We start from the raw sequence: 127,038 nt of genomic DNA, 5'->3' as shown, positions 1-127,038 counted from the left end.
AAGATGCAAGCCCTCTTTTATTTGATCCTAAGCCCTATCGTCGACTTGTAGGTCGCTTGATCTATCTCACTCATACGCATCCTGAGCTTAGTTATTCCGTTCATATCTTGTCTCAGTTTATGAAGACTCCTCGTGAAGCTCATGGACGGCAGCTCTTCGTGTGGTTTGTTTTTCAAAGGAACTCCTGGTCAAGGAATATTTCTTTCTTTGGATCCGGATCTAACTTTGAGTGTCTACTGTGATTCGGACTATGCAAGTTGTCCTTTGACACGACGTTCCCTTACCGCGTTTGTTGTTCTTCTTGGTGGTTCTCCGGTTTCTTGGCGAACTAAGAAACAAAATACGGTCTCTCACTCGTCCGCTGAGGCCGAGTATAGATCTATGTCTGCTGCTTTACGAGAGATTCAATGGTTGCAGCGTTTGTTAAGAGAATTGGGTATTGATCAGTCGGAGCCTACTCGTTTATTCTGTGACAGCAAAGCTGCTATTCATATTGCTGATAATCCATTGTTCCATGAATGTACTAAACACATTGAAAAAGATTGTCATGCGGTTCAGGATGCGGTCCGTGATGGAATCATTTCTTCAAATTGCAGATATTTTAACAAAGGCACTTGGTCGAGAACAGTTTGATTACTTATGGTCTTAGTTAAGTGTGCAAAATCTCCACACTCCAACTTGAGGGAGAATAGTGGGGTTATAGGTTGGGCTTTGTGTTATGGGCTTGTGTCGTAATTTTTACGTCAATCACGGTGTATGTTAACATAGAAACCATAACGATGATTGTGCATATATATCGTTGTAATATTTGTGAATAAAGCAAGTCAGTTCAATACCTAATTCTACATGTTGTTGCTTGAGAAAATTGTCGTATTTAGAGTTAGACAACATTTGTTGTCAGAAAAAGTTTTAAGCAGAAGGCAAAAGAAGATTAAAGAGATGCAGGAAGACATGTTTCCACTTGCTTCAACTCTATATGTGTTTCAAACTATGAAACAGAGGATGTTTTGGTGCGACGTAACATATTAATTATCAAACTATCAACTTTGATTATGGATCAAATTTCATTAACTATTATTAGGTCAATGATTCAAATATCATCTGTTGGGAGCCATTCAAAACTTTTTGTACATAGCATTTCCCCTTTTTCATTTGCAACTAAACGTAGAAATCAAGAAATACAAGCATTTAAATTCCCTAAGTTTAATATTCTCCCGTGTTTTATTTTTAGATGTGTTTGACTACTGACATCTTCACGTTTGATTTTTCCTTCTTCTTGCTGAACTATTTTTTATATATTTTATTTGTTAAGGAACCATATTCTGTATTTTTATATTAAAATATTTTTAAGTTGACAATTTATTTTTAAAAATATAAAAATATCACAATTTAAGTTTTTTATCAAAACTACCACACACTTCAACTTCTTTTCCAAAAATACTTAAAAAAAAAATGTTTTCCAAAAATACCACAAACACAAAAAAAAATAATTTTTTTTTCTTGTATAGAACTTTTTTTATGTTTGGATTAACAAATTTAGATTTAAGATATAGTTATTTTGAAGGTAGAATTTGAAAAACTCTCTCTTCTCTAGTTCGCCCTAGCCGTCATTGCCGAGTCGACAAAAGATCCACCACTCTCCGACGCCGGTGTAGCCTTGGCTCGCCGGCGTCAGACCATGCCGTCGTTTTACTGCTCCAGTTCTCTCCCGTCAAATCCAAGTTTATTTAGTTTCAGGTTTTTGTTCAAACCGCACTTCTGATTTCCTCTCCGGCGTTACTTCCGCCGTGTTTGGTCTTCCCCATCCACCTTAGCTGATCTCCGGTCTCCGGCGGCTGCCTTTGGTGATGTTGTTGTTGAAGCCTCCGCCTTGTCTCCGCTGGATCTGGTTGAGGTAGTTCTCTCGATTCTCCTCCCAACGGGTCTCGTCTCCTCCCTCCGCCTCTCTGCTCTGCGGCTTGCCTCAGGGTGTCCCATCACCTCCGCTCACCTCTTTGTTTTGTGGGTTTCCTGAATACTTCTTCAGTGTTGCCTTTTTGTTCTCGGTCCTCAGCCTGTGTCTGGGGCAGAGTCTTTCTTGGCTTGTGTTTTGAGAGTCACTCTCTCCCGGTCCTCCCGTTTCCTCTTCCCGGCAATACCTTCTCTCGCCCCTCTCCTCCGGGGTCAATTCTTTGACTTCTCGGACCCCCTTCATCTCAGCGTTTCCACTGGTTCTACCTCCTCCTCTATTGCTCGCCTGAAGAACCAGATCTCTTCTTCTGGTGCGATCCCCGCCGCTTTCTCTGCCAGCCGCTGCCATGTTGCAGAACCACTGGCGCTAGGTCAAAGGATGAGATCTTGGAGTGTGGTTTATTGGTGGGCCTGGTCCAATACTTCTTGGGCCTGCACTGCCAATCTCTTACTCTTAACGGGCCTAATGGTTTTAGGGCCCATCCAAAGATTCGTTCTGGTCTGCTCCAATCCTCTCGGCTGCAGCTGCTTCTTCATACTCCCGAGCGTTGGATACTTCTCCAGCTCCTCCCTGCCTGCATCGGATACTCCTCCGGTGGGTCCAGTCTGCGTTCAATCTAGAACCACCGTTATTGGTTCAGATTCAGTCCATGGAGGGCGTAGCTTGTTCACCGACTTTGTTTCCAGTGTCTCCCGAGTTTGTCTACAACCTGTAGCTACTTGTGCTGGCTCAAAATTTTTCTTAAAGGCACAATGTATGTTGACTACCCCTCTTCCAGTTGAGTATTTTGTGTTGAGTGCAAGTTCTCTCATGGGTTTGCTCATGTTAGATTGTTTCTACATTTCTCTTGGTCTCCTATCAAGCTTTGTTATGCTTGTGTCTCTATGTTTGATTCTTTGCTTGCTCCTTTGTTTCCAAGCTTGCTATTCGGGTATGTCCGAATATGCCCAATCCGTCTGTATCTTTCTAGTTTGAATGATGAATTTGGTGCACAAAAAAAAAAAAAAATATATATATATATATATATATATATATTTAAGATATAGTTTTTAGGGGTGAGGATTTAATGTTTAGTATTTAAGGATTTGTTTTTACTATAAAACTTTAATTCAAATTTGTGTTATTTTTGGAATAAAAATATATTTTTGGAATAAAAGTATATTTTTGTAGTTCTTTTGGAAAAGTACATTTTAGTGGTATTTTTGGAAAAAAACTAAAAATAGTATTTTTCGAAAAATAAATCATTTTAGTGTTATTTATGAGAATTCAAATATATAGCCACAAAACTTATAAGTGCTATACTTTGGTAGGATAAAAAAAAATCATCAATAGAGTTTTTTTTGCATAAACTATGAGTACATTTCACAATTCACATTGATCAAATTTTCTAGACCCATAAATACAAATAGGAAGATGTCATTTACAGAAGAGCTGATATTAGTGTTGTAACACATTACCGTTTGATGAAGTTTATATCTCAACTCATACACTTTACCGTTCCAATGGAACTAACGTCGAACTCTTTCCAATGTTGTTTCACTAGAGCAACATTGGCTAGACTCGAGGCCCTCTCGTAATTGGTTGCGTCTATTTGAAAAGAAGAATCCAGGTGGTTGAGGATCGGGTAAATCGATGGTATCGCTTGTGAGCATCAACAGGATTTCTGACAAGGTGGGACGATCTTTTGGATCTTTCTGAACACATAGGAGCGCGATGTGGATGCATCTTGTCACTTCTTCGTTCTGAAAATTGTCAGAAATGCTTGAATCTACGAGTTTCAATGGCGACTCACTTTTCCACAACCTCCAAGCCTGTCATGCAATTTAATCATCAATTCAGCACATACAAGTAAAACCACAGCTAGATAAAATCTTATTTTTAACTATTTGATCATTTTTCAGAGCACTTAGTTCTTCTCTCGTACTCACGTATGTGACGAAATTCTCAGTTGTAGTGTCTGACTGCTGGAAGAATCTGTTATTTTGACCACATATAATCTCAAGAACTAAGACTCCGAAACTATAGACATCAGATTTCATTGAGAATAGGCCTTGCATTACATATTCCGGGGGCATGTAACCGCTGCAAGAGTCAAACACAAACAACATTAAGTAGACCGTAAAAAACTAGATTATTCAAGCTTCACTACGTAGGCCATATAAAGGGTAGTAATAGTATGTTCGTACCGTGTCCCAACTATTTTGTTTGTATTAGCCCCACTTTGGTCCATCCCAAAAATTCTGGCCATTCCAAAATCAGCAATTTTCGGGTTCATATCGGCATCTAGGAGAATGTTGCTGGCCTTGAGATCACGGTGTATAATTGTGAGCCGTGAATCTTGATGAAGATATAGAATCCCTCGAGCGATTCCCTCGATAATGTTGTACCGTTTTCTCCAGTCTAATTTCTCATGGTTTGTAGGGTCTCATACTTACAAAAATAGCTATCAGCTAGCAAAATATCATGAATAGCATATGTTTATGCAAATTTCACATACCAAAGAGGAAGTAATCGAGGCTCTTGTTTGGGACAAACTCGTAAACAAGTATCTTTTGTTCTCCTTCAAGACAAAACCCAAAAAGCCGAACAAGATTCCTATGCTGGAGTTTTGCAACAACAAGAACCTCGTTCTTGAACTCTTCTTCACCCTGTGCTGATGCTTTGGATAGCCTCTTCACTGCAACTTCTATTCCATTAGGTAACGTACCCTACAAGTAAAGAGTTACTTTGATTCCGTAAAATCCAAGTTTTGTCAAAAACAAGTAATGGTTGGACCAAGTAGCTACAGAAATGACACCTTGAAAACTTCGCCGAATCCTCCTTGACCAAGCTTGTCACTAAATTTTTTGGTTGCAACTTTAATTGTTTTTAAATCGAACTGCAGGGAGTCTACAGTTGTAATACCAGCTGCATAAATAACAAAAAAAATCAAAGACACACCCTCTGATATCAGATCACCAAGCAAACAATCTATCATCAGCTGAGAGTGTTGTAATAAATGTTCCATAGAGTCTCTACACATGCTAAAAGCTAAGAGGCCAAATAAAAGCAAATGAACAATCACTCACATTGATCAAAATCGAAATCTTGATATGTTTTCTTTCTCCTCCAGCAAAGTCCAACATATCGTCGAGCAAGCAGTACGAAGATGACGATGATGAAGACTACTACAACAATCGGAACAAGAAACACCACAATAGCACCTTTGGATCTTTTGTCAGATTGCAGTGGAGGAGGAGGAGGAGAAGCCAACGTAATATTTTCAAATGCCTTAGAGAATTTTTTTAAATCCCAACGGAAAAAGCAACTAGCTCGTATAACAATGCAAACTTGCTCCTGACCACAGTCACCTACGTTTTGTCGCAGGCAACTCTCACAATCACGAGAGTGAGATGTAAGATCTGGTGTGCATTGCATTAATGCGTAGATATTTTGGGAAGGTGTCAAGGCTGCAACATCAGCTGTGTAATAGCTACTACTAGACGATGGTGTGCTTTTTGCATTGGAGGTTGTAATAATCATACGACCCATTAAACCTTCCCATATCGCCGTGAACTCTTTTTGATTATTTGAGTTGATATCTCCAGTGTTGTTAATAACCTTGCGCGGGTATAGCTCTGTAGATATGTCGTCGAAAAAAGTACCGGAGTAACGCACATGGCAAAGTATGGGCTCACCTAGCCATGTAAACGCGCCTTCCTGGTTACGACAACTCCGTAGCAAACCATCAGAAGCGGTCTTGATACAAACAGAACAGTCATCTGAAGTTGATCCTGGGATGCACATCCCTCTTGCGAAGACACGGTTTGGTTCTTTCCCGATGGAACCTGAGTAGAAGAAGCCGTCTCCAGTCGTGACGTTGGAAGGAAGATAAGAGAGTATTTGTCGGAGATTTGAGTCGTAAGTACTGTTGGGTGTAAAATTCCCATTGTTCATGCACTGTTGTTGTGCTGAAACTGAAGCAACACAGAGAACAAAACAGAGGATTGAAAACAAACTGCTCTGTTTCATCTTTTTCCTTTAGGGATTTTGTAGCGTTGTCTTTGTAATAATATATTAGATTCTCTTGGAACTCCCAAATGTTGAATATGCGGTCGTCAGTCAAATACATTTTGTGGTTCATATCGTGAAAGTGATGCTCCCATTAATTAAAGAAGATGGAGGGTTTGAGACGTTATTGTCTAATAATCGAAAGCATTCAAATCAAAGACAAAAATACGAAGACTCATTAGCTGATTCACAATAAAAGACAAAATTGATATATTAAAGACGAGAAGACTCGAAGTAAAAGACAAAATACGATGACTCATTTGCTGCTTCACAATTATTATCTCTTTGACATTTTTTTTTCTCTATAACCAAAGTTTCCTCTGTTTTGAATAATCAAAAAAATGATTATCACTTCATTTTTTTCTTTTCTTTTTGCAACCAAAGTCTTCTCTCTTTTGGGAATAGTCAAACAATGGACTCTATACTCTACATAAAGAAACTAAAATCTAATTTTTAGAATTAATAATGATACCATAGGAAAAAAGAAATTAAAACTAAGCATATCCTAGGCAGTAGTAGATCCAAGTAGTTTTACAAAAAATGAAAGACTAGTTAGTTTGTATATTTTTTACTACACATACAAAGGTAAATATTTACTAGGTAGATCCATAACTGAGTTGAGTTGAGCGAAAACAAAGATTCTGCATAGCATGCATCATGCATGGCTTGGATGTTAATTTGTATTTTTTTTTTCTACACGTAAACGGTAAGTATTTACTAGGTAGTAATAGATCAAAGTAGTCTTAGAAAAAAAGAAGTAAATTGCATCTACTTTTAGTAGAAGAAAGTTCTCTTTAACATTGATTAAAATATTTATGAGATCCATTAAAGTCACCAAAATTCCAGTCTGTAAAAAACCTTTCAAAATTCATGTTGAAATAACTTGGCTTATTAGAGGATTTACTTAATTAAAATACAAGATTTTAATTTCATGATTTTAATTTCATGATTTTAATTTCATGATTTTAAATTATTAAAATCTATAAGGTTTTCTAATAATTTATTTTTAAACATCTCTTCCTCTATCCTAGAGACGGCGATGGCAATTCCTCTAGAGTTGTGAACCCGACAATGAGCTGGTGGATTACGGTTCTTTTTTCGGTTTCCATCTTTGTGTGGGTTGTTGATCTGAGTTTGATTCGGAGTGATATTTGGGATGAAGAAAGGAAATCTTCTCCACAAGGCAAACTTTGGTGGAGGAGGGATCGGTTCTTCGATTTTCAATCAAAGGAATTTTTGACGAGCGATGCTGTTCTTGGCTTGTCACAGTTCCTGGGTGATTGGGGTGGGATCCAATTATCCCTTTTCGGTTCCCTTTTGATCTGTGAAAGATTTGGTTCCATCATGATTGACATTAGGTATCTCTGTAGATCCCTAATTGGGGATTTTTTACGATCTGATGGTGAGAAACAGATTGAATTTTTGGGTACACACGGATTTGTGCGATGGGTTTTACGGGATTCACAAGATCTTCGATTAATGAGGCAGTCAACAAAAGTATCTGCATCGGATCGGTTTGGAGATGTGTATATATTTAGGGTCGGAACAGCGGCTCTCTATCATTCTCACAGTTGCTTTCAACCTTCTTCCTAGATTTTTTCTTTATCCTCTAGGTTATTAGTTTGGAAGGAGATTCTGCGGATCTCTGCGAGTGTAAGTTCTTCGGTAGTGATATGGACTTTGTCTGGTTGTTCTGGGTTTAGATTTTCTTTCCTTGAGATAGTTTGCTCACGAATTGTTAGTATCTTATTTGGGATTTGTTTGAGTAATTGGGAGAAGATCAAGCGATTTGGGATCCCACGGCAGTGGCGAGAATCAGCTGAGCTGATTCAACATCTTCATCTATGGGGTTTATGGGGATTATCTCATCTTGTCTTCACGAATGGAAAGCGGAAGGGTTGGTCTATACTTTTGATTCGCTTTGTAATGTGTGATGGGGTTAAAAGGTGTGCTTTTGGTCAGATTTGGTGCGTTTCGGTTTCATCTGCCTCAGATGCGGGTTTGATCTCAAAGCCCACTGTTTCTGATGCTGTGCGATATGCACCATTGGATGAGACTGTTGGTGAATCTGCGGAGTTTACAACTTTGACAGAGCCGGCTATACAGAGGGATCCAATAGTCGTGGCGAAACCCTATGAGGAGACCATTGATCAGTTGATGGAGGATGTAGAGATAGCGGATGTGGACATAGAGGTTGTTGACCCGCAACAACAGCATAATGATGGTAGGGATGATTTGGTGGAGGTGGAGAAGGCTAACAAGGAGAAGTCTCCTTTGGCTCTCAAAGGTGCAGCTTCTAAGAATTTGAATGTGTACCTGCGTACAACCCCAAGGAAACGTCCAGTCCCTAAAGCTAAAGATCTGGTGGGGGAGGGACCAAACCCGAAGAACCAGGAACATGAGAAGGGTTCCACTGGTGGAGCAAAGCCACCTAAATCAATAATGGATAAATGAAAATTTTAAGCTGGAATTGTCAAGGTCTTGGGAATAAAGCAACTATTGGGTATCTCAGGGATTTGTGGGGAAAACATAGACCTGATTTTTTATTTTTATCTGAAACTAGAAAGCCTTTTTCTGTTTTGGAACCTTTTGTTGGTCATTTTGGTTATTCAACCTTAAAAACGGTTGATCCTATTGGTTGTAGTGGCGGATTAGCCTTATTTTATAATAATAATAATGATGTTTCTGTTTTATTTGAATCTAATCTGTTAATTGATGTGGAACTTACTTATAAAGGACAAATTATTTACTTTACCTTTGTTTATGGTGATCCGGTCCCATCGAATCGTGATTTGGTATGGGAAAGATTGACACGCATTGGTCTTTCTAGGGACTCCCCTTGGTTTCTAGTTGGGGACTTTAATGAGTTAAAAGGAAACCATGAAAAACGTGGAGGGAAGCTTCGCCATGCATCTTCCTTTATGGGTTTCAATACAATGATTCGACATTGTGGATTATTAGAATTTCCTGCGGTTGGGGATAGTTTGTCTTGGCGGGGTTGGCGGGATAAGAAGCCAATTCGTTGTCGCCTCGACCGAGCTTTAGCCAATGAAAAATTCCACGACCTCTTCAAGGACTCCTTTATGGAATATTTACCGATGATAGCTTCAGATCATAAACCGGTCTTAGCTTCTCTGGATGATAAAGTTCGACGTGGGAGGAGCGTTTTTCGCTTTGACCGACGATGGATTGAAAAAGAGGGTTTCTTTCGAGCCGTTTCAGAGGGTTGGGGTTCTGGAGAGGCACGGGTAACTGGAAATTTAATGGACAAAATAATTAAGTGTCGCCAAGCCATCTCTCGCTGGCGGAAAGCGCAGGCCCCGTTTGGTCGGGAAACAATTGAAGAATTAAAGTCTCACCTAGCAACCGCTCAGGCTGATGACTCGGTATCTGTTGAGGTTATTTCGGAGATGACCTGGAAGCTGAGAGAAGCTTATCGGGATGAGGAGATCTACCGGTATCAGAAAAGTCGGAGTCGATGGATGCACTTTGGGGATCAAAATACTAGTTATTTTCATGCCCAAACGAAATTAAGACGAGCTAAAAATCGCATTGTCGGAATGTATGATGAAGCTGGACATTGGAACACGGAAGAGAAAAAGGTTCAGGATATAGCAGTCTCTTATTTTCAAGAGATTTTTACATCCACAGATCCTACAGAAATTGAGGACTCATTGGGTGAAATAAGCAAGTCTATCACTGGAGAAATTAATGAGACACTGTCGCAATCAGTTACAGAACAGGAAATTAAAGAGGCTTTGTTTATGATGCATCCTGATAAAGCTCCTGGACCGGATGGTATGACGGCCCTTTTTTATCAGCGTGCATGGGATACAGTTAAAGCTGATTTAAAGCTTTCGGTAGAATCTTTCTTTCATGGTGACAATTTTGATAAACTCCTAAATAGGACAAATATTTGTCTTATCCCAAAAGTGGACAAACCAACCCGGATGACTGAGTGGAGGCCAATTAGTTTATGCAATGTTGGTTACAAGATTATCTCGAAGATTCTGTGTCAGCGATTGCGTAAGTTTTTGCCGGCATTGATTTCTGAGACACAATCGGCGTTTGTGGAAGGAAGGCTAATTACGGATAATATTTTGATTGCTCAGGAGATGTTTCATGGCCTCCGCACTAACCCCTCTTGTAAAGAAAAGTTCATGGCCATTAAAACAGATATGAGCAAGGCCTATGATCGGGTAGAATGGTCTTTCGTTGAGCTTTTATTAAGGAAATTCGGTTTTTGTGACAAATGGATTTCGTGGATCATGTGGTGTGTGACCTCAGTTAAATATAGTGTTTTAATTAATGGCCAATCCCATGGATCCATAATTCCTACTAGAGGGCTTCGTCAGGGAGACCCTTTGTCGCCTTATCTTTTTATCCTTTGCACGGAGGTTCTTATTGCCAATCTTCAGAAGGCAGAAAGGTCTAAACTTATTACGGGTATTAGGGTCTCAACTGCTTCTCCGGCAATTTTGCACTTATTGTTTGCAGACGATAGTCTGTTTTTCTGTCGGGCCACGAAGGAGCAGTGTGAGGTTATTTTAGGGATCCTGAGACAGTATGAACGGATTTCTAGACAGCGAATTAACTTTCAGAAATCCTCTGTTCAATTTGGACACAAAGTAGATGCGGGTGTGCGTGAGGAATTGAAAGATATTTTGGGTATTACTACTTTGGGTGGTATGAGTTCATATTTGGGCATCCCGGAAAGTCTTGGGGGGTCGAAAACGAAAATATTCTCTTTTGTTCAGGATCGTTTGCAAAAACGGGCTGGTGTGGGTGGCCTGCTAGGCTGCTATCTCGAGGGGGGAAAGAGGTGATGATCAAATCGGTGGCAACCGCTGTTCCTACTTTTGTTATGTCTTGTTTTTGACTTCCGAAAACAGTTACTCGGAAACTTACTAGTGCGATTTCAAACTTCTGGTGGAGCTCTTCAGGGGAAACACGAGGTTTACATTGGATCGCTTGGGATAGACTGTGTGTTGATAAGATGGAGGGAGGGTTGGGTTTTCGGTGTCTGGATGATTTCAATACCGCATTGCTGGCAAAGCAACTTTGGCGGTTGATTTCTGTTCCAGACTCTTTATTTGCAAAGGTCTACAAAGGACGATATTATAGGCATTCCGATCCATTGGATCCAATTAAATCTTATTCCCCATTCTATGGCTGGCGGAGTATGATTTCTGCTCGCTCTCTGGTGAACAAAGGACTCATTAAATGGGTAGGATCTGGGGACTCCATTTTAGTATGGTCTGATCCATGGATTCCTGCTCAATCCCCGAGACCAGCGTTGCGTTCAGGATCGCCAGTCGATCCAACGCTTAGAGTTGAAACTTTCATTGACAGGAGCTCGCACTCCTGGAATTTGGCTTTGCTTTCGGCTTATTTTAAGTCGGAGGATGTTGCCCTTATTTCTGCTTTACCCCTTGGCAATCTGACCACACCGGATAGTTTGGGTTGGAACTTGACAAAAACCGGTGTATATACCGTTAAATCTGGATATCAAGCCTTGCAGAAAAAACTGGCAAATGACTCCTATGTCTCGGGTCCCAATATTATTCCTTTACAGGCATTTGTCTGGCAGATTCGGTGTCCACCAAAACTTAAACATTTTTTGTGGCAAGCAATTACAGGTTGCATGGCGACAACAGCTAATCTGCGGCGACGCGGACTGAGTTGTGATTTGGAATGTGCGATTTGTGGAGGGGCGGAGGAGACAGTCAATCATTGTAACGCCCCCGAACCGTCCTAGGACCACGAAGGCCATCGGACAACCACGGAACGCCACATGCAGAATTGCGCCGAGGTGGTCCGGCCGAGGGACGGAAGCTGCAGACTTCCCGACCGATCCTCCCTAGCACAATCCCACCCGCAACCGAGGTTACTTAGGCTTTTCAACCCTCGCGGCCTGGTGCGTTGTGTTAGCCCGGACAAGGCCGAGTATCATTTGCAACTTGCCATGTTTTCCTGAAAACCGTATATATATTACTTTAGTAAAATAATTCATCACAAACAAATTATTAAAGCAATATATATTTAGATAGTCGGAAAAATATATACATAACCATTTGTAAAATTATAGGGTTTTACAAGGAACACATGAAAACCCTATCCGGTACCCTAAAGTTTGCTCCGGCTCTAGACTCACTTAGGCTTCCCTGCAAAACCACAACAACGGAGACATGAGTAATCTAAGATTACTCAGTGAGTCTGGGTACCCCTTTATCCTAAACAGGATTCTATTTCCCCAACCCGACTACCCCGGCAAGCAAAGAAAACAAGCAAGTAATCAAAGCAACACAGCCGAAAGCGATAGCGGAAGCAAATAAAATTACCATCAAACAAGAGAGGTTAGATCAACGTGACTAGACTCAACGCTCTAACTCTCTATACGCAACATAGAACGACCAAAGCTCACTTTAGACTCTTCATCTATACACAACTCGCAAGGACAACTAGGATAAACAAGGAATACTTGAACTATCCTAAACTCCTTAAGGGAACAACCAAACAAGACATCTAGAATACGACAAGGAACGCTTGACATATCCTAGACTCTTTTCACCTCGCCACACGCAACATGCAAAGACGCCTAGCCATAAACAAGAGACACTTGATTACTCTAGACTCTCTACACCTAGGGCCCTTCGATAATTTGTTCCGTTCCATCTCCTTCTCCATGCCGAGACCACAAAGTTCTCCGGCATGATCCCACCTTTAGCTACATCGTCATGTAGCGGTCACGCTAGTAGCTAGCCAGCCGTGACAATGTCCTCGCGCGAGTGGTCGTCGGGAACTTACGCGCGACATACACTTTTGGAAACAGAAATATCGTCACACTTCTCTAGCTTAAGACTCAAGAAACGAATTCAAGAGACTAAGCTAAAATAAAACACATAACCCCAAATTCAAGCAATGATAAATCAAGCACGTTAGCATGAAATCAAGCAAGAATACAACATGCAATAATCAACAAGAAGCAAGAATATAAATCAAGCAACTTAAGATTATTTTACCGGCATGCAAACAATATAAGCCACTTGAGCGAAATTATGCTACAAGTCCTATTACACATGCAACCATTTAAGATTTACCCATTTAAATCTTAAGTCCAAATTAACATGCAGCCTAACCGATTTACTCATTTAAATCCTTAGGTTTATTTGTGCATGTTCTAACCTTGATTAAAATTATGCAAAACAATGCAAATTATTTAATCGTTTATCACGCATGCAACCGGATTTTAACAAGAAAATATTCAAGTTAAACCAACTCTTTTTAGCATGCCACTCTAACCAAGTTTTAAGTCCCAAATTTACTTAAAACGCAACCGTATTTAACATGCATGGGGATTCAAGTTAGATGTGTTCCTACACCTTTCACTGAAATGAATCCTACTCGGCATGCAATCAATTTCAACCAAAGCTACATGCATCCATCCAACATGCACTACCTCAGACTCACCTTTCGCGTATCGACGATGACTGCACAGACTCACGGCACCACACGATCAGACGGTCCTCGCTTGACAATCCTCCACTCCTTCAACCGTTCCCGTTCTCGACTTACTCAGTCCAACCGCGTCTCTCTCTCAACGGCCTCTTCGACAGAGACTCCCTTCTCTTCGACAGCTTGATATCAACACTAACACCGTGTTTTCTCGATGCTCACCAGCTAACAGCTCCGCTCCTTCGTCTATAAATACTTCGACGGCAACTCTTTCTTTTACTCGATGATCTCTCTCTCTCGATGATCTCTCTTGTTCCTCTCTTGTCTTTGAGAGAAAGCAAAGCTTTATGCGTTTGAGTGTTGAGAGAAATGTGAGAAACCTTTGGTAATGAGTCTCCATTCCTCTATTTATAATGCTCGAATCCTCTTCCTTTCCTTAGTGCAAATCGACATGTGTCTTCTCCTTTTCTTGTTTATGCGACAAGTGCTTCTCCTTCCAATCAAAGCTCGCCAATTAGCCTCCTAATCCTTCTTTATTAGTGCATACAACTCCTCCTTATTAGTGCATGTCTCCTCTTTTATTAGTGCATGTCTTCTAATCTCCACAAAATTTTATAAGGCAAATGTGTGACTTGGCTCCATGTTACCCACATTTTCTCCCTTGAATTACTTGGCCAAAATTGATGAAACTTGGCTCAATGTGGTTCTCTTCTTCTCTCTAAGTCTTCTTGGTAGAAATTAGTGAGACTTGGCCACCTTAACACCATTTCTTCCTTAATCACCTTGATTAAGCTTAATCTTCCACTAACTTCCTTAATCTTCTTGAATTTTTAATTCTCCCACTAACTCCTTTCTTAATGTCGCATGACTTGGCCTAATTTGCTCCACTTCTTTTCCTTGGTGTAAAATTGCATGACTTGGCCTCCTTAAACACCACTTCTTCCTTGGGAATTAATTTCCCATTAATCCCACTAAGCTTTTTTGAAAAAATTAATCTCCCACTTATCTTGATTCTTATTGGCCGAAATTTTGAGAAAATAATAATTTTTCCCAAAACACTCCATCCTTTGCCTAACACCTTCGATGTTTCCTTCCGGCATTCTTTGATGCATTCAGACCAGTTCTTTGATAGTTCGGTCAATGGCTATCGGTCCTCCCGTCCATTGGTTAGTCGTTAACGTTCCTCTTGATAAGTTTTCTCGGCAACCTTTTTCGACTCCTCGACTAATTTTTCTCGACTCCTCGATCATCCTTAGGGTCCTGGCCATACTCCCGGTCACTCCGTCTTGGTTTGGTCATTTTTCAACTCCTGACTTTTTCCTCAGACTTCTTCTGGTCGTTCTTCTTTGTTTTACATCTTCTTTCTTTTCAAGCCTTTTCTGGTCCATTCCCTTGATCTTTTATTTTGGGATTTTTACTCTTGGTGAGGGTCATTACATTCTCATCCCCTTATAAGAATTCGTCCCCGAATTCTCACTTCTCCTTCTCCTTCTGGTGCCGGTTATACTCCTGGCACAGATGTCGTTGCCTTATAATCACTATCTTGCTTATATCTCTGCCGAAATCGTCCTTCCTTTGGCCGTTTTGTCTCCAACATTGAACTCCACATTCATACCACCGTTTTAACTTAAAACACCCGGACCTTGCTTGCAGTTGCTTCTTGGAAAACTTCTGCATCTCCAGCATATACGTAGCTCCTCCTCATATTTATGGTCCTCCACACATTGAGACTCTTGCTTTGTTGTACCATTGCTTGGTCACCATAAACTTCCTTGAGTCAATGCTTCTCTTTCTTCAGCTTGTTCCGGACTCTTCTCCCTTCCTTCCGTTCATAGCTTAACTCATTTCTCCTTGATACACTTCAATGTAGAACTTGAATTGGCCTCATTACGATGCTCCTTCGATTCGCCTACCTCTTCATCCTTACACGCCTTAGGATTTTCTCTCCTATCATTTTTTTTTTTTTTTGGCTGGTTTTTGCCTCTTAAGCATATTAGGGCTTTGCCGTTGTTGTTCATTATTTTCTTGCACCCTCTTTGTCCTCCTCCTCTTGCACATTCTTGGTCATGTTTACTTTGACACTCTCTGCACGTTTGCCGCTGTCGATTGATTTGCACTATTCTTCTGGTTTCTTTGAGTTTGCCTCAACCTTCTTTATCATCCCTCTCTCTTTTTTTTTTTTTTTTTTTTTTTCACTCTTCCTTCTTTTAGTTAACAATCTGAACTGACTGTTCTATCTTAGTCGAACTCTCTTGTTCTTTCTTGAGCTTCTTGTCTGATCGCGCTTTGTGGTGACTTATGTGAATCTTCGTCGATCGCGTTAAATAATGCAAGGTAATTATGTAATATAATTATCTATGCAAACCTATAAAACTCAAGCACAATCACAGCAAGTAATAAAACATGCAAGGATTAGCAAGCAGTTAGATAGTACTTCGAGAAATACGGCTAGAGAACATAAGGTACTTTTACAAACCGATGGAAAAGCTACACGAGTTCTATACCAACCTAGCCGATATTTCTAAGGGTTCGGATCCTAGACAACACAACAAGGTTAGTTCTAGGTACACAACAAGAAAATTATCCAACCCTCACACTTACGCCCAAAAAGAAAACAACCTTCCCTTACCCCCCCAAGAGTTCTACGGGTTCCTGAGCCTAGTACATGCTCCGCAAAAGCATACGCACTCGCTAACTGGCTCATCAGGTGGCGGTTCAGCGGGAGACTCGGTTGAGGTAGAGGCAGCAGACGTCGAGGTTCTAGCTTGGTTCATCGGGTTCTCTTCCACTCGTTCAGCTTGCCTTAACGGATTCTCTCTCGTCTCTTCCCATCGACCGACTGGGCTTATTCTCTCTCGTACCATCCGATACGGACATTCATGGACATAGTGTCCTCTTCCACCACATACGGTACATACCATATCTTCCAGGTCCGGAAAGTGTTGCGGTCTTGTCCTCCAGCAATGGTTGTTCGGGTGCCCTGGTTCTCCGCACGCCTCACATCTCCTCCAATATCTCATTCGGTCTGGGTTTGGGCAACGATAAGCAAAGTGCCCTCGCAGTCCGCACCACTCACAATCTTGGTCCGTTGGGTCGCATATGCGTCTTAACGCCGGTCTCCAACAGTTCTTCGTCCAATGCCCGATGCCTTCGCACAGTTTGCAATAAGGCGTATTTCTCATGTGAACTTGATTCGGATAGACTACTCTCTTACGAGCAGTGGCTCTCACCCTCAGCCTGCCTCTCGGTTGAAAGGTCACTGGCCGCATCTCTTGTTGCTCCATTGCCTGAAATTCTTGGTACGTCATTCTCGGCTTCTTCAAATTCGAACTACTCTCACCAACTTCGAACCTTATCTGCTCTCGATTCTGCCTTCTTAACTCATACATCTTAGCGAGCTTCTCCAAATCCCGGTCCATTGGTTCCTCCTCTTCCTCCGGTAATACCATTTGTAATGGCACAGCTCGAATAGGGCTATCACGCCTCAGCGCTATCTGGTTCGACACTATAGGGTCTGGTACTACTTGGTCTTGATCTCCTTGATAGTTCGCAACTTGACTTGGTTCTCCTTGTCCTCTTACTACCCGTCTTGCACTACGTCTCAATCTCGCGTCCTCCATAAACTCCGTACTCGTATCAGCTTCTTGCTCTCGATCACTTGGTATCGGGTCCTGCTCGTCTCTTGTCTCCACCACAAAAGTTGGGATTCCTTCATCATCACTTGATACTAAGTCAATCACTTCCACAACTTTATCCCTTCTCGCCGTTGGTTCTCCAAACTCATAATCCTCCTTGATTCCCGGTACCTCAACTTCACCATCGTCTTCGTTCCCCCTCTCCGGTGAGCGCATCTCGTCCAACACCAATACAATTCTGCTACCCGTCTCTGCTTTCTCTTCCGCTGGTTGTTCACCACTCGGACCTCCGGCCTCGGGTACCACTCCTGTACCGCTTGCAGCTCCTTCTTCCTCCGGCACATACACGTCCGTCAAGAAATTTAGAATCTTATCAATCGCCTCCGGGTACTCCCTTATAAAGTTTTCGGGACTGACATCCTCGCCTTGGTCCTCCACAAGATCCAATAATAACTTTTGCAATCTGTCGGCTAGTTCCACCTCCGCCTCTCCATGATCTCCCACAAAGATAGTTTCAAACTTCCCTTGCGCGTCCATTCGTACTTGAAGTCGGCTTGGCTCGCCAATCTCCAATACTATTGTCTGGTCATCCTGATTAACTTCCAACTCCTCCGTTTCCTCCAAACACTCGGACGGATCGGTCTCGACAGACCAATTGGTGTCGTCGGCATCAAATACACCGTCCTCACTCTCATTACTTGAATCATATAGCCATTGGCCGCTTTCTGATTCCGTTGACAAGAACCCGTTATGATGTCCACAACCCTCATGTCTCGGCCCCTCATCTCCTGAACCATCCCCGCAACCTGAATCACCTGAATACATCTAAAAACCCACAAGAAACAAGGTCAGACGCTTAGTTCATTTTAAGGTTCAACCTAGACAAGCAAACCACCGGATAAAATTTCTATGTTCTTGCGACACATTACTCGATAAAACTTTGAAATGCACAAGTGCTTGCAGGTTCGAAAACACCGCTCTGATACCACCGTTGTAACGCCTCCGAACCGTCCTAGGACCACGAAGGCCATCGGACAGCCACGGAACGCCACATGCAGAATTGCGCCGAGGTGGTCCGGCCGAGGGACGGAAGCTGCAGACTTCCCGACCGATCCTCCCTAGCACAATCCCACCGGCAACCGAGGTTACTTAGGCTTTTCAACCCTCGCGGCCTGGTGCGTTGTGTTAGCCCGGACAAGGCCGAGTATCATTTGCAACTTGCCATGTTTTCCTGAAAACCGTATATATATTACTTTAGTAAAATAATTCATCACAAACAAATTATTAAAGCAATATATATTTAGATAGTCGGAAAAATATATACATAACCATTTGTAAAATTATAGGGTTTTACAAGGAACACATGAAAACCCTATCCGGTACCCTAAAGTTTGCTCCGGCTCTAGACTCACTTAGGCTTCCCTGCAAAACCACAACAACGGAGACATGAGTAATCTAAGATTACTCAGTGAGTCTTGGTACCCCTTTATCCTAAACAGGATTCTATTTCCCCAACCCGACTACCCCGGCAAGCAAAGAAAACAAGCAAGTAATCAAAGCAACACAGCCGAAAGCGATAGCGGAAGCAAATAAAATTACCATCAAACAAGAGAGGTTAGATCAACGTGACTCGACTCAACGCTCTAACTCTCTATACGCAACATAGAACGACTAAAGCTCACTTTAGACTCTTCATCTATACACAACTCGCAAGGAAAAATAGGATAAACAAGGAATACTTGAACTACCCTAAACTCCTTAAGCGAACAACCAAACAAGACATCTAGAATACGACAAGGAACGCTTGACATATCCCAGACTCTTTTCACCTCGCCACACGCAACATGCAAAGACGCCTAGCCATAAACAAGAGACACTTGATTACTCTAGACTCTCTACACCTAGGGCCCTTCGATAATCTGTTCCGTTCCATCTCCTTCTCCATGCCGAGACCACAAAGTTCTCCGGCATGATCCCACCTTTAGCTACATCGTCATGTAGCGGTCACGCTAGTAGCTAGCCAGCCGTGACAATGTCCTCGCGCGAGTGGTCGTCGGGAACTCACGCGCGACATACACTTTTGGAAACAGAAATATCGTCACACTTCTCTAGCTTAAGACTCAAGAAACGAATTCAAGAGACTAAGCTAAAATAAAACACATAACCCCAAATTCAAGCAATGATAAATCAAGCACGTTAGCATGAAATCAAGCAAGAATACAACATGCAATAATCAACAAGAAGCAAGAATATAAATCAAGCAACTTAAGATTATTTTACCGGCATGCAAACAATATAAGCCACTTGAGCGAAATTATGCTACAAGTCCTATTACACATGCAACCATTTAAGATTTACCCATTTAAATCTTAAGTCCAAATTAACATGCAGCCTAACCGATTTACTCATTTAAATCCTTAGGTTTATTTGTGCATGTTCTAACCTTGATTAAAATTATGCAAAACAATGCAAATTATTTAATCGTTTATCACGCATGCAACCGGATTTTAACAAGAAAATATTCAAGTTAAACCAACTCTTTTTAGCATGCCACTCTAACCAAGTTTTAAGTCCCAAATTTACTTAAAACGCAACCGTATTTAACATGCATGGGGATTCAAGTTAGATGTGTTCCTACACGTTTCACTGAAATGAATCCTACTCGGCATGCAATCAATTTCAACCAAAGCTACATGCATCCATCCAACATGCACTACCTCAGACTCACCTTTCGCGTATCGACGATGACTGCACAGACTCACGGCACCACACGATCAGACGGTCCTCGCTTGACAATCCTCCACTCCTTCAACCGTTCCCGTTCTCGACTTACTCAGTCCAACCGCGTCTCTCTCTCAACGGCCTCTTCGACAGAGACTCCCTTCTCTTCGACAGCTTGATATCAACACTAACACCGTGTTTTCTCGATGCTCACCAGCTAACAGCTCCGCTCCTTCGTCTATAAATACTTCGACGGCAACTCTTTCTTTTACTCGATGATCTCTCTCTCTCTTGATGATCTCTCTTGTTCCTCTCTTGTCTTTGAGAGAAAGCAAAGCTTTATGCGTTTGAGTGTTGAGAGAAATGTGAGAAACCTTTGGTAATGAGTCTCCATTCCTCTATTTATAATGCTCGAATCCTCTTCCTTTCCTTAGTGCAAATCGACATGTGTCTTCTCCTTTTCTTGTTTATGCGACAAGTGCTTCTCCTTCCAATCAAAGCTCGCAATTAGCCTCCTAATCCTTCTTTATTAGTGCATACAACTCCTCCTTATTAGTGCATGTCTCCTCTTTTATTAGTGCATGTCTTCTAATCTCCACAAAATTTTATAAGGCAAATGTGTGACTTGGCTCCATGTTACCCACATTTTCTCCCTTGAATTACTTGGCCAAAATTGATGAAACATGGCTCAATGTGGTTCTCTTCTTCTCTCTAAGTCTTCTTGGTAGAAATTAGTGAGACTTGGCCACCTTAACACCACTTCTTCCTTAATCACCTTGATTAAGCTTAATCTTCCACTAACTTCCTTAATCTTCTTGAATTTTTAATTCTCCCACTAACTCCTTTCTTAATGTCGCATGACTTGGCCTAATTTGCTCCACTTCTTTTCCTTGGTGTAAAATTGCATGACTTGGCCTCCTTAAACACCACTTCTTCCTTGGGAATTAATTTCCCATTAATCCCACTAAGCTTTCTTGAAAAAATTAATCTCCCACTTATCTTGATTCTTATTGGCCGAAATTTTGAGAAAATAATAATTTTTCCCAAAACACTCCATCCTTTGCCTAACACCTTCGATGTTTCCTTCCGGCATTCTTTGATGCATTCAGACCAGTTCTTTGATAGTTCGGTCAATGGCTATCGGTCCTCCCGTCCATTGGTTAGTCGTTAACGTTCCTCTTGATAAGTTTTCTCGGCAACCTTTTTCGACTCCTCGACTAATTTTTCTCAACTCCTCGATCATCCTTAGGGTCCTGGCCATACTCCCGGTCACTCCGTCTTGGTTTGGTCATTTTTCAACTCCTGACTTTTTCCTCGGACTTCTTCTGGTCGTTCTTCTTTGTTTTACATCTTCTTTCTTTTCAAGCCTTTTCTGGTCCATTCCCTTGATCTTTTATTTTGGGATTTTTACTCTTGGTAAGGGTCATTACAATCATGCCCTTTTCTTATGCCCTCCGGCTAGACAGGTTTGGGGATTATCCCAATTCCCAACATCTTCGGGTGTTTTTCCTTCTGATTCGGTTTTTTGCTAATATGGATTCACTATTTTGGAGATTTAAGGATATTCTTTCGATGGAGGTATTTCCGTGGATTCTATGGTATATATGGAAGACCAGAAATGATAAATTATTTAGCAATTTGGACTCAAATCCGCTAGCGATTTTACGGATAGCGGAAGAGGAAGCAAAGCTTTGGTCTTTAGCCCAAGAGGAACCTTTCGGATCCTTACCTCAGGGTGTGCCTCGACCTTCCTCTATGTCTACGGTTCATACTAGAGATGCAATTATCGGATATGGAACTAGCTACCGATGTTTTGTGGATGGATCCTGGAAGGCGACTGACCAGTTTACAGGTAGAGGATGGCAATGCATTTCTCCCGAGGGAGAATCTCCCACTATGGGTGCATCTAATTCTCGCCGTAGCTTGTCACCCCTCCATGCAGAAGTGGAAGCCCTCATATGGGCAATGCGATGTATGATTGGTGCGGACAATGAGAAAGTTGTTTTTCTCACAGATTGTTCTGATTTGGTGAAGATGGTGGCTTCGCCTTCCGAGTGGCCTGCTTTCAAGACATATCTGGACGCTATTGAAGACGACAAGAATGAATTCTTATCTTTCTCTGTAGTTCAAATTCCCAGATCACAGAATGGTAGTGCGGACAAACTGGCGCGTCGTGCTAGAGTGGAGTTGCATCCAATTAATTTTGTGAACAATTTTCCTGCTAATTGGCTCGTTTGAGTCAATCTTATATTCTGCTGGCAAAAAAAAAAAGTAGAATTGTTGTCAAAAAAAAAAATATTTTAAGTAGAATTTGAGAAGATTTTTACGTTATATCATAATAACTTTCTTAAATTCATCCAAAATATATAGTTGAATACACATGCAGTATATCCAAACCAAGCCGATAAGATATAATATTTTTTGTGTATATTTTGATTATAAGTAAGTTTTTTTTCCTATATATTTAGTCATGCAAGCTATATAAGTTATTTGTAAATAATCAACTAGAGAAATCCAAACTAAAAATACTAACAAATTAATATGTTAAAATAATAAAGATGGCGACTAAGGACGATTCTAGGGTTTCGAGTGGTGAGCAAGATGCGACTATGGAGGATATCGGCGAGAAAGACCGCCCACCAGGAGATCCGCCGGATACCCCGGGGACCTGGGTCCAGAAAGTGGTGGGGACGAATGCTGGTGGGAGATTGGTACCAGAGGTGGTGGTAGATGCGGCGTTTGTGGCGGAGAGGGTGTCGTTAGCCTTCCCTGATGGTGAGGATGGTGAACCAGTGGTTACTATAGGGAAGGAGGTGTTGGATGCTATGAATGGTTTGTGGCGGAATTGTATGATTGTCAAGGTTCTTGGTCGGACTGTCCCGATCTCGGTCCTCGGCCGACGATTGCGAGAATTATGGAAGCCGTCTGGTTCGATGAATATTGTGGATCTGCCTCGACATTTCTATATGGTGCGGTTTGGTAATGAGGAAGAATATTTGGCAGCTTTGACTGGCGGACCTTGGAGAGTCTTTGGGAGCTACCTTCTAGTGCAAGCTTGGTCGCCGGAGTTTGATCCATTGAAGGATGAGATTGCTACGACACCGGTGTGGGTGAGGTTGGCAAACCTACCATTCAACTTTTACCATAATGAGATCCTTATGCGGATTGCTGAGGGTCTGGGAAATTCCATTAGGGTTGATCGGACTACCTTAAACGTGGAGAGAGCAAGATTCGCTAGAGTTTGTGTGGAAGTGGACTTGAAACGACCACTAAAAGGCTCGATCATGGTGAATGGGGAACGGTATTTCGTGGCTTATGAGGGGTTATCGGAGATATGTGCAGGATGTGGTTTGTACGGACATCTAATTCATTCGTGTCCAAGTCGAGTCCAGGAACGGGAAGTGACTCCATTGCCGATAGTTACGGCAGGTCGAGAAACAGAAAAGGTACCGACTCAGACGGGCGATGGATTTACTGAGGTTAGGAACCGGGGAAAGCAGTCAGAACCGTCGCGGCGAAGCGCCCTGGCGGCAGTGGTGGGGGCAACCATGAATCAAGGAAACGTTCCCCGTGAATCTCGGAGAGAGCATAATCCCGCAAATATCGCACTCTCGAACAGTTTTGGTAGGTTGGCTGTGGATTTGGCAATCCCGACAGATAAGGAAAGAAGAATTATCTATGGAGCGAATAAGGAAAACGTGGATCTTTCGAATAAGAATCAGGAGGGAAAGATTGGTTTTCAAACGAAGAAGGTGGTTTTTGGGGCGAGTCTAGAGAATGGGGCTACTGGGCCTCGAGAAGGGCCTTTAGGACAATTGGAAACCCAACGGAAAGGGCAGTTGAAGAATATAACGCGGCCCAAATTCGGAAAGGGCACTCGGCCCGTTAAGGGATTAGTGTTTGGTCCGGCAAAAGGGGATACAGAGTATTCGGTGAATGGGAAGCGACCCCGAGTTGAAAAGGAGAGTTTAGTGGGTTCCGGTGGTGGTCTCGATCGTCTTCTGGCCAGTAGTTCAGAGTCGAACCGGGAGAATGAGTTGGGGGATAGTTCTACGAATTCGGGGAGAAATGGGGATCGCACGATGGTGGATCCTGGCTGTACGGCAATGGTGTTGCGGACCGACCCGCCGGCAACGGTGGTGCATGGTGAGGTGCAATAACGAGTTGCCCCGGTGGTTCTTTTCTTATTGGAAGTAATAATCATGAATTGTATTTTCTGGAACTGCCGGGGGGCGAATAAACCCAATTTTAGAAGGTCGATCCGTTATCTGTTGAAGAAATTCAGCACGGATATTCTTGCTTTATTCGAAACTCACGCGGGGGGTGAGAGAGCGAGTCGTATTTGCAGAGGATTAGGATTTGATCACTCCTATCGGGTCGATGCTGAAGGTCAAAGAGGCGGGTTGTGGCTTTTGTGGCGGTCGACGGTGGGTAATGTTGTGATTGTGGAGGCGTCGGATCAGTTTATTTATGCGAAAGTGGAGAATGGAGTGGATGTGTTGAATCTCATCATCATTTATGCGGCACCTACAGTTACTAGGAGGAGTGGTTTATGGGAGAAGCTTCATCAAGTTATACAAGGTGTTGAGGGTCCTTTGGTAGTGGGTGGGGACTTTAACACTATTATCCGGATTGACGAAAGGACTGGTGGGAATGGGAGGCTTTCCGCTGATTCTTTGGCGTTTGGAGACTGGATCAATGAGGAATCCTTGATTGATATGGGTTTTACTGGCAACAACTTTACTTGGAGGAGAGGTCGGGAGCAGAGGTTCTTTGTTGCCAAGCGCTTAGATCGTGTATTGTGTTGTGCGCAGGCTCGGTTAAAGTGGCCGGAGGCAGTGGTGACCCACTTATCGTTTCTAGCATCTGATCATACGCCTCTGCGTCTTCAGTTAAGCCCTGAAGTAAGTCGGGATCCTCGTCGACGTCCTTTCAGGTTTGAGGCTGCCTGGTTAGCGCATGCGGGGTTTAAGGAGTTGTTAGTGTCATCTTGGAGGAGAGACATGACAACTCCGGAGGCTTTAAATGCTTTGCGGGTTGCTTTGAGGAAATGGAATAAAGAAATCTTTGGGGATGTGAACAGGAGGAAAGAGGAATTGTTGGTTGAGATTCAGCGTGTGCAAGATGAGTTAGATCACCATCAATCTGATGGGTTGCTTCAGCGAGAGGATGCCCTGCTGAAGGATCTAGACCACGTACTAGAAAATGAGGAGACTATCTGGTTTCAAAAGTCTCGGGAGAAGTGGATCACTAAGGGAGATAGGAACACTCAATATTTCCACATGTCTACGGTGATCAGGAGGCGGAGGAATCGCATTGATAGTTTGAAGGGTGATGATGGTAGATGGATATCGGATCAGCAGGAATTAGAGGGTCTGGCTATGAGCTATTATCAGAGACTCTACTCTATGCAAGACCTTGAGGTGGTGGTTGAAAGACTACCGCGAGAAGGGTTCCAAAGATTAACAGCAGGGGAACAACGTGAACTTTGTAAACCGGTAGTCTTGCAGGAAGTTGTAGCTGCTTTAAAGAGTATGGGACAATTCAAAGCACCGGGTCCAGACGGCTTTCAGCCAGGATTCTATCAGCAGTGTTGGGAGGTGGTTAGCGACTCAGTGACACAGTTTGTGCTAAGTTTCTTTGAATCAGGGGAGCTCCCACCATGAATGAATGATGCGCAACTGGTATTGATTCCGAAGGTGGAGAAGCCAGAGAGAATTACACAATTTAGACCAATCAGTTTGTGTAATGTTTTGTTTAAGATTATTACCAAAGTGATGGTGTTGCGATTGAAAGGGTTAATGACTAAGCTGATCGGTCCTGCCCAAGCAAGTTTTATACCTGGGAGATTGAGTATTGACAATATAGTAGTGGTGCAGGAGGCAGTACACTCTATGAAGCGGAAGAAAGGGCGAAATGGGTGGATGTTGCTTAAGTTGGATTTGGAGAAAGCTTATGACCGCATCCGTTGGGACTTTCTCGAAGACACTCTTAGAGCTGCCGGTTTGTCGGATGAGTGGGTTCGATGGATTCTACAGTGTGTGACGGGTCCTACAATGCATGTTCTTTGGAATGGGGAAAAAACAGAGGGTTTTAAAGCGTCGAGAGGGTTGAGGCAGGGGGATCCCTTATCCCCGTATCTATTTGTGTTATGTCTTGAGCGGTTGTGTCACCAAATAGATAGAGCGACGGCTACAAAGGAGTGGAAACCCATTCGGCTCTCGCAAGGTGGCCCTCTCTTGTCGCATGTGTGCTTCGCGGATGATCTGATCTTGTTTGCGGAAGCTTCAATCGCACAAATCAGTGTGATACGTCGTGTTTTGGAGAAGTTCTGTCTTGCTTCAGGGCAGAAGGTCAGTCTTGAGAAGTCTAAAATCTTCTTCTCTGCGAATGTATCCCGCGAGATGAGTAGAAACATCAGTGCTGCGAGTGGGATCAGCTCAACCACAGACTTAGGCAAGTATTTGGGAATGCCTATTTTGCAGAAGAGGATGAACAAGGATACGTTTAATGAGGTTTTGGCTCGGGTCTCCGCTAAGCTGGCTGGGTGGAAAAGCCAGTGTCTAAGTTTTGCTGGCAGAATGACACTTACGAAAGCAGTACTAATGTCTATTCCAATTCACACAATGAGTGTTATTGCCTTGCCTAAGTCGTTATTAAATGAGTTGGAGAAAGTTTCTCGATCGTTTCTTTGGGGAAGCACACGGGAGAAGAAGAAACAACATCTGCTTGCCTGGGATCGTGTCTGTGCACCAAAGTCTGAGGGTGGTCTTGCTATACGACGGTCACGGGAGATGAATCTCGCGCTGTTGGCAAAGGTGGGTTGGCGTTTGATGCATGACACGGAGAGTCTATGGGCCCGAGTGTTGAGGAGCAAGTACAAAGTTGGAGGGTTTAGCCATTTGAACTGGTTGATCCCGAAGAGTACATGGTCTTCAACTTGGAGGAGTGTGGGACTAAGCCTGCGGGAGGTTGTCCTGTTGGGACAGAGTTGGGTGGTTGGTGATGGGCGAGAAGTTCGATTTTGGAGGGATAGGTGGCTCCTTCAAAAGCCGCTAATGGAATATTTAGTGTCCGCGCTTCCGGCAGAACGAAGTGATGAGTGTGTTCAGGATTTGTGGATTTATGGTGGCGGTTGGCGCCTAGATCGAATTGCTCCCTTTGTTTCGGAAGACGTGTGCCTAAAACTGTGCTCTGTGGTTCTTGATGGTGTTACCGGGGCTCGGGATAGAATCTCGTGGGGAGAGACGACTGATGGGGAGTTTACTGTTACATCAGCCTATAACATGCTCGTCCGTTCTGAGTATGAGGGGGTTAACATGGGTTCATTCTGGTCGCGGGTGTGGAGTGTTGTGGTTCCGCAGAGGATCAGAACTTTTTTGTGGTTAGTGGGTAATCAGGCTGTTATGACTAACGCAGAACGCTTTAGGCGCCATCTTTGTGATTCAGCAATTTGTGTGGTGTGCAAAGGAGGAATGGAGGATATTATACATATCTTGAGGGATTGCCCGGCAATGGAGGGGGTCTGGCGTAGGTTGGTGCCTGCGAGGAATCATGCAAGGTTCTTTACGCAGTCACTGCTTGAGTGGTTATATGCGAACTTATATGGGGAGTCTCGGGTTTTTGGTCTGCCATGGTCGACATTATTTGGAGTAGCAGTCTGGTGGGGGTGGAAATGGAGATGTGGTAATGTGTTTGGTACAAATGGTAGGTGTCGAGATAGGGTTCAATTTCTTAAGAACTTAGCTAAGGAGGTTGATGAGGCTAATTCGTCTTTAAGGAACCAGAGAGTTGGTACTGATCGAGTGGAACGTATGGTTGCCTGGGTTGCTCCACGGGGTGGTTGGTTGAAATTTAACACAGACGGTGCATCACGGGGAAACCCGGGACTGGCCACGGCTGGAGGAGTTTTGCGGGATGAGAATGGTAGGTGGATTTGTGGTTTTGCTTTGAACATTGGGATATGTTCAGCCACCTTAGCGGAGTTGTGGGGCGTGTATTATGGTTTGTGGATTGCCTGGTCAAGGCGGATCAGACGGCTGGAGTTGGAAGTGGATTCTAAAGTGGTGGTGGATTTTCTTGAAACAGGGATTAGCGAGGCTCATCCCCTGTCGTTCCTGGTACGTTTGTGCCATGGCTTGCTCTCACGGGACTGGTCTGTCCGCGTTGTTCACACGTATAGGGAGGCTAATCGTCTTGCTGACGGATTAGCAAACTATGCCTTTTCTTTGCAGTTGGGTTTTCATTCGTTTGATTCTGTACCGAGTGGTGTTGATTCAATTCTTTCGGACGATGTCCGGGGGGTTGCAACTCCTCGTCGAATTTGTATTTGAAGTTTAAAGTTGAATAAATAAAGGGGCATTGCCCCTCTCCCTTACCAAAAAAAAAAACTAAAAATACTGAACCGAACTTCAAAATTGCATCAGACAACACCATCCAAATTGAATTACATATGGTTTTCTTTAATTTCAGTTTCTATATATAAAACCAGATTGCCAAACCAAAACTAAACAAAATAAACTTGCTTCACCACCTCTAGAAATATGTAAATAATTGCTTTGGTTTAATTCTACGGCGGCAAAAGCTGCTAACCGAATATTCAACGAGGATATAACACAGTGATCGATGTATCATCAACAGATCGATATGAATCAAGCGGATCTTTTTGAGGTCTACTATGCACGACAAAACCCGGTTGCCGAGGCACTGGTAAAGTCACAGTATTACTAGTGGGCATCACAAAAATTGTTGAAAATGTCGGACGTTCTGCAGGATCTTCTTGAACACATACAAGACCGATATAAATGCACTGAACCACTTCACTCTTTTGACAATTATCTAGGATAATTGGATCCACAAGGTCTAAAGCATTTCCATTGCTCCAAAGCTTCCAAGCCTAAAAATCAATCAATCAATATTTTTTTTTGTAACCACTGCTTATTGTAAGAGAGCAAATAAAAAAAACTTTATTGCCTTAAAACTTACATAAGTAACCAAGTCAAGTTCTGCGTCTGTCTCGTAGAAGCTGTTGTTCTTCCTACCGCTAATAATCTCAAGAAGTAACACTCCAAAGCTATAGACATCAGATTTCATTGAGTACTGGCCATCAATCGCATATTCAGGAGACATGTAACCGCTGGAATCCACAACAAAAGACATGTATTGGCAAATATTTGACACACTTCAACTTATGAGAAGTTAAGTAGAAGACTTACAAAGTACCAACTATTCTGCTTGTGTTCTCTTGGGTTTGATCCATTCCAAAGATTCTTGCCATTCCAAAATCAGCTATTTTGGGATTCATATCCGCATCTAGGAGAACATTACTTGCTTTGAGGTCACGATGTATGATTGTGAGCCGTGAATCTTGGTGAAGATATAGAATCCCTCGAGTAATCCCTCCAATAATCTTGTATCGTTGAGTCCAGTCTAGCTGACCTTTCTTTTTCTCGTCTGTGTGCGCAACAATAACAACCAGGTTCTTATAATTAGAGTTAAATCAGAAGATTTGCAACCACACGTTTCAGCAATATGGCTAAAAAATCACTGACACAAAGCAATAAATGCAACTGACCAAAGAGGAAGTAATCAAGGCTTTTGTTGGGCACATACTCATAGACCAGTATCCTTTCTTCTCGTTCAATGGAAAATCCAAGAAGCCTAACAAGATTTCTGTGCTGAAGCTTTGCAACAACAACAACCTCGTTCTTGAACTCTGTTTCACCTTGTCCTGATGATTTTGACAGCCTCTTCACCGCAACTTCAGTCCCATTTGAAAATGTACCCTATTTGTTTTCATCAGCATCATCTCGTTAAACAAATGTGTTGACCCAAATTGTCAATAAAAAGTACACAACATTAGGCGCAGTTAAAGAATTAATACCAATAGTACCTTATAAACCTCACCAAATCCACCTTGACCAATCTTATTCTTTTCTGAATAATTATTTGTTGCAGCTTGTATTGTTCCATAATCAAGTTGCAGCAACTTTATGGTTTTTATATCATCTCCTGATGCACAGTAAAAGTCGTAGTAATCAGAAGAGAAAAAAAAAAGACTGGTCAATGAAACTAATCAAACACAATTCATTAAGACTACTTAATCCTTCGAATCTTTACCATAAAAGGCTGGAGCAATATTAGAAGTCTTCTTTGTCCTCTTTGCAAAGAAACAATAACCAGCTAGGAATAGTAGAACAACCACTATAATAGGCACAACAATGGCTGCCACTAGCACACTTGAATTCCTACCTTTCCCTGCGTTTCAACAATTATTTTCTTGAGATCGGATTAGGGAGAGGGCCAGAAAAAAAAAAAAAAAAAAAAAAAAGAATAGAGGAAATTGAAGAAAGAGAGTTCACCAGGAGGTGGTGCTTGTTGTTGTGGTGGTGTTCTTACGAGCGTTTCATTGAAGAACGCGTAAAGCTCGTACCTTGAATTACAACTAGGCAAATGAAGTCTCGCTCCAATTCTGTTAAGACGCATCCCATTTGTTAGGGGTGGATCCAACCCCAACAAAAGGGCCCGGCCCAGGAAAAAGCCCAAAATATCCCTTTCAAGAGAAGAGGGTATTATGGTATTTTTCCTAGACGAACCGACACGATTCCCTATAAATACGGACGTACGGCCTGAAGAAAAGGAGATCGTGAAAAAGGCAACTGAATTCGTACAGCAAAAACCAGAGCTCAGCTCGTTCAAGAAAAAGTCAACGTTTGCAAGCCTATAGCTCGGAGAGTCGACGAGCTATCAGCCCGTCACTTACTTTGTCTGTAACTCGTTTACATTGTGTTGTAACCCGTCCTTTAGTGCCTCGGCACCGATATAATAAAGAGAACTTCGACCCTCCCTTGACCGAACTAAATATTCTAATTGTGACCAAAAGGGACATCAACAATTTGGCGCGCCAGGTAGGGGGACGACAAGTCAAAGTTTTCTGAAAAATTGAAGAACGGACCTACACCAACTAAACGAGATGACGATAGTTGACAAGGAAAGAAGCAAAGACGCAAGCTCGTCGGGGGGAACAGTCACCCCGGCGACGGATCAAGCGGAGCAGATAGTCCTTCCCACGCCAGACGCTCCAAGGAAAGTTGTGACGGTAGAAAGCCCAGAAACGTTCGTCATAGCTACAAATTTGACGACCCCAGCGACCGCAGAGGCACCACAGGCGCCGACACAACTCTCTCTGCTCAATAACCAGCCCGTCTCTAGCATAGACGAGCTTTTTCGAGGAATCTTAACGCGCCTCGACCAGCAAGAAGAGCGAACAAACAACCGTTTGGATGCGCTCACTGCGGCGCAGCTCAATTCGCAAGACGAAATCAATCATCTCCACAACGTTCGGCTCACCCCAAGGAACTTCACCTCAGCAAGGACAACGCCAGGGCCGTATGTACAGACCGGAGGATTAGAGCGCAATCCCGTCCAGCGCCTTGCCGAGCAGGGTACCGAAGTGGCAGATCGAACGAAGGATGCCGAGCTAACAGCAATGAAACAACAAATGAAAGAAATGGCCGCGATGATCCAGAAAGCGACGGATAAGGCACCCGAAGTCGGACTCATGCTCGAGGCAACACAGCGAACTCCATTCTCCCAACGACTCGCTACAACAGCGGTCAAACGAGCGGTCAAACCAAGGTTGGGGCATTACGATGGAACGGTCGACCCACGAGACTTCTTGCTCACCTTTGGCGTGGCCCTCGGCCCATTGCAGTTCAGCCCGGCAGAATACGACGCAGGAGCTTGTCAAGTTTTCGCCGAACATTTGACGGGGACCGCCTTGAGTTGGTTCTCGAGGCTACCACCAGGATCAATCGACAGCATCAGGGAGCTGATAACTGAGTTTCTGAAGCAGTTCTCTGTTTTAATTGAGGACAAGAATTCCCACGCCGACTTATATGCCTTAACCCAGCACAAGGGGGAATCGCTTCGGTCCTTTATTGGACGATTCAAGGAGATTTATGTCAACATCTCAATCCCCGATGCGGCCGCAATCGTTGCGCTCCGAAACGCGCTATGGTATGAATCTCGATTCAAGGAGGAATTATCTTTGACACATGTCGAGACCGTGGCCGAGGCATTACTCCGAGCTGCAAAGCACATTGGGCTCGAAGAAGAGAAAGCTATCAACGCCAAGAAGTATTCCTCGGAGGCAAGTGCAATAACCAGACAGCCTATAGCCGTAGCTCCAAAAGTCGAGCCACGGCAGCACTTCACCAAGAACCAAGATCGAACTCGCCGAACCTTTGCAATCGGCGAAAATAAGTATATCCGGAAAGAAGGAGCTGAAAATAGCGCGACCTCGTATTGTGTCTACCATCAGAGTAATACCCACTCGACAGACGAATGTCATTACCTCCAGAGGATTCTGATGGAACGATACAAGAAAGGCGCAATAGTCGTCGAGCCGGACAGAAGCAAGACAGTCCGACCTGGACGACATGATGCCAAGCGCGCTGAAAATATCGCTCGAAAGTTCGTCAAAGATTCAAAGATATTAGCCGACCAGAGTGAAGACGAGATGGAAATACCAAACCTACTAGCTGAGCGACGAGAGGACAGCGGTCGCGACAAACGACCGCATACAGACCGTAAGCCTGATCAACGTCTCCCGACTATAAGACGAATCAATATGATAATGGGTGGACTAGCCGGATGTAACGATTCGGTTAGAGCGATCAGAGATTATACTAAGAAAGCCGAAATGACGAAGTCTTGGCCGTCGCGATTCGAGGCTGAAAGTATGCCAATCACCTTTGACGGAAAAGACCTGGAAGGTTTGGACCTACCGCACAACGACCCGTTGGTCGTCGAGCTCTTGATCGGTGAAAGCGAGGTGACGAGAATATTGATCGACACTGGAAGCTCGGTCAACGTCATCTTCAGAGACGTCTTGGCAAAAATGGAAATCGGCGAGCGGGACATTATGCCAGAATGTCACTCTTTGACGGGTTTCGACGGGGATCACCTTATGTCCGTCGGCACAATTACTTTGCCGATCTTCGTTGCAGGGATAGCCAGGTATTTCCGTTTCGCAGTCATCGACAAGCCGACAATCTACAACGTCATCCTCGGCACCCCGTGGATCCACAAGATGAAAGCCGTCCCATCAACGTATCATCAGTGCGTTAAATTCCCAACTTCAAAAGGGGTGTACACGTTGCGCGGCAACCAGCAAACCGCACGAGCCTGTTTTCTGATCGAGCATAAGCTTCGCACCGGAAAGAAATTATAGCAATCAAAGCAGCGAGTCGGCGACAACAGTACATCGCCGACAGACGGAAAGCCGACTGCTGTCCAACAAGGCGTTGCCGCGGTCGAGGAGGTGAGCTTAGACGAGAACGACAGGAAGCGATGCGTGAATATCGGCACAGAAATAACATCCGCCATGCGAGACGAGTTAATACTTTTCCTCAAAACCAACATCTCAACGTTCGCATGGAGCGTGACTGATATGAAAGGAATCGACCCAAACGTCACGACCCACGAGCTTAATGCCGACCCAACGCATAAGCCGATCAAACAGAAACGGCGCAAGTTAGGCCCTGAACGGTCGCAAGCAGTAAACGATGAAGTCGACAAACTCCTTGGTGCCGGGTCAATCGTGGAGGTAAAATATCCAGAGTGGCTAGCCAATCCGGTAGTCGTCAAAAAGAAGAATGGAAAGTGGCGAGTTTGCGTCGATTTTACCGATCTTAACAAGGCCTGCCCAAAGGATAGTTTCCCACTGCCAAGAATCGATCAGCTCGTCGAAGCAACTGCGGGCAACGAGCTGTTAACCTTCATGGATGCATTCTCCGGTTACAACCAGATTCTGATGCACAAGGACGACCAGGAGAAAACATCATTCATCACGGACAGAGGGACGTACTGCTACAAGGTCATGCCCTTTGGTCTAAAAAACGCAGGAGCGACGTATCAACGGCTAGTCAACAAGATGTTTGCCGAGCAGCTCGGCCGGACTATGGAGGTCTATATTGACGATATGCTCGTCAAATCACAGCATGCCAAGGATCATATTACTCACCTGCGACAATGCTTCGACACCCTTAACAAGTACGGGATGAAGCTAAACCCGGCCAAATGCACATTTGCAGTAAAATCCGGCGAATTCCTTGGGTACCTGGTAACCAGACGAGGCATCGAGGCGAACCCGAAGCAAATTAAGGCGATCATCGATCTACCACAACCAAAGAACGCCAGAGAAGTACAGCGGTTAACTGGACGAATCGCTGCTCTAAACCGCTTTATATCCAGATCGACCGACAAGTGTCTACCATTTTACCAGCTTCTCAAAACAAAGGGCAAGTTCGAGTGGACTGACGCCTGTCATAGCGCGTTCAACGAGCTAAAAAATTATTTATCGACCCCACCAATCTTAGCAAAGCCGGAGCTAGGCGAAATCTTATTTCTCTATATCGCTGTCTCGGAGTCGGCCGTCAGTGGTGTACTCGTTAAAGACGACCGAGGCGAGCAACGGCCCATCTTTTATATAAGTAAATCACTTGACGACGCGGAAACTCGCTACCCAACAGTTGAAAAGGTCGCCTTGGCAGTAGTCACGTCGGCAAGAAAGCTCCGACCGTATTTCCAGTCACATACTGTCGCTGTCCTGTCCAACCAACCTTTACGATCTATATTGCACAGCCCGAACCAATCGGGTCGACTAACGAAGTGGGCGATTGAACTTAGTGAATACGATATCGAGTATCGTACTCGGCCGGCTGCAAAGTCCCAGGTACTCGCCGATTTCTTGATCGAGCTGCCGTTTGGGGAGGCCGAACCAACACCTGTCGACCCGTCAGATGACCGATGGACCTTGCACGTGGACGGAGCGTCCTCTCATCTTGGATCGGGCATAGGGATTCGATTGACTTCGCCGACCGGAGAAATTTTGGAGCAATCCTTCCGCCTTCGATTCCAAGCAACCAACAACGTCGCCGAATACGAAGCACTTATCGCCGGTCTTAAGCTCGCTAACGGAATGCAGATTAAGCGGATACGGGCTTTTTGCGATTCCCAGCTTGTCGCCAACCAGTTCAGCGGCGAGTACGACACCAAGAGCGAACCTATGGCCGCCTACCTTAGTGTCGTAAAGATTTTGTCAAAGCGCTTTGACGAATTCGAACTCGTCAAAATTCCCAGAGGAGACAATGCTCCGGCCGACGCTTTGGCAGCACTCGCCTCAACATCGGATCCCGATCTTCGGCGAATCATCCCGGTAGAAAGCATAGATACGCCGAGCATAAGTGAAAATTACGCCGAGACATGCCTCGCACTCCACCAACCAAATGAAATAAGGACGACTTATCGGTCGATGAGGTCAGGCCGAAGGTGCGAACCCGCATCTGGCAGCGACACGACGGATTGGCGGGTCGAAATCCGAGCATACCTAGCCGACGGTGACGTACCAACAGACAAATGGGCTAGACGAAGATTAAAAGCCAAGGCCGCCCACTACACTTTGATGAAAGACCATTTGCTCCGGTGGACGGCGGCAGGAGCCTTGTTGCTTTGCATACACGGCGACGACACCGAGCGTGTCATGATGGAAATGCACGAGGGAGCTGGAGGAAATCACTCAGGTGGCCGAGCCCTAGCACTACGAATCAGGAAGCATGGCCATTACTGGCCTACGATGATATCTGACTGTGAAAAGTTCGTCGCCAAGTGTGAAAAATGCCAGCGACACGCCCCCATTATTCATCAGCCGACCGAACTGCTACGAGCTGGAGTAGCCCCTTACCCTTTCATGCGCTGGGCAATGGACATCATCGGCCCATTACCAACTTCCAGACAAAAGCGATATATACTCGTCCTAACCGATTATTTCACTAAATGGGTCGAGGCTGAATCTTACGCAAATATCAAAGCAAGGGACGTCCAACTCTTCGTCTGGAAGTACGTAATCTGTCGTCACGGCCTCCCATACGAGATAATCACCGACAACGGCTCACAGTTCATCTCCCTGCAGTTCGAAAATTTTTGTGCAAGATGGCGAATCAAACTAAGCAAGTCGACGCCGAGGTATCCACAAGGGAACGGCCAGGCAGAAGCTACCAACAAAACCATACTCGATGGTCTTAAGAAAAGGCTAGATGCCAAGAAGGGCGCCTGGGCCGACGAGCTTGATGGAGTACTTTGGTCCTACCGGACGACCCCAAGGACGTCCACTAACCAAACCCCATTCTCTCTGGCTTACGGGATGGAAGCAATGGCACCGGCAGAGGTCGGCAGTTCGAGCCTCCGGCGGACAATGCTCGTTCAGAACACCGCGCTCAACAGTCAGATGCTCTTGGATAGGCTAGACGAGTTGGAGGAAGAACGAGACAAAGCACTCCTACGAATCCAGAACTATCAACTCGCCGCAGCTAAGTACTATAACAAAAAGGTCCATAATCGGCATTTTGACGAAGGTGATCTCGTCCTTCGCAAGGTCTTTGAGAATACCGCCGAACCGGATGCCGGGAAAATGGGAGCTAATTGGGAAGGTCCATATATAGTGTCTAAGGTCGTCCATCCCGGCGTGTACGAACTCTTAACCATGGGCGGCAAACCGGTGCCGAGGTCTTGGAATTCAATGCATCTCAAGCATTACTACTACTGAAAATCACCAAGCGAGCTCGGCTATGTGTAGCTCGTCCTTTCTATAAGTATGAATAAGCATGTAAATGTGAACTACGATCGGCTTGATCCCTCCTGATCGGGGGGTACGTAGGCAGTCCCATTCTACGGGACCCAACCGCCAGTAATATAAAATTTCTTTTTCAAAAAATATATCTCGTCATTTGCGAATCATTTTAGTTATTACCCTGGCCCGGTAATGACCCGACGTTCCGACGTATTATTCTAAGCCGAGTCGCACTCGCACTAAATGGGTAAGCCGACTATTAACGGTCGCCCCCGGTTACTTTAAGCCGAGTCCTAGCTCGCACTAAAAGGGTAAGCCGACCATCACGAGTCGCACTGTTTTCAAAAAAAAAAGTGAAAGAAGAATTCTCGAAAGTAACATGAAATTTTAACTTGTTTAAAAAAAAGAGAGAGAGGCGAAACAGTCTGATGCGGGTGCCGACCCCATTACGACACAAACCAAAAAAAAAAAAAAAGAACAAAAAAAAAAAAACAAAAGCAACAACAAACCAAAGACAAGTCATTCAATTCCTAGATCGGCGTTGGAAGGCACGTTCAATTCCAACCCGCCAATTGTCGTCTGCCAATAGCGGCACGACTCTTTCACATCCTTCAGCAGGTCCATCGGAATAGCCACACCTCGTCCAACCATGTCCTCGAGGTACGTACAAACCCCATCGACGCGACTACTTTCGCTAAAGTAGTGACTTGTGCTCTCCAACTGCCTCACATAACGGCGAAGCACGTCGATACGATCGCGACGAGCTTCGATCTCCTCCCGCTCCTCGAACGGCCTCCGACCAAGAGTGTCAAGGTCGCCCTGCTCAAGTGCGGGAACTACCACTTCCGCATATAGATCTTCGCGCCGGGTCCGCTCTTCCACCAACCGATCCCATCGCCACTTTGGGAAGAAGAGCCCTTCGTCGATCAGCGGTTCAAGACATTCCACAACCCCGTCAATACGACAGAAGTCGTAGTAACGTTCGAACGAACGACGGGTGGCAATGATGTAAGCCCTTAGCCGTTGAATGCGAGCGTTGTAATAGACGAGTTCCGATTGAATCACCTCGTCAGACCTAACGCCGAGCTGTTCCCGCGCCCTGCGTAACCACGCTGACCTAGTTGTCACCGGCATCAGAGCAACTTTCTTCTTCCTAAAAAAAAAAAAAAACAACAAACACAACGAACTCACCAAGACAGAAGTGAAGGAAAACACAGACTATTTATAGAACGGGGGCACAAGTTTCCAAACGGAAAGAGCATTAAATGAGATCAATAAATCCAATAAGCAACGCTTCGAAAATAAAGCATTAAATGAGACCCTCAATTAATGCCTCCAAAAGGACGAATAAAGTTTTCAAGGGAGCCGACCCCTATACACGGCGCATAAAGTACGAGGGAGCCGACCCCAAAACACGGCAAAAGAAAGATAGTACGAGGGAGCCAACCCCTCAACACGGCGACAACACTGATCACGAGACTAGACCAGCAACCGGAGACTCGCGCCCAGGAGTGGAAGGACGAGGTAACCCACCGGCAGAACAGTCCGGAACCTGCTCCTCGACTCCATGAGAAGGTTGGTCGGTGACTTGCGCCTCAACCCCATCTGAAGGACGGTCGTCAACCTGCTCCTGCTCGTCCAGTTCTTCGCCCCCGATCTCCCCACTCTCCGACCCTTCATCCCCGCCCTCATCAGTATGACCCTCCGTATTCCCGCTGATTGGGGAAGCGATTCAAGTCAGAATTGGGGGGAGAGGCCCGGCGAAAATCTGAGACAAGTCAAAATCAGCGTCGGAGATGTCTGGCAGATCAAACTCTTCAACCTCGTCCTTCAGCTGATTCATCACGGTCACGACCTGGCCCTTAAGCTCCTCATCAAGCAAGGAAATTCGACCCTCGGCGACGAGCGTCTCCAGCATTTGAACGTTCCCAACAGCTTGGTTGTATTCGAGGAATTTCTCCCGCGACGCTTCAACCACTTCGGCGTGGCTTTTATGCTTCGCTAAGAGCCTCTGCACATGACCGGCCACCTCATGAAAGGCATTGATTCGCTCATGGTGCCCATATTCATCACGCCGATCCCTGAGCCTTCTCGTCTCCGAGCTAAGGGTTAGCTTCAGACCATTGCAGGAAGCTTCGGACTCCTTAAGCTTCGTCGAAAGAGAATCCCGTTCTTTGATAAGCCCACTCCGGTGATGTTCGAGCTTGGCCACAAGGTCGCTAAGCCTCTGGTTGGACCGAACTGCATCCCCCAATTGAGCCTCGAGGCGCTCAATCCTCTCATTCGACGCCCCTGAACGTTCCAGGTCTCGAACACGACGTTCGTAGCGGGTAGCCATGCGGTTAATACGCGCAATAAACTTTTTTAAAAAAAAAAAGAAGAGAAGAAAAGGATTAAAATACACTTAAGGAAGATCTGCGAAGCGAATTGATTTAACTGACGAACCTCAAAAGACGCTTGAGCAACTTCGGTGACAGCATCGGACTCTTTCATCCTTTCAACAGAGGAGAGACGACCTTCGCCGTAATGAATCTTTCGAAACAACTCGGCACAAGACTGCGAGTCAGACGGAAAGGGACGAGCTCCAGATGAATGGGCAAAATCCCAGCTGAAGTCGACCGACTTCGACTTCTTTAGCGGGACAGATGGCTCTTGTTCAGGGCCATCTTTCCTTTTCTGTGACCTTTGTGGAGGGTCGGCAATGCGACCAGGAGTCCCGTCCACCTTCCTCCTTGGGAGCGTCTCTTCAGGGCCAGTATGGCGGTTAGGCGGGGGAGACCTTTGACGGGTTTCCACAGCTCGACGAGGGGAAGGGGGGACCTTTTTGGACGATCCTGCAGCTGGGGGATCGGAACCTCGACGAACATCCTGTCGGGGAGCCGACCGAGACGACGGCTCTGGAGCTTGGCGATAGCGAGCGGATGCATTAGGAACGTTCAAATTCAGTTTCCCCATAGTCTCAGCTAAAATAAAAAAAATATAATGGGGACAATATCAAAACAAAGCTCGCAACGTATATATGTACAACCAAAAAAAAAAAAAGGAAGGAAATAGTACCCCTTGGTCTTCGGCTAGATGCTGACTTCCTCGGACGATCCTTTCTACCCTCGGTTCCCGGCCAAACGAATGGGCAGCGGAGCTTAATCGCGTCTATTTCAGCTCGGAAAGAAGAAGGGTATGGAAGCAAACACCTCGGAATAACAACTGAAAAAAAAAAAAAGGGGGGGGGAGAGGTTTTAAAAAAAAAACAAAGGAAGGAAGTGAAGATAACTAATCAAGAAGGGTCGGCTACCGGGTGAAGGGTTCCACCCAGAAAACCAAGGGATCGACGGATCCTCCATAACCCCCGCGGCAACTTCCAAAAAGAAATATGAGCCTTTCCAGTTATACGTTTTACCCTTGGCACCCTCGACGAGCGTCGTCTTCTTTCCCGAGGCTACGTAATAAAGCCCGGGAGCCTTCTCCCGACTCGACGGATTCAGACACGTCAACTCTTCGAAGTGATCACAAGTGAGCTTGACCCCTGCAGCCTCGGCCATGATCGAAAGTCCGACAGCATTTCGAAAGGTCGCCGGGGCAAATTGGGAAATAGCCGCCTTTCGACGAGTAAAATACGTCATCAAAAAAGACGGAAGAGGAAAGGTGAGTCCGCACTCGGTGAAGTATTTCTCTGAAAGACAAATAAAACCGGAAGGAGCATCCCAGGGACGTTGAAAGGCGTTCGGAATCAAGATCTTCGGTTTCGTGTTCAGTTTCCTGGGACGATCCGCAACAACTGTCACATCAACTTTTAATTTCCCGATACGAAGTGCGTCAACTGCCGCATCAATTTTTATCGACGTCGCCGGCATATGATTGAAGAGATTCACGGTCGGCAAAGGGACATCGTCCAAATTAGGAGAAGACAAGCCATCATTCATAGGCTCGTCTATCAGGGAAGGAATCTTGAAAGTAAGCCCAGAAGAGCTAGGGACTGCAGATCCGGGAGCAAGACGACGCTTTATCTCTTCGAATTGAGCCGCATCTGAATCCGTCGAAGACGAGTCAGAGGATCTTGGAGAACGAGTTCGACGGCGAACAGACCTGGTAGAGCCGCTAGATTCAGAAGTCGTCGCTCGTCGAAGGTGACTTCCGGCAGAGGGATTGGACGACGCGGATCGAGGGGAATTCATAATAAAGGAAAAACGACGACACGCTAAAAGCAATATAACGACGAGATAGAAGAATGAAAAATACCTGAACGACGGAAGCACCAAAAACACGAGAAGAAGATAACAAGGGACATCGAGGAAGCGATATTTATAGGGGGGAAAGAAGAATCCAGAAACGCCATCATTGCAGCACGCGCTTCATGACGATCCAACTTCCGGATTTCACGCGCTCCAAGCACCGAACGCGACGATTCGACCCTAAACGTCGGAAACTGCACCTTCACGCGCTATTCTCCCACGCGCAGTCCTTCGCCTAAAGACTACGAACTAGAGGCGAGGGGGGGGGACTATTGTTAGGGGTGGATCCAACCCCAACAAAAGGGCCCGGCCCAGGAAAAAGCCCAAAATATCCCTTTCAAGAGAAGAGGGTATTATGGTATTTTTCCTAGACGAACCGACACGATTCCCTATAAATATGGACGTACGGCCTGAAGAAAAGGAGATCGTGAAAAAGGCAACTGAATTCGTACAGCAAAAACCAGAGCTCAGCTCGTTCAAGAAAAAGTCAACGTTTGCAAGCCTATAGCTCGGAGAGTCGACGAGCTATCAGCCCGTCACTTACTTTGTCTGTAACTCGTTTACATTGTGTTGTAACCCGTCCTTTAGTGCCTCGGCACCGATATAATAAAGAGAACTTCGACCCTCCCTTGACCGAACTAAATATTCTAATTGTGACCAAAAGGGACATCAACACCATTAATGGTTTCTTGCAAACAGCTCAAGCAGTCTATTCTTCTAAGATCAGGAGTGCACTGAACCATGCCGTACAAAGTCTGGAGTGCGGTCCAATTAGCACTTATCGTAGAGAACTTTCTAGGACTATTAGCTGCTTCGACGGCAGCTTGGTTCATCGTGGACCACACGAAACCTTCGTACCGGTCTACTTGGTTGGTTGAAATATTGGCGTTCAACATCCTCCATTTCCACTCAATATTAGCATTCACGGTCGATAGAATATTCTGGTCAGAGTATCTGAGCATGCAGGCCTCGTAGTACAGCACGGCTTCTTTTTCATTCGGACAACGACTAAGTATGTCGTTGACGGAAAAGGCTACGCAGTTACGGCAAGCCTCTGGCGTGACGTCTCCCTGACATAGGAAAAGCCCTGTGACTTTGTCGGGGTCTTGTCCCGCCGTGGCGGTTTGGAATCCGGTGGAGTAGGAAGCGTTGGGGGAAGAGAGAGAGGACAAAAGGGTTTTGAGATTGGTGAAGTAAGTGCTGTTTCTTGAATACGTTGTTGTATTTGAACAAACATTTTTTGATTGAGCTGAGACTCTGAAGCTAGTGAGGAAGGAGAAAAGGAAAAGGAAGATGAAAGATGCACGAGAAGACATGATTGTTTTTTTTTTACTCAGATCAGGAAGCTTCCATTTATATAATGAATTATATTTTTTCTTCTCTTTAAAAACAGAGGATGGGTTGTGACGTTGTGTTGTCGATGAGTTGATGACAAGAAGTTAAATTAAAGTCAAAGTAAACCATTCAGGTCTTTTTGAATTTGAAGACACATTCAGGTCTTCACGATTCTTATCTCTTTGATATTTTTGTAGTTATGTGTCCATTCTTTTGGAATAGTCAAAATGCCAACAATTTTATGTGATAGACAAATACAAAAAAAAGGTCAAAAAATAAATAATAATGAGAAATGAGAACGTTCATGTATCACTATCATAGTGATTTATAAGCAAATACACTAAATGTAAAGAAAATACCACACATACTAATGGAACCGGTATGACTCATGCATCACTTGATGTATTGATTTAAGATTTTCATAACAGAGAACTCATATTACAAATTTAGAAATGATAGAAAGAGTGTACTGTACATGAATTTTGATCGAGTATGCTGTATGTATATCATAATAAAAGTGATATTCCTGCAACATGGTTTACGTCACAATCATCTCAATGAACTTCAACGAGGATCCACATCTGAAACCGTTACATCATTGACAGTATGAGAATTGGACCCTATCATAGACTGCCTCAACTCTATGCACTCCGGTACTCGTTCTTGGTTGCTTCCATTTGGAAACAAGAATCCAGGTGGATTAGGAGTAGGTAAAAGGTGGGTATTGCTAGTTAGCATCAACATGATCGTCGACAACTTGGGACGATCTTGTGGTTCTTTTTGGACACACAAGAGCGCAATGTGGATGCATCGTGTCACTTCGTTGGTTTGAATATTCTCTGAGATGGTTGGATCTACAATTTCTAATGGTGACCCGTTTCTCCACAACCTCCAAACCTGTAACAATATTATACCATCACTCAAGAATTCGATAATAAGATAAGATTATATTCTTGGTTTAGTTATTTGATCATCAGTCAAGAACTTGTTTCTTCTATTGAACTCACATATGTGACTAAATTCTCAGCTGTAGTATCTGACTCGTTGGAGAATATGTTATGTCGACCACATATAATCTCAAGAACTAAGACTCCAAAACTAAAGACATCAGATTTTGTTGAGAATACGCCTCGCGTCACGTATTCCGGGGATATGTAACCGCTACAAGAGTAAAACACATGAAATATTAAGTATGTTACTGACCCCTATCAGTACATAGATCATATCAAGAGTAATGCACATATACCGTGTCCCAACTATTCTGTTTGTATTAGCTCCACTTTGGTCCATCCCAAAAATTCTTGCCATTCCAAAATCAGCAATTTTCGGGTTCATATCAGCATCAAGGAGAACGTTGCTGGCTTTGAGGTCCCGATGTATGATTGTTACCCGTGAATCTTGATGAAGGTATAATACTCCTCTAGCGATACCCCGGATAATGTTGTACCGCTTTGTCCAATCTAACTGTCCTTGCTTTCTAGGGTCTGCACATACAAAAGGAGTTATTGGCTATTTTAGATTACTAATACAGAAGCATATCAAAATATCATGATATATGCTAATTACACATACCAAAGAGGAAGTAATCGAGGCTCCTGTTGGGGACAAACTCGTAAACAAGTATCTTTTCTTCTCCTTCAAGACAAAACCCTAGAAGCCTAACAAGATTTCTATGCTGGAGTTTTGCAACAACAACAACCTCGTTCTTAAACTCTACTGCACCTTGTGCTGATTCTTTGGATAGCCTCTTCACTGCAACTTCTGTTCCATTAGGCAACGTACCCTACAAATTACATCAAAGAGTCTTACTTTGATTTTGTAGTTCCATGTTTTATCAAGTGATGAGGCAAGAAAGCTACAGATATGACACCTTGTAAACTTCGCCGAATCCACCTTGACCAAGCTTGTTACTCCTTGCAAAGTTGTTTGTTGCAGCTTCAATTATCTTAAAATCTATTTGCAGGGAGTGTACAGTTATACCAGCTGCAATTCAAATTGTAGATATCATATCACCAACAAAACTAAGGGGGGCAAAAGAAAATTTTAAGACCAACACTCACATTGATCAAAACCAAATTGCTGATTTGTTTTCCTCCTTGATAAATATACAAAAGAACCTCGAGCACGCAGTACTAAGAAGATGATGACCATCAAGACGACTACTACAATAGAAACCACAATTGCCACTAAAGCTCCGGTTGAGATTTTCCCACTATCTGCGGAATGTGGAATATCACCTTTGTCAGGTTGCTGCAGAGGAGGAGAAGGAGCCACCATAATATCACTAAAAGCATTGGAGAATGTTTTCAAATCCCAACGAAAATAGCAGCTTGGCCGCATAACAGTGCCTCCTTGCTTCTGAGAACAGCATAACTGATAGTCATTTGTGCTTTCTTGGAGACAACTTTTACAATCATCAGAAGAAAGATCAGGCGTGCATTGCATCAATGCGTATATATTCTCGGAAGCTGACACGGCTGAAATTGGAGCATTGTAATAATTATTACTAGACGATGGTGTGCTTTTTGCTGTGGAGGCTGCATTAATCATACGAAAGATTACTCCGTTATATATTTCTCTCAATTGGTTTAGATTTGAGTTGATATCTTCATTGTTGCTGACCAGTAAAGACGGTTCCATATCTGCAGATCCAGAGAAGGAAGTGTTGGAGTAGCGCACATGACAAAGCGTGGGCTCACCGTGCCATGAATAAGCTTCTGTTTGATTAGGACACCTCTGTATCAATCCATCAGACGCTTTCTTGATACAATTAGAACAGTCATCAGGAGCTGACCCTGGGATGCACATCCCTATTGCGTAGACTCGATTCTGTTCTCGTCCGATGGAACCATTGTAGAAGAAGCCGGCTTGAGCCGTGACATTAGAAGGAAGAGAAGAGAGGATGAGACGGCGGTTTGCGTCGTATGTACTGTTGGGTCTGAAATTCCCACTGTTCATACATGTTTGTGCGGGAACTGAAGAAATATTGAAGCTTACGATGAGGAAAAAACAGAGGATACTCTGTTTCATATTTCCTTAAAGATTTTAACAGAAGCAAAAAAAAAAAAAATCTTTGTATCTGTCAGTTTCTTACGGGTGTAAACAGCAGATGGAGGTTTCTCTCCGAAATATCATGTGTTGAATTCGTCAAACTGATAACAGTGGTCATTAAACCTGCATACACACACGGTAGGTCATACTACAAGCTACCAAGGATGAGTCAAGCATAAGAAGTTGGGACTTGTCCAAAGACTTTTGCAATTATTTGAATAAGACATATGGCACAAAGACTAACACGTATGTGGGATTAAGAAAACAAAAGATTCGCAATGAGAAAAGCCAAAACATTTGACCAAGTCTAGATAGAGAAAGCTAGAGGGGAACCACACAATCAAAAAGGAGAAGACGAAATAAAGACAAAATACGACCAACACATCAATATCTAAGGAAGAGCAATCTAAATCCTGGAGGCTGGAGCGCTAATGGAACCAAAATGTCAAACCCTAATCCCCAAAACTGAATGAGGACTGAGGAGAAACAGAGGAGTAGTCAAAAGTGATTTGGAAACGATAAAAGGAAACCATAAGTTTTCGGTTTATATGATATCGGTTTAGTAAATTAACAATCATATCAAACAGAGTAGACAATAATGTCTCCTACGTTGACTTATTTACAATTTTTAAATCGAGCCGTAGTAAACAAGAAAAACATTTGTTGGAGTTACATGCTCTCTTCCTATTTTTGTAAAAGTCTCCAAATTTATTCTCCATTCTTTATGAATCGTCATTGCCTCGTCACCTAGTCAAAAATAAACAAATTTGACTAGTAAAATGATGGTCAGACAAATGAGAATTCTTTTTCTTTTTTCTTAAAATTTCTGGTATTATACAAATGAGAATTCATATCTGGTGTAAAGAAATTTTAACGCTACTATAGTTTTCGTTTTTGAATCTTGAATCACCAATAATGTTAGCTACCTTGGAAGCGAACCTTGGTTAGAAATTACTAGGGGGTTATAGAAGCATCCTAATTGCATTGATTCTGACTCAGTTGTGTGCAACACAATATTGCACATAAACAGCAATGGCACTGATACACAACTCTTCTTTCCCATTTTTCCTTTTCTTTAGATGGATGACTCAGAGAATATGTTCGCTTCCATCAATCAAAACATGAATTTCTATGATAATTAATAATGAGTGACTATTTAAAGTTTTGACTTGCAAAAAGATATACATATTATCATTAACATCTAACTTCAACGAGGACTAACACTCGTTATCGATGCATCATCAATGGAACAAGCAAAGGACATGCAAGTGGGCGGACCAGGCTGCAATCCCTCGGCTAGTGGGTTTGGTTCTGATCTGACCCTAAAGACAAATCCAGGTGGTTGAGGAACAGGTAGGGTAATTGAAATATTAGTGAGCATCTGAAATATTGTAGACATGGTTGGACGATCTGCGGGATTTTCTTGAACGCACAATAACCCGATATGGATGCATCTAATAACTTCATATTTATCATAATTCTCCCCCATAGCCGGGTCTACGAGTTCCAAGAAAGATTTGTTGTTCCAAAGTCTCCAAACCTGTTGAGTCATTTGACAAGAAACCAATGTTTAAGTCCAAGACCACCTATTAATTGGAATATAAAGAATTTCAAGATTGCAGTGGCTTTTTTAGTACTAACATATGTGACCAAGTTGCTAGTTGAGCCATCTTCTTCGTTGAAGCTACTATTCTTTTTTCCACCAATAATCTCCAAAATCAATACTCCAAAGCTATAGACATCAGATTTCATCGAGAACTGCCCTTTCGCCACATACTCGGGAGGCATGTAACCGCTGCAAAAGACAAGCACACATCACTTTCAGTTTTGTCAGAAACAAAAAAGGACAGACATAGTATAACTGAAATGAACAGTTATCTACAATGTTCCAACTACTCTTCTTGTATTGTCCTCAGTCTGGTCCACCCTGAAATTCCTTGCCATACCAAAATCCGCTATTTTCGGATTCATTTCAGCATCCAAGAGAATGTTACTCGCTTTAAGGTCACGATGTATGATTGTGAGCCGTGAATCTTGATGAAGATATAAAATCCCACGAGTGATTCCCCCGATAATATTGTATCGTTTTTTCCAATCCAGCTGAACCCTCTTTTTATGGTCTGAAAATACGATATATAGTGTCACTAGATAGAGATTGAGAATTAAAAATTAAATATTATACACCTATCAATTTATTTCATACCAAAGAGAAAGTAGTCGAGACTTTTATTGGGCACAAACTCGTACACAAGTATCCTTTCTTCTCTTTCGACAGAAAACCCTAGAAGTCTAACAAGATTTCTATGTTGGAGCTTTGCTACAAGAAGCACCTCGTTCTTAAACTCTTGTTCACCTTGACCTGAAGTTTTAGAGAGCCTCTTCACAGCAACTTCTGTTCCATTGAGGAACGTTCCCTGTCAATTCATATGAATATGATCTTTACTCACTATCAGAATTTCTTATCTTTTTTTCCTTGGCAACTTAAAAGTTTATAACACAAACTAGTAGTTGAGAAAGTTTAAGAACATTATGCCTTGTAGACTTCACCAAATCCACCATGACCTAACTTGTTAGTCATATGAAAATTACTTGTTGCAGCTTCAATAGTTTTAAATTCGAATTGAAGTGAACCTGAAGTTGTAATATCATCTGCAGCTGAAAGCATACATAGTGTTATGCTGGAGCATGTCCAAGGGACATTAACAGGTTTAACGGAAAGAGTTGTGTATAGTCTCTTACCATCATCTGGTAATGCAGTATCATAAGTCGTCCTTGACCTCCCTGAAAAAATAAATAAATAAAGTAAGAACAGAGGAATTGACGCACAACTAATCGAAAACTCAAAACTTGACCTAGCGCCAAACCATGGAGAACTCACTAGTAAATTCTTGGAACGTTCTTCTCCTCCTACGAAGAGCAAACCCTAGAGCAAGCAGCACACTGATCACAAAAGCAAGACCAATAATAATTCCGATTATTCCTGAAAAAACCCGAATAGAGGCAGCTGTCTGAGTATGAATCAAGCCTTTTTAAAAATCATGGGGCATAGTAGAGCAACGTACCTCCCTTGGTTCTGGTTGACCTGTTGCCTAATGAAGGTGATATTGGGGGTTGAGCTGGAGGTGCCGAAGTAAGATTAAAAGCTGAAGAAAAGGGATAAATTTCCCACCTGAAAACGCAGCTAGGACGAAAAACAACCCCACCCTGTCTCCCATGACAACATGATTGGTATTCTCTGACACTTGTACTTAAACAGATGTTACAGTCGCCTAAAGATATGATCGGTGTGCATTGCATTATTGCGTATAAATTCCTGAAAGACGTCAAAGTAACTGCTTCAGCTGCATAGTTCATGCGTTCAGATGACCATGAAGTAGCTCTATCTATCATACGACTTGTTAAGTCGTCCCACACTTTATCAAAGTTTGTTACCGTGGATCCAATATCTCCAACATTGTGCATGGTAAACTTTGGTTCGATCTCGAGTGATCCAGTAAAAGAACGATTGGAGTAACGCACCATACAAAAACTCCCATTCCGGGGCCAAGCGAGGCCTTCTGTCTGGTTGGTACATTCTTCTATCACCTCTTTAGAAGCAAGGTCGATACAGTCGGAGCAATCCTTTGGTTCAACACCTGAGATGCACGTCCCGAGAATATATACCCGATCATGGCCTTGGCCAATTGCATTGCTGAAGAAGTCGCCTCGATCTGTGACATTAGAAGCCAGAGTAGAGAGGAGAAGGCGACGGTTTGTATCATACTTATCACCGGGTGTAAAGAAACCAGTTTCCCCGCATGGTGCAAACACAACAGGAAAGCCTATAAGAAGAAAACAAAAGATTACCAATAGATTTTTGAGTCTCATTTTTTTAAAAATCATATGTTGTCTGGGTTTAGGACAGCAAGCTAGTGTGTTTGTATATGCATATATTCACGTCCATGACGCATTGTCAAAAGATTGCAACTTTGTCCTTGACCCGTTGGTTCCTTTTGTCAACAAATTGGAAAAATCGTCCATGACTGAAAAACATCAGAGCAACGGTATACCAATTATCAAAGTCTAGAGAAGACGAAGAAGTAAAGACAGAGAAAAAAAACAAAGACTCAGTAGCTGCGTTGACAATTCTCATCTCATAGATTGTAAGAAATTGAGTTAATTTATTTCGATGAAACCAATTTTCAACGCAGAGCAAAGCACTAATCAAGCAATCTACGTCCTTAGAGCGTCATTAGAATCACAATGATAAAATACCTAATTTCTAGATATGAGTGTTGAGCGAAAACAGAGCAGATGCAAAACTAACGTAACCATCAGTTTTCCGGTTTATATGATATCGGTTTAGTAAATTAACCAGTTTGTGTTACATAACAGAGAGTTTATTATATTTATAACAGACTTAACACAGTTTAAGTGGAATTAATTAATGTCTTTATGTAATATCAACGTCAACGAGGTTCAAGATCTGTAATGGTTACATCATTAATAGTTTGGGAACTGGACTTGTTCGTAGACTGGCTAGATTCGATGCCATCTCGTTCTTGGTTGCTTTTACTTGGAAAGAAGAATCCAGGTTGTTGAGGATCAGGTAAAATATGGGAACTGTTAGTGAGCATCATGTTGATTGTTGACAAGCTGGGGCGATCTATGGGATTGCGTTGAACACATAGCAAGGCAATGTGGATGCATCTTATCACTTCTTCCGTTTCACAATTCTCTGAAATGGTTGGATCCACGAGTTCCAATGGTGAACCGTTTCTCCACAACCTCCAAGCCTGTAACATAATTTAGTTATTATCAATCAAAAATATAGAGTTAAAAACATGTAATCATCAATCAAGAACAGAGTTCTTCTTTGGCACTCACGTATGTCACCAAATTCTCAGCTGTTGTGTCTGACTGGTGGACGAATCTGTTATTTCGACCACATATAATCTCAAGAACTAAGACTCCATAACTATAGACATCAGATTTTGTTGAGAATTGGCCTTGCATCATATATTCTGGAGGCATGTAACCACTGCAACAGTAATACACAACAAAATTTAAGTACATTACCATTTACCAGCGAGGAAAAGATTCTTGAAGCTTCAATAATAGGCATATACCGTGTTCCAGCTATTCTGTTTGTATTAGCTCCACTTTGGTCAATCCCAAAAATTCTCGCCATTCCAAAATCAGCAATTTTCGGGTTCATATTGACATCTAGGAGAATGTTGCTGGCTTTGAGGTCACGGTGTATAATTGTTAGCCGTGAGTCTTGATGAAGATATAGAATTCCTCTAGTGATCCCCTGGATAATGTTATACCGTTTTGTCCAATCTAACTCCCCTTTCTTTACATGGTCTACACATTGATAAGTAGTTATTAGCTACTTTAGATTTCAGTTAGGGGAAGCTTATCAAAAATATCATGAACACACATAAAATTTGCTAATTCCACATACCAAAGAGGAAGTAATCGAGGCTCTTGTTAGGGACAAACTCATAAACAAGTATCTTTTCTTCTCCTTCTAGACAAAACCCGAGAAGCCTAACAAGATTTCTATGATGGAGTTTTGCAACAAGAACAACCTCGTTCTTGAACTCTACTGCACCTTGTTTTGATGCTTTTGACAGCCTCTTAATTGCAACTTCAGTCCCGTTAAGGACACCCTATACATGCAATGAATTTAGAGACAGCATCATCCCATTTACCATGGCGTTGATCCCCATTTACAATCAGGTGCTCTAAAAAAAGATAAAATGCTACCTTGAAAACTTCTCCAAATCCACCACGGCCAATTACGTTGCTCTCCGAGAATTTATTTGTTGCAGCTTCAATCGCTTTAAAATCATATTGCAGTGAGCGTGTAATGGTGATATCAGTAGTACTGGATCCTGTGCAACACTCACCAATATATAAAGATTGTTTCCTTCCACTACACGTCATAACCACACCCGCCAGTGTATAAAGGAAATGGTGGATATATAAACACAAAACAACTGACCTTGGTATGTCTTTCTCCTACTATAAAAAAATAATCCAAGCCCTAGAAGTAACAATATGATAATAATAACAGTGGAACTAACAATTCCCCTAAAGATTGCACTTGAGATTGTTATGGTATCTGCAGGAGAAGATTATAATGAAAAATTAACACATAGTCATCCTCTGTTTATTATTTGTAAGCCTTCTTGAGATTAGTACTTACCTTTCTTTGTGGTTGTATTGGTCACTGCCGGAGGTGCCAACGTAAAGCGACTAAAAGCCTCAGCGAAGGGATACAGATCCCACCGGAAAAAACAGCTGGCCCGGTACATAGTGCCACCTTTCTTTCCATTGCAGCATGATTGAAAGTCACTAACACTCTGCTTTAAACACACACGGCAATCATCCAAAGATAAGTCCGGAGTACATTGCATTAATGCATATATAGTCTGGCTAGCTGCAGTCACGACTGCTTTGTCAGCTGCGTAGTACTTGCTTTTAGATGATGGAGAAGTAGTATTGGCTATCATACCACTTGTTAACCCTTCCCAAACTTGATTAAACTCTGTTAAGCTTGATGTGATATCTTCCGGATTGGATGTAGGAAAATGCGGTTCTATCTTGCGTAATCCGAAAAAAGAAGTATTGAAGTATCGTACCATACACACAATCCGTTTTTCAGTCCAGGCGAGGCCTTCGACCTGGTTGGGACAGCTGCTTAGTAATAGACTCGACGCCAAGTCAATACAATTGTAGCAAATCTCTTGTTGAGCACCTTGAAGGCACATCCCTAGAGCATACACTCGATCAGGGGCTTGGCCAAGCGAAGAATTGAAGTAGCCACCTCGAGCTGAAACATTAGAAGCAAGAGAAGATAGGAGAAGCCTACGGTTTATGTCAAACCTACCACGTGGTTCAAAAACCCCTGTTGTGCCACATTCTGGTGCATACACAACATCAAAGCTTACAAGGACAAACCACAAGATTGGCAAGAGATTCTTCAGTTCCATTTTCAACATCATACAGATGATATTTAAGGTATATGACAACAAAGTAAGTATAAATAATATGCATACCCTTTTTTTGTCCATAAATATGTCCTCGTCAAGTAAACATCCGCTGGAAGCTCTGAGGACCATTAACTTTATTCAAGAAGAAAAAACAAAAAAAAAAACTAAGTGGACTCATTTACAATTTCAGTTGAGTCAAGCGTAATAAACAAGCTGGTACCGGTGCTAATTAGGACGAACACGTCATAAGACAAAGTCGAACATAGTCTTACAGTTCAAACAGCAAACGGAAGTGTTTTTTTCCCCGAATTTTCAAGTGTTGAATTCGTCAAGCTGATCAGTGGTCGTTAAACGTATACGTGTTGTAAAATAAGAGCCAATTATTTAAATCCAAAGTAAACGAAGACTCGTTAGTGCGTCATCTCTTCTAACCAAGTTTCCTCTTTTGGATGTGACAACTGACAAGTCTTCTCTTTTAACTTTCTAATACAAAATATTAGTAGAGCACGAATATATAAGAACCATTTATTTTATCAATTTCTAGTTACCATCTTTTATTAATTGTTTACCAAAAAAATATATATTAATTGGAGATGTTTTTAGAATGCAAATGGTTGTACAATTATAATAGGTTGAATTAAAATATAGTACGAATATAATTTTGAATTTTCATCTAGGTCATATTCTTGTACATTAAGATAGTTCATTAGTTTTCTTAACAATAAATAAAATGAAATCATTCTTATATGTATTTATTAGAAGTCATTCCGTGCTACGCACGGATTTAGCTTACATTGTTGTTCAATTTTAGTACTTTGGAGATTATTAGCTTTATATTTCTACTCAGCAATGGTTTTTTTTTGTGATTTTAAAAATATACCGATCATATTAATATATTTTGGGTTCATTTGTTTGATGTTACTTGAGTTTTCATTTTATGCATAGTATTAGAGTACTTCAATATATATTAGAGCATGTGCATTGGTCAGAAATTCATTTAGTTTCTCATCATATAATATTATTTTTTAATGTAAAGAAATTTTGGAACCTCTTTCTTATATGATAGTTTGTTAGAAATACCCTTTTTGAGATACCTTTTCAAAAATACCAATTTTTTGAACATTTTTATTTTTTTCCTCTTTTACACAAATTACAATATGTTAATTTTTATTTTTTTTAAGCCTGGGTTCTCTATTTTATATTTAGGATATAGTTTTGATGGGATAAGGTTTTAGTACTTGGAGTTTAAAATTTAAAATTTAGTCATTTTATACATAGAAAATGGATGTTTTTGAAAATGAACAACATGAAAGGGTATTATTGAAAATTGACATAGGAAAATGGACATTTTTGAAAATGCTCTGTTTGATACTAAGATTCCTAAAAATATATGATACTAATATACAGTTAGCATATACTACTCAAAAGTATATAAGTCAAATTAATCAGATATTGTATAGAAAAATGCAACTCATATCGTACCATGAGATAAAAAGACATCACAAACTTAACAACATGGTTTTTTAATATACAATTTTCGTTTTTTATAATAGTTTAAAATACATTTGTTTCTTAAAGATGAAGACTAATAAGAAACTAAATGTACAATGGAGAGACTCATATATATCGTCCAATAAGAAGAAGTTTTAGCCTGCTTTAATACATCAATACCCAAAAGAGAAAAAAAAAATTGAGATTCTAAAATATAAGAAAGGAACAAAACCTAAAATGTTCAACATATTAAATCATGATAGTTCATTTTTTTATAATGTAGTAAGATTAACACAACTAACAAACACGACAACCTGAAGTAAAAATAAAATATAGTTCAAAGCCGGACCCATAGGCCAAGCAAGTGAAGCCAAGGATAAGGGCATCAATTTTTATGGGGCATATTTAGACCAAAAGTTTTAGGTCTTTTATGTAGGAAAAAAAATTATAAGTTCAGTTATTATTAGATTTTTTTTTATAACTTCAATAAAATTTAGAAGTTTAAGTTTTATATAAGAAAACAGTATATTATTCATGAAGATTATCCATTTTTTTTTTTTTTTTGACAACATAAAAAGATCAGCTCAAATGAGCCAATGCGAAGGAAAACAATTAACAAAAGAAATAAGCTGCGGTGATGTACGTGCTTGGCGTGCCAAAGAATCCGCACTGATATTAGCACTTCTGGGAATAAAAGATAAAGAAAAGGAAGAGAACTCCTCTTTATCCATCTCTATATCGTCGAGGTAGGTCTTGAAAGCCGGCCAGTCTTGAGGGGAAGACACCATCTTCACCAAGTCTGAACAGTCTGTAAAAAAGGCCACATCCCGAAAATCATGTCCAATCATGCAGCATTAGATTATCCAATTTACGGATGAAATTTTATTAGGTTTATGTAAAAACCTATTTCATCTTTTGAATTGTTGGTTAATGAGCATTAGATTAATGTTAATTAAACTTATTGCTACTGAGATTTAAAGTAAAATTTAATTTAGGAAAACAAATTTGAAACTGTAATAAAAAATTTTCCATATTCGAAAAGTTTTAAAAGAATAATGAGTTATTAGGCAATATGATATTTATTTTCGTATAAATGTTTAAATGAACATGAAAACATTGAAAAGACAAAGAAAAATATGAGCAAGCAAAACGAACTACAATATGGAAATAATGAAAATTTTTATATTACTATTTTTATAATTTTATTTATAATAAAAAAGGGTTTAAAAAAAATGGAAGTATGACATCCAAAATTGCTGGACCAGGCCATGGAGAGTAGGAAAGACATACATAAACACTCTAATGAATAAATAAATTTGTCTTTTTCACATAATTTTTCTCTTTGTAGTATTAATTCGAACAACAAACATGATAACCTGCAAAAAAATTTAAAAAAATTATTCAAGAATACCTATTAAAATTTGGAAAGATATATAAAAATAATATAATTCTTCATAGAACCTAATGGCTGAAATTAAATAATAATGACTGAAAAATTGTGTTAAAAGGAGAGTAATTAGGGATTGAATTCTAATTTTTGAAAAATAGAATTCATTCTATTTTTATGGAAAAACAATGGTAAGATCTAATGAGGAATAAATGAGTAATCAATTGAAAACATCCCACCAGTAGATTATACAAGATTAAATACCAGAAACTAAGCATGCATGAAAACTCAAAATTTTAAATTTGAGCCAAAAATTTATGAACTGATAAGAGAATTTTGACAGCACATAAACATCTCACAATCTAACATAATCTAGAATAATTTCTTCTCCATGAATCATACATAAGATTGAAACATATATTTATCATTTCAGAATAAATTATCATCAATTTATCCTAGAATGAGACCTACAACAGTACAACTGGTTCTTATTGAAGAAGGAAAAATGAAATGTTGAAATTTTTTTTTTTTTGGGCAAATAGTTACTTAGGTCCAAAATACAAATAAATTTTGTTTATTAAGTCAAAACAACAAATAAAACAGGTGTTAGATAGATAACACGCTAAGTGTCATCTCCTTAGCAAAAGTTGAGAAAAACCTTCTTATATTATATAAGATTTCTATAGTTACATAAGAGATTGACTAAATCAGGACATAACTTTGGAAGACTAATGTTTAGAAGTATAAATTTAGAATTTAGATTTTGGGATTGTGGGTTTAAATAGTAAAACCTTTCATATAGATATTAATGGTAAACAAGATAAAGAGTGGGTTTACAGTAAAAACATGTAAATATGAAAAATGGTGAGATTGATGCATCGTCAATAAACCTTGGAACAGACTTGGTAGATCTTAATCAAGCGAATCTTTTTCAGGAACAAAAAACCATGGTTGTTGAGGCATTGGTAAAGTGACAGTATTATTAGTGAGCATCATAAAAATGGTTGACATGATCGGACGATCTTCAGGATTTTCTTGAACACATAAAAGACCGATATGGATGCATCGAACTATTTCACTCTCTTGGCAATTATCTATAATAACTGGATCCACGAGGTCTGATGGTGTTCCTTTACTCCATTGCCTCCAAGCCTGTAATATCAGTCAATCAAATTAGTTGCTTAAGTTGCAAGAAAGGTAAATATAAAACTTGTTTGCCTTTAAACTTACATATGTGACCAAGTCATGTGCGTCGTTTGTCTCGTTGAAGCTGATGTTCTTCTTACCGCTTATAATTTCAAGAACTAACACTCCATAGCTATATACATCAGATTTCACTGAGAATTGGCCATGTATCGCATATTCGGGAGACATGTAACCGCTGGAGCAACAACAAAATTTTAGAATATTGGAAAAAATCATGTTTGATAAACTTAACTTATGAGAAGTAAATGACCTACAAGGTACCAACTATTTTGCTTGTGTTCTCCTGGGTTTGGTCCATCTCAAAGATCCTCGCCATTCCAAAATCAGCAATTTTGGGATTCATATCCGCATCAAGAAGAATGTTACTTGCTTTGAGGTCACGGTGTATGATTGTAAGCCGTGAATCTTGATGAAGATATAAAGTTCCTCGAGCGATCCCTTCAATGATCTTCTGTCTTCGAGTCCAGTCCAGTTGACCTTGTTTTACAGGATCTGTGTGGCGTATCCATGATTTAGAGTTGAATCTAAAGACTTATAGCTCCCAAGTTTCAAAATAGAAAAAGAATAACTATAACAACACAATAAATGAACTGACCGAAGAGGAAATAATCAAGGCTTTTGTTGGGCACGTACTCGTAGACCAGTATCCGTTCTTCTCCTTCAAGAGAAAACCCGAGAAGCCTAACTAGATTTCTGTGTTGAAGCTTTGCAACTACAACAACCTCGTTCTTGAACTCTGTGTGACCTTGTCCTGATGATTTTGACAGTCTCTTAACTGCAACTTGAGTTCCATTCGGAAATATACCCTATTTTTGTTTTCATGCCGCATCATCTCATTATCAGAATGTATTGACACAAAACTTTAAGAAAAAGTACATAATTTTGTTGACCTTGTGATAGTACGTACCTTGTAAACCTCACCAAATCCACCTTGACCAATCTTGTTATTTTCTGAATACTTATTTGTTGCTGCTCGAATCATTCTATAATCAAGTTGCAGCGACTCGATGGTTGTTATATCATTTCCTGTTGCACAATAGAAGTCTTAACAATCAGAAAATAATAAAAAAGATTAGCCAGTTATAATATTAAAACTAGTTAAGATAGTTTATTATTCGAACTTTTACCATCAATGTTTGGTGCAGTATCAGAATTCTTCTTTGCTCTTTTTGTAAGGAAACAATAACCAGCTATGAAAAGCAGAACAACCACCGTAATAGGCACAACAATGGCTACCACCAACACATTTGAATTCCCACCTTTCTCTGTTTTTCAAACATCATTTACTTAATTAAGATCAAAAGAAGGAAACTTTCTACTTTGGTATTGCTATAATTTCAAGAATCAGAAAGAAAGAAAAAAAAACAGAGGAAGAAAAAAGTGTTTACTAGGTAGTGTAAGAGCTGGTGCGGGCGACAGCATCGGTACTGGTGGTGATGGTAGTGGTGATGGTGGTTGTGGTGATGGTGGTAGTGTTCTAATGGCCTTTCCTTCGTAGAACGAGTAAAGCTCGTACCTTGAAGTACAACTAGGATAAACTAGTCTTCCACCAACTCTGCTAAGATCCATTTCCTTTATAGAACTTTGCAAACAGCTCAAGCACTCTTGTCTTGTAAGATCAGGAGTGCACTGAAGCAGCCCGTTCAAAGTCTGGACTGGGGTCAATTCGGTCTCTATAGTATAAAATTTTCTAGAACTGTTAGCTGTTAAGACGGCAGCTTGGTTCAACGTGGACGACACCGTAGCTACGAACCAGTCTCTTTGATTAGAAGAGATATTGTTGGGGTTCTGCATGATCAACCCTCCGTCGTATGTAACGGTCGATAGTATATTCTCGTCTGAGTATCTGAGGATGCACTGCTCGTAATAGAACACGGCTGCTCTCTTATCTGTACACCGAACTAGGGATTCGTTAACGGCGAAGACGACGCAGCTACGGCAAACTTCGGGTGAGTAGTCTCCGCGACAAAGGAAAAGTCCCGTGACTCTGTCGGGGGCTTTTCCTGCCGTGGCGTTTTGGAATCCGGTGGAGTAAGAGGCGTTAGGGGAAGAAAGAGAGGACAAAAGGGTTTGAAGATTGGTGGAGTAAGTGCTGTTTCTTGAGTAACTTGTCGTGGTTTGACAGCCCCCATTTAGGTAATAAGGTTTTTGAGCAGAAGCTCTGTAGATAGTGAGGAATGAGAAAAATAAAAAGAAGATGAAATAGACGCAAGAAGACATTGTTCGACTTGCTTGAGCTCTATTTTGGGTTCCAAATCATGGAGCTTCCCATTTATAAACTCAATACTCCTGATCAACGTGAAGCTGAAGATAAGTCAAGAGGTCAAAGTAAACGATTTACTCCCTCGTTCTTTATTACTTGTCATTCTAGAGTTAAAATTTTGTTTTATAATATTTATCGTTTTTGATTTCCAATGCAAATGTTTGTTAAAAGTTATAATTTTATTCCATTATTTTAATGTTTTGATCAATACAAAAATCAGAAAATATATTGAAAAAGGATAAGATAGAAAGTTTGATGATTTTCATAATATATGTAAAACAACATTAAACGACAAGTAATCAAAATGGAGGGAGTATTTATTAGTCCGTTTAGCTAATACTCCCTCTGCTTGACAAACGGTGTCATTTTGACACATTGCACAAAATTAAGAAAAACTTGAATTATACATATATGCCATTATTTAATGAGTAATTTCTCATTCCAATTTAATAAAAATAGTTTTTAACCAGTAAATTAGAAAATTTGATGTCAAAAATTACATTAGAAATATAAAGTGACAACCTTTGTGAAACAAAGAAAAAACTTTATAATGACACTCTTTGTGAAACAAAGGGAGTATATGAAATTATGAATCAATGGATACAAAATTCAATTCTAATAAAGTTATGTGTTAAACCATTAAATTAATTTAACATGGTAATTCTTTTTTTCTAGTTGAATGTAGAATTTTATTCAATCAAAGACTTTTATATATAAATGCTTCAGTGTGTTTTAAATTATCATCAAAAAGACATTAAGACATTGAAAACATGGTAAATTTAACACCGAACGTATGTTATACTCCCTCCGTTTCAAAATATAGGATGTTTTAAGCAAAGCACGCAGATTAAGAAGACTTTACTTTTAATAAGTTCAACCAATTAGAAACAATATTGCATAATATAAAATACTAAACTAATCTAAAAGTTGCATTGAAATTTGAAAACATCCTATATTATGAAACAACAAACTTCTCTAAAACATCCTATATTTTGAAACGGAGGAAGTACCTTTTATTAATGTAACTTTTACATTTTTGAATATGATAGTTTAATTGTTTGAAATAATTGTACATGTGTGATTGTTAAACTATACTAATAAAATCTAGTTGCTACCGGTCTAAATGAGCTGGTTTGAAAATTATATCTTTCAGCATTAACTGACGAAACATCAAAACATCAATCTCTCTCAAGTTGACTTGGAAATCCGCACTATCGTTTAATGGTGAGTAATCCAAAAAAAAAAACGAACGGTTAGAGTAAAGTGTCATACAAAGAGTCCATTGTAGACCTATCGACTCCATTGTTGCAATTATATGAATCTTTTATGTTGTTTTGTAACAAAAAATCATTAGCTACTTCAAAATTATTTTCTCTTTGGTATTGAGAACATGATGGTCAAAATTGAGAATTTATTTCTTAATGAAAACCAAATTTCACGCAAAGCAATCAACGGAGCTTACATGGGCAAATAAAAACATAATTTCAATTGTAAAAATATGCCCAAATAATTCTAATTAGAAGAACAAAACAAATCATAGGGATTAAACACGTCTCTGTGTCAATTAAATTTTTGTGGCAAGCCGTCCTAGACCCGTTGGTACCTAAGTCTTAAGTCAATGCATATTAAGTTGAGTCAAGCATAGTAAACAAACGGGTCACAAGTAACAGATTAGTGTAAGAGACCTAACACACGACACAACTACTCCTTTTGGCTTTGGACTTGACCGTCGATTCGCTAGACTCGAGGCCATCTCGTTCTTGATGATGGTTGAGGAACATAGGATATTGCTAGACTATAAGGTTGATTGTGGACAAGTTGGGACGACAAGATCTCTTGGATGTAGATGCATCATCTCAGTTCTTCTCTCTGATAATCCTCCAGGCCTGGCAACACAATTTCATAATTAATCAAGAACTTACAATTATAGCAACAGTTAGCTATGACTGAGTGTAAAAATTGAACCAAGTCTCTTTTATTTTTTGAAATATAAATGAGAGTTCACATTACAAAAAAAAAAGCAGAAACAGAGGACAAACATACAAAACTCTTTTCCCCCATTTTTTCTTCATAACATGGTTCAGAGAATGTGTGTATAGTACGTCTGTACGTAAGTAACTGTGGCTATAATTTCAACGAGGATAAACATCCGTGATTGATGCATCATCAATGGAACAAGTGAAAGACATGGTAGTAGACGGACCAATCTGCATTATCTTGCTTAATAGGTTTGGCTCAGATCTGGCCCTGAAGACAAATCCAGGTGGTTGAGGCACAGGTAGAGTAATTGAAGTATTAGTGAGCATCTTAATTACTGTGGACATGGTTGGACGATCAGCAGGGTTTTCTTGAACGCACAATAACCCGATATGGATGCATCTAACGACTTCATATTTATCATAATTCTCTCCCATGGTCGGGTCTACGAGTTCCAATAATGTTTTGTTGTTCCAAACCCTCCACACCTATTCAAGTCATTAATTAAAAACTGAACGTTTGAGAGCCATGATCATTGCTAAAAGAAGTAGAAAAGTTTGAGTACTAACATATGAGACCAAGTTGCATACTGAACCATGTATCTGGTGGAAGCTACTATTCTTTTTGCCAAGAATAATCTCCAGAGTCAAAACTCCGAAACTATACACATCAGATTTCATTGAGAACTGTCCATTCGCCACATACTCGGGAGGCATGTAACCGCTGCAAAACACATGACATATCACTTCAAGTTTTGTCAGAAAAGAAAAGGGAAAGACAGAACGTAAGTGAAATGGACGCTTATTTACAATGTTCCAACTACTCTTATTGTATTGTCCTCAGTCTGGTCCACTCTGAAATTCCTTGCCATACCAAAATCAGCAATTTTCGGGTTCATTTCAGCATCCAGGAGAATGTTACTCGCTTTAATGTCACGATGTATGATTGTCAGTCGTGAATCTTGATGAAGATATAAAATCCCACGAGTTATTTCTCCAATAATGTTGTATCGTTTCCTCCAATCCAGCTGAGCCCTCCTTTCATGGTCTGCAGATCCAATGTATAGAACCATTAGGACTATGCATGCCTATGAAGAACAAGAACAAAAAAGTTTCAAGGAATATATAATATGCTGCTTACGGAAAAGGAAATAATCGAGACTTTTGTTCGGTACAAACTCGTAGACGAGTATCTTTTCTTCGCCCTTGACAGAGTACCCGAGAAGTCTAATCAGATTTTTATGTTGGAGCTTAGCTACAAGAAGCACCTCGTTCGTAAACTCTTGTTCACCTTGACCTGAAGTTTTAGACAGCCTCTTCACAGCAACTTCTGTTCCATTTGGGAATATTCCCTGTCAATTCGTATGATCTTCAATCATTATCGAATACTCTTTTTTTTTTTTTTCTGGCACCAGAGTTTATAACACAAATAGTATTTGGGAAAGTTAGAGAACACTATGCCTTATAAACTTCACCAAATCCACCATGACCTAGCTTGTTACTCTTATGAAAATTATTTGTTGCAGCTTCAATTGTATTAAAATCGAATTGAACTATGCCTGATCTTGTAATATCATCTGCAACTGAAAGCACATATAACAGTGTTATGGTGGAGCGTTTCCAAGGGATGTTTGCAGTTTTAATGCAAAGAAACGTATAGTATCTTACCATCATCTGGTGGTTCAGTACCATAATTCGTCATTGACCCCCCTACAAGCGAAATATATAACCATTTCATAAGAAGAGAGAAATAGATGACAACTAAAATAAAATCTTTAAATCAAATCATGAAGAACTCACTTTCAATTGCAAATTCATGGTACGTTTTTCTCCTTCTATAAAGAATACAAAACCCTAGAGCAAGCAGCACACTGGCCACCAAGGCGAGAACAACATGTACTAGTCCTGTAGAAGTCTTTCTGCCATCTAAACAAGCACAAATTACCGTAGTGTTCAAGAACAGAGCAGATAAGCTAGTACCGTAAGGTTCAAGAAAAAAGCTAGTACCGTAAGGTTCAAGAAAAAAGCTAGTACCGTAAGGTTCAAGAAAAAAGCTAGTACCTCGGACTAATGAGTGTAACTCACCGGCTGTGGGAGCAAATTTGACTACAAGAACAGAGTAGACAAGCATCAATCATGGTGAGCTAAATGATTAAGAAAACAAAATCTGGTAAATATAGTTCTGAGAGATATTCTACCTTTTTCAAGAGGAAGTGTGGGTGACGTCTTATTGTCAAAAACTCTATAAAATGAATAGAGATCCCACCGCATGTAACAGCTCGGCCTGAAACTAATGCCAAATGTTTTCCCACGGCAGCATAACTTATAGTGATCCACATTTTTCCTTAAACATTTGGCACAGCTCCGCGGAGATATATCGCTAATGCATTGCACAAAACCATAGATGTTTCGGGAAGTCCCAATCTTTTGGCTGTCGGCACCGTAGTACATTGGGTTTGACGACGAGGTAGCTTTTGCTATCACACTAAGCATCAAGGCCTCCCATGTTTTTTCAAACTCTGTCAAGTTGACAAGGAAATCTGGACTATGGTACTCCTTATTAAATGGTTCCATCTCGAGTGATCCAAAAAACAAACGGTTAGAGTAACGTATCATACAAGGAATTCCATTGTAGGAGGTCCAGTCGAGACCTTCTGTCTGGTTATAACATTTCTTTATCAACCTTTTAGAAGAAAATTTGATACAGTTTGAGCAAACCTTTGGTTCAGCACCTTGGATGCACGTCCCGGAAGCATACACCCGATCGGGTCCGTGTCCAACGGAAGCATTGTAGAAGCCACCTCGAGCTGAGACATTAGAAGCTAGAGAAGAGAGTAGAAGGTGACGGTTTGTATCATATCTATCGTAGGGTCTAAATAAACCAGTGTTCCCGCATTTTTGTGCAGACGAAACATGAAAGCTTACAAGGAAAAAACAGAAGACTAACAAAAGATATTTCAGTTTCATTCTCGATATCATACAAGTTTAGTTTGGGTGGATAGAGCAAACAAGTGTGTATGAATGTATATATGCATAGATTCAAGTCCGTTAAGCACATCTGTGTGAATTAAATTTTACTTAGTCAATGTCTATTGGGTTGACTCATGTGCAATTTATTGTTGAGTCACGCATATAAACAAATTGATGCATGATGCATGAGAAAAGCTAAAAAACAATAGCCACAAACAATTATATGAATGAATCATGTTCATGTGGCACCCGGAACCAGAAAAACACGTAGGAAGAAATAATGCACATTTGGACGGTGAGATAAGCCAAAAAAAAAACATTTTACACGAAGTGACATATAGATAGGAAAAAGAAAAATGTATAAATGTACGTAAAATTCGTCAATTGGTAGGGCAGAGCAATCTTCCCGGTAATAGCGGGAAAGCAGCAATTAGAACCAAAATGTTAAACCCTAATCCCTTAAACTAAGTCAAGCGAAAATAAGGATACATTATTAAGAATTACATTTAAATTAAATGGCCTAATATATAGGACCGACTGGTTAAGTTGATCGATTGGGGATTGGCAAAGAGAAAAAGCCCTAAACGTCGATTGGAAAAATCAGAGCAACACTATCAAGAAATTAATAAGACAATAGATAGACTCATTAGCTGCTTCACAATTATTATCTCTTTCGCATTTTTGTAATTACTATCTGTAGTAAATCTACGTTGCTATCTGATATGGATTCTAAAAGAAACACATCAAAAACCGATTTATACCATAAAACGCCGCTTTAATTTAGTAAACAGAGATGATAACTGATCAAACAGAGAAATGAACATAGGGTAACGAACATAGCTGTGAAGAGACATGGGTATGGGGTTGCCTGAATCATTAACCAAAATAATAGGAGATTGCAAATTTAATTAAAGTGCTCAATTACAAATTTACAGTCACAAAAAAAAAAAAATGAGAGCAATATGAAGAAAATGTATAGGGACTGGACCTCTGAAGCCAATTAAGAAATGACTCAATAAGACAATAACCATACTATGAACATCATGAGTGGTCTTCAACGAGGATCTATATCACTAACTGTTGCATCATTAATAGAGAAAGGAAGAAATTTGCCAGTAGATTGACCTGACTCCAAGTCTTCAGCAACTACGTCCCGATCGCTTCGGAAGAAAAATCCAGGTTTGTGAGGCACGGGTAAGGTGATTGTGTTACTAGTAAGCATCAAGATGATCGTCGAAAAAGTTGGACGATCCGTTGGATTTTCTTGAACACATAACAATGCGATATGGATGCATCTGACAACTTCGCTGCTGTCACAACTCTCTCCGACAACCTGATCAACGAGTTCTAATGGTGATCCATTTCTCCAAAGCCTCCATGCCTACAAAATGAGAGATCGATTTAGTACGCTAATCGAAGATAAAAGAAGTATGTAGTTTGATGTTTTCGTCTCCATCCATACTCACATATGTGACCAAGTTGCTAAAATTGCTGTCTGTTTGGTTAAAGCTGCTATTGCGCTTGCCACTAATGATCTCAAGAACTAAAACCCCGAAGCTATAAACATCAGATTTTGTGGAGTACTGGCCCTGCATTGCGTACTCGGGAGACATATAACCACTGAAACATAGAGTGTACTTGAGCATAAAGATGACAATTAAAGACTTTTAATTCGTAGAAATTACTATGTTCCAACTATTCTGCTAGTATTGTCTAGGGTTTGATCAACACCAATAATCCTGGCCATGCCAAAATCTGCAATCTTCGCGTTCAGATCTGCATCTAAAAGAATGTTACTAGCTTTAAGGTCACGGTGTATGATTGTAAGCCGTGAATCTTGATGAAGATATAGAACCCCTCGAGCAACTCCAGTAATGATATTGTATCTCGTTGTCCAATCCAGTTGACCTTGCTTTTTAGGGTCTGCACATTCATACATACTCGTTAGCTAAATGACTAAAAACGAAGCTTTCAAAAATGGCAAAGTACTGACAGCAACATACCAAACAATAGATAATCAAGGCTCTTGTTTGGAACGAACTCGTAGACAAGAATCTTTTCATCTCCCTCAAGACAGAACCCAAGAAGCCTAACCAGGTTTCTATGTTGAAGCTTTGCTACTAGAACAGCCTCTGTCTTGAACTCTTGTGCACCTTGTCCTGATGTTTTCGACAGTCTCTTAACCGCTACTTCATTTCCATTTGGAAGTATACCCTAAAAGAATAATCAAACATCCATATATTGATTTAAAGGTTCAAACTTTCAAGTGAAGAAACAGAAACAAGTCGTTGAAAGAAGTTAACAATATACCTTGAATACTTCACCGAACCCACCTTGACCTAGCCTGTTGCTCCTCGAAAACTTATCCGTAGCAGCTTCAATCGTCTTAAAATCGAATTGCAACGAATGTACTGAAATATCATCACCAGCTGCAAAACGAAATCGTAGCTTTATTAAGCTAAACTTCAGTTTGGCCTTCAAAATCGTCACAATAGGTCTCCAAGAAAACAGAGCACATAAACAAAATCTAACCATCTTAGCAGAAAGCCCTTTTCCTCAATCTATGATTAAACCCTAATGTAACAACAAAACTCACATTGAAAGTCAACATCTCGGTAAGATTTTTTCCTCCGATAAAAGGCAAACACAAGAGCGAGCAGCAGCAAGAAGATGACGACCGTAGCTACAACAATACCCACTATAGCTCCCACTGAAAGCGAATCGCCATCGCCATCTACACAGGTCAAATAAATAAATTTAATTAAAGATAATTTATTTTCTTACTTACTTATTTCCGAAATTAAGTCAAAATTATTAGGATATGATATTAAAATGAAAAGGACATACCGTCCCTATCGCCAGTTGAAGGCTGCGGTGGAGGTGCCGTCGTAAAAGTAATATTATCAAAAGCTCGAAAGAAAGGATAAAGTTCCCACCGGAAAAAGCAGCTCGGCCTCAGAACAACACTGCCTTGATTCCCACGGCAACACTCTTGGTACTTGCTAACACTTGCTCGAAGACAAGCGTCGCAATTCGCCGGTGATATATCCGGGGTGCACTCCATCAACGCATAAACTCGCTGAAACGTCGTCAATGAAGTCACATCCGCCGCGTAATACTTGTTACTAGAAGACGATGAAGCTCCGTTGCGTCCACTGGAAGCCAAATCTATCATCCGAAGCATAAACGAATCCCAAACTCTGTCAAATTCGGACATATTAATGGTGACGTTTCCGTTGTTCCACCTTAATGTGTGCGGGTCTAGATCCATCGATCCAGTGAATGAACGGTTGGCGTAACGAACCATGCAGAGAGTTTCAGTTTCTGGCCATGAGAAAGCCTCTGTTTGGTTAGGACAGTTTTGTATTAACTCTGTTACCCCCTTGGTAATACAATCTGAACAATCCTTTGAATCAGCTCCAGGGATGCATAGGCTCGTTACGTAGACTCGGTCTTGTTCTTGCCCAATCGAAGAGGTGTAGAAGAAGTTGTCTTGAGCCGTGACATTAGAGGCAAGAGACGAGAGGATGAGTCGACGGTTTGAGTCATACGTAGAATTTGGCCTAAAAGTACCGGCAGTGTTCACGCAAATCTCGCCGGACACAGAGACGAAACCGTATGCGACAAGGATGGATAACACGACCGGTAAGAGATTGCTTCGACACATTTTTTCTTTTTAAGATTTTGGTTTTTTCTTTGGTGAAATGGCAAACTTTAAATACGCTTATACGTTGGCTCTGTCAAAACTGGAGGCTCCAAACATTCTACGAGAGCAGTTGAGTAAAGGACATTTGAGCAGTTGAGTCAAAGTCAACTTAATTGATATCGATTAGTTTAGTGTCATTTGAGGTTTTAGAAATCTTGTGTTACGACGTGTTGTTCAATGGTGATTAGTGGTATATAACAGTGGGCCGCAGCAGAAATTTTCACAAAACACACTTATTTGAGTTTTTTCTTAAGGAGAAAGTGATTGATTAAGTCTTCTTCACGTGGCATTATTTCTCTGTTTTTTGAAAAGTCAACAAAAATTTCTGTCATGCAGATTCGCCAAAATTGGCCTGACTACAATTACCAACTCTGCTTAATTCAGCACTTCCTATTTCATTGTCCTGTACTGAAATAAGTATGAACCGTTACTGTTGCCACTGAGATCAAGGTTTAGTCCTCTAGTATTTGGTTGCTTGTCTTCCAAGTTATTTGTTAAGTTGACAAGTCTATATGGAAACATATAAAACCAAACAGAACATGTTGGATATTCAACGAGGACCAACATAGGTGATTGTTGCTTCATCTACAGAACTTGTAATAGACTTGCTCGTCGATTGACTTGACTCCAATCCCTGGGCTGGTGGGTTCGATCCTGGTCTGTTATTGAAGAAAAATCCAGGTGGCAGAGGAACCGGCAGAGTAATTGAGCTGGTTGTGAGCATTTGGTGAATCGTAGACATTGTTGGACGATCTGCAGGATTTTCTTGAACACATAACAGACCAATATGAATATATCTAATGACTTCATCGGTTGTACAATCTTCTATGATACTGGGATCTATGAGGTCAGGCAGTGATTTGTTCTCCCAAAGTCTCCAGACCTGATGTATATTTGGAATTATGATTACTGATTAAAAAAAAAAAAACTGGGGACTTTATTAGTTTAGAATTACTCACATATGTGACTAAATTGTTAACCAAACCATCCATCTGGTAGAAGCTGCTATTCTTTTTGCCACTAATGATCTCAAGAATCAATACTCCAAAGCTATAGACATCTGATTTCATCGAGAACTGGCCATGTGTCACATACTCGGGAGACATGTAACCGCTGCAAAAACACAAGTTAATCGGAAGCGAAGGGTTCTGTGGTCAAATGTAGTACTTTTTTTATTTGTTCATACTTACAAGGTTCCAACTACTCTTGCTGTGTTGGCTACAGTTTGGTCCACTCCGAAGATCCTTGCCATTCCGAAATCAGCGATTTTAGGGTTCATGTTGGCATCTAGGAGAATGTTACTCGCTTTGAGATCACGGTGTATGATTTTGAGCCGTGAATCTTGATGAAGATACAGAATTCCTCGAGTAACCCCACCGATAATGTTCCGTCGCACAGTCCAGTCCAACTGATTTCTCTTGTTAGGGTCTGCATATTCAAACATAACTAGTTAATCACTATGTACAAGAAGAAGAAAAAAACAGACTAAGACGTACTATTTTGAGGGCTAAAACTAACTGACCAAAGAGGAAATAATCAAGGCTTTTGTTTGGAACATATTCATAGACGAGTAATTTCTCTTCTCCTTGTAGCGAAAACCCTAGAAGTCTGACAAGATTTATGTGCTGAAGCTTTGCAACAACAACAACCTCGTTCTTGAACTCTGTTTCACCTTGTCCAGATTTTTTTGACAGTCTCTTTACCGCAATTTCAGTACCGTTCATGAGCATACCCTTCATGAAAATATTAACAAATTAAGAACATCTGATTCTCTACATAAAAAGCAAATGAGGTCGACAAAGAGATATATATACCTTGTAAACCTCACCAAATCCACCTTCACCAAGCTTGTTACGGTCAGAAAAGTTGCTCGTCGCGGCTTCAATTGTTTTTAAATCAAATTGAATTGATTCCGCTTCATTTGAAACCATTATCAAGTTCGTGAAAGGGTTCCACATCCAATAACAAAAGGTTAAATAGACAACAATAACAAAACAAAAAACTCACTTGGAAGTTCAATATCTTTATTTTGGTTTCTTCTCTTGCAAATAACCAAGCCTACAACAATCAGTGTTATAGTAACAACAATAACAGCGATTATCGCAGCTATAGTTCCTCCAGAGATTTTTCTATCTGCACAAACACAATGCACCAACATCATATAAATTGCGCAAAAGCCAACGAAGTATGACAAAATTGCTCTACAATACTACCAAAATGACTTGCCATTCTTCTTGGTTATATTGGTTCGGTTAGGTACAGAGGGTGGTGAAGGAGGTGGTGAACGTATGTCATTAATACTATCGAAAGCACCAGAGAAAGAATACAATTCCCACCGGAAAAAGCAACTTGGCCGCCATATAATGCTGCCTCTCTTCGCATGGTAAAATGACTTATAGTAATCAAGATTTCTCTCAAGGCAAAGTTTACAATCCTTTGAAGAAACATCTGGAGTGCATTGCATCAACACCGATATGTTCCCGTAAATGGGCACCGGAGCTACATCCTTCGCATAGTATTTACGAGACAATGATAAAGTAGACGACGAATTGTTTCTCACCGATGAAGATGCTCTTCCAACTACACGGGACATTAACCCGTCCCACACACTATCAAATTCCTTCTGGTTCTCTTTTCTTATCTCATTAACATTGTATAACCCATCATCTGGCTTCAAGACAAGTAGACCGAAGAAGGACTTGCTAGAGTAGCGGACATGGCAAAGGATTTTCTCACCTGACCATGAGAAACCATCCATCTGGTTAAGACAGGTCTTTAGTAAACTTTCTGATGTAGTCTTGATACAGTTGGAGCAAACATCGGGTTTAGCACCTGGAGCACACATCCCCATGGCGTAAACTCGGTCTGAACCAAGCCCAATCGAACCGGTGAAGTAACCATCGTGAGCCGTGACGTTAGAAGGCAGGGTGGAGAGAATAAGACGGCGGTTGTTGTCATAAGTACTATTGGGTTTGAAATTCCCAGTAGTTGCGTCACAAGTCTCTGTCGTCTGAGAAGAAACTGAAACGGCAGTGAAGCTTATAATGAAGAATAAGAAACAGAGGATTGATTCACAACTCTTCCTTGCCATTGTTTTTTTTTTTTGTTTCTTTAGAGAATTGAGTGATGGGTGTTGTTTGGTATTTGTGGTTGTGGTTCTTATCAATATCACCGTTATTTCTGAATTTCCTATAGTTGAGTGACCATGCCACATTTATGTAGACATTGACTTCTTTGGATTTTCGTGGGAGGCTTTGTTGGACTAGATCCTATATAAGTCAATCTTTATTATTACGATTTTGGCCTTATCTAGAACATACAAAGTCAATATTTGGCCTAACTTGTTTTTTTAAATTGATAAAGGCTTTAATTGGATTAATTTTCAACGAGCAAAAAGTTATGATGCTAAAATCGTCTCACTGTCTAAGGCTCTCAGCACTCAAAATATATTCCTAAACGCATGCTAACCCAATGTCAATGTGAATGCGTTTAATGATCTGAAAAGTCAAGAACACATGAAGTGAAAAAGAAAAAGAAAAAAAACAAATCCTCACTTTATTTCTATAGTTTTGTTACTCTCATCGAGAGAATCCGTCCACTACGAATCTATGGAGAGATCCATGAGTCAATTTTTTTTTCTTTTTTTTTTTTTTTTTTTTTTTTTTGTATTTGTAGATACATACTATAAAAGAAAAAAAAAATTCGGTTGCTTGACTTTCAAGTTAAGTGTTATTGCTTTATTAGTATCCCTATTAGTATACTTTTATCAATTTCCTGAGTGAATTTTCTATGCTGAACCAGTAAACCTGAAAGTGACCTCTTCAGAAAACACTTTTCAATATACGAACATAAATCAAGTGACAAGCCTTTGTGGAAAGAAAAAAAAAAAAAAACAGAACAGAACATGTTAAATTTTTAACGAGGATTAACATCAGTGATTGTTGCTTCATCAACGGAACAAGCAAAAGACTTACTGGTCGATTGACCCGGCTCTAATCTCTGGCCTAATGGGTTCAATCCTTGTTCGTTCCTAAAGAAAAATCCAGGTGGCAGAGGCACAGGCAGAGTAATTGAGCTGGTTGTGACCATTTGGTGAATCGTAGACATTGTTGGACGATCTGCAGGATTTTCTTGAACACATAACAGTCCAATATGGATGTATCTAATGACTTCATCGCTTTTACAATCTTCTTTGATGCCGGGATCTATGAGCTCATGCAATGATTTGTTCTCCCATAGTCTCCAGACCTGTAGAATATATACAGTCAGAACTATGATCACTGAATCAAGAAAGTATGGGGCTATTTATTAGTCTAGAATTACTTACATATGTGACTAAATTGTTAACGAAACCATTCATCTGGTAGAAGCTGCTATTCTTTTTGCCACTAATGATCTCAAGAATCAATACTCCAAAACTATAGACGTCTGATTTCATCGAGAATTGGCCATGTGTCACATACTCGGGAGACATGTAACCGCTGCAAAAACACAAGTTAATGAAAGGGTCCAATGATCAAACTTCATATAGTCCAATTTATATTGATACTTACAAGGTTCCAACTACTCTGCCTGTATTGGCTACAGTTTGGTCCATCCCAAAGATCCTAGCCATTCCAAAATCAGAAATTTTCGGATTCATATCCGCATCTAAGAGAATGTTACTCGCTTTGAGATCACGATGTATAATCTTGAGCCGTGAATCTTGATGAAGATATAAAATCCCTCGAGTAATCCCACCGATGATGTTGCGTCTCATTGTCCAGTCCAACTGATTCCGCTTCATAGCGTCTACATATTAATGTATACATGATCAATTTATCATAAATAGCTACGTACAAAAAGAGGAAGAAACAGAGTAAAATTATGTTTTGAGTTAAAAATTACAAACCGAAGAGGAAATAATCAAGGCTTTTGTTTGAAACAAACTCATAGACGAGTAACTTCTCTTCTCCTTGTAGCGAAAACCCAAGAAGTCTAACGAGATTTATGTGTTGAAGCTTTGCAACGACAACAACCTCATTCTTGAACTCTACTTCACCTTGTCCTGATGTTTTCGACAATCTCTTAACCGCTATTTCAGTGCCATTCATGAGCATACCCTTCAAAATATTTACAAACATATTAAGCACACCGATTCTCCACAAATGAAGCAAGTGAGAGGTTGACAACAAGTGTATATACCTTGTAAACCTCACCAAAACCACCTTTACCAAGCTTGTTACGTTCGGAAAAGTTGCTCGTTGCGGATTCAATTGTCTTTAAATCAAATTGAACAGATTCCGCTTCAATAAAACCATAATCAAGCTGGTAAAATAGTACCACTTCAAAATTTATGGTCTCAACAAAAAAAAAAGAACTCACTTGGTAGGTCAATATCTTGCTTTTGCTTTCTTCTCTTGAAAATAACCAAGCCTCCAACAATCAATATTATTGTAACAACAATAACAACAACTATCCCAGCGATAGCTCCTCCTGATATTCTTCTATCTGCATAAAACACAATTCACCAACAACATAACTACAACTAAATACAATAAAAATAACAGAAATATACTCTGAAATGTTTTACATAATGACTTTCCTTTCTTGGGTATGTTGGCTACAGGAGAGGTTGTGGGAGACGGCGGTGACTTCGGTAAATTAATCTGATCAATAGCACCAGAGAAGGAATACACTTCCCATCGGAAAAAGCAGTTTGGCCGTGATATAACGCCGCCTTGGTATCCACGGCAACAATTGTCATAGTCGTCAACGTTTGTTCGTAAACAAGTGCTACAATTCTCTGAAGAAACGTCCGGTGTGCATTGCATCATTGCTGATATGTTCTTAAAATCCGGAGCTGGAGCTAAGGCGTATGCGTAGTACTTAGACGAATTGTTAGCGCCTGATGAAGAAGAGGTTATTCCGGAGATCATACCAGATGTTAAGTTTTTCCACAAGAGATCAAACTCAGTTAGATTCGTATTGAGTTCTCCTGTATTGTATATCGCTCCACGTGGCTCCATATCGAGCGAACCAGAGAAAGGGCGGTTAGAGTAGCGAACAAGGCATAGGGTTTCTTCACCTGACCAGAAGAAAGCATCTGCCTCGTTAGGACAGCTTTGTAGTAAACTCTCTGATGTGGTTTTGATACAGAGAGAGCAAACATCATTTTCTGCAGCTGGAGCACACATCCCCATGGTGTAAACTTGGTCAGGAGCAATCCCAATCGAACCGAGAAAGTAGTAGCCCTCCTGAGCCGTGACGTTAGAAGCGAGAGTAGAGAGGATGAGTCGGCGGTTCTTGTCATAAGGACTATCCGGTTTTAAAGTCCCGGTAGTATTGTCACACTTTTGTGCAGAAACAGAGATGGCATTGAAGCTTATGATTAAGAAGAGGAAGAAAAAAAGAACTGATTCACAACTTTTGTTTGCCATTTTTTTCTTCTTAAGATAATGTGTGGATGGTGTAGTTGGTATTTGTGGTTCTTATAAATTTAATCATCAGTTTGAATTTTCTATTTGAATGAACATACACATTAATAAGAAATTGACAACTTTGAACTTTTTGTGAGAGACTTGGACTTTGTAAGTCAGTCTTTGATATTACAGTTTGGGGCTTATTAATGAATATAGATGCCAATTATCATCAATTTCAACGACTACTAACTCGTGATTGATGCATTATCTACAGAACAAGCAAAATACATGACCAGGCTGCAATCTCTCGACTAATCGGTTTGGCTCGGATCTGACCCTGTAGAAAAATCCAGGTGGTTGAGTGAGGCACGTGCATACTAATTGAAGTATTTGTGGCATTCGAATTATTGTGGACATGCTAGCTTGCATGATGTGCAGGATTTTCTTGAACATATAAGAAATTAATAACACAATGTAAATGCATGTAATGACGCATCATATCTCAAGAAGCATAGTGTGAGTTTCACTATAATTTTTATGTTGTAAAGTGTGAAATGCAAAATGCTACAGTTCAGTTTTGTAGGACTTTTTTATATTTTATTTTATTTTATGAGAAGCTTTAAAGCGTAAATACAATTTAAAACAATGGCTTTTAAGTTTTACTCTCTTCATGCTGATTAAAATTCTCTTATCCATCGGCGTGTCATTCTAATTCATTTTAATTTTGAGAACTCCGGTATTCTAAACCCGTCCTTGTGGTTCCTTGGTGAAGAAATTGGAGATGGAGCAGTTTCTTTTTTTTTGGCCAACCAAAGGAGGACCGGTTAAAGTAGCGTATGAAGCAAGTTTCGTTACTTTACTATGAGAAGATGTGACTGTCCATAGAAATATCAAAAGCGAAAAGAGAGTGAAATAATGCTTTTTAAAAAAAGCCTCCAAATGTCAAACAGAGAAATCGTCAATCTTCATCTAATATAGAATTATATCAGAAGTGTCCCGTGAAAGGAAAGGACTTGTATACAATGGCGGACCCAGTAAAAAAAGGAAGGAAGGTCACTTGACCAAGTAAAAACTTCAAATACTCTTTAGTGCATGTTAAAATTATGAAAGTTTCAACAACACAGTTGGTAATACTCTAAAAGATTGACCTGCTTAAACCTGAGTTCTAGTCTCTCTTTTTTTTGTTTTTTTTTTTTTTGTCAACGAGTTCTAGTCTCTAATATGACAAAATTATTTTTTTTTCTTTTCATTTCAACTTAAATGCATATCATTTTTTATACATCTAGTACTTTCTTTAAAAAATCACAGCTTTTTCTGTACCTTTTTTTAATTACTTATGAAAATGAATCTTTTTAGTGTTATGAAATATCTTAATAGAATAAATTCTATAATATTATTAAAAATATATTTTGACCTCCCTAAATTTTTTATCTGGGTCCGCCATATACAATAGATAATTTAAATTTCTTATTATGCCTCCTCGCAAGCTTGTAATATATAGAAGCAGCAACAAGAGACCGTTTACCTTGACTTTGATTTTTCCTTCACTCGTAATAAAAGCCTCTCTTTCACGCATATCAGCGAGAACAAAAATCAATTTATTTCATACATCGGATTCTGAGCGATAATAAACACCAATCGAAGTAAAAACCAATCATGTCTTCTCGCGCCTCTTTTGTCTCCCTTTTCCTTTTCTCATTCCTCACTATCTTCAGAGCTTTTGCTCAAGATCCTTCTTACATAAGTCATTATTGTCCAAATACGACGACTTACTCAAGAAACAGCATTTACTTAACCAATCTCAGAACCGTTTTGTCGTCTCTTTCTTCCCGTAACGTCCCTTACTCCACCGGATTCCAAAACGCCACGGTGGGACAAGCCCCGGACAGGGTCACTGGACTTTTCCTCTGCCGTGGAGACTTATCGCCGGAAGTTTGTCGTCGCTGCGTCACCTTTTCCGTCAACGACACCTTCAATCGCTGTCCGAATGAGAGAGAGGTCGTGGTCTATTACGATGAGTGTATGCTCAGATACTCCAACAGGAGTATACTCTCCACTCTCAACACCGATGGAAAAATTTTCTTGACTAGCATCGTGAATTTTACATCTGTCAAACAAGATCGGTTCAGAGATTTGGTCTTGTCCCCCATGAATCTAGCCGCCATTGAAGCCGCAAGGAGTCCCGCAAAATTCGCTGTGAGAAAAATCGCTTTAACTTCAATACAGAGTTTGTACGGAATGGTTCAGTGCACTCCTGATCTGACGGAACAAGACTGCTTAGACTGTCTGCAAGAAGGCATCAACCAAATATCCAATGACAAAATTGGGGGAAGATTTCTTGGGCCAAGTTGTAACTCAAGATACGAGCTCTACCGGTTTTACAACGAAACCGCCGCTAGAACACGTCAAGGTCATCAACCGCAGCTGGATTCAGCTCCTCCTCCACCACAACCTGGTCTGAACAGTCGCTTTCCTTTAATTACATAAATTTGCTAAATTTAGGGTTCATATGTTCTAATATTAAGTTGTTTCTGAGAATACAGGAAAAGGCAGAAACTCCTCTATCATAATCATTGCTGTTCTTGTTCCAATCACTGCCGTTCTTCTTTTTTTGGTAGCTGTTTTTCGTGTCCGGGCTAAGAGAAAAAAGACAATTTATGAGACGGAACCACTTGCTGAAGGTAAAAGACTGATTGATCCTCTTTATAGGTCGGATGAATAATCTGCTGTGTTTGTATATTAAATTCAGCTGTTGAAGTTGTTTCTACAGATGGGGATGATATTACCACTGCTGGCTCACTTCAGTTTGACTTTAAGGCCATTGAGGCAGCAACGGGTAACTTTTTGCCGAGTAACAAGCTAGGTCAAGGTGGATTCGGGGAAGTTTACAAGGTATTACCATTGCGTAGGGCTTCCACTCTAGCTTTTTATCTACAAGTAAAAAATGAATCATATACATTAGGGTAAATTAATATAGGGTTTTAAACTTTGGTAATGTTCTAAGTTGCGTAAAACGATGTCAAATACCTCCTCGGTTTTGGATAGAAACAGATGACATCAAGCTTTATATTGGAAACCGAGAGAGTGGTAAGGTTTTTTTTGACAAAGTCTTTAAAATTTGATTTGTTTCACCACAGTAGTGGTCATGTAAATTTTTTTCACCTCCCACACAATACTCTGTTTTCCCTGTTTCCAAATCAAATATCACACAAAAACATTGATCAATGAGATGTATTGGATCAGGGTAACAACCCTGTACTTGCAAAGAATCTTTCTATACTCACAGTACCAGCACACACAAAATCCTTCCTCATTTCAAATTTTATAGAGTTGCGGAACAAACAAACTCTAGTCTTTAATGTAAATTTAAAAAAAAAAAAAAAAAAAAACTAACTTCTACAGGGTTGCAGTTGAAACATCTTCAGTTTCATGATTAATCTTACAGCCAATTCCCATATTAACGATTATTTTATAAATACATTACTCTTGTAGGGTACATTTCCTAGTGGAGTACAAGTTGCGGTGAAGAGGCTATCGAAGACATCAGGACAAGGTGAAAAAGAGTTTGAAAACGAAGTTGTTGTTGTGGCAAAGCTTCAGCATAGAAATTTGGTTAGGCTGCTTGGTTTTTGTTTGGAAGGAGAAGAGAAGATACTTGTCTATGAGTTTGTGCCCAATAAAAGCCTCGATTACTTTCTTTTTGGTCAGTTAAATTCGATACTTAGCCTAGAATTCTTCAAATTGCATGCGGTTTGTTGTTTCTAACATTTTAAATACGCATGTGCAGACTCTAAGATGCAAAGACAGCTTGACTGGGCAAGACGGTACAAGATTATTGGAGGAATTGCTAGAGGAATTCTTTATCTTCACCAAGATTCAAGACTCACAATTATACACCGTGACCTTAAAGCGGGCAACATCCTCTTGGACGCTGATATGAACCCAAAAGTTGCAGATTTTGGAATGGCTAGAATTTTTGAAATGGACCAAACGGAAGCCAATACAAGAAGAGTAGTTGGAACTTAGTAAGTATTACTCTTGCCATTTATTTCATCTATAGACCGTAATATGTTTCAATCAACTCAAAAACTAAAATTGTGGCAGTGGTTACATGTCTCCTGAGTATGCGATGTACGGCCAATTCTCCATGAAATCAGATGTGTATAGTTTTGGGGTCTTAGTTCTTGAGATTATAAGCGGCATGAAGAACAGTAGTCTCTATCAAATGGATGGTACCGTTTGTAACTTGGTTACATATGTGAGTATAAAGCCTTGAAACTTTAATTTTCTTTCTTTTACTTTATTTGATTTGACCAAAGTATATATTATTAAAATTTTCAATAGACTTGGAGATTGTGGAGCAATGGGTCGCCATTAGAGCTTGTGGATCCATCCTTTGGAGATAATTATCAAACAAACGAAATTACCAGGTGCATACATATAGCTTTACTATGTGTTCAAGAAGATGTTGATGATCGTCCAACTATGTCAGCAATCGTCCAAATGCTCACTACTAGCTCGATGGCTCTTGCCGTTCCTAGACAACCTGGATTTTTCTTTCGGGGTAGGCATGAACAAGTAGGAGAAGTGGGTACATCCGTGGATAGGCTTGCTATCTGTTCAATCGATGATGCTTCCATTACTAGCGTTGCTCCTCGTTGACGAAAAAACTTTTGACTACAAGTTGTGCTATATGATTCTAGACTATTAAGCTTTGACTATGAACAAAGATTAGTCTAAGGCCTTGATTGTTTCAAATTTTTAAAACTATTTTGGATTTACTTTTTCAAAATTTCGTTTTTTACCCAATAAAAAAAAAGATTTTTTCGAAAATGTAGGTGAATCTAGTTTTTGGAGTTCCTAGCGGCTAGGACCTAGCCAACTATCAAAAACCAAATTTTTGAGTTTTTTACTTTTACAAACGATTTTTTTTTGTTCCATCCATTTAGGTTTTGTTTTCTCTTTCTACTTTCTGCAAAATCGAAATATAAAAAACCAAAATCAAAAATAAGCCAAAAAAATATAATCTAAAATCGACTTAAAAACCATTGAACATTCATGACCTAACACTAATGTTTTAAAGTTTGGTGACCTATCATCTCAGTGATCAAGTCACGAAAACAAAATATGATAGTAGCTCAGACGAAAATTGGAGTTGAATCTCCCATTCGTTTTGCAACTGAAGATGATAAAATATAAATATACTGGGAGATTCAACTCCAATTTTTGCCTGAGGCAAAAGAAAAAGATATGTCCAAGCTTGTGAGAAAGCAATTGCAACAACAAGCGGATGATTTTTTTCTTTCTAATAAATAGCTTAACTCTTTTTTTTGTCCCTAGCTATGCCTATGGTCATATAGCTCGAATCGTGTAGCTTGAAAGTTCAATCCATCAATGATCCATCAGATACTATGAAAGGGAAAAAATAGAAAAAAACACAGACCTTCTGTCTTAAACACATGTTCTGAAACCAACAGCAATACCAATTTAAGGGTAAACAAAAAAAAAAAACTTATTTGAAGCTCAGTTGAATAGTTTTGTTTTCTCCTCTTGAAAATAAGTATATTAATATTATGATAACCTTAGTTCAAAGATATATATATATATATATACTAGAAATAGGCACGCGCGATGCGCGAGATATACCTAATCTTATTTTTATTAATTATGATATATTTTAAATTTATATATATATTTTTGTAATGTCTTCTTTTTTAATATGATTTTTAAAAAAATTTGTTTAATATTTGTTCCTTTATATATATGGTTCTTAATATTTGGACGCAAAATAAAATAAACAAAACATGTAGGAAACTTTTTTGATTGAAATAATTAAATCCCTCAAAGTTTTGTTGTTTTGGATTTTATTATTTTGTGATAAATTATTAGATTCTTAGAGCATCTTCAAGCCCACTCTATTTTAAAGTCAATACTCTGTTATAGAGTAATATTTGCTCTAACCCTACTCTATATCTTACTCTAAAATAGAGTAAATGGTGGGATTACTCTGTATGCAGCTTTACTTTTTTACACTAACTCCATTTTCTAGTATAAAATAGATTGATACATTGAAAAAACTATGCTCTATTTTATAGTAAAATATAGAATATATATTGGAGATAGTCTTAGCATACATGAAGTTTGTGTAGAGACCATATATCAGATATTCGAAACGAAAAATTGAGTATTGAAAATTGTTTACAAATATTACCAGATAAATCTCATCTTTCCCTACATCTTTTCTAAAACTATAATATATAGATGTGATCAAGACTTATATGAAATGCTAGATCTCTATAATCACGAAATTATTATAGAAACTCAGTAACCATGAACATAAATTTAAAAAATAATGTTTTAGTCTCAATCGTAAGGAAAAATAATTAATAAATTTTTATCTTTTTGCGAGTGGTTTTACAACTTTATATATTTTTGAAACTCAATCTTAATATTTGATTTTCTTTTTGACTCCACAATATGTTGCTACGGTTTGATTTTCTTCGGTTAGCCTCCTAACAAATATCTTGTGAATTAGAGACTCAATATGAATGCTTAAAATGTGCTAAAATTCTATGATGATGGGTTATTTCTCAGTCCTTGTCTCTATTCTTATTCATTATGGTCTTTTAATTGTTAAAAAATGAACTCTCCAACATGTCAATTAGTGTAGATGGAAGGGAAGACAAAATTAGAAAAATTGATATCAACAATAGATACATTCCAATTATTTTTCTGACATGACTACATTTCTAAATTATTTTAACTTACATCTAAATGTTTTTTAATTAACTATATTTAAACTTATAATATCTATATGTTGACTTTTCCATCAGATTTTGATGATTTTAAAATAAGATATTTGCGAGAAAAAAATCAGACCGGCTCAAATTCATCCAATCAATAAACTAAACTTCTAAAACCTGAATTTTGTACTATAGTAATGAGATTATGAATCTAGACAATATGTTTTACAAGGTAACAGAAGAATCACCAATGATTATTTTGAATATTTAATAAGTGTACTCACGATTTATCATATGCTCCAATGTTTCCTCTCTAATCTTGTAATCATCCTTAACATAAAAAAATTGGAACAATGCATATTAAAATATGGCTCATGTCATAAAAATTTATGAAATATCTTATACTATATCTCACATTAAATTTTGAATAAAACTCATGAAAAGAAAAGTGTGTCAAATTTAATCTTTTTTAAATTCGATATATTATCTCTATTTTCTAAAATAAATACTATAGTTACCATTAAATTATTTTGTGAAACTATTGTTTTCTATTATTTTATGGGGTGATTAATCAATTATGTTATTTTTATTTTCTTTTAGTACATACGTTTTAAAGACAGTCAAACTGTAACTTATAGAATATTAGATATAATTTAATTTTATTATAAAGACGGTCAAACTGTAACTTATAATTTATTTGTATTTAATATAATATATATGATTATTGGATACAACTTGATTTTTTTAAAATATATTAGAACATAATTTATATTTTTAAATTATTCTGTCATAAATTAATTTGGCTTCAATTTTTATTTTATATTGTATAAATTTTATTTTTGTTTTAATTGGTTTGATCAGTAGTTTATTTTTAGATTATATGGTATATGCTTCCATTAGAAAATATATTCTATGTTAAAACTAAAGGTTATGTTATGATACCATTATGCTATTTTTATTTTCTTATAGTACATACGTTTTAAAAATAGTCAAACGGTAACTTATGTAATATTAAATACAATTTAATTTTATCTGAGTTTTGTCTTTAATACAATATATATGATTATCGAATACGATGTGATTTTTTAAATATAGTAGTACATTTTCTATATTTTTAAATTAGTCTATCATAAATTAACTTGGTTTTAATTTTACTTTAAAAGTATGAAAACTTTTTTGTTTTAATTGGTTTGATCAGTAGTTTTATTTTTGTCTGAGTTTTGTCTTTATTACAATATATTTGATTATTGAACACAATGTACTTTTTAAAATTTATTAGTACATATTCTATATTTTAAAATTATTCTATCATAAATGAACTTGGTTTCAATTTTTACTTTAAAAGTATGAATTTTTTTTTTTGTTTTAATTGGTTTGATTAGTAGTTTTATTTTTAAGCTATATGGTATATGCTTTCATTAAAAAATATATGTTAAAACTAAAAAGTTGGAAGAAATATATTTTTGTAACAATGTGATTTTATTAAAGCAAACTATACACCATATAAGAAGAAATATTATCTTACTAAGTCTTGAATATCTTTTCCAAATAAGATGAGAAGGTTTTTCTCAACTTTTGCTAAGGAGATGACACTTGGCTTCATATATTTCTGACACCTGTATTTTTTTGTTTGGGCCTAATTAAATTATATCTAATTAATTACAGGCCCATAAAACTAAAAAAAAAAACATCTATTTTTTCTTCCTCCTTCTTTAGTCAGAAATATATGCAGCCTCCAAAAATATATGCAGCCTCCAAAAAAACATCTATTTTTTCTTCCTCCTTCTTTAGTCAGAAATATATTTTAAAATTATTCTATCATAAATGAACTTGGTTTCAATTTTTACTTTAAAAGTATGAATTTTTTTTTTTTGTTTTAATTGGTTTGATTAGTAGTTTTATTTTTAAGCTATATGGTATATGCTTTCATTAAAAAATATATGTTAAAACTAAAAAGTTGGAAGAAATATATTTTTGTAACAATGTGATTTTATTAAAGCAAACTATACACCATATAAGATATAAATAAAATAAAGTATATTAAAAATGTTGTTATTATAATTTAGTTTTGCCCATGGTGTAACAGAGAAGGTTGCTGTCGTGAAATGTTGTTATTTAAAAAGGAACTTAATGCAATGTTTTTGGGAGAGAAATCAGGGATTATAATCAAATGTTAATAACCATAAAATCATAGGCGTTTGGTATTTTTATTAGGTTATCAAACAGAGCAAAACGTAAGAGAGAAACGCATGATTTTCCTATAATGGGATTCTGAGATATCCTTAAAGATTGTAGTAAGTAAAACAAATATTCCAATGGTAGTAATGCTTCATATTATTCTAGTTTATGGGGAGGATCTTAGCAAATTTTTGAAAAATAAATTCAAAAATATGTATGGTTCGGAACTTAACACATTTATTTAAACAAAATTTAGAAACTCGATTTCAAACTTTTTGAAAACGTTGATGCATACAAATTAATGTTACATATGATTGAAATAGGTGGTGGGTCTGTAATGGATTATAATTTTATGGTGCACAGGAGAATTTTACCAAATAAACCAAAGTTTAGGAGAATTTTACAAAATAAACCAAAGTTTATCAAGATGATGCTGAATTAGAGATTTACTGGGAATGAAGCGTAAGCAATGAGGAGACCCAATTGGATTTAGAAACGAACCTGTTAGAGAGATAAACACGAACCTGTTAGAGAGGTAAACATTAACGGACCTTCGTCGACCGCGGTTTGAAGCGTTGTCACTGATCTGAGGTGGAATGTTGAATTTGGGTTTGAATTTTAAGTTATTGGTTGGGGCCCAGAGTTTGAAGGAAAATGGATGGGTTTTTAAAACATATAAATACACGTGTTAGAAATATAGTTAGCCAGGTGTCATGTTTTTAGAAGAAGTTAGAGAAAACCTTCTCTTATTATATAAGATATATATATATATATATATATATATATATATATATATATATTAATGCGTACATAACTTCCTACTAAAATTAGGATGACACTGAAACTTATGAAGAATATGAAACAGAAACAGATCTCTTCCTTGCCAGTTTCTTTTTCCTTAGATGATTCAGATGATCTATGCATGCGTAGCATTTCAGGTTTTTTTATCAATCAAATAAGCTAGTTGATTGATTAATTTATAATGATCCATTTCAGACATTTCGATATTAGCCTACTGATATAAGATTTCTTTATAAATATTTGGTTTATGAAATAATATACACCACAGAGATTAGCCGTGCTTTCGACTAAGACACGTGATCGATACAGAGCAAGCAAAAGACATGCTAGTAGACCGACCAGGCTGCAATCTCTCGGCTAATGGGTTTGGCTTGGATCTGATCCTTAAAGACAAATCCTGGTGGTTGAGGCACATGAAGAGTAATTGAAGTATTAGTGAGCATATGAAATACTGTAGACATCGTTGGACAGTCAGCAGGATTTTCTTGAACACATAACAACCTGATGTGAATACATATGATGACTTCATTTCTATCGTAATTCTCCCCCATGGCTGCGTCTACAAGTTCCAACAATGATTCATTGTTCCAAATCCTCCATACATATACAAGTCATTTATCAATAAACTGAAAGTTGAGAGCCATGATCATTGCTAAGAGAACTAGAACAGTTTGAGATAGCATTGGAAATATACTTACATATGTGACCAAGTTGCTTATTGAGCCATCTAGTTTGTTGAAGTTACTATTCTTTTTTCCACCAATAATCCCCATAATCTATACTCCAAAGCTACTATATACATCAGATTTTGTCGAGAACTGCCCGATCATCACATATCTCGGTGGCATGTAACCACTGCAAAATAGAGTGTCATATCACTTTCAGTTTTATCAACAACAAATCAACAATAAAGACAAACAGATTATAAGTAAAATGGAATATTACTTACGATGTTCCAACTACTCTTCCAGTGGTAGCTTCAGTTTGGTCCACTCTGAAATTCCTAGCCACACCAAAATCAGCTATTTTTGGGTTTATATCGGCATGTAAGAGAATGTTATCCGATTTGAGGTCATGGTGTATGATTGTGACCCGTGAATGTTGATGAAAATATAAAATCCCTCGAGTAATTCCTGAAAAGGTATAGAGAACCACAACAGTGGATCACACTTGGAAACACGCTTGGAAACATGTCAAGTCAACGCTTTTCTACTCAATCTTATTAAGAGAAAATAGTATTCAAAAGATTGAATCCAAGTTCTCTTCTCTTATCTATCTAAACACACCCTTGTGTAGATCCAAGAGAACAAACTCAACACTCACCTTCTTAGCTTCTTTTATTAGCGTTGAAGTTTTACAATCTCTCAACAATGATTCTAGAGTGCTAGCTCGTTTCTGTGGCAAGCCCTAGACTATTTATACCCAAACTTGCAAGATCCTAACTAGAATATCTTTCGAGTACTTTTCTTAAGGCAATGACATGCTTCCCAAGATCCTTCATTCCTTAAATGTCGATATGAATATCCTTCATATCACCTCGCCTTTGTTTCAGCTCTATCTTCAATGCTGAGTCACCATACTCCCTCTATACATCATCTTGTCCAGTCTGGCTTTGAAACGTCATCTCTGCTTCCTTGTCATCAAAACATGAGTTTGTGGTCTGATGCAGTGTCATGTTTCATCACAGCTCTCTATTCTGCACAACGAGCTGTTCCAGCAACTGCATCTTCAATTCCCTTGATAATGTTGTATCGTCTTGTCAAATCAGCTGACCTTTCTTTTGGGTCTGCACAAATCCCATATACCAACCAAATAGACTATAAGATCAAGAACTAATTAAGGTTTCAGAGAATATGACCCTTATAATTTTTTTCTTCTTGTACCAAAGAGATTTGTAGTGACCCTCACTAAGGGCAGAAATCCCAAAATAAAAATTCGAAAAAATGACCTAGAAAAAACTTAGAAAGGAAGAGGAAGAAAAACAAAGAAGAAAGACCGAAGGAAGTCCGATGAAAAATTCGCGAGTCGGAAGATGGCCGAGCCGAGACCAAAGTGACCGGATGTGCGATCGAGACCTTAAGACCGATCGAGAGTTGGTGGTTTACGCGGAAAATTGCGTACGTGGGAGAGATGTCCTAGTGAAGACCGAGATGTCCGAGAGATGTCCGAGAGAAGACCAAGATGTCCGAGAGAAGACCGAGATGTCCGAGAAATGTCCGAGAGAAGACCGAGATTTCCGAGAGATGTCCGAGAGAAGACCGAGATGTCCGAGAGATGTCCAAGTGAAGACCGAGATGTCCGAGAGATGCCCGAGAGGAGACCGAGATGTTCGAGAGCAGACCAAGACGTCCAGGCAATGACCGAGAGTTGTCCGAGAAAGACTGAAAGAGTCCGGAGGAACCGAAGGCGGTCCAGACCAAGACCGAGCGATGACCGAGAAATGCCGAGAACTATCGGATCCGTCGGACGAAGGGGATGATCGATCGATTTTCTAAGAGGAAGAAAGTGGCGACATATTTATTGAGTTCCCATGAGTTGGACCAACCAAATTTCATGCAAGGGGCGAGTGTAATACACGCCCCACATGCAAGCTCATGCATGCCAAGTGGCCGGCGTTTGGTTTACACACGCCGCATGCAGAGCTTGTTTTGCCAAATGGCAAAACGCACTAAGGGAAGAAGAGGAGATGCTCGACCTATAAATATGGCCCAAACTCTTTTTCTCTCTTGGAGCCGAGAGATAGACGAGAGGGCGACGCTGCCGAAACGCTGTTGCCGAGAGAAAGGACGAGAAAGAGACGCTGTCTGACGCGAAGAAGGGTGTTGTCTGATCCGCGGTGCAGTGAAGTCTGATCATCATCAGCTGTATCAGAGTGAGTTCTGCGGTAAATTGTGTGCGGTGCTGCATTGATCTTTAGATCTTTGCACGTACCATTTGCTTGCTGCATTTAGACTAGATTCATGTTAGAATCAGTTTAATTTAGTGCATGCAAAATATGGTAGGATTCATGTTAGATTCATGTTTAAATGCACATAGAATTTGAGCTAGGAATCACCATGAGAAAATGAATTTGGATGCATTTTAAGTAAATTGGACTTGCTTAAGATTTGGACAAGAAGGGTTGCATGCATGTTTGAATTTGAAGGATTTTACTTGCAATATTTCTTGCTTAAAATCGGAATCATGATTAAATTGGTGAAGTTTATTTGCAATTTTATTGCATTAAATTAGATGAGGTTAGCTTGCTCGCATAATTGGACTTAGAGGATTTAATGGGTTAAATCGCTTAAAAATGGCTTGCATGCATAAATGAACTTGTTGCATTAAATTGCTTAAGTTGCTTAAATTGGTTACATGCTTGTAGAACAATCTAAGTTGCATGAATTGTCATTCTTGTTGCTTGTTGATTGTTGCATGTTTTCTTGCTTGATTTTCTTGCTTGTGTTGCTTGATCTTCTTGCTTGATGATATGTCTGTATTTTGCATCTCCTTAGCCTGTGTTTGTCATGCATTTAGCTAGGACAACTATGTGTTTTGCATCATTTTAGAACCTTTTTCGTACATTTTGCATGTTTAGGAAGTTTCTACATCATCCTTGCATACATTGTGCATTTCGGAGTTTTTCAGGTGTTTAGGAGACGTTGGAAGCGCACACAATCGAGCCGCTCCTCACTTCTGCAATCGAGCGCTCCTCATTTCCACAGTCGAGCCACGCTCCTCACTTCTGCAATCGAGCGCTCCTCATTTCCACAGTCGAGCCACGCTCCTCACTTCTGCAATCGAGCGCTCCTCATTTCCACAGTCGAGCCATGCTCCTCACTTCTGCAATCGAGCGCTCCTCACTTCCGCAATCGAGCGCTCCTCCCTTCCACATTCGATCGCTCCTCACTTCTACAATCGGGCTACTCCTCGCTTCCACAATCGAGCCATCACTCGAGCCACCGGTCTAGGGATTCAGCTTTTGACGTCTCCATCAAAGTTGTAGAGAATTGAGTCATCTTTCCAATGCCGTTTATTTCAAGCCAATCGGAGGTGTGGTTCAAGAGTTATCATCGTTTTAGTGGATGCGTATACACCCAGCTCGAGCCACTTTCACAGACCATGCTCGAGCCACTTTCACTCACACCACTGGAGCCACTCCTACTCATTCCACTCGACCTCACCCTAGGGAGAGACGACACACGACTCGACCGCACATGTCAGGAAGACGTTCCGTCTTATGCGCTTCAGGAGATTCCCAAACCGACGCTTCACCTTGTCGTTTTATGTTGTAGGGATTTACATGTTTTTACTATAAATACATTTTGCTAAGTCTTGGTTGAGGACATCTTAGTTTTTTTATCTCGTTTTCTTTTGTAAGGTTTCCCTAGCCACCAAAAACGTACTCTGACTTTGTATCTTGAGATCTTTGAACTTATTCAGTATTTTGATTTGATTCCTTCTACAAAGTTGTTCTTCACATTTTTACTTATCTAGGAATGCTTGTTTCAATGTTTTCTGAGTTTGTATTGTTGATGATGATTTTCGGATCTGAGTAGTGCGTTAGTTCTTGAGGATGGGATAGATTAGGTGGAGGATCTTAGGATGTAGAGTGTTTAAGCGTTGATTGTATGATTCCCTTCTGGACTAGAATAAGAAATACTAGTTTCTCTCTGATCAATTGGGACTAGGTTCGAGACATTTCCACACCCAAAAGGTGTTTGATGAAATGCCTGACCAACTAGTGCCAGAGACTTACGTTCCTAGCCTAAGAGATTAGTTGTCTAGGATGTTTGTTGACGTGAATGAACTTGTTTGTCATGCCTGCTCAACCATGTTTCTCTAGCGAGAGCTAGGTATGGAAGTGGTTGAGCCTGAGTAGCTTTTGTCAAGAGATTGGATTAGCTAAGTTGTGTTGTTCATTGTTTAGGGATAGTTTGCTTGTGGTATGTTAAACACTCTGTAGACTAGGATACTCCACCGACATCAATTACTCCCATCCTTAGGACTTTTATCTTTTTGATTGATATTACATTCCCAAGACTGTTTCATTTGTTCATGCTTAGAATCGTTTTCGGTTTCACTTATTCTTGCTTGCTTCTTGTCATACATTTTCGTTTCTGTTCCTGTAACTCATTTCCGTTTTGTATTTTGACAACTCTAGGATTGTTAGAAAAACACTCTTTTTGAATTGGCTTAACTTGTGACTTCTTGATTGCATCTTGAGTGACTAGCATCATCCCATTTGGATTGACACCTTAAGTATTACAACGCATAAGGTTAATTGAGACCTACTAGGAGACACAAAAATCCTAGTACCAATTTGGCGCCGTTGCCAATTGGGATTCTTTTTGCTACATTTAAGATTTCAAGTTTTGCAAGATTAAGTTCTGTTACACTTATCATTCCGAGTACTGACTTGCTTTGGTTTTCTGCTTGTTTGTTTTGCATCTCAGGTACCTGTTGATTGCAACCTTGCATGCACACCAGATCAAGAGGGCATCAAAATCTCGTTCCTGTTATTGACGAAATCAATCGGTTGCAACGCCCACGACAGGCTCGTCAACCCACTGATCATCCCGCACAAGTCACTATGGAACAACAGCATGAACCACATCAGGGACCGCAAAACATTGGTGTTGGGGATGCACCGAACACTCATACTCAGCGTGCTGGAATTGTCCCTCCCGCAGTGCCGAACAACAACTTTGAGATCAAAAGTGGTCTGATCACCATGATCCAAGGAAACAAGTTTCACGGGTTGCCTATGGAGGATCCACTCGACCACTTGGACGAGTTCGACCGTCTTTGTGGTCTCACCAAGATCAACGGCGTGAGTGAGGACGGTTACAAGTTGCGCCTCTTCCCATTCTCCCTGGGAGACAAGGCTCATCAATGGGAGAAAAACCTTCCCAAGGGATCAATCACCACCTGGGATGGCTGCAAGAAGGCATTCTTGGCCAAGTTTTTCTCAACCTCTCGAACCGCACGTCTCAGGAATGAGATTTCCAGCTTCACTCAGAAGAGCTCAGAATCATTCTGTGAAGCATGGGAGCGTTTCAAGGGTTACCACAGCCAGTGCCCACACCATGGTTTCAGCAACGAGTCATTACTGAGTACTCTCTACCGTGGTGTCCTTCCCAAAATACGTATGCTGCTTGACACCGCTTCTAACGGTAACTTCCTGAACAAGGACGTCGATGAAGGTTGGCAACTGGTGGAGAATCTCGCTCAGTCCGACGGCAACTACAACGAGGATTATGACCGCACATTTCGCGGCGACGCTGGGTCTGAAGAGAAGTACAAGAAGGACCTCAAGAATGTAAATGAGAAGCTTGACCGTATCTTGCTGAGCCAGCAGAGGAGCGTCCACTTCGTCTCTGAGGACGACCCTTTCCAAGTTCCAGATGGGGAGGGTGAGCAGAGTGAAGAGATCAGCTATGTTCAGAATCAGGGTGGCTACAACAAAGGTTACAACCCCTACAAGACGAATCCCAATTTGTCTTACCGAAGTACCAATGTTGCTAATCCACAAGATCAGGTGTACCCTCCTCAACAACAACAGCAAGGGCAACAAAAACCTTTTGTGCCTTACAATCCGGGATTCGCTCCAAAACAACAGTTCCAGCAGGATTACCAAGCTCCCTCGGGACCACCGCCAGGATTCCGCCCTCAACCAGTTCAGCCTACACCAACCCCAGATCAAGAACTGAAGCAGATGATGCAACAAATTCTTCAGGGTCAAGCTAGCGGTTCCATGGATACTGCAAAGAAGTTCGCTGACCTAAGTCAGAGGATGGAATGTTCCTACAATGATCTGAACGTCAAATTCAAAACTCTGAATTCGAAGATAAGGTACATGGAGGGCCAATCGACTTCTACTTCTGCACCAAAGCCTGGCCAATTCCCAGGTAAAGCTGTTCAGAACCCCAAGGAGTTTGCCAATGCCATTACGCTGAGAAGTGGGAAAACATTGCGTCCCAGGCAAGGAGTTCCAGACGTCACTGAGGACAGTGCGGAATTAGATGGGGAGGATTTTGGTCAGGATGACACTCAGATGGAGAACCCCGTCGAGGCAGTCAAAGATCCAATCGAGCCAGTGAAGCAATCCGAGCATGAAGCTGTTAAGGAGCCTGCTGTTCCTGAAGACAGACCTGCGAGGTTCATCCCTCCACCGTACAAGCCTCCTCTACCATTTCCAGTGAGGTTCAAGAAGCAGCTTACTGAGAAGTACAAAGCCTTGTTCGAAAAGCAAGTCAAGGAGATTGAGTTGAGAATGCCATTGCTAGATGCATTCGCACTTGTTCCTCACTACCAGAAATTCCTCAAGGACTTGGTGATGGAGAGATCAAAAGAAGTTCAAGGCATGGTGGTACTAAGTCTTGAGTGCAGTGCAATCATCCAGAAGAAGGTTGTACCCAAGAAGCTCAAAGATCCTGGATCATTCACTCTTCCCTGCTCCATTGGACCCATGTCTTTTGAGAGGTGCTTATGTGATCTTGGCGCTTCAGTGAATCTGATGCCATTCTCTGTGGCTAAGAGGTTGGGTTTCACAAGGTTTAAGGGATGCGACATCTCCCTCATCCTTGCAGATAGATCAGTGAGACTTCCACATGGTATCTTAGAGGACTTACCTGTCAGGATCAGAGACGTGGAAGTACCAACTGACTTCGTGGTTCTGGAGATGGATGAAGAACCTAAAGATCCTCTGATTTTAGGAAGACCGTTCCTAGCGACTGCTGGAGCCATCATTGATGTTAGAAATGGCAAGATTGATCTTAATCTGGGCGATGACTTCATCATGAAGTTTGATATCAAGGATACTTTGAAGATGCCAACAATAGGAGGACAAGTCTTCTATATTGAAGAGATGGATAAGTTGGCTGATGAGCTGTTGGAGGAACTAGCTGAGGAGGATCATCTCAAAACTGCTCTAACCAAGGATGGAGAAGAAGGGTTCCTGCATGGGGAGACCACTTGTTACAAGAATATGCTAGATTCCCACAGAGAAACGGATGGATCAGAGGAATTCGAGCAGCTATCTGACGCAAAGGAGGTACGTGCAGTTGAGACAGAGAGTTCAGAACATGATATCTCCCACTCGACCGCGATCATTCCAGACTCCCGTGCTGACGACTGGTCGGAACTGAAAGCTCCAAAGGTAGAACTCAAAACTCTCCCTTCCGGACTCAGGTACGTTTTTCTGGGAACCAATTCTACTTATCCTGTCATAGTGAATGCTAGGTTGAGTGATGATGAATTGGGGTTGCTAGTAACTGAGCTAAAAAAGTTTAGAAAAGCCATAGGTTATTCTTTAGATGATATCAAAGGAATCTCACCTAGTCTTTGCACACATAGGATCAATCTTGAAAATGAGGCTTATGCTAGTATTGAACCCCAAAGAAGATTGAACCCTAATCTGAAAGAAGTCGTAAAGAAAGAAATCTTAAAACTGCTTGATGCTGGAGTTATCTATCCTATCTCTGATAGTACTTGGGTATCTCCAGTACACTGTGTTCCTAAGAAGGGAGGCATAACTGTGATCAAAAACGACAAAAATGAGTTAATCCCAACTAGGATGTGCATTGATTATAGGAAGTTGAATGCTGTATCTAGGAAAGATCATTTTCCTCTTCCTTTCATTGATCAAATGTTGGAAAGACTAGCTAGTCATCCTTATTACTGTTTCCTTGATGGGTATAGTGGATTCTTCCAAATCCCTATCCACCCAAATGATCAGGAAAAGACAACCTTTACTTGTCCCTATGGCACTTTTGCCTACAGACGCATGCCATTTGGCTTGTGCAATGCTCCTGCCACCTTTCAGAGGTGCATGACTTCAATTTTCTTGGATTTAATTGAGGAGTCAGTGGAAGTATTTATGGACGACTTCTCTGTATACGGTTCCACTTTCTCCTCTTGTTTGTTAAATTTGTGCAGGGTATTGACGCGATGTGAGGAGACGAACCTGGTGCTGAACTGGGAGAAGTGCCATTTCATGGTTGAAGAAGGGATTGTTCTGGGACACAAAATTTCTGAGAAAGGGATTGAGGTTGACAAAGCTAAGATCGAGGTCATGGTTCAGCTTCAACCGCCTAAGACAGTGAAGGACATCAGGAGTTTTCTGGGACATGCTGGGTTTTACAGGAGATTCATCAAGGACTTCTCAAAAATTGCAAGACCTTTGACAAGGTTGCTGTGCAAGGAGGTTGACTTCGAATTTGATGCAGCATGTTTGGAAGCCTTCAGCAAGATCAAGGAAGCCTTGGTTTCAGCACCCATAGTGCAAGCTCCTAATTGGGATCATCCTTTTGAGATCATGTGTGATGCTTCAGACTTCACAGTTGGAGCAGTTCTGGGACAGCGAATTGACAAGAAGCTTCATGTCATCTACTACGCCAGTCGCACCTTGGACGAGACCCAGGGAAGGTATGCTACCACAGAGAAGGAACTCCTAGCAGTTGTGTTTGCATTCGAAAAATTCAGGAGTTATCTTGTGGGTTCGAAAGTCATTGTGTATACCGATCATGCCGCTCTGAGACACATCTAATCGAAGAAGGATACCAAACCGAGACTGTTGAGATGGATCCTGCTTCTCCAAGAGTTTGACATGGAGATAGTAGACAAGAAAGGAATAGAAAATGGAGTTGCAGACCACTTGTCAAGGATGAGGATAGAAGATGCTGTTCCAATAGATGACTCGATGCCTGAGGAACAACTTCTGGTCGCCCAGGTTTGTGAGCAGATGCATGACACCGGGGTTGAGAACCTAAAAATCAACTGTATGGCTGTCACTTCGGATACTGCGCCATGGTATGCTGACTTCGTGAATTACAAGGTCTGTGGAGAAGTTCCTGATGACATGGATCCTTACAGGAAAAAGAAGTTTTTCAGAGAGGTCAACCACTACTTCTGGGATGAACCCTATCTATACAAGAGAGGTTCTGACGGTCTGTTCAGGAGGTGCATAGCAGAAGGAGAAGTGCAGGGAGTGCTTGAGCATTGTCACGGATCCGTCTATGGAGGTCATTTCGCCACATTCAAGACAGCTCAGAAGGTTCTCCAAGCAGGTCTCTGGTGGCCAACCTTGTTCAAAGACGCTCACAACTTCATCACCAAGTGTGACGCTTGTCAGAGGATGGGCAACATCACAAGGAGAAACGAGATGCCTCAAAATCCGATCCTGGAAGTGGAGATATTTGACGTTTGGGGGATAGACTTCATGGGACCATTCAACCCCCCATCTAATGGGAATGTCTATATTTTGGTGGCAGTTGATTACGTTTCTAAGTGGGTCGAAGCCATAGCCAGCCCCACCAATGATCACAAGGTTGTCTTGAAGCTGTTCAAAAGTATAATCTTTCCAAGGTATGGGATACCTAGAGCGGTGATCAGTGATGGTGGAACTCACTTCGTCAACAAAGTTTTTGAGAGCATGCTGAGAAAGTATGGGGTCAAGCACAAAGTGTCTACTGCGTATCACCCTCAGACCAGCGGTCAGGTTGAAGTTTCGAACAAACAGATCAAGGGTATCTTATCAAGAATTGTTGGAGTTTCGAAGAAAGATTGGTCTGTCAAGCTGGACGAGACTCTCTGGGCGTACAGAACAGCGTTCAAGACGCCAATAGGCAGAACACCGTTTCAGTTGGTATATGGTAAAGCATGTCATCTCCCTGTGGAGGTTGAGTACAAGGCACTTTGGGCAATCAAGTTGCTGAACTTGGATATTGACACAGCTCAGGCTAAGAGAACTCTTGACATCCATGAGTTGGAAGAAATAAGACTTGATGCTTATGAGAGTTCCAAGATTTACAAGGAGAGGACAAAGAATTTTCATGACAAGAAGATTATTGTCAAGGAGCTCAAAGCTGGAGATCAGGTTTTGCTGTTCAATTCTAGACTTAAGTTATTTCCTGGAAAGCTTAAGTCTAGGTGGTCTGGACCATTTACAGTCAAAGACGTTCTGCCATTTGGAGCTATCACCCTTCTGAACAAGGATGGCAGCGAATTCACTGTAAACGGCCAAAGAGTAAAAAAATATTTAGCTGATCAAGTCCGCCCAGAGGGGTTTTCTGTACTCCTCCATGAACCCAAAAAGCATAAAAAGCTGAAAAGTCAAGCTAGGGACTTTAAACAAGCTCACTTGGGAGGAAATCCCAAAGGTATCACTGTAAATATTTTTAGGATTCTTGTGTTTTTAATTTTTGTTTTTGGTTTTCATGTGTTCAGGAATCTACAGAAGAGAGTCTAAGCAACGAAAAAAAAAAAAAAAAAAAAAAAAAAAAAAAGACGAGAAAGGGAGAGCAGAGTCAAGAGTGTCGGTTTTATGTGGGAACAGAAGAAAGTTTAGGAGAGGGATTCTTCATTATTGTTTCTTTTTCTTTTTCACCTCACTCCCACGTGCCATCTCCCCCATCACCTCACCTTCTCCCATCCTTGCTCCCTCTGACCAGACACATCACCTTTGTGTCCTATCTTCCCACATCTCTCCACTTGCACACTCCTTTTCTTAACCACTTGCACGACATCTTCACCACCTCTTTCATTATTTAACCCCTCACCAACCAATCCAAACCTTCACCTCGCCTTCACTTCTCACCATCCCTCCCTTTGTTTACTTTTCACGCTCCCTTCACTAAAAGCAAAGGCATCACATCCCAACCACGACGTTCATCTCGCACTTTAGAACCGCCTCCGCCAACCATTCGAGCCGTCGTGTCGTTGCAACCGCCCAAGCAAGCTTCAACACCGCTTGATCAGCCATCCGGTGAAGCAGCGCGTCACGTCCTCATAGCGTCAACCGAGCCGTGTCCGAGAAGCACCAATCGAGCCGTCGTCTTCACCCGCTCCGGCGAAGCTGCACATCACAATCAAGCCGTGTCTAGGGAGCATCAATCGAGCCGCGTCCGCCATCCACCGTTCAACTCCGCTCGAGCAACCACCGCACAACGCTCTCGGAATCCTGCTCGACCCATCGTTCTCACTGCACACCCTTGCTCGAGCTACCGCACATTGACACGCCTGAACCGTTCGCACATATCAATCGAGCCGTCCTCATACCATCAATCGAGCCACGGTCGAACATCCTCAATCGAGCTACGCTCGATTCTCTCCTCCACGCACGATTCGAGCAGTCCCTCAAACTCTCAATCGAGCCGCGCTCGCTTAACTCAATCGAGTCGGTGTACCTCTCTCCCTCATTGCCTCAATCGAGCCGTCCTCATACTCTGTCTGTCGAGCCACAGATGAACTCTCAATCGAGCCGCGACCCGCGCACGAATCGATCGGTTATCTCTCTCTTAGCACTCTTCATTTTCAACTCGGTAATTGGTTTAGTTATTGGCTCACTAATCTATTAACGCTTAATTTTGAGTTTACATGTTTCAGAGAAACAGAAAAAGTACAGAACTTATACAAGAGATGAGAGAAGCATACGGTTGTGTTGCTGGAGAACGTTCATCCCCCGAATCCATGGCGAGGCGTTTCATGGAAATGAAGAACATGGTTGACGAGGTTGTTGGGGGTTCAGGCCAAGCAGCGGGGTCAAGCGGACCAGCAAATCCGTTTACTAAAAGCAAGAGTCGCGGGAAGAGACCGGCGCAAGCTTCAAACTCAAGAGAGGAGGGAAGTGATTACGAACAGGAGGAACCTAAGTTGCGCTCCGAACAAGCTCCCAGGAAATCTGTAAGACGGAGGAGCGCTGAGACGAAACTAACTCCCAAGGAATACTATGAGTTGTTCCAGCAGGTGGAGTTCGCTGGAACAAGATATCCCCATGTCGAGACTATGCAGCAACTCGGGATTTTGGAGGATGTTCAATATCTGTTTAGGCGGTGCCATCTGGAGAGAATCATGAACACACCCAAAAACGGATATAGGGAGGAGACAATTCAGTTCCTCTGTACTCTGGAGACGCACCTGTACGCGGATGAGCCGGGGATGATGTCTGATGGAGGTCTGGGCTACATTACATTTCGCGTTCACGGCCAGTTCTACAATCTCACATTCAGAACCGTTGAAGAGATGTTTGGATTTCCCAGCGGAACGGGGACTACGCCGCAGTTTGATCGGGATGAGATGTCCGCACTCTGGGCAACGATTGGGAGCACGCCCTCATTCACTTCATCGAAGACAAAAGCGCTGAGCGTGCGAAGCCCAGTGTTGCGCTACTTCCAAAAGGCGGTCACCAATGCATTTTACGCCAAAGAGATTAAGGGGTACATGACAAATGGCGAGCTTGAGATGATCGATCTGGCGCTTAAGGGACTCTCATTCACTGCCATGGATTGCACCGCGCTGCAAGGTGACATATCCAACACTTCCGTCTCCCTCTACCTTATCAACTACATGATGACATACAAGAATTGGGTATCGCGAGTCAGCAACAACAGCACTCCTGGAGTGATGTGCATGGGAGGCGTAGTGACTTGGTTCCTTGAGGCTGCTGGTGTTCCCCTAAACTCTGAGCCGCACCCACCACGTTGGATTGACATCAACAACCTGCGACAGTTGCGCACTCTGGAGCGGGGTCTGAGACAGGGACGGTTGATCTACAAGTTTGTGCATCCTGCGGTCGGTCCCTCGAGATTACTCCTCCCTTGCGTCGAGTTGACTTCAATCTTAGGGGGAGAGCATATCGAGTTTATCCCTCCCACGGATCTCTTATACAATTCTGACGCTGAAGGGGATCATGTAAACGTTGCGGAAACGTGCGCCGTGCCAATGGAAGAGGACACAGCGGAATATCGCCCAGAGGAGTACCGCCCAGAGCAGTTCCACTTCGAGGAGTACTCGGATCCGAGAATGTCAAAGGGGGTCAGAGCAGCTCATCACAGACTCAACCTGCTTCAACAATGGGGGAAAGCCAGAGACAAAACGGTGAGCCGTCTCACCAAGACTGTCATGAACTTCATGCGTAAGTTTAGCTGTTCCACTTCCACAACCGCGGTCCCTAGGTCTATCCCCGAGGATACCAGACCGATGTCAGGACGCCCTTCTGCGAACCTAGAGCGAACACCTTCTCCGATTCCATCCCCAGCACGTCAATCTTCATATGTCCCACAGCAGCACCTACCTTCTCCCGTCCCTTCGCGCCACTCGTCACATGAATCTAGGGAGAGAAGGGGACACGGTTCGCGTGGTTCAAGAGCCTCCTCAAGTCGTCGATCAGTGCGTCGTTCTGCAGCTCAAGCTGAGCAAGAGGTTGAGCAACAAGTTGGGCAGCAAGGTGATTATCAGCCTACGGATGTGGTAGTACTAGTCTCGGACCATGGCGAATCCAGAGTCGACGACATGCAGTGCGACGAGCAGCGGAACACTTATCAGCACACGCAAGCGGTTGAGCATCAAGTCGACCAACCAAGTAGACTACTACTGCGGATCCCGAACACGGCGAAGGACAGAGCCAATACCACGCACCAACTCCTTGGGCGAGCTCAGACTCCTTTTTCTACTACTGAGGTACTCCGACCTTTCCTTTGTACATGCCATTTCATTCCTGCATTGTTTCTGTTGTGATTCTTAAATCCTCCTGCAAATTTTTCTTACACACGAGACTGTGTAATTTAAGTTTGGGGGAGGGTTTGAGATGATGTATTTGATGTTGTGTTCTGTGATTCTTATTTTAATTTTTGCATCATATCATATTTGAGTTTGCATCCATCTATTGCATAAAAAAAAAAAAAAAAAAAAAAAAAAAAAAAAAAAAAACGAAAATTTCCACACAAACAAAGTGTTCATGTAGTTTGCACTTGCATATTAGGATTGAGTCTAGGTTTATTCATATAGGGTTGTTGCATTTAGCATAGGGGTTGATGATGATTGTAACCTTGTTAGCATGCTGGATTCAATAGGATAGGATCAAGGCCCTTGTTATTAGTTCTTTGATGCTTATTGATTGAACTTGAAAATGTAAGATTGAAGCATGTTTTGAATTGATATCATTCCCTATCTACCTGAACCTAATCTTGACTTGCAATTATCATGTGATGCATTGAAGTTGAACTCATGGATACCATACACATACTTGGATTGTCTTTCACATTTTTACCACCCTTGTCAATCCAAGTAGCTGATTCCCATCTTTGGAACAGTTCCCCGCACCCTTAACCAACCGTTCTTTCAAGCCAATTGTTTTCTTGAGTGTCAGGCCTTTTCCGAGTTGAGCTTGTTAGAAAGTGTTAGGTTCTAACCGACAAGAGTAGGATCCTGTGTAGTTCTAGTTCGCGTTATCCGGACTAGTAGGACTAGGTGAGAACTCGAATTTTGGGTATTGGGTATGGATTTGTGCAGAAAAGTAAAGAAGTGGAAAGTCTTTAGGAGGGGGATGTGTTTACATAGTTTACAAGTCTAGTAAAGGATTTGGGGTGAGCAAAGTAAAAAGAGTTATTGGTTCTGGGCATAAAATAAAAAGATAAGACAAAGAAAAGAAAAGGAAAAAAATACTTAAGATGTCTAGAGTCCCTAGAGGGAAAGAAAACGAACCATAGTGATAATAAAGATCTCCCAATCCGCTAGAATGAAAAGAAGTGAACTCTTCCTAAGACTAAGTGTAAAAAGTTTGAGATGAAGTTTCTGATGAAGGGTAGAGATAGGACCAACTTCGGTTTGGAGTGTTCTTTGGGTAGACAGGGCGCTGCTCTTGTATGTATCAGTTGGTTTCAACCTTTAGCCTTCTCTTAAGCTCAACTCCTTTTCGTGAGAGAACCTTGTTCTGTATTGATAAAACCACGTGATGAGGAGACCATCTATGTCTCGAGCCTTTACCCTAGCCAAATGAGTTCAATAACATTGCTTAGCTTGATTCACGGTTCTCTGTTAATGAATGTTAAAGGGGATGATTGATAGGATAGCATGTGTAGATTTGAAATAAAGTTCCTTCACCATGCATCATAGAACTAAAAACAAGGACCTTGATTCTAACTACTCTATTCAGCATGTTTTAGGTTCTGAGACCCCATCTTCGCACCTCTCTTCCATACTCTGTTCTTGATAGTTTGCTTGAGGGCAAGCAAAGAATAAGTTTGGGGGAGTTGATATGTCTGTATTTTGCATCTCCTTAGCCTGTGTTTGTCATGCATTTAGCTAGGACAACTATGTGTTTTGCATCATTTTAGAACCTTTTTCGTACATTTTGCATGTTTAGGAAGTTTCTGCATCATCCTTGCATACATTGTGCATTTCGGAGTTTTTCAGGTGTTTAGGAGACGTTGGAAGCGCACACAATCGAGCCGCTCCTCACTTCTGCAATCGAGCGCTCCTCATTTCCACAGTCGAGCCACGCTCCTCACTTCTGCAATCGAGCCCTCCTCATTTCCACAGTCGAGCCACGCTCCTCACTTCTGCAATCGAGCGCTCCTCATTTCCACAGTCGAGCCACGCTCCTCACTTCTGCAATCGAGCGCTCCTCACTTCCGCAATCGAGCGCTCCTCCCTTCCACATTCGATCGCTCCTCACTTCTACAATCGGGCTACTCCTCGCTTCCACAATCGAGCCATCACTCGAGCCACCGGTCTAGGGATTCAGCTTTTGACGTCTCCATCAAAGTTGTAGAGAATTGAGTCATCTTTCCAATGCCGTTTATTTCAAGCCAATCGGAGGTGTGGTTCAAGAGTTATCATCGTTTTAGTGGATGCGTATACACCCAGCTCGAGCCACTTTCACAGACCATGCTCGAGCCACTTTCACTCACACCACTGGAGCCACTCCTACTCATTCCACTCGACCTCACCCTAGGGAGAGACGACACACGACTCGACCGCACATGTCAGGAAGACGTTCCGTCTTATGCGCTTCAGGAGATTCCCAAACCGACGCTTCACCTTGTCGTTTTATGTTTTAGGGATTTACATGTTTTTACTATAAATACATTTTGCTAAGTCTTGGTTGAGGACATCTTAGTTTTTTTATCTCGTTTTCTTTTGTAAGGTTTCCCTAGCCACCAAAAACGTACTCTGACTTTGTATCTTGAGATCTTTGAACTTATTCAGTATTTTGATTTGATTCCTTCTACAAAGTTGTTCTTCACATTTTTACTTATCTAGGAATGCTTGTTTCAATGTTTTCTGAGTTTGTATTGTTGATGATGATTTTCGGATCTGAGTAGTGCGTTAGTTCTTGAGGATGGGATAGATTAGGTGGAGGATCTTAGGATGTAGAGTGTTTAAGCGTTGATTGTATGATTCCCTTCTGGACTAGAATAAGAAATACTAGTTTCTCTCTGATCAATTGGGACTAGGTTCGAGACATTTCCACACCCAAAAGGTGTTTGATGAAATGCCTGACCAACTAGTGCCAGAGACTTACGTTCCTAGCCTAAGAGATTAGTTGTCTAGGATGTTTGTTGACGTGAATGAACTTGTTTGTCATGCCTGCTCAACCATGTTTCTCTAGCGAGAGCTAGGTATGGAAGTGGTTGAGCCTGAGTAGCTTTTGTCAAGAGATTGGATTAGCTAAGTTGTGTTGTTCATTGTTTAGGGATAGTTTGCTTGTGGTATGTTAAACACTCTGTAGACTAGGATACTCCACCGACATCAATTACTCCCATCCTTAGGACTTTTATCTTTTCGATTGATATTACATTCCCGAGACTGTTTCATTTGTTCATGCTTAGAATCGTTTTCGGTTTCACTTATTCTTGCTTGCTTCTTGTCATACATTTTCGTTTCTGTTCCTGTAACTCATTTCCGTTTTGTATTTTGACAACTCTAGGATTGTTAGAAAAACACTCTTTTTGAATTGGCTTAACTTGTGACTTCTTGATTGCATCTTGAGTGACTAGCATCATCCCATTTGGATTGACACCTTAAGTATTACAACGCATAAGGTTAATTGAGACCTACTAGGAGACACAAAAATCCTAGTACCACTTGAATTGTTGTGTGTATTTTAGTGAAGTCTCTTGAATTTGTTTCTCGAGTCCTAGCTAGAATAGAGAAGTCAATCTTTTGTTCCAAATGCGGTTTGTCTCGCGAGAGTTCCCGATGACCACTCGCGCGGGAAAATGTCACGACTAGCTAGCTACTAGTGTGACCGCTACATGATGATGTAGCATTTATGTGGGCTCATGCTGGTTACCTTTGTGGTTTCGGCATGGGAAACGTTGTGGAAGGGAACAGATTATCGAGGGCCCATAGGTGAAAGAGTCTAGGGTATTTCAAGAATTCCTTGTAGTATTCTAGATGTCTTTGTTTGATTGATAGGATGAAAGAGTCTAGAGTATTCAAGTGTCCCTTGTTTTATTCTAGTCGTGTAAGAGTTAAGAGTCTAAAGTGTCCAAGTAGTCCTTGTTCCCTTTAGTTGTATTTCTCCGTGAGTGGCGAGTCTAGATCGTCCGAGTTGAGTCGTGTTAATCTAACCTCTCTTGCTTTTTTGTTGATTAATTGCTTCCGCTATTGTTTCTGTTGCGTTGCTTTGATTACTTGCTTGATTTCTTGGCTTGCTGGGGTAGTCGGGTTGGGGAAGTAGAATCCTGTTTAGGAAAGGGGTGCCCAGGCTCACTGAGTAATCTTAGATTACTCATGACATTATTTTGTCTTGCAGGGAGCCTAAGTGAGTCTAGAGCTGGAGCAAACATTAGGGTACCGGATAGGGTTTTCTGTGTTCTTTGTAAAACCCTATATTTTCCTAAATGATTACTGTAAAACTTTCCGACTATCTATGTATATTGCTTTGATGATTTATTTTCAATGTAATAAAGTATTAAAGTAATATATTTGGTTTCCGGAGAAAGCATGGCAAGTTACAAATGGTACTCGGCCTTGTCCGGGTCAACACAACGCGCGTGGGACGCAAGGGTTGCAAAGCCTAAGTGAACCACAGCCGCGGGCGGAGTCGCGTCCAGGAGGACTGGTCGGGAGGCTGCAGCTTCCATCCCTCGACCGGACCACCAGGGTGCGGTTCCCACACATGTAGCGTTCCGGTGCCGTCCGCGGTCCTGTCCGGCCGTACGGCGGTTCGGGGGCGTTACAAGAATGGTCGAGACTTTTGTTGGGCTAATACTCGTAGACTAAAATCTTTTCATCTCCTTTGACAGGATACCCGAGAAGCCTAACAAGTTTTGTATGTTGAAGCTTTGCTACAAGAGATACCTGAAGGTGTATGTGTTGACTGAGTTTTATAAGCTGTCCGAAACATGTCATGGGATTGCTACTAAAGCAGTATGTCATACGATTGTTGTGATATATGAGACAACAAGATAGAATCATCACAAGATGTCTCATAGATGGTGTGAAGACAATGAGTAGAACTAACAAAGATGCTAAGGTACTACTTGACACAGTGGGGATAAGAACATGTGCAAAGTTCCGAAGTAGTACAAGAGGTAGTACAAGAAGCCAAACTGTGTGACTACCTTGAAGAGATGGAATACAGAAGCTTGGGGATGACTTAGACAAGCCAAGAGGGTCAGATATATCTGTATCAAACGTCTGAAGTAGTTCTTGTACTAATTCTGATGTTAATACAGGAAGTAGTACAAGAAGCTAAATTGACGAGTTTGAGTACATAAGCTTAAGGCCGACTTGGACAAGCCAAGTGGCAGCTGCTTAGCTGGATGAACATCTTAAATGGAAGATTCAAGATGCGATCATGGGAGAAACATTCTTTATCCAAAAAGAAAAAAGAAAGTTCTCAATTTCCTATTTGTTGTATAATAGGAAAATTGCCAACCCTAGGGTTGTGCAATTGATATAAATACCAAGAAGGCGCTTCATGAAGACTTGGGCGCTTCAAGGTAGTTTTAAGAGATGCACACAAGATGTGTGGTGTTGCCCCATCAACAAGATAGATAGATCTTTTGATGGTTTATTCATCTAGAAAAGAATGATAGGCATAGTAGTGCTTGTATCATATGCAGTTATAATTTCTATCTTGTTCTAGTGAATTTGTTCTGGACTAGGTCCGGGGATGTAGAAAAAACCGAACCCCGTTAACAAAGCTTGTGTGTTATTTACTTTATACACATACAATCTCGTAGTCCATCATACACGTAATTAGACTTAGCCACAAATATGTGTTTTCAACACCTCGTTCTTGAACGCTTCTTCACCTTGTCCAGACGTTTTATAAAACCTGTTCACAACAACGTCTGTTTCGTCCAGAATGTACCATGTGAATTAATATGGGTCCAGGTAGACACTTAGAGACACTTTTGGACACTCTAAAGCCACTTATAGCTAGTTAAAAAACATTAAAATATTATAAAATAATGTTTAGGCACCCATTAACAAAATAAGAAATATAGATGCTCTAAGGACATATACAAGTTTTACAATTTAAGACACTGGCTTATCTACATGTCATTTAGATTCGTTTCGACTTTTGAGAACTCCAGTGCTAATTCTAAACATGTCCTTATGGTTCCATGGTGAAGAAATTGGAAGATGTAGGTTTTAGGTCCGTAAGAAGATGTAGGCTCTAAGTTGAAAGAAAGAGAAAGATTTCAAGTTAGTCCCAAAACAGAAAAAGATGAAAAGAAATTTGCAAAAATTAAGTTTTAGCGACAAAGAAAAGCAAAGAAGAAAAAGAGTAAGTGTTTAAGAAAGTTTTAAAAAGAAAAGAGAAGTTGATAATGGGATTTGTGGTTTAACAAAACTAAAGTGTCTAATGTTTGTTGGTGAAAAGAGAAACAAAAGGATGCTTAAATGTTGGAAATTAGGATCTTACATATATATAAGATGGGTAGAACAACAAGAGTTAAAGCTTTGTATTTGTGAATTAACAAAACTAAAGTGTCTAATGTTTGTTGGTGAAAAGAGAAACAAAAGGATGCTTAAATGTTGGAAATTAGGATCTTACATATATATAAGATGGGTAGAACAACAAGAGTTAAAGCTTTGTATTTGTGAATTATTCTTAATCTTAGATAAATTTCATGATTGTCTAGCATTCCTATTCGTTTGAGAGTAAACCACCCAGAGATAAAATTGTCAAACCCACCTTTATAAATCCTATTCCAAAACTGACTGAGATTGATTTCTTTTCCATTTGCGAGACCGCACCAAACACTTATATGAATGTGAAAGGGATGTTTCATCTTGATTGTGAGTCATTTAATAATAGTTAGAGATTGAAATAGAATTACACATTCACATAAGTATGGAAAAGTACTTAAAAATACAATATTTAAAATATCCAAAACTAGTAAAAGTAAAAAATACCACTATTTTAGTTAAATATTTACAAATTTTTTTTTCCTAAATTATAATATCCACACAGCGCTATAATCCCAATTCTTCAATTACCAACCCGCAAATTTACGTTTTCCCGCCAAAATCGCAAAATCTTGGTTTCTCGCCAAAACCGCATACATAACGTTGTCCCTCCAAAACTACAAAATACACAAAATTACGTTTTCCAGCCAAAAATTCAAAATTATGTTTTCTACCAACACTACAAAATCTCGTTTTGCCGTCAAAACCATATAATTATGCTTTCTCCGCAAAACCGCAAAATCTTGTTTTCCCACCAAAATCGCAAAATCTAATTTTCTCGCCAAATTTCTAAAATTATGTTTTTCTGCCAAGACCGCAAAATTTCATTTTTGCGTCAAAAATACAAAACGTAAAATTACGTTTTCCCGCTAAAACCGCAAAATCTTGTTTTGACACCAAAAAATCAAAATCTAAATTATGTTTTTGTTAAAACCATAAAATCTTGTTTTCCGCCTAAACAACATATTTATGTTTTCCCTCTAGAACCGCAAAATCACGTTTTTCCGCTAAAACTGCAAAAACAAAATTTCCCGACAAAAGAAGATAATTTCATAGCTAAAAACATAACTAAAAGGGAATTTCACAAGAAATGCCACTTTTAAAAGAAAAGTTATGAGAAATGGCAGTTTGTATTTTCCTTTTCTAAACTGCCATTTTTTTAGTATATGCCACATATGAAAATGACAGAAATACCCTTGAATTAAAGAAAACAAGGGGATGAGACATGTGAGCGACTGTTTTGTGCGGTTCACAAAGAAATATTAATGACACATTTCTCTTCCATTAGGCTGTGTCTGTGTAGACAATTTTTAGGGCACTATAACAATATGTAATTATTGTCCATGAATGGTACTATAAATCGCATTGTGGACAACTATTTTATTCAAACTTAGACAATAATGGTAATTGTTGACATTGTTGTCTTTTAAAATGTGGTAGGCAGTTTATCCAATTAGTGTAAAGACAAACAATTCTTTTTGCACAAACTTGTTGGACTGCTCATATTGACCAAAAGAGATTACATTTAGGAGAAAAAAATAGTAGGTTTTACATAATAAAATTCTGAAGGTAGATAGACAAAAACACAAGGAGGAACAATAGACAAACATGTCCACCGAAGGTTAGAAAGAAAGCCCTCTAAAGCTTTGGTCCATCGGAGGAACAACATGAACAGATATGATATGTCTATATTTTGCATCTCCTTAGCATGTATTTGTCATGCATTTAGCTAGCATAACTAGTCGTTTTGCATCATTTTAGAACCTCTTTCGTACACTTTGCATGTTTAGGAAGTTTCTGCATCATCCTTGCATACGTTGTGCATTTCGGAGTATTTCAGGTGTCTAGGAGACGTCGGAAGCGCAGAGGATCGAGCCACTCTCAACCTACGCAATCGAGCCACTCTCAGTGGCACCAATCGAGCCACTCTCAGCAGCACCAATCGAGCCACTATAAACGGCACCAATCGAGCCACTCTAAGCGGCACCAATCGAGCCACTCTCAGGACACCAGTCGAGCTGCACCAATCGAGCCACTCTCGAGTCACCACTCGAGTCACTACTCGAGCCATCACTCGAGCTACCAGTCGGGGAATTCAGCTTTTGACGTCTTCAACAAAGTTGTAGAGAATTGAGTCATATTTACAATGCCGTTTGTTTCAAGTCAATCGAAGGCATGGTTCAAGAGTTATCACCGTTTTAGTGGATACATATATACCCAACTCGAGTCGCATCACCTCCACTCCACCCAGCTCGAGTCGCATCACCTCCACTCCACCCAGCTCGAGTCGCATCACTTCCACTCGACCCAGCTCGAGTCGTATCACCTCCACTCGACCCACCTCGAGTCGTATGACCTCGACTCGATCCGTTCCACTCGACCGCACATGTTTGGTTTCACACGCTTCAGGAGATTCCCGAACCGACGCTTTATCTTGTCGTTTTAAGTTTTAGGGATTCACATATTTTTACTATATATACATTTTGTTAAGTCTTGTTTTGGACATCTTATTTTCTATCTCGTTTTGTTCTTAAGGTTTTACGTAGCCTCCAAAAACGTTCTCAGACTTTGTATCCAGATATCTTTTAATTAATTGAGTTTTTGCATTTGATTTCTTCTACAAACTTGTTCATCTCATTTTTATCTATCTTATTATGCTTGATTCAATGTTTTCCGAGTTTGTATCATTGACGATGATTTCTGGATCTGAGTAGTGTTAAAGTTCTTGGGGATAGGATAGACTAGGTGGAGGATCTTAGGATGTAGGATGTTTAAGCTTTGATATGTATGATTCCCTTTTGTACTAGTGTTAGAATTACTAGTTTCTCTCTGATCAATTGGAACTAGGTTCCAGACATTTCCACACCCAAAAGGTGTTTGATGAAATGTCTGACCAACTAGTGCTAGAGACTTACGTTTCTAGCCTAAGAGATTAGTTGTCTAGGATGTTTGTTGACGTGAATGAACTTGTTTGTCATGCCTGCTCGATCATGTTTCTCTAGCGAGAGCTAGGTATGGAAGTGGTTGAGTCTGAGTAGCTTTTGCCAAGAGATTGGATTAGCTAGGTTGTGATGTTCATTGTTTAGGGATAGTTTTCTTGTGGTATGTTAAACACTCTGTAGACTAGGATACTCCACCGACATCAATTACTCCCATCCTTAGGACTTTTATATTTTTGATTGATATTACATTCCTGAGACTTATTCGTTTGTTCATGCTTAGAATCGTTTTCGGTTTCACTTATTCTTGTTCGCTTCTTCTCATACATTTTCGTTTCTAGTTCTGTTACTCATTTCCGTTTTGTATTTTGACCATTCTAGGATTATTAGAAACACACTCTTTTTTGATTGGCTTAACTTGTGACTTCTTGATTGCATCTTGAGCGATAGTAAAGATTCCCAACTGGATTGACACCTTAAGTATTACAACTGCATAAGGTTAATCAAACCTGCTAGGAGAGACACACAAAAATCCTAGTATCAAGATATGATCCACCTAAGAGAACGAATGACATAATAGTGGTGAACAAAAACCTTGCATGTTAAATCTGGTCCACCGGAACTTCAGACCTACAATGTAAAAAAAAAAATTGGTTAGCAATAGACAAAAAGGGTCATACCAAACAGATATGGTCCACTTAAAAGAACTAAGAACATAATAGTGGTGGACAGAAACTTTGGCTGTTGAATCTGGTCCACCGGAACTGCAGACCTACAGTGTGAACAATTTTTTTGGTTAGGAATGGACACAAAGGGTCAGACCAAACACATTTGGTCCACTTAAGATAACAAATGACTTAATAGTGGTGGACAAAAACCTTAGCTGCTGGATCTGGTCCACCGGAATTGCAGATCTGCATTGAGTAGAACTATTTTTGTTAGCAATGAACACAAAGGGTCATACCAAACATATATTATTCATAAACAGAACAAATGACATAATAGTGGTGGAAAAAACCTTGGTTGTTGAATCTGGTCCACTGTCTCTGCATATAAAGAATTTCTCCTTTATATGTGGTCGATGGACTGAAACAGATGGAGTTTGGCAAAGAGAGATACAATTTGTGTTGTAGTGCTGGCGAGGGACGGAGAGAACCTGAGATGGGAGAAGATGAAAAGTTGAAAGTGTCTGAGATGGAAGAAACGATAGTCGGGATTATAACAAGAAGAGAGAATTTATGTTTTCCTGACCGATTATGTCAATTCTAAAAAAAAAGAAAATAAATAATTAGTTTTGTGGTTTTAAAGAAGAAGGATATAATAGCCTTTTGATTATAGAGTCGTGGCAGGCGGGAAAAGAAGTGGGGGAAAATGGCATTAGCCAAAATATTTGCTACTGTTCATGGCAGAATTAATAAAATTCTCTAACTAAAACCACTAAAACATTTTCAACACAAAATAAAGTGTTTTTTGGTTATTTTTCATATATTGTACCGATATACAAATATCAAATTACAAAACAAACATAATTGCATTGAGATACAATTTTTGGATGCATGAACCAAAAACAAAAATGAACATCATTTCGATGATGCGTCCACATATTGCGTTTTGATACTCTATCCAGATATTGTGTCTGGTTCACCAAACGAACATGGCGCAAGTAGATTAGGGTGACTAGGTGATGATTTGTGATGCTTAGGATTTAATTTTCATATATCCTTACTCTCTAGGGTGTTCTTCGTGCTAGATTAGTCTTGAATGTGCTAGTCTAGATCAGAGGAAGATTCACCTCCAGATGGTGTTCGATAAAATTCCCGATAGAATTAAGTTAGTGAGTGCTTAGCATTCCCAACCGATGATAACTTTGTTTTTTAAGACATTCCAAGATATGCTAAAACAAGGGTTGATACTCCACGGACATTAATTACTCCCATCCTTAGGACTTTTATCTTTTCGATTGATATTACATTCCTGAGACTGTTTCGTTTGTTCATGCTTAGAATCGTTTTCGGTTTCACTTATTCTTGTTTGCTTCTTCTCTCTGTTACTAATTTCCGTTTTGTATTTTGACCATTCTAGGATTGTTTGAAAAACACTCTTTTTTGAATTGGCTTAACTTGTGAATTCTTGATTGCATCTTGAGTGATAGTAAAGATTCCCAACTGGATTGACACCTTAAGTATTACAACTACATAAGGTTAATTGAACCTGCTAGGATAGACACAGAAAAATCCTAGTATCAATTTGGCGCCGTTGCCATTTGGGATTCGTTTTGCTACATTTAAGATTTCAAGTTTTGCAAGATTAAGTTCTGTTACACTTATCATTCTGAGTATTGACTTGCTTTGGTTGTCTCCTTCTTTTTTTGCATCTCAGGTACCTGCTGACTGCAACCTTGCATGCACACCAGATCAAGAGGGCATCAGAATCTCCTTCCTGTTATCGACGAAATCAATCGGCTGCAACGACCACGACAAGCCCGTCAACTCTCTGATCATCCCGCACCCATCACTATGGAACAAGCGAATGGACCACATCCGGGACCGCAAAACATTGGTGCTGGGGATGCACCGAATACTCATACTCAGCGTGCTGAAATCGTCCCTCCCGCCGTGCAGAACAACAACTTCGAAATCAAAAGTGGTCTGATCTCCATGATCCAAAGAAACAAGTTTCACGGGTTGCCTATGGAGGATCCACTCAACCACTTGGATGAGTTCGACCGTCTTTGCAGTCTCACCAAGATCAACGGCGTGAGTGAGGATGGTTACAAGTTGCGCCTCTTCCCATTCTCCCTGGGAGACAAAGCTCATCAATGGGAGAAAAACATTCCCAAGGGATCAATCACCACCTGAGATGGTTGCAAGAAAGCATTCTTGGCCAAGTTTTTCTCCAACTCCAGAACAGCACGTCTCAGGAATGAGATTTCTAGCTTCACTCAGAAGAGCTCAGAATCATTCTGTGAAGCATGGGAACGTTTCAAGGGTTACCATAGCCAGTATCCATACCATGGTTTCAGCAACGAGTCACTGCTGAGCACTCTCTACCGTGGTGTACTACCAAAGATACATATGCTGTTTGACACTGCTTCTAATGGTAATTTCCTGAACAAAGACGTTGAGGAAGGATGGCAACTGGTGGAGAATCTCGCTCAGTCTGACGGCAACTACAATGAGGACTATGACCGCACAGTTCGTGGCGACGCTGGGTCTGAGGAGAAGTACAAGAAAGACCTCAAAAATGTCAATGAGAATCTTGACAGTCAATTGCTAAGCCAACAAAGGAGCGTCCACTTCGTATCTGAGGATGACCTTTTCCAGGTCTCAGATGGGGAGGGTGAGCAGACTGAGGAGATCAGCTATGTCCAGAATCAGGGTGGATAAAACAAAGGTTACAACCCCTACAAAACGAACCCTAATCTGTCTTACCGAAGTAACAACGTTGCTAATCCACAAGATCAGGTGTACCCGCCTCAACAACAACATCAAGATCAACAAAAACCTTTTGTGCCTTTCAATCCCGAATTCGCTCCAAAGCAACAGTTCCAACAGGATTACCAAGCTCCTTCAGGACCACCACCAGGATTCCGTCCTCAACAAGTTCCGCCTACTACAAGCTCCAGATCAAGAAATGAAGCAAATGATGCAACAACTTCTTCAGGGTTAAGCTAGCGGTTCTATGGATACAGCTAAGAAGTTTTCTGACCTTAGTCAGAGGATGGAATGTTCCTACAATGATCTGAACGTCAAATTCGAAGCTCTGAATTCGAAGATACGGTAAATGGAAGGCTAATCCGCTTCTACTTCTGCACCAAAGCCTGGCAAATTCCCAGGAAAGGCTATTCAGAACCCCAAGGAGTTCGCCAATGCCATTACGCTGAGAAGTGGGAAAACATTGTCTCCCAGACAAGGCGTTCCAGACTTCACTGAGGACAGTGAGGAATTAGATGGGGAGGATTTTGTTCAGGATGAAACTCAGATGAAGAACCCAGCCGAAGCAGTCAAGGATCCGGTTGAACCAGTGAAGCAGTCCAAACTTGAAGCTGTTAAGGAGCCTGTTGTTTCAGATAACAGACCTGCGAGGTTCATACCTCCACCATACAAGCCTCCTCTACCATTCCGAGTGAGGTTTAAGAAGCAACTTATTGAGAAATACAAAGCTATATTCGAACAACAAGTCAAGGAGATTGAGTTGAGGATGCCATTGCTGGATGCATTCGCACTTGTTCCTCACTACCAGAAATTCCTGAAGGACCTAGTAATGGAGAGATCAAAAGAGGATCAAGGCATGGTGGTACTGAGTCTCGAATGCAGTGCAGTCATTCAGAAGAAAATTGTACCCAAGAAGCTCAAAGATCCTGGATCATTCACTCTACCTTGCGCCCTTGGACCTATGTCTTTTGATAGGTGTCTATGTGATCTTGGCGCTTCAGTTAATCTGATGCCACTCTCTATTGCTACGAGGTTGGGTTTTACAAGGTTCAAGGGTGCGACATCTCTCTTATCCTTGCAGATAGATCAGTGAGACTTCCAAATGGTATTTTAGAATACTTACCCGTCAGGATCAAAGACGTGGAAGTGCCAACCGACTTTATGGTTCTGGAGATGGATGAAGAACCAAAAGATCCTCTGATCTTAGGAAGACCGTTCCTAGTGACTGCTGAAGCCATCATTGATGTTAGAAATGGCAAGATTGACCTCAATCTGGACGACTACTTGACTATGAAGTTTGAAATCAAGGATACCTTGAAGAAGCCAACGATAGGAGGACAAGTCTTCTACATTGAAGAGATGGATAAATTGGCTGATGAGTTGTTGGAGGAATTAGCTGAGGAGGATCATCTCAAGACTGCTTTGACCAAGGGTAGAGAAGAAGGGTTCCTGCATGGGGAGACCACTTGTTAGAAGAATCTGCTAGATTCCCACAGAGAAACGGATGGATCAGAGGAATTCGAGCAGCTATCTGACGCAGAGGAGGTACGTGCAGTTGAGACAGAGAGTTCAGAACGTGATATCTCCCACTCGACCGACGTCAAACCCGACTCGAGACACCGATGTCCCGCTTGATCGAGTTGCACCCCTCCCACTCGACCGTGATCATTCCAGACTCCCATGCTGAAGACTGGTCGGAAGTGAAAGCTCCAAAGGTAGAACTCAAAACTCTCCCTTCCGGGCTCAGGTACGTTTTTCTGGGAACCAATTCTACTTATCCTGTCATAGTGAATGCTAGGTTGAGTGATGATGAATTGGGGTTGCTAGTGACTGAGCTTAAGAAGTATAGAAAGGCTATAGGGTATTCATTAGATGATATCAAGGGTATTTCGCCTAGCCTTTGCATGCATAGAATCAATCTTGAGAATGAATCTTATGCTAGTATTGAACCCCAAAAAAGATTGAACCCTAATCTGAAAGAGGTAGTGAAGAAGGAAATCCTAAAACTGCTTGATGCTATAGTTATATATCATATCCCTGATAGTACTTAGGTATCTCCAGTGCACTGTGTACCTAAGAAAGGTGGCATAACTGTGATCAAAAATGAAAAGAATGAGTTAATCTCAACCTAGAACCATCAAAGAACATAGGATGTGCATTGATTATAGGAAGTTGAATGTCGTTTCTAGGAAGGATCATTTTCCTCTGCCTTTCATTGATCAAATGTTAGAGAGATTAGCTAGTCATCCCTACAACTGTTTCCTTGATGGGTATAGTGGATTCTTCCAAATACCTATCCACCCAAATGACCAGGAAAAGACAACCTTCACTTGTCCTTATGGCACTTTCACCTATATACGCATGCCATTTGGTTTGTGCAATGCTCCTGTCACCTTTCAAAGGTGCATGACATCAATTTTTTCGGATCTGATTGAGGAGTCAGTGTGAGTGTTTATGGATGATTTCTCTGTATACGGTTCCACTTTCTCCTCCTGTTTGTTGATGTGTGCAGGGTATTGACGCGATGTGAGGAGACGAACCTGGTGCTGAACTGGGAGAAGTGCCATTTCATGGTTGAAGAAGGGATCATCCTAGGAAACAAGATTTCTGAAAGAGGAATTGAGGTTGACAAGGCAAAGATTGAGGTGATGGTTCAGCTTCAACCGCCTAAGACAGTGAAGGACATCAGAAGTTTTCTGGGACATGCTGGGTTTTACAGGAGATTCATCAAAGACTTCTCAAAAATTGCAAGACCAATGACAAGGTTGCTGTGCAAGAAGGTTGAGTTCGAATTTGATGCAGCATGTTTGGAAGCTTTCAGCAAGATCAAGGAGGACTTGGTTTGGCATCCATAGTTCAAGCTCCGAATTGGGATCATCCATTTGAGATTATGTGTGACGCGTCAGACTTCGCAGTTGGAGCAGTTCTGGGACAGCGAATTGACAAGAAGCTTCATGTCATCTACTACGCGAGTCGCACCTTGGACGAGACTCAAGGAAGGTATCCTACCACAGAGAAGCAACTCCTAGCAGTTGTGTTTGCAATCGAAAAATTCAGGAGTTACCTTGTGGGTTCGAAGGTCATAGTGTATACCGACTGTAACGCCCACGAACCGCTATATGCCCTGGAGGAGGACACAGACGGCCTATGGAACGCTACGTGTGGGAGATCGCACCCTGGTGGTCCGGCCGAGGGACGAAAGCTGCAGCTTCCCGACCAGTCCTCCTGGACGCGTCTCCTCCCGTGGCCGAGGTTCACTTAGGCTTTGCAACCCTCGCGGCCATGGCGCGTTGTGTTGGCCCGGACAAGGCCAATATATCGGATGCAACTTGCCATGTTTCCTTGAAAACCGATTATATTACTTAATAGGTATTACATTGATAATAGTTTATCAAGCAATAAACACATGAATACATCTTTGAAAATATAGGGTTTTTACAAAAACACATGAATAAAAGCCCTATCCGGTACCCTAAGTTTGCTACGGCACTAGACTCCACCTAGACTACCTGCGAGACAAAATATATCATGAGTAATCTAATATTACTCAGTGAGCCTGGGTACCCCACCCTAGATATGCATTCTATTTTTCCCCACCCCAACTACCCCAACAAGCAAGGAAACAAGCAGGCAAATCAATCAAAGCAAACGCAACAGAAACATTAGCGGAAGCAAACAACAAGTAAGCGAGGGGTTAATTCAATCAAGACTCGACTCGATTAACTTAGACACTGTACTCCTACTCGACAACCTAAGACGACTAGAATAGAAACAAGGTAATCTCGACTATCCTAGACTCTTTCACCTATCAACAACCTAAGACGACTAGAATAAAATCAAGGTAATCTCGACTATCGTAGATTCTTTCACCTAAGGGCCCTCGATAATCTGTTCCGTTCCAAACCTTCCCATGCTGGAACCACACAGGTAACCAGCATGAGCCCCGATAAGCTACAACGTCTTCTAGCGGTCATTCTAGTATCTAGCTAGACATGACTTTGTCCCGCGCGAGTGGTCGTTGAGAACTATCACGAGACAACCAAACTTCAATTGGAACAGAAGATCGACTACTCTATCCTAGCTACGACTCGAGAAAGATAACTAATATAATTCAGGAGACTAGCTAAGACAAGTACTACAAATTCAAAGGGTTAGTGGAAAATAACTCTAAGAATCTAGTATTAAACTACACGCAATTCAAGCAACGAAAATCAAGCAAGCAAGCAAGAAAATCAAGCAAGAAATCAAGCAACAATCAACAAGCAACAAGAATAGAAATTCAAGCAACCTAGATTGTTCTATATGCATGCAAGCGATCTACCAATTTTTAAGCAAGAATTTATTGATTAAAAATCTATCAGTTCTCTCTAACATGCAAATTCCCTAGTCCAAATTTTAAGGAAGCCATTTTTGCTAATTAATGCATCAAATTCATCTTGAAAATATGCGGTTCAATTCTACTCAATTCTCACATGCATGCATGGTGATTCCTAGCATAATTCTATGTGTTTTAACATGAATTCTAGCATAAATCCTACCATATTAAGCATGCAACATCTACCTAGTTCTAACATGAACCTAGACTAAATGCAGCAAGCAATAGGTACGCACATGGTCCGTAGGATCCATGTGGTACCCCACACAAAACTACCACAGAAGTCACAGTGATTCCGGCAGATCGATGTCTTGAGCTTCACGGCACCACGGATCAGACAACTCCTCCTCACGCCTGCTTCGTCTCTGAACAGCGTCCAACAGCGTCCTCCTTCGTCTTAAGCTGCGTCTCGCCTCGTCTTCGATCAGCGTCTCGCATTTTCTTCGATCAGCGTCTCGCCTTGTCTTCGATCAGCGTCTCGCCTTGTCTTCGATCAGCGTCTCGCCTCTCAACTCCGTCTCTCTCTCTCTCTCTTTCTCTCAATTTGGAAGAGCAATACTTAGAGAATTTTTGGGCTTTCTTTTGTGTTTGAGAGAATGTCACAAATGAGAAGTGAACTTCTCCTTTTATAGAGGTTTGTGGGCGGTTCCTCTCGCCTATGCATGTCGAACACACAGCTGGCTTTTCTCCCACTCCTTTGGCGACTTGGTGAGCAAGCTATACAAGATCAAGTGAATCTCTCCTCCTCCTTGCATGCGTTCGGACTGGTCCATTTGTAGAAGATGAATCTTTCTTGTCTCCTTCACTTTCCACCTTCTAAACTTCCATTGGTCAACTCCTTGAAAACACAATGATTGTGTCCTTCTCCTAAAGATTCAACAACACAATGATCACACTTTTAAGGTTGCATGAAACCTCATTGGTTGATTCAAGAGAATAAAAAATATTCTCTCCTCTTTGCGCCGTCAACAAACGCCACAAATTCCAGAACGCTGTCGGCTCCTCGGCGTTGCGTCCGTCGATCGTCGGTTTCATCCGACAATCCTCGGTCTCGTCCGCTACGTCCGATGGTTTCTCGATCTCGTCCGTAGCTTCTTGGCAGTATCATAAATCCTCGGCAGTACCACAAATTTCTCGGCGATTCTCGGTACGTCTCGATACTCCTTGGTGCGTCTCGGTCGTTACGTCTCGTTACGTCTCGGTGCGTCTTGGTCGATACGTCTCGGTATGTCTCGGCATGTCTCGGTGCGTCTCAGCACGTCTCGGTGCGTCTCAGCACGTCTCGGTATGTCTCGGTCAGTACATCTCGACGGTGCGTCTCGGACGACTCGGCCATTTCTCGATCCGTCCAAATTTCCTCGGACATTTCTTCAGCAATCCTTCGGTTCTCCTTGCTGGCTTCCTTTCCAGGTCTTTTGGCCTCGGGTTTTCAATTTGAAATTTATCCCATGGTGAGCGTCATTACACCGACCATGCTGCTCTGAGACACATCTATTCGAAGAAGGATACCAAGCCGAGACTGTTGAGATGGATTCTGCTACTTCAGGAGTTCGACATGGAGATTGTTGACAAGAAAGGCATAGAAAATGGAGTTGCGGACCACCTGTCAAGAATGAGGATTGAAGATGTTGTTCCCATAGATGATTCAATGCCTGAGGAACAACTTCTGGTCGCCCAAGTTTCTGAGCAAATGCATGACACAAAGCTTGACAACCTTAGAATCGGATGCATGGCGATCACTTCTGAGACTGCACCCTGGTATGCAGATGTTGTGAATTACAAAGTATGTGGAGAAGTTCTTGATGACATGGATCCCTACATGAGGAAGAAGATTTTCAGAGAGGTCAACCACTACTTCTGGGATGAACCCTATATGTACAAGAGAGGTTCTGACGGTTTGTTCAGGAGGTGCATAGCAGAAGGGGAAGTACAATAAGTGCTTGAGCACTTTCACGGCTCCACCAATGGAGGTCACTTTGCCACGTTCAAGACAGCTTAGCAGGTCTCTGGTGGCCAACTTTGTTCAAAGACGCTCACAGTTTCATCACCAAGTGTGATGCTTGTTAGAGGATGGGCAACATCACAAGGAGGAACGAGATGCCCCAGAATCTGATCCTGGAAGTAGAGATATTTTATGTTTGGGGTATCGACTTCATGGGTCCTTTCAACCCTCCATCAAATGGCAATGTCTATATTCTGGTGGTAGTTGATTATGTTTCTAAGTGGGTCGAAGCCATTGCCAGTCCTACCAATGATCACAAGGTTGTTCTGAAGTTGTTCAAAAGTATAATTTTTCCAAGGTATGGGATACCCAGAGCAGTGATCAGTGATGGCGGAACTCACTTCGTCAACAAGGTGTTTGAGAGTATGCTGAGAAAGTATGGGGTCAAGCACAAGGTGTCTACTGCATATCACCCTCAGACCAGCGGACAGGTCGAAGTTTCAAATAAGCAGATCAAGGGTATCTTGTCAAGGATTGTTGGAGTTTCAAAGAAAGATTGGTCTGTCAAGCTAGAGGAGACTCTTTGGGCGTACAGAACAGCGTTCAAGACGCCTATAGGAAGAACACCATTTCAGTTGGTCTATGGTAAAACATGTCACCTCCCTGTGTAGGTTGAGTACAAGGCGCTTTGGGCTATCAAGTTGCTGAACTTGGATATTGATACAGCTCAGGCAGAGAGGACTCTCGACCTACATGAATTTACAAAGAGAGAACCAAGAATTTTCATGATAAGAAAATTGTTGTTATGGAGCTCAAGGTTGGAGATCAGGTTCTGCTTTTCAACTCTAAACTTAAGTTATTTCCTTGGAAGCTTAAGTCTAGGTGCTCTGGACCTTTTGACGTCAAGGAAGTTCTGCCATTCGGAGCCATCACTCTTCTGAACAAGGATGGTAGCGAATTTACTGTAAATGGTCAGAGAGTCAAGAAATATTTAGCTGATCAAGTCCGACCAGAGGGGTTTTCTGTGCTCCTCTATGAACCCCAAAAAGCATAAAAAGCTGAAAAGTCAAGCTGGAGACTTTAAACAAGCTCACTTGGGAGGAAGTCCCAAAGGTATCACTGTAAATATATATTTTTAAGTCCCTTGTGGTTTTAATTTTTGTTTTTGGTTTTCTTGTGTTCAGGAATCTACAGAAGGGAGTATAAGCAACAGAAAAAAGAAAGAAAAAAAAATAGTAGTTAAATGAGTGAGTTCAGAGTCAAGTCAAGTATGGTGACAGAAAAGATAGAGGATACAGAGAAAATACAGGAAAGGAAGAGTCAGACAAAGTGTGTTGGTCATGTGGCAACAGAAAAATATCTAGAGAGAAATCTTTATAATTGGGCGACCCCATACTCTTTGTTTCTCAACCACCCACGAATTTCTTCTTTTTCCCACGTGAAAGCTTCCCCCTTTCTCTCTTGTCTCCTCCCTCAAAATACATCACCTCCCTCTTTATGTCCCATCACCAGACATTATCCTACCACCACTCACCCTATACTCCCCCTTTTCTCCCCCACTTGCACGATACCTTCACCATCTCTTTAATTATTTAACCTCCCTCTACTCTCTCCTCTCACTAACCAAGACATCATCTCACTTCACTTACTCTCTTTTGCTCGATTTAACGAAGAGAACTGCATCCCTCTCGTCGATGATCTCGCCACCGTTTGTCCAAGCCAATCTCACCCCACAGTCACCTGCCTCACCTCTCGCCGACCAAACTCCATGATCTCCTTTCCCTACTTGTTCGATTTAAAGAAGCTGACCAGAGCAACCCCTCCTCCCAGTCTTCTCCCCTCGCCGTCGCTGCACATCACACTCGACAAAACAAGCTTCCACGCCGCTCAAGCTCTCGCCATTCAGCTCCACTCGACCGACATTATCAAGCTTGACTCGATTCAACGAACGTACACATTCTCTTGTTCATCACTGACTCGAAGCCATTGTTCAGTTCGAGACCAGCTTCAACAACACCGCTCAATCCGCCATCCGGTGAAGCTGCACGTCATGTTCTCACACTTGCCAATCGAGCCTCTCACGCTGAACTCAATCGAGCCATTCTCACACTCGCGAATCGAGCCGTTCTCACACTCGCCAATCGAGCCGTTCTCACACTCGCCAATCGAGCCGCCGTCTCACTCCACCATTCGAGCGGACGAAGTCACTATCTCAATGTCAATCGAGCCGTTCACCGTCAAAGTCCTACTCGAGCCATCATTCGAACCATCGTCTTCACACCCGCATCTCCATGCACAAATAGAGCCGTCTTCAACCACACCAATCGAGCCGACCACCATCCTGATCAAGCCAATAAATCAACCTTGTCACCCACTCGATCGGATCTCTCTTTTGTCACTTGTGCACTAACATATTAACGCTTAGCTTTGAGTTTATGATGTCTCAGCGGAGCAGAAAGAGTGCTGAACTAATAGAGGAAATGTGAGATGCCTATGGTTGTAAGGCAGGAGAACGCTCATCGCCTAAGTCTATGACGAAGCGTTTCTTAGCAATGAAAAACATGGTCGGCGGAGTTATTTGGGGTTCAGGCCAAGCAGCGGGGTCAAGCAGACCAGCCAATCCGCTGACTAAGAGCAAGAGTCGCGGGAAGAGACCGGCACAAGCTTCTAACTCAATAGAGGAAGGCAGTGATTACGAACAGGAGGAACCTGAGTTGCGCTCAGAACAAGCTCCCAGGAAATCTGTAAGACGGAAGTCTACCGAGACGAAGTTGACTCCCAAGGAGTACTACGAGCTGTTCCAACAATGTGAATTTACTAGAACAAGATATCCGCATCCTGAGACGATGGAGCTACTAGGGATTGGGGAGGATGTTCAATATCTATTTCGGCGGTGCCATTTGGAGAGAATCATGAACACCCCCAAGAGTGGATACAGAGAGGAGACAATCTAGTTCCCTTCTACTCTGGAGATGCACTTGTATGCGGACGAGCCAAGCATGATATCTGATGGAGGCCTGGGCTATCTTACATTCCGTGTTCATGGCCAGTTCTACACGCTTACTTTCAGAACCATCGAAGAGATCTTTTGATTTTGCAGCGGAACGGGGACTACGCCGCAGTTCGATAGGCACGGAATATCAGCACTCTGGGCGACGATTGGAAGCACGCCTACATTCACTTCGTCAAAAACAAAGGCACTGAACCTGAGAAGCCTAGTGTTGCGTTATTTCCAGAAGGCGGTGGCCAATGCATTCTATGCCAAGGAGATTAAGGGATACATCACGAAGGGCGAGCTTGAAATGATTGATCTAGCGCTCAAAGGACTCTCATTCACGGCGATGGATGGCACCGAGCTGCAAGGTGAGATGTCCAATACTTTCGTCTTGCTCTACCTCATCAACTACATGATGTCATACAAGACTTGGGTCTCGAGACTCAACAACAACCACTCTCCCGGGTGATGTGTATGGGCGGCGTGGCGTGTTGGTTTCTTGAGGCAGCTGGTGTTCCATTACCTTCAAAGCCACACCCACCACGTTGGATCGACGTGAACAACCTGCGACAGTTGCGCACTCTGGAGCGGGGTTTGAGGCAGGGACGGTTGATTTACAAGTTTATGCATCCGGAGGTCGGTACCTCGAGATTTCTCCTGCCTTAGGTCGAGCTGACTACTATCTTGAGGGGTGAACATGTCGAGTTCATACCTCCCACGGGCACTCTCTACGAATCTGGGGATGAGGTGCAGCGAGTAAAGATTGCAGAAGCAGGGGTAGACCCTATGGATGAGGATACAGAAGAGTACCGCCCAGAGCAGTTCTATTTTGAGGAGTACACAGAACCAAGAAAGGCTAAAGGGGTCAGAGCAGCTCATCATCGCCTCAACCAGCTTCAGCGATGGGGGAAGGCCAGAGACAAGGCGTTCAGCAGCTTCTCCAAGACTATGACGAACTTCATGCATAATTTTAGCTGCTCGACTTCCACTACCGCCGTCCGTAGGTCTATCCCCGAGGAAACCAGACTCATGCCGGGACGCGCCTTCGCGACACTCGAGCGAACACTATCTCCGGTTCCCTCTCCAGCACGTCAATCTTCATATGTGCCACGGGAGCGTCAACCTTCACCCACTCCTTCACCCACTCCTACACGCCACTTGTCACATGAGTCTAGGGAGAGACAGAGACGCGGTTTGCGGGGTTCCAAAGCCTCTTCTAGTCGGCGATCAACGCGTCGTTCTGCAGCTCGAGATGAGCATGAGGTTGAGGTTGAGGTTGAGCAGCGAGTTGAACATCAGGGTGATTATCAGCCTACTGAGGTTGTTGTGTTGGTATCGGACCATGGCGAGTCCAGAGTCGATGACATGCAGTGTGACGAGCAGCCGAACATGTACCAGAACACGCAAGCGGTTGAGCAGCAAGTTGACCAACCAGATGAGGTCACCCCCACGGATCCCGAACAAGGCAAAGGACAGAGTCAGTTTCACGCTCCTCCTTGGGCGAGCACAGACTCCTTCTTCTACTACTGAGGTACTCCGACCTTCCCTTTGTACATACCATTTCATTCCTGCATTATTTCTGTTGTGATTCTTAAATCCTCCTGCAAATTTTTCTTACAGAGGAGACTGTGTAATTTAAGTTTGGGGGAGGGTTTGAGATGATGTATCTGATGTTGTGTTCTGTGATTCTTATTTTAATTTTTTGCATCATATCATGTTTGAGTTTGCATCCATCTATTTGCATAGAAAAACAAAAAAAAAATGAAAAAAAAAAAAAAAAACTCGAAAATTTCCACAAAAACAGAGTGTTCATGTAGTTTGCACTTGCATATTAGGATTGAGTCTAGGGTTATTCATATAGGGTTGTTGCATTTAGCATAGGGGTTGATGATGATTGTAACCTTGTTATCATGCTGGATTCAATAGGATAGGATCAAGGCCCTTGTTATTAGTTCTTTGATGCTTGTTGATTGAACTTGAAAATGTAAGATTGAAGCATGTTTTGAATTGATATCATTCCCTATCTACCTGAACCTAATCCTGACTTGCAATTATCTAGTTATGATTGAAGTTGAACTCATGGATACCACACACATACTTGGATTATCTTTCTCCTCTTTACCACCCTTGTTAATCCAAGTATCTGATTCCCATCTTTGGAACAGTTCCCCGCACCCTTAACCAACCCTTCTTTCAAGCCAATTGTATTCTTGAGTGTTAGGCCTTTTCCGAGTTGAGCTTGTTAGAAAGTGTTAGGTTCTAACTGACAAGAGTAGGATCCTGTGTAGTTCTAGTTCGTGTTATCCGGACTAGTAGGACTAGGTGAGAAATCAATTTTGGAAATTGGGTATGGATTTGTGCAAAAAAGTAAATGGTAGAAAGTCTTAAGGAGGGGGGATGTGCTTTCAAAGTTTACAAGTCTAGTAAAAGATTTGGGTTGAGCGAAGTAAAAAGAGTAATATGTTATGGGCATGAAATAAAAAGATTAGACAAAGAAAAGAAAGGTAAAAATGCTTAAGATGTCTAGAATCCTTAGAAAAAAAGAAAAAAGAACCATAATAAGTGATAATAAAGATTTCCCAATCCGCTAGAATGATAATAAGTGAACTTCTCCTAAGACCAAGTGTAAAAAGTGAAAGAATGGGTTTGAGATGATGTTTCTGATGAAGGGTAGAGATAGGACCAGTTTCAGTTTGAAATGTTCTTTGGGTAGACAGGACGTTGCTCTTGTATTTATCAGTTGGTTTCAACCTTTAGCCTTCTCTTAAGCTTAACTCCTTTTCGTGAGAGAACCTTGTTCCGTATTGATAAAACCACATGAGAAGGAGACCATCTATGTCTCTAACCTTTTATCCTAGCCAAATGAGTTCAATTACATTGCTTAGCTTGATTCACGGTTCTCTGTTAATGAATGTTAAAGGGAATGATTGATAGGATTGCATGTGTAGATTAAAGAAATAAAGTTCCTTCACCATGCATCATAGAACTAAAAACAAGGACCTTGATTCTAACTATTTTATTCAGCATGTTTTAGGTTCTGAGACCCCATCTTCACACTTCTCTTCCATACTTTGGTCTTGACTGTTTGCTTGAGGGCAAGCAAAGAGTAAGTTTGGGGGAGTTGATATGTCTATATTTTGCATCTCCTTAGCATGTATTTGTCATGCATTTAGCTAGGATAATTAGTCGTTTTGCATCGTTTTATAACCTCTTTAGGAAGTTTCTGCATCATCCTTGCATACATTATGCATTTTGGAGTATTTCAGGTGTCTAGGAGACGTCGGAAGCGCAGAGAATCGAGCCACTCTCAGCGGCACCAATCGAGCCACTCTTAGCGGCACCAATCGAGCCACTCTCAACGGCACCAATCGAGCCACTCTCAGCGGCACCAATCGAGCCACTCTCAGGACACTAGTCGAGCTGCACCAATCGAGCCACTCTCGAGTCACCACTCGAATCACCACTCGAGCCATCACTCGAGCCACCGGTCAGGGAATTCAGCTTTTGACGTCTTCATGAAAGCTGTAGAGAATTGAGTCAGCTTTCCAATGTCATTTGTTTCAAGTCAATCGGAGGCGTGGTTCAAGAGTTATAACCGTTTTAGTGGATACATATACACCCAGCTCGAGTCGCATCACCTCCACTCGACCCAGATCGAGTCGCATCACCTCCACTCGACCCAGCTCGAGTCATATCACCTCCACTCGACCCACCTCGATTGGTATGACCTCGACTCGATCCGTTCCACTCAACCGCACATGTTAGGTTTCACACGCTTCAAGAGATTCCCGAACCGACGCTCTATCTTGTTGTTTTAAGTTTTAGGGATTCACATATTTTTACTATATATACATTTTGTTAAGTCTTGTTTTGGACATCTTATCTTTTATCTCGTTTTGTTCTCCTAACCAACTAATCTCCTTACCTCCTATTCCTGGGATTACTGGGATTACTGGTTTTACAAACTTGTATCGTTTTACCTAGCCTCCAAAACGATACAAGTTTGTATCCAGATATCTTTTAATTCATTGAGTTTTTGCATTTGATTTCTTCTACAAACTTGTTCATCTCATTTTTATCTACCTTATTATGCTTGATTCAATGTTTTCTGTGTTTGTATCGTTGACGATGATTTCCGGATCTGAGTAGTGTTAAAGTTCTTGGGGATGGGATAGACTAGGTGGAGGATCTTAGGATGTAGGGTGTTTAAGCTTTAATATGTATGATTCCCTTCTGTACTAGTGTTAGAATTACTAGTTTCTCTCTGATCAACTAGAACTAGGTTCCAGACATTTCCACACCCAAAAGGTGTTTGATGAAATGTCTGACAAACTATTGCCTGAGACTTACGTTGCTAGCCTAAGAGATTAGTTGTCTAGGATGTTTGTTGACGTGAATGAACTTGTTTGTCATGCCTGCTCGACCATGTTTCTCTAGCGAGAGCTAGGTATGGAAGTGGTTAAGTCTGAGTAGCTTTTGCCAAGAGATTGGATTAGCTAGGTTGTGATGTTCATTGTTTAAGGATAGTTTGCTTGTGCTATGTTAAACACTCTGTAGACTAGGATACTCCACTGACATCAATTACTCCCATCCTTAGGACTTTTATCTTTTTGATTGATATTACATTCCTGAGACTGTTTCATTTGTTCATGCTTAGGATCGTTTTCGGTTTCATTTATTCTTGTTCGCTTCTTCTCATACATTTTCGTTTCTAGTTCTGTTACTCATTTCCGTTTTGTATTTTGACCATTCCAGGATTGTTAGAAAAACACTCTTTTTTGAATTGGCTTAACTTGTGAATTCTTGATTGCATCTTGAGTGATAGTAAAGATTTCCAACTGGATCGACACCTTAAGTATTACAACTGCATAAGGTTAATTGAACCTGCTACGATAGACACACAAAAATCCTAGTATCAAGATATGATCCATCTAAGAGAACTAATGACATAATAGTGGTGGACAAAAACCTTGCATGTTAAATCTGGTCCACCGGAACTTCAGACCTACAATGTAAAAAAAAATTTGGTTAGCAATAGACAAAAAGGGTCAGACCAAACAGATATGGTCCACTTAAAAGAACTAAGAACATAATAGTGGGGGACAAAAACTTTGGCTGTTGAATCTGGTCCACCGGAACTGCAGACCTACAGTGTGAACAATTTTTTTGGTTAGCAATGGACACAAAGGGTCAGACCAAATGGATTTGGTCCACTTAAGATAAAGAATGCCATAATAGTGGTGGACAAAAACCTTGGCTGATGGATCTGGTCCACCGGAATTGCAGATCTGTAGTGAGTAGAACTATTTTTGTTAGCAATGAACAAAAAGGGTCATACCAAACTTATATGATTCATGAACAGAATAAATGACATAATAGTGGTGGAAAAAAACCTTGGTTGTTGAATCTGGTCCACTGTATCTGCATATAAAGAATTTCTCTATTATATGTGGTCGATGGACTGAAACAGATGGAGTTTGGCAAAGAGAGATACAATTTGTGTTGCAGTGCTGGCGACGGACGGAGAGAACCTGAGATGGGAGAAGATGAAAAGTTGAAAGTGTCTGAGATGGAAGAAACGAAAGTCGGGGTTAGAACAAGAAGAGGAATTTATGTTTTCCTGATCGATTATGTCAATTCTAAAAAACTAAAATAAATAAGAGAAATACCCTAAAATGGCACACATTTGGGTTTTTGTTCCAAAACTAGCACACACGCTGGAATGTTCCAAAACTAGCATTTTTTAATATTGAATAATTAATAGAGAGAAATATTATTATTTTAAAAAACTCAAAAAACTCAAAATCCGATCTCTTTTACATTTCTCTCCGGCGAAGCTTGATGAATTTTCCGATAAGAGATCTTCATTTCTTGTGGTGAAGCTTTTAATCTCAGATCTTCTTCTTCTTCTTCTTCTCCGGCAAAGCTTGTGGTGAAGCTTCCGATCTCAGATTCCGATCAGATTTCAAAAATAGTTGAAGAAGAAAATAGATGGAAGAGGAAATCTCCAGAGCGAGACACCAATGGAGGACGGAAGAGATGATCGGTGTAGAAGAACGAATATAAGAAAGATCTTCGAAGATGTTAGAGTGAAGAGAAGAATGTTCCAGAGTAACGAACAGAAGAACGAGACCTCAGATGAATCCATGGTTGTGTATCTCCTTGTGCTCTGCTCATACTTACCAGTCTCGATTCTCATGGTAATTTTCTTTTTCCCCCTCTCTCTAAACTATATTTGATGAGCGAAATAGATCTGTTCGCGTATAGATTTCGTATCTAAGTTTGGGTTGAGCTCCAGTTTGAATGTAAAATCTTGAAGCTGAAATGTGTATTTGAGTTCTATTCTCTCTTATTTGGATACCAAAGTAGTTGCATATCAAGTGTTTGATATAATGTCATTGGGAACAAAGTAGTTGGTAAAGAGTAAAAAGTTCATCATTTTGATGTCTTCGGCTTATACTTCTTCTGTTATGGAGTTGACTAGTAGTACTGATGAGGCGTAGTATGATCATCTAGTCTGGTCATCACCATTACTGGGATTTCTGAATATTTAGGAAAATCTTCCTAAATATCAATGAAGTTTTCCTAAACATATGAAATCCTTCCTAAATCTAAAGAAATGAGTGTATCACATATTACTCTACTTCACCTTTGCTTTAAGAACATGGTGAGAGTTTTAAATTTGTGTAAGGCTTATATGTACTATTGAGATTAAGCTTAAACTTTATTTCTCTCCAATGACTACACTACATGTAGGAAAATTGCTAGGTATCTAGCTTGCTATGAGTTTTTGAATTGTTTTGCTAATGGTACAGATCAACTTGGTAGTGTTTCTTGGGATTTTAAAGTTAATCAACCTGGTAGTGTTGCAGAACTAGATTAAATGTGGGGTGATATATAAGATATCTCTTGAAGTAATATGTTAAAACAAAAATTGATTTCATGGACTGATCATGTTGTTGAATAAGGTTTTCAGCTATAAATTCAAGTGATTGATGATATACATGATGACAAATACTTCAAGAACAAAGCAGAGAGTTGATGATGAAGATGTGAAAATGGGCACTTGAGTGGAAGTTGAGTTCGTCATTATGGAAGGTCTTCCTAAAATTCAAGAACACCTTCCTAAAATCTATGGAATCCTTCCTAAATTTTTTAAAAATGTGTTTCTAAATCTCTTTATATGTGTTTTGCTTTATTGTATCACATATTACTTCATTAGTGATGTATACTGATTTGATTATGTGCACATATTGGTAGAAAATAGAAATATCCAACATGATGTTTTAGGAAGATCTACCTAAACATCAATGACTTCTTCCTAAATTTCAAAGAGTTCTTCCTAAACGTCAATGACTCCTTCCTAATGCTCTTTTTTCTTTTCATGCCGGTCTTCCTGAAATTCAAGAAATCATTCATAAATAATATGAGAATCCTTCTTGAATGTTACATTCAAATCCTTCTTAGATGTTTACTAGTGAAAACATAGCTATCTACAAAAAT

The 127,038-nt window shown here is 40.8% G+C and overlaps 15 protein-coding genes and 2 non-coding genes across 34 annotated transcripts; 3 read left to right on the top strand and 14 right to left on the bottom strand.

Moving 5' to 3' along the window:
* Window positions 1–3,271: 3,271 nt before the first annotated feature.
* On the bottom strand, window positions 3,272–6,134 carry LOC104731157 (cysteine-rich receptor-like protein kinase 11). 2 transcript variants are annotated; one of them, XR_015575522.1, is made up of 6 exons: window positions 5,020–6,134; window positions 4,749–4,858; window positions 4,449–4,659; window positions 4,138–4,381; window positions 3,880–4,033; window positions 3,272–3,762 (listed from the first exon to the last, which is right to left on the bottom strand). XR_015575522.1 is itself a non-coding variant. In XM_010450441.2 (6 exons), the coding sequence occupies exons 1-6, from the start codon at window positions 5,960–5,962 to the stop codon at window positions 3,460–3,462; spliced, it is 1,959 nt and encodes a 652-aa protein (XP_010448743.2). In that variant the 5' UTR covers window positions 5,963–6,067; the 3' UTR covers window positions 3,272–3,459. The 2 variants fall into 2 exon arrangements, 1 of the variants encoding a protein (XP_010448743.2); XM_010450441.2 differs by having other exon boundaries at window positions 4,138–4,375; window positions 5,020–6,067.
* A 15,433-nt stretch (window positions 6,135–21,567) lies between these two features.
* LOC147930329 (uncharacterized) lies at window positions 21,568–22,050 on the top strand. The gene has a single exon (XM_087476816.1). It carries the CDS (start codon window positions 21,568–21,570, stop codon window positions 22,048–22,050), a length of 483 nt encoding a protein of 160 aa, XP_087332942.1.
* A 341-nt stretch (window positions 22,051–22,391) lies between these two features.
* LOC147930328 (uncharacterized) lies at window positions 22,392–23,972 on the top strand. Its single transcript, XM_087476815.1, has one exon. It carries the CDS (start codon window positions 22,422–22,424, stop codon window positions 23,970–23,972), a length of 1,551 nt encoding a protein of 516 aa, XP_087332941.1. The 5' UTR covers window positions 22,392–22,421.
* Window positions 23,973–28,209: 4,237 nt separating this feature from the next.
* Window positions 28,210–42,065, bottom strand: LOC147930326 (cysteine-rich receptor-like protein kinase 15). 2 transcript variants are annotated; one of them, XR_015575524.1, is made up of 8 exons: window positions 41,352–42,065; window positions 30,174–30,303; window positions 29,932–30,069; window positions 29,705–29,823; window positions 29,425–29,597; window positions 29,028–29,265; window positions 28,798–28,948; window positions 28,210–28,708 (listed from the first exon to the last, which is right to left on the bottom strand). XR_015575524.1 is itself a non-coding variant. In XM_087479827.1 (8 exons), the coding sequence occupies exons 1-8, from the start codon at window positions 41,985–41,987 to the stop codon at window positions 28,412–28,414; spliced, it is 1,920 nt and encodes a 639-aa protein (XP_087335953.1). In that variant the 5' UTR covers window positions 41,988–42,064; the 3' UTR covers window positions 28,210–28,411. The 2 variants fall into 2 exon arrangements, 1 of the variants encoding a protein (XP_087335953.1); XM_087479827.1 differs by having other exon boundaries at window positions 29,387–29,597; window positions 41,352–42,064.
* LOC147930327 (uncharacterized) lies at window positions 37,745–41,996 on the bottom strand. Of its 2 annotated transcripts, none has more exons than XM_087479823.1 (4): window positions 39,735–41,996; window positions 39,500–39,646; window positions 38,888–39,405; window positions 37,745–38,801 (listed from the first exon to the last, which is right to left on the bottom strand). In XM_087479823.1, the coding sequence occupies exons 1-4, from the start codon at window positions 40,612–40,614 to the stop codon at window positions 38,175–38,177; spliced, it is 2,172 nt and encodes a 723-aa protein (XP_087335949.1). In that variant the 5' UTR covers window positions 40,615–41,996; the 3' UTR covers window positions 37,745–38,174. The 2 variants fall into 2 exon arrangements, with proteins under 2 accessions (XP_087335949.1, XP_087335950.1); XM_087479824.1 differs by having other exon boundaries at window positions 40,679–41,353.
* Window positions 42,066–42,388: 323 nt separating the features above from the next.
* LOC104731151 (cysteine-rich receptor-like protein kinase 14) lies at window positions 42,389–45,574 on the bottom strand. Of its 3 annotated transcripts, XM_087479826.1 has the most exons (7): window positions 44,629–45,170; window positions 44,067–44,543; window positions 43,877–43,989; window positions 43,579–43,789; window positions 43,253–43,490; window positions 43,014–43,167; window positions 42,389–42,903 (listed from the first exon to the last, which is right to left on the bottom strand). In XM_087479826.1, the coding sequence occupies exons 2-7, from the start codon at window positions 44,449–44,451 to the stop codon at window positions 42,571–42,573; spliced, it is 1,434 nt and encodes a 477-aa protein (XP_087335952.1). In that variant the 5' UTR covers window positions 44,452–44,543; window positions 44,629–45,170; the 3' UTR covers window positions 42,389–42,570. The 3 variants fall into 3 exon arrangements, with proteins under 3 accessions (XP_087335952.1, XP_010448731.3, XP_087335951.1); XM_010450429.3 differs by having other exon boundaries at window positions 44,067–45,574; XM_087479825.1 differs by lacking the exon at window positions 43,014–43,167 and having other exon boundaries at window positions 44,067–45,204.
* Window positions 45,575–46,192: 618 nt separating this feature from the next.
* Window positions 46,193–48,959, bottom strand: LOC104731152 (putative cysteine-rich receptor-like protein kinase 16). Of its 2 annotated transcripts, XM_087479786.1 has the most exons (9): window positions 48,490–48,959; window positions 48,120–48,370; window positions 47,936–48,037; window positions 47,797–47,838; window positions 47,591–47,712; window positions 47,261–47,471; window positions 46,940–47,177; window positions 46,699–46,852; window positions 46,193–46,597 (listed from the first exon to the last, which is right to left on the bottom strand). In XM_087479786.1, exons 1-9 carry the CDS (start codon window positions 48,591–48,593, stop codon window positions 46,265–46,267), a joined length of 1,557 nt encoding a protein of 518 aa, XP_087335912.1. In that variant the 5' UTR covers window positions 48,594–48,959; the 3' UTR covers window positions 46,193–46,264. The 2 variants fall into 2 exon arrangements, with proteins under 2 accessions (XP_087335912.1, XP_010448734.3); XM_010450432.3 differs by having other exon boundaries at window positions 48,120–48,953.
* Window positions 48,960–49,420: 461 nt separating this feature from the next.
* On the bottom strand, window positions 49,421–52,234 carry LOC104731153 (cysteine-rich receptor-like protein kinase 14). 5 transcript variants are annotated; one of them, XM_087479784.1, is made up of 10 exons: window positions 52,104–52,234; window positions 51,803–51,990; window positions 51,560–51,728; window positions 51,251–51,410; window positions 51,047–51,166; window positions 50,809–50,936; window positions 50,504–50,711; window positions 50,166–50,403; window positions 49,924–50,077; window positions 49,421–49,832 (listed from the first exon to the last, which is right to left on the bottom strand). In XM_087479784.1, the coding sequence occupies exons 4-10, from the start codon at window positions 51,357–51,359 to the stop codon at window positions 49,506–49,508; spliced, it is 1,284 nt and encodes a 427-aa protein (XP_087335910.1). In that variant the 5' UTR covers window positions 51,360–51,410; window positions 51,560–51,728; window positions 51,803–51,990; window positions 52,104–52,234; the 3' UTR covers window positions 49,421–49,505. The 5 variants fall into 5 exon arrangements, with proteins under 5 accessions (XP_087335910.1, XP_087335908.1, XP_087335909.1 ...); XM_087479782.1 differs by having other exon boundaries at window positions 51,251–51,990; XM_087479783.1 differs by lacking the exon at window positions 52,104–52,234 and having other exon boundaries at window positions 51,251–51,407; window positions 51,560–52,029.
* A 3,457-nt stretch (window positions 52,235–55,691) lies between these two features.
* LOC104731156 (cysteine-rich receptor-like protein kinase 15) lies at window positions 55,692–58,403 on the bottom strand. 2 transcript variants are annotated; one of them, XR_015575174.1, is made up of 7 exons: window positions 57,510–58,365; window positions 57,249–57,386; window positions 57,029–57,147; window positions 56,755–56,927; window positions 56,376–56,613; window positions 56,146–56,296; window positions 55,692–56,067 (listed from the first exon to the last, which is right to left on the bottom strand). XR_015575174.1 is itself a non-coding variant. In XM_019233775.2 (7 exons), the coding sequence occupies exons 1-7, from the start codon at window positions 58,339–58,341 to the stop codon at window positions 55,828–55,830; spliced, it is 1,929 nt and encodes a 642-aa protein (XP_019089320.2). In that variant the 5' UTR covers window positions 58,342–58,403; the 3' UTR covers window positions 55,692–55,827. The 2 variants fall into 2 exon arrangements, 1 of the variants encoding a protein (XP_019089320.2); XM_019233775.2 differs by having other exon boundaries at window positions 56,717–56,927; window positions 57,510–58,403.
* A 1,375-nt stretch (window positions 58,404–59,778) lies between these two features.
* On the bottom strand, window positions 59,779–63,464 carry LOC104731150 (putative cysteine-rich receptor-like protein kinase 16). Of its 5 annotated transcripts, none has more exons than XR_015575173.1 (10): window positions 62,559–63,379; window positions 62,422–62,466; window positions 62,161–62,286; window positions 62,029–62,070; window positions 61,822–61,943; window positions 61,502–61,712; window positions 61,171–61,408; window positions 60,931–61,084; window positions 60,428–60,849; window positions 59,779–60,270 (listed from the first exon to the last, which is right to left on the bottom strand). XR_015575173.1 is itself a non-coding variant. In XM_087479473.1 (10 exons), the coding sequence occupies exons 1-10, from the start codon at window positions 63,337–63,339 to the stop codon at window positions 60,517–60,519; spliced, it is 1,908 nt and encodes a 635-aa protein (XP_087335599.1). In that variant the 5' UTR covers window positions 63,340–63,360; the 3' UTR covers window positions 60,342–60,516. The 5 variants fall into 5 exon arrangements, 4 of the variants coding, with proteins under 4 accessions (XP_087335599.1, XP_087335598.1, XP_087335596.1 ...); XM_087479473.1 differs by lacking the exon at window positions 59,779–60,270 and having other exon boundaries at window positions 60,342–60,849; window positions 62,559–62,934; window positions 63,079–63,360; XM_087479472.1 differs by lacking the exon at window positions 59,779–60,270 and having other exon boundaries at window positions 60,342–60,849; window positions 62,395–62,466; window positions 62,559–62,934; window positions 63,079–63,356.
* Window positions 63,465–64,206: 742 nt separating this feature from the next.
* LOC104731148 (cysteine-rich receptor-like protein kinase 11) lies at window positions 64,207–67,019 on the bottom strand. Its single transcript, XM_087479321.1, has 7 exons — window positions 66,178–67,019; window positions 65,927–66,064; window positions 65,641–65,759; window positions 65,334–65,544; window positions 65,016–65,253; window positions 64,797–64,950; window positions 64,207–64,711 (listed from the first exon to the last, which is right to left on the bottom strand). Exons 1-7 carry the CDS (start codon window positions 66,995–66,997, stop codon window positions 64,385–64,387), a joined length of 2,007 nt encoding a protein of 668 aa, XP_087335447.1. The 5' UTR covers window positions 66,998–67,019; the 3' UTR covers window positions 64,207–64,384.
* A 433-nt stretch (window positions 67,020–67,452) lies between these two features.
* LOC147930325 (cysteine-rich receptor-like protein kinase 17) lies at window positions 67,453–70,765 on the bottom strand. The gene is made up of 7 exons (XM_087479320.1): window positions 69,263–70,765; window positions 69,044–69,169; window positions 68,851–68,951; window positions 68,559–68,769; window positions 68,227–68,464; window positions 67,996–68,149; window positions 67,453–67,919 (listed from the first exon to the last, which is right to left on the bottom strand). The coding sequence occupies exons 1-7, from the start codon at window positions 70,248–70,250 to the stop codon at window positions 67,587–67,589; spliced, it is 2,151 nt and encodes a 716-aa protein (XP_087335446.1). The 5' UTR covers window positions 70,251–70,765; the 3' UTR covers window positions 67,453–67,586.
* A 91-nt stretch (window positions 70,766–70,856) lies between these two features.
* Window positions 70,857–73,493, bottom strand: LOC104731149 (cysteine-rich receptor-like protein kinase 18). Of its 3 annotated transcripts, none has more exons than XM_087479324.1 (7): window positions 72,584–73,493; window positions 72,401–72,519; window positions 72,221–72,321; window positions 71,928–72,138; window positions 71,590–71,827; window positions 71,364–71,517; window positions 70,857–71,284 (listed from the first exon to the last, which is right to left on the bottom strand). In XM_087479324.1, exons 1-7 carry the CDS (start codon window positions 73,453–73,455, stop codon window positions 70,952–70,954), a joined length of 2,028 nt encoding a protein of 675 aa, XP_087335450.1. In that variant the 5' UTR covers window positions 73,456–73,493; the 3' UTR covers window positions 70,857–70,951. The 3 variants fall into 3 exon arrangements, with proteins under 3 accessions (XP_087335450.1, XP_087335448.1, XP_087335449.1); XM_087479322.1 differs by having other exon boundaries at window positions 72,401–72,526; window positions 72,609–73,493; XM_087479323.1 differs by lacking the exon at window positions 72,401–72,519 and having other exon boundaries at window positions 72,540–73,493.
* Window positions 73,494–74,960: 1,467 nt separating this feature from the next.
* LOC104733348 (cysteine-rich receptor-like protein kinase 19) lies at window positions 74,961–78,270 on the top strand. Its single transcript, XM_010452929.3, has 7 exons — window positions 74,961–75,892; window positions 75,981–76,118; window positions 76,208–76,329; window positions 76,930–77,140; window positions 77,225–77,462; window positions 77,542–77,695; window positions 77,782–78,270. Exons 1-7 carry the CDS (start codon window positions 75,094–75,096, stop codon window positions 78,097–78,099), a joined length of 1,980 nt encoding a protein of 659 aa, XP_010451231.3. The 5' UTR covers window positions 74,961–75,093; the 3' UTR covers window positions 78,100–78,270.
* Window positions 78,271–83,485: 5,215 nt separating this feature from the next.
* Window positions 83,486–86,106, bottom strand: LOC147930324 (cysteine-rich receptor-like protein kinase 24). Its single transcript, XM_087476814.1, has 5 exons — window positions 85,959–86,106; window positions 84,865–84,945; window positions 84,109–84,292; window positions 83,979–84,014; window positions 83,486–83,753 (listed from the first exon to the last, which is right to left on the bottom strand). The coding sequence occupies exons 1-5, from the start codon at window positions 86,104–86,106 to the stop codon at window positions 83,486–83,488; spliced, it is 717 nt and encodes a 238-aa protein (XP_087332940.1).
* Window positions 86,107–89,127: 3,021 nt separating this feature from the next.
* LOC147930323 (small nucleolar RNA R71) lies at window positions 89,128–89,234 on the bottom strand. Its single transcript, XR_015576724.1, has one exon. It is a non-coding gene; the product is annotated as a small nucleolar RNA R71 (small nucleolar RNA).
* A 20,467-nt stretch (window positions 89,235–109,701) lies between these two features.
* Window positions 109,702–109,808, bottom strand: LOC147930322 (small nucleolar RNA R71). The gene has a single exon (XR_015576811.1). It is a non-coding gene; the product is annotated as a small nucleolar RNA R71 (small nucleolar RNA).
* Between the last annotated feature and the right edge of the window lie 17,230 nt (window positions 109,809–127,038).

Source organism: Camelina sativa, chromosome 12, assembly GCF_030686135.1.
Source record: "Camelina sativa cultivar CO46 ecotype springtype chromosome 12, ASM3068613v1".
NCBI classification, from domain to species: Eukaryota; Viridiplantae; Streptophyta; class Magnoliopsida; order Brassicales; family Brassicaceae; genus Camelina; species Camelina sativa.
Note: the sequence above shows the minus strand (reverse complement) of the source record. Positions and strands in the feature narration are given on the sequence as shown.

Excerpts from the sequence above, each read along its gene's own strand:
- LOC104731157 (XM_010450441.2), bottom strand. The coding sequence starts at position 5,962 with ATGAAACAGAGCAGTTTGTTTTCAATCCTCTGTTTTGTTCTCTGTGTT. Across the intron at positions 4,376-4,448 it reads CCTCGATTACTTCCTCTTTG|ACCCTACAAACCATGAGAAA; the intron begins GTATGTGAAATT and ends TGTAAGTATGAG. Across the intron at positions 4,034-4,137 it reads AACAAAATAGTTGGGACACG|CGGTTACATGCCCCCGGAAT; the intron begins GTACGAACATAC and ends TGACTCTTGCAG.
- LOC147930329 (XM_087476816.1), top strand. The coding sequence starts at position 21,568 with ATGTCTACGGTTCATACTAGAGATGCAATTATCGGATATGGAACTAGC.
- LOC147930328 (XM_087476815.1), top strand. The coding sequence starts at position 22,422 with ATGGAGGATATCGGCGAGAAAGACCGCCCACCAGGAGATCCGCCGGAT.
- LOC147930327 (XM_087479823.1), bottom strand. The coding sequence starts at position 40,614 with ATGAATTCCCCTCGATCCGCGTCGTCCAATCCCTCTGCCGGAAGTCAC. Across the intron at positions 39,406-39,499 it reads ATCTAGCCGAAGACCAAGGG|CTGAGACTATGGGGAAACTG; the intron begins GTACTATTTCCT and ends TTTTTATTTTAG. Across the intron at positions 38,802-38,887 it reads TTGCTCAAGCGTCTTTTGAG|TTTATTGCGCGTATTAACCG; the intron begins GTTCGTCAGTTA and ends TTTTTAAAAAAG.
- LOC147930326 (XM_087479827.1), bottom strand. The coding sequence starts at position 41,987 with ATGTCTTCTCGTGCATCTTTCATCTTCCTTTTCCTTTTCTCCTTCCTC. Across the intron at positions 29,266-29,386 it reads CCTTGATTACTTCCTCTTTG|ACGAGAAAAAGAAAGGTCAG; the intron begins GTCAGTTGCATT and ends TTGCGCACACAG. Across the intron at positions 28,709-28,797 it reads AACTTGACTTGGTTACTTAT|GCTTGGAAGCTTTGGAGCAA; the intron begins GTAAGTTTTAAG and ends ATTGATTTTTAG.
- LOC104731151 (XM_010450429.3), bottom strand. The coding sequence starts at position 45,036 with ATGAAACAGAGTATCCTCTGTTTTTTCCTCATCGTAAGCTTCAATATT. Across the intron at positions 43,168-43,252 it reads AACAGAATAGTTGGGACACG|CGGTTACATATCCCCGGAAT; the intron begins GTATATGTGCAT and ends TTACTCTTGTAG. Across the intron at positions 42,904-43,013 it reads CTGAGAATTTAGTCACATAT|GTTTGGAGGTTGTGGAGAAA; the intron begins GTGAGTTCAATA and ends ATATTGTTACAG.
- LOC104731152 (XM_010450432.3), bottom strand. The coding sequence starts at position 48,939 with ATGATTTTTAAAAAAATGAGACTCAAAAATCTATTGGTAATCTTTTGT. Across the intron at positions 47,839-47,935 it reads AACGTTCCAAGAATTTACTA|GGAGGTCAAGGACGACTTAT; the intron begins GTGAGTTCTCCA and ends TTATTTTTTCAG. Across the intron at positions 46,853-46,939 it reads AGAAGAGTAGTTGGAACATT|CGGTTACATGCCTCCCGAGT; the intron begins GTAGATAACTGT and ends TGTCTTTTGCAG.
- LOC104731153 (XM_087479785.1), bottom strand. The coding sequence starts at position 52,166 with ATGGTCCTCAGAGCTTCCAGCGGATGTTTACTTGACGAGGACATATTT. Across the intron at positions 50,984-51,078 it reads TTACTTCTAGGGCTTGGATT|GTGTAGTGGAAGGAAACAAT; the intron begins ATTTTTTTATAG and ends TGTGGTTATGAC. Across the intron at positions 50,712-50,808 it reads GATTTGGAGAAGTTTTCAAG|GGTGTCCTTAACGGGACTGA; the intron begins GTAGCATTTTAT and ends TTGCATGTATAG.
- LOC104731156 (XM_019233775.2), bottom strand. The coding sequence starts at position 58,341 with ATGTCTTCTTGCGTCTATTTCATCTTCTTTTTATTTTTCTCATTCCTC. Across the intron at positions 56,297-56,375 it reads AGCAAAATAGTTGGTACCTT|CGGTTACATGTCTCCCGAAT; the intron begins GTAGGTCATTTA and ends TTGTTGCTCCAG. Across the intron at positions 56,068-56,145 it reads CACATGACTTGGTCACATAT|GCTTGGAGGCAATGGAGTAA; the intron begins GTAAGTTTAAAG and ends CTGATATTACAG.
- LOC104731150 (XM_087479470.1), bottom strand. The coding sequence starts at position 63,339 with ATGATATCGAGAATGAAACTGAAATATCTTTTGTTAGTCTTCTGTTTT. Across the intron at positions 62,467-62,558 it reads CACACTTCCTCTTGAAAAAG|TCAAATTTGCTCCCACAGCC; the intron begins GTAGAATATCTC and ends CTGTTCTTGTAG. Across the intron at positions 61,409-61,501 it reads TCTCGATTATTTCCTTTTCC|ACCATGAAAGGAGGGCTCAG; the intron begins GTAAGCAGCATA and ends TTGGATCTGCAG.
- LOC104731148 (XM_087479321.1), bottom strand. The coding sequence starts at position 66,997 with ATGTGTCGAAGCAATCTCTTACCGGTCGTGTTATCCATCCTTGTCGCA. Across the intron at positions 66,065-66,177 it reads TTCAACTGGCGATAGGGACG|ATGGCGATGGCGATTCGCTT; the intron begins GTATGTCCTTTT and ends TGACCTGTGTAG. Across the intron at positions 65,545-65,640 it reads GGTTCGGTGAAGTATTCAAG|GGTATACTTCCAAATGGAAA; the intron begins GTATATTGTTAA and ends TTATTCTTTTAG.
- LOC147930325 (XM_087479320.1), bottom strand. The coding sequence starts at position 70,250 with ATGTGGCATGGTCACTCAACTATAGGAAATTCAGAAATAACGGTGATA. Across the intron at positions 68,150-68,226 it reads GCAAGAGTAGTTGGAACCTT|CGGTTACATGTCTCCCGAGT; the intron begins GTAAGTATGAAC and ends GTGTTTTTGCAG. Across the intron at positions 67,920-67,995 it reads TTAACAATTTAGTCACATAT|GTCTGGAGACTTTGGGAGAA; the intron begins GTGAGTAATTCT and ends AATATACATCAG.
- LOC104731149 (XM_087479324.1), bottom strand. The coding sequence starts at position 73,455 with ATGGCAAACAAAAGTTGTGAATCAGTTCTTTTTTTCTTCCTCTTCTTA. Across the intron at positions 72,322-72,400 it reads GCAAGATATTGACCTACCAA|CGGAATCTGTTCAATTTGAT; the intron begins GTGAGTTCTTTT and ends GTTTTATTGAAG. Across the intron at positions 72,139-72,220 it reads GTTTTGGTGAGGTTTACAAG|GGTATGCTCATGAATGGCAC; the intron begins GTATATACACTT and ends AATATTTTGAAG.
- LOC104733348 (XM_010452929.3), top strand. The coding sequence starts at position 75,094 with ATGTCTTCTCGCGCCTCTTTTGTCTCCCTTTTCCTTTTCTCATTCCTC. Across the intron at positions 77,463-77,541 it reads AGAAGAGTAGTTGGAACTTA|TGGTTACATGTCTCCTGAGT; the intron begins GTAAGTATTACT and ends AAATTGTGGCAG. Across the intron at positions 77,696-77,781 it reads TTTGTAACTTGGTTACATAT|ACTTGGAGATTGTGGAGCAA; the intron begins GTGAGTATAAAG and ends AATTTTCAATAG.
- LOC147930324 (XM_087476814.1), bottom strand. The coding sequence starts at position 86,106 with ATGCAGCAAGCAAATGGTACGTGCAAAGATCTAAAGATCAATGCAGCA. Across the intron at positions 84,293-84,864 it reads TGCAGTTGCTGGAACAGCTC|GAATTACTCGAGGGATTTTA; the intron begins GTTGTGCAGAAT and ends ATACCTTTTCAG. Across the intron at positions 83,754-83,978 it reads AGATATGTGATGATCGGGCA|GATTTGGAACAATGAATCAT; the intron begins GTTCTCGACAAA and ends ATATGTATGGAG.